Raw genomic sequence first — 124140 nt, 5'->3', positions numbered from 1 at the left:
GAAAAATGGAAAGTTCTAAAGTTAAAAGGTTACCGGCGAGCAGCGGCAGCTAGTTGTGCCAGCGTTCACTCGTTCAAAAGTGTGAACTCCGACTTGGTGTTCCATTGTACTTTTTCCTTGTAGGAGGTCAGAATTCTTGACTTCCGAGTGTGTCTAGAATGAAATTGGGAGATTCCAACTAGGAAATATCAGACTTCCGAGTTGTCTGGAATGCAGCTTTTGGTCTAGGATAGAGACGCCAAATAAGCTAAATTCTCAATATGTTGGCGTGCTCCTTTAATAAAACAAGGTTATATGGTTCCATATGAGCAGATGTACCACTTCCTCTAATCCATGCTAGTCGTATGTACTTGGAATACCCCCTGATGGATCAGTGCCCTGGAAGTACCACACAGACCACTCTCTCTCTCTCCAGTGCAGACCACTGGGGTGTGTGCTCATCTGGGGTCTGCTATTGGCTGTAGCAAGCCAGGCTTTAGTCTAATGTGTGTATGTGTGTATGCGCGCGTTTTAGTGTACATATGTGCGTTTGCTTTTGTGAGTTTGTACATTGTGTGTGTGTGTGTGTGTGTGTGTGTGTGTGTGTGTGTGTGTGTGTGTGTGTGTGTGAGAGAGTGTGTGTGTGAGAGAGTGTGTGAGAGAGTGTGTGGTTTCAGATGTTTATATGATTTGCTTGGTTTCATTTCAGACAGAGGTGCTCTTTCAGCCAAACTACCAGTAATAATAACTAAAGATGGTCATACAGTTGGCCATATTACACTTGTTTGTGTGTGTGTGTGAGTGAGTGTGTGTGTGTGTGTGTGTGTGTGTGTGTGTGTGTGTGTGTGTGTGTGTGTGCACGCACGCTCACTGTGAAATGAAATAGATTGATGCATGATATACTGTACTTCCATTCAGTGTGGATAGAACTAGTGTCCAGTATGAAGTCTCATAAGTGCACGCACACACACACACACACACACACACGCACACACGCACACACGCACACAGATTCACATATGCACACAAATTCTCACACACTCATACACACAGACACAGACACACACACACACACACACACGCACACACACCCTCACATACGCTAACTCTGCCAAGCGGAAGGCAGAGGTGCACCAGTCTGACTGGTTGATAGTCAGCCAGTGTGTCAAACAGCAGTTCTGCTTCAGAATTGATACTAATGATGTGCAGATTTGCCCCATTCTCCTGCCCCTGTTGCCATCCTTGTCTGTTTTCCATATCACTGAAAAGAGTCTTAATTTACCCTCGCTTGGGGTAACTAGCCCACCACACCCACCCCTTTTACCCCACGTGTCTGGCGCCCTCCTGTGGTTGGCAGTGAAAGATGTGCAATAATACCATGTAGTTTTGTTGTTTTGTAAAATGTTTGTACTTTGAAATCTTTAGGAAACACATGGGGCTTTGTCATAAAGGGCGGGAGGATATTTAATGGCATTTGTACTTTTGCGTTTTAAAGATAGAGGATATTTTATAGAGTGATTAAAATCGAGATTTTGACCAACCCATCCTGAAAGGTCTCTTGTCATTTGTGTGTTTAGCTGAGCACTTGAGCACCATGGAACATTATACAGTTTGAAGACTCAGCAATGTGATTTCTACTCAGTATTGCCCGTGTGGTGACAGTGGGCAACTACATCAAAGTTGCCCTCACCCTCAACTTTGACCACTAAACATGGGTTGGAAAAGCTGAAATTCTATATTCTACCATATTCCCATGACTCCATCAAAGGTTCCTGAGGGTGTGCGATGGGATAGATAGATAGCCACTAACATTGATCCCAAGGGAAATTCTTTACTCAAATTTTAGCCATCCGTGATTTGTGGTTAGCGAAGAAACACACCCACACACACACACACAGTCAGCACCTGGAGCAGTGGGCCGCCACTGTTGTGTTGCCTGAGGAGCAGTTGGGTGTTAAGGGTTGATGTTGACATGGGAGATGTCTCAACTCTCTCAACCACTAAACAGGCTGCTCAGAGATGTGACGTCAAAACCAATTAATGTCGCTCTGGGTATGGCTGCAACAAAACAAAATAATCTAATTGGGATTTTTCTGACAGATACTGAGATTGAGATTTCATTTGTTTTTCGATTCAGTATTCCATATTTTGCTCTAAATTGGGCCACTTCTGATTGGTGGGCATGCCTAGTGCATGAGAAGCCCAGCACTCCTGTTAGCTGCTTTTCACAGCTTGTCACACAAGGTAGCTAATAATATCACTTCAAAATTGTGATTTTGATCAATTTCTATTCGATTTGCAATTTCTATCAATTCATTGTGAAACCTTAACATTGGGGGTGCCTCTCCCTTCCTTGATCCTCGTCCTCACTGATATAGAGAATGTTGGGGTGGCAAGAAAGGGATAGTCCATCCAGTGTTAGTTATAGATCAGTGGGAACGCCCCTCGAGGATTGAGGAGTGTTTGAGAGCCACACTGTAGGTGCCTCTCGTGCAGCGTTTATACATCCTCCCTCGCTCCTCGGGCCTCGATCCTCACTGATCTACATGAAGAATGATGGGGCGGCAATAGTCTATCCCTTCTTCTATCTTTCTTTATGTAGATCAACGAGGATCGAGGCCCGAGGAGCGAGGGAGGACATATAAACGCTGCATGAGAGGCACCCTGTGTGTGTAGACCAAATGAGGAATGCTCATTGCTGCTAAACAGGAAGTTACATCTCCATTTCCTTTTGACCCTTTAGCCTTAGTGTAGACTACTTCACTTCATGACAGAAAAACAACACAAATATCGAAATATGAAAGAAACAGCTTTGTCTTTACTTCTCTTTTATTGAGTCTTTGCATTGACAGCATTGTGCGCTTTTTTTAAGTCTTCATGTTCTTTTGTGTGTGTTTTTTTTTTTTTTTTACAAAAGAGACATTTGTATACACACAACATCGGTCAGTCAGCAGTGCAAAGGACCTGTCCAAACCGTTGACACACAAACACACACACACACACACACACAAAATCGGCTCATGAGAGTGCTAGGTATGGATGTTCTGATGAGATGGCATCATCAGGCAGCTGACAGAAGTGTGGAGTAACTCTGACCCTGGCCTGGCATGGACGTCTGCTGGATAGATGAGAGCCAGATGTCAGTAAAGATCCTTTTCCAAATTCAGCCGCCATATCCAGTTTTTCTGGAGCCAAAGTAAGATGCTCGATGGGGTGTGTGCGCGTATGGCACAGTGGACACACACACATATACAAACAAACAGTCAGAGTCATTACCCCAAGTAGACAAACAGACAAGTAAACAAAGGCAAACACAAATAGAATCCATGTTTGGACAGGCCCCAAATGAAAACAAACAAAAAAACAACATAAAACATAAACACAACAAAAATTAATCATTAACGGAAAAGTAATTTATGATCAATAAGTCAGTCAACAAACCAGTCAGTGCTGACTGAGACACTGAGAAGATGATGGGTGAAGGGGTGGGAAGAGTGTGTGTGTGTGTGTGTGGGGGGGGGGGGGGGGACCAAAGACCAGCTGCAGCCAGGCAGAGGACCCAGATATCCACCGAAACTGGACCACTTGGGGGCTGGATGAAGCTCAGGTCAGAATCGACCATCTGGGGGGTTTCGGTTCTGGGGGCGCTGTGGGTAATGACCTTCAAGGCGAAGAAAGGAAGAAGAAGAAGAAGAGGAGGAAGAAGAAGACACTAGAAATAGAATGGTATGATAATATCTCAGGAAGGTGAACCATAGAAAGGCCATACAGAGATCTGTGGGTATCGGGGGTATTGCAGTGTACAAATTTAAGGTGCTGGGGTGCAGTGGGTTTCGGGTAGTGTAGTCTAGACAAAGAGTTTCAGGAGGTGCCAATAGATGTAGTGTTAAGAATGAGACGTTAGTGTTCAGTTTTTACTAGTGGAGTTCTTGCATTTAGTGTGCAGTGCAGGGAGTACAGATGAACTGCTCTGTTGTGAGTGTTGCAGTCTGTGAGACCAGGGCATAAGGCTGTACGCAATCATGTATCCTACTAAGGACACTACTAAATGGACACTGTGTGTAGGGAGGAAGGGTCGTTGGAGAATGTTGGGGCTCTGCATGGGTATGGTCTGTGTTGATTATAAAGACAAGGGTCGAAGTGGCTGCTGTTGTCTACATCATGTAAGGCAAGGGTGGACAGTGTGTATTGCTGTGGGTGTGTAGGCATGTGTGTGTGGGTGTGTAGCTCTAGGTTAGTGTGTGAGTGAATGCTACTGGGCAAGTAGAGTGTTCGGTTAAGGTGTAAATGCCAGATAACACTGGAACCAATCTGGCCAGTCTTGTGATCAAAGATGAGGGCGCCACCTGTTGGCGAAGAAGAACCAGGGGTGTATTCCAAGTAGCTGGTTTAGTGACAGACCTGGGTGAGTTAACCAAGAGGATATGGAGGTACATAGGGGCCTTGTGACGGTTTTGTTGGAGAACGGAATCATAGGTGTCTTCTACTAAGAGGTTTACCACGTCTTTCGGGTTAACGTTTGTCACTGTTGGGGTTAACTTTGTGGTTTGTCATTGAACCACATATTTGACATGCACCCCTGAGCTTCTCCTGTCCAAAAGTCAAGCAGATCTCAAACAGAAACCATAGCATCTTTTTCCATTCCAAGTCACGAGGACAGGAGATGTTGGACTTCCGTGGGTCACGGTACAGAACAAGTCTTGGGTGTAGGAGATGGCCTGAAGGAGGCCAGAAACGTCAAACACATTGCTACTCATTCTGGCCAAATGAATAGGTGTACTTAAACACGACCAGCCAGCTATCGTGGCCCCAACTTGTACCTTTTTTTGAGAAAGGAAACTCACACACTACCTACATTAAGAGAGAGCAACAACTGAGTTTGAGTGTGTGTGTGTGTGTGTGTGTGTGTGTGTGTGTGTGTGTGTGTGTGTGTGTGTGTGTGTGTGTGAGAGGTTATGTTTGTATAGTGTGTGTGAGAGAGAGGTTATGTTTTTATGGTGTGTGTGTGTGTATGTGTGTGTGTGTATAGACAGAAGTGAGGTAGGGGGTCAAACCGGTAGTGAGGAGCTGAGGGTGTTTAGACACGACTTCCAGGCAACACCTGGCCATGGTTCTGGATCAGGAAGCGATTAATCTAGACTGGGCTGTGTTACACTGGGTTGGGTTCTCATTGAGGAGGCGACAGACCTCGACTGGGCTAGGGTTGGGTTGTGTTCTCATTCAAGGAGCGTCTGCTCTAGACTGGGCGACTGGGTTGGGTTCTCATTGAGGAAGCGACTGACCTCGACTGGGCTAGGCTGCGTTCTCATTCGTCTGACCTAGACTAGGTTCTCACTGTGAAAGCAGGGTGTGGGGTGAGAGAGGGGGTCGGAGGAGGAAGGTGGCGGGGATTGACGAGCGCGCGGGGCACGGAGTGTCCTGAGTTGAGCTGGTTGCCGGGGGGAGTGCTGCTGGCTGAGGGGTCCTCGGGGAAAGTTCCAGGCTGCCCAGAGAGATGCCCGAATCAGTGCTATGGCTGCGTCCGCTGCCTTCGCCTTCGCAAAGCTCTTCCTCCTCTTCCTCTTCCTGCAACGCTGCGAGCTCCGCTTCCAACAGCGGGAACGTCCGGCGTTCCCATGGCAACATCACCTGTCATCAGAGAACACTACATGATTGTTCCACTGAGGTTGTGTGAATAGATAGTGGTAGCACCACTTCAGAGCCTGAATAGGTGATTCAAGAAAATCCGGTTTTCTGAAACAACTGTGGTTGTGTTTCGTGTCATTGTGCTTTTATGAAAGTAGGATTAGAGTTTGTTAAAAGTAAACACTAGTTAATGGCCAAGAGCATGACATCTCTTTTGACCGTTTACAGAAGCACTCTAGTGCACACCCACACAAGAACCACACACACACACACGCATTAAAGTACACTCACACTCAACCATGTACATGGAGACACACACCTGTTGTTCCTCTTCAGGCTGGAAGAGGCTGGCATCCTCTGGGTCTATGAAGGGGAAAGGGCTGGCTGGAGAGCTCTCCCACTCTGTAGGGTGTCTGGCGTCCGGAGACCACGACGACCCCTCCAGCAACCTCGAGCTCCACCTGCCCTCACCGTGGAACGAAGAGGACCTGAGAGAGAGCAAGAAGCAGTGAGATCCGTGGCACAATGATGGGCAACATCAGATGAGTTTGGCTATGGCCTGACTGCTCCTGCATGTCCCTGTGTGATGTGTGTGTGTGTGTGTGTGTGTGTGTCACCTGCCACGGCGACGTCTGTGTGCCAAGTTGCGCCAGCGACCCCGTTCTCTGTTCTCACACACAGCATGACGACTGAGAAAAGATCCATCAGACAGGTCTTCCACCTGCCACACACACACACACACACACACACACACACACACACACACACACACACACACACACACACACACACACACACACACACACACACACACACACACACACACACACACACACACACACACACACACACGTGAGTGAGAGAAAGAGACAAAACACAAAACAATCCTCATTTTAAAAACTGCTGATTGTCAGAAATACACAACATGACAGGTCTTTATAAAACATCCACACAATGGCGATATTATGTCAAAAAGGATACAAAACACTCACATCTATCGCACATATACACTTGTCAGCAAACCCTCACACGCACACACTCCCTTCTATCTGCAAACACACACACTCGTACACACCTCAATCACCAAACACACACACACACACACACACACACACCTCTACCCGCAAAGACACACACATCCCTATTAGCAAACACACACACACCTCCTCTGACTCTGCATCTCCCTGAAGCTCTTCCTGCTGGTGTGAGACAGTGGAGTCCAATAGAGCAGGATGTGACACCTCCCTCTCATCATCCAGTTCCCTCCAGCTAGAGAGAGAATGAGAGAGAGTATAAATGACAGAGAGAGAAAGAAAGAGAGAGAGAGGAAGAGAGAGAATGACAGAGAGATTAAATAAATAGACATACACCAAACAAAAAATACAAGATATTTGCTTATGTTGCCTTCTATTTGGCAAAGAGGGGCTATTGTAGCCTTATACATTGTGGGATAGGGGGCAGAGTATATTACCTAATTAATGCAAACATACTCATAGCTTGATTGTAAAGCATCAGGTTAATAATCACTTTCGTGTCAAAGCGTGTCAATCCAGCTAACAAAACACGACCTGGGCAGGTAGATAGATTGATAATGTGGGTGAGTAGAAGTGTGTGTAGTACACAAACCTGGGAGTGATGATCTCCTTGTATTGGAGTTTCTGCACTCGCGCTCCGAGTCCTGCCAGACCAACGGGCATCACCAGGTTATCAATGTCAAAAGAGCTCTCCCCTCGACGCCTGCGCAAGGGCTACACACACACACACACACACACACACACACACACACACACACACACACTTTATATTATACAAACATGTTATATAAATATATACAGTAACATACACTGTGTATTATATGGAACGATGTGTAGGCTGGCGTCTGGCATGGAGGCCTCAGCCATCGGTGTGTGAGTGTTTGTGTGTGACTGGTGAATGTGAGGCGTGCAATTGTAAAGAGCTTGGAGTGCTCAGAGGTCAGTGGAGGTCAGCACTATGTAAATGCAGTCCATTCATTTAACATTTACAACAAATTGTCTGATCAGAGATGCTTTGGTGACAGCACAAAGAAATATATACTTTACAGAAGGCTTAGGCATTTGTCTTCACACAGTTGTATTATTTACTCCAGTCAACATGTCATTTGAAAGTATAACTTGCATCAAATATGGGTGTCTAACATGCCTAACATTTCTGTACACAATATGTAATGGGTAAGGATCAACTGTTGACATCATCAGTTTTGACAATATAAAGGGAGCTATTTTTGTTATACCCAATACAACCTATAACAGTGTGAACTTGAGAGAAGAGAAAGATTGAGCCATTTCATCTCACAGACCAGCTGCAGGCCCTTAGCTGGGCTTTATGTGAGGTGAGTTTTAGAACCCAGCTGCCATTACGTGTTTTGTCCCTCCTGGGGCACTGTCTTACCTGATTGGATGCACCTGGAACTGGGGGCATGATGGACAGGGGAGGGAGGTCGGTGATTCGCTGAGTCAGCAGTCCAGGACTTATCACACCTCTGTAGTTTCTGCCACTGGTTCCACCTGCAGAGGAGTGTGTGTGTGTGTGTGTGTGTGTGTGTGTGCGTGTGAAAGAGAGAGAGATGGATGAGGCGGATGCCACTGAGCCGATTGATGTGTGTGTGCATCCATGCGTGGCTGTGTGTGTGTGTGTGTGTGTGTGTGTGTGTGTGTGTGTGTGTGTGTGAGTACTTTAAACTATACTATACTTTAAACTGATCACTCTCAGAGCAATTTTGAGAATGATAAAAAGCTATCAGCCAATCAGAACCAACCACATTTTAGCCATCACATTCCTTAAAGGAATAGTTCGGAATTTTGGACATAGGACCTCATTTCCAACTTTACCGAGGTGATATAGGTCGGTGAAGACCGTTTTTATCGCGTTTAACCCCTTCCTTCGGTTGCAGCGTCCCCCTTTGCTAACGCTGGTTCTGAGCTAAAGCATTTCAACGGTAACATCAGTCTGACATCAACAACAGTCTTACTCACTCTACAGCACACCCGAGACAAGTCAATTAAAACGTCAGACTATTGATATACATGTCCGTGTTGATAGAATAATTTTAGAAATAAAACTAACCTTGCAACTTAATCATTTATTACATTTTGAGGGACTAGTTTCTCAATATCAATCCGCCACTGCCATACAGGGAACAAAGTAGGCTATTGCAATGCGATGCAAGGTTAGTTTTATTTCTAACATTGTTCTATCAACACAGGCATGTGCATTGATAGTCTGACGTTATAATTTATTTGTTTCGGGTGTTCTGTGGAGTGTTTTCAGTGGCAGGCTGGATGTTACCGTTGACTTGCGTTATCTCGCCTCCAGGTTAGCACGAGATGAACGCTGCAACTCAAGGAAGGGCAGAAATTCACTGAAAATGGTCTTCACCGACCTATATCACCCCGACTGGAAGTGAGGTCCTATGTCCAAAATTCCGAACTATTGCTTTAACAGAGGGAGAGACTTTGCTTATCGTTGGTCAGTGATAGATAGATAGATAGATAGATAGATACTTTATTGATCCCCTAGTGTGGACTCTGTTATCGTTACAGATATCATTCCTGGTGTGAACTGTGAACGATCCTTTAAAGGAAAATGCCCATCGAAGTTTGTCTGTCAAGGGGGACATCAAGATGGACCCTGTGTGTCTTACCTGTACGGTGTTGGAGTGGAGGGAGTGTATTAGGTGGGCGGGGACACATTAATCTCCTCCTCACACGCCCCGCCCTCTGAGCTCCCTGGCCCCGCCTACCCACACCAGCGGCATGGGGGGCCACACACGTCCGATGCAATGCATTCTGGGAACCGCCGACCAGCGGGGACGTCCCACACTGAACCACTAAAGGAATGTCTACAATATACACACGCACACACACACACACACACATAATAAAATACATCCATAAATCAAATAAAATGCACCTATTTCATTTCAATACTGACATCCAATGCTCTAGTCCACCATCACCCTTCAGAGCCTTCAGTTGACTCACCTTCTTTTCAAAATGATCAAATATTTGTCAATCTTTGTAAGTGGACACAATCAATACAGTCAATTACATTTCTTGTGTTACCCACACATAGTGTTTGTGTGTGTGTGTGTGTGTGTACACTACCCCCAGATGAGTAAAATTCCCACAGGAATTTCCTACAGGACTAGTAATTATATGTATAACTTATGTCTTTAGGTGATACACACACACACGTGTGTGTGTGTGTGTGTGTGTGTGTGTGTGTGTGTGTGTGTGTGTGTGTGTGTGCGTGTGTGTGTGTGTGCGTGTGTGTGTGTGCGTGCATTTTCACCTGAAGGGAGCGTAAGAACTGGATGCACACATAGGTCCAACCGAGACCGCCGTTGTTCCACACACTCTCGTGGGTCTGGTGGAAGCTGTGGCGGTCCCCCGCCACACAGCACACACACCATGGAAGGCTCACACAAACACGGCAATGACACCGGCTGGAACAACACCGGAAAGAGAAGGTAACACTTACCCACACCACCGCAGCATGTTACCCTAAGCCCAGATACACTGTTCAGAGATTAGTTGTTGATATATATCAAATGTAGCGTGCACACTTTCTCCAGCAGAGGGGGAAATACAGCTGATCCTATCCAGGGGGTCTTTAAATATTATATAATATTATAAACTAATGAATTGATTACCAAAATATGAATTAATTGATTAGTCGCTTGATTGTTGCAGCACTACTGGCTGGAACAACACAGCAAAGGGAAGGCATCCCTAAGCACATGTAAGAGCATCTACCATCAAACGCACCAGATCACACCACACTATGGCAGATACCTGCAACAACACCACACACTCCGCTGTTACCAGTTATCATATAATGCATCTAAAGGATCTACTTCTGTGTACTCTATAAACAGTCTTTTTGTCTGTGCATGGATATTATCTGTATACAGTGTATACTATACAGGGTATGTGCGTGTAATGCTGTGTGCATATACTTGTATTTCACCTCTGATAAGCGAACAAGTGAACAGTGTGCGCGTGTGTGTGTGTGTGTGTGTGTGTCACCTTTGACCCCAGGGCTGAACATGCCTCCAGGCGAAGGAGCTTGTGCCGCCGTAGTCGTGGCAATGCACATACGCGAGCAGCGGAGGGTGGCAGGGGTTGGGGGAAGGGGACAGCGTCTTCCGCCTTGGTCTTCCTGAGGGGCTCACCGGCAGAGGAGGACCTGAGAGAGAACAGGACAAGCAGTGCACTCAGGGACTGGGCCTTTTGAAAGTATGCCATTAATCCAGCTCCCAGATAACAACTGACCCCAATTACAGTTGGACACAAGGACAGCATGGCATCTATGCAGTTACACAGTTCAAATTGTGGTAAACGGAAAATTGGCCGTGTCAGCAAAGAACTTTTGATTGTTTTTTATAGCCATTAACTGAGTGAGAAATGGAAAGATAGAGTGTCTTTGTATGAGTGCAGGACAGAGTGAGTGGGTGGGTGAGTGAGTGAGTGCTAGTGTAAAAAAAAATACAGTGTGCTCTTACCTGCAGGTGGCGCTGTTTTGTGGTGGGGGAGGTCTGGGGGCTCTGAGAGGTGTTTCAGGACCAGTGCGCACCTGCACACACACACACACACATCTCAAATTAGGCTAATGTACAGTAAACTCAGATACCAGAACAACAGACCAGTGTACTCAAACACTAATAGTAGAGTGAGATATAAAATATCTCCCACACACTGACCGACACACACAATATACTTCTAAACACCTCACCAACCCACTAAAATACAATATACTCACACACACACACACAGTCAAACTCAATACAGTGAAGACATATGTAAGCATGCATACACAAAACTATGTCAAGTGAGCACACACAGACAAATCCGCAGGCACACACACGCGCAGACGCACAGACACACGCACAGACACACACATAAGCAGACACACACGCAGAGTCACATGCAGACACACAGATACAGGCAGACACACAGATACAGGCAGACATACACACACACGAGTGGTTGCAGCTGGTTACCTTGCCCTGGCGGAGGTGTGTGTAGAGCTCGGTCAGTGCCCTGATTCTGTACTCCAGCTCGGACACCTGGGCCTGTAGCCAGACCCACCTACTGCCCAGTCTCGCCCGCTCCTGAGCCCACTGCAGCTCTGCTGCCCGCCGCCTGACACACACACACACACAACCACAAACAGACAGACGGTGAAAAAATTATTTTCAATCATGTCACTCAGAAAGTGTCTCTGTGCACAGTATGTGGGACATTATCATCCATTATCATTTACAGGCCTACCTCAGGAACCCTCAGAGTTTACTGTGTGTGTGTGTGTGTGTGTGTGTGTGTGTGTGTGTGTGTGTGTGTATAGGGTGCGTGTTTTACAATGCGGCCAAATGTCAACTAACCAGCCTTTCAACTTAAATGACAGCTACCATGCTTATTGGCCTACCCCATATCCTTGTTTGTGCAGGCCTCCTGAAGTCTCTGTGTGTGTGTGTGTGTGTGTGTGTGTGTGTGTGTGTGTGTGTGTGTGTGCATGAGACGCCTATATTGATCGATACCTCAGGTCTGAGACACTCACACTGCTTTGGCGGAGCGCGTGTGTGTCCATCCTTTCATCACTGCTCCTTCATCTTCGTCATCGTCATCTTCCTCACTATCGCTGCTTCCCCCGGAACTGCTGGCTGTGAGGTCCGAGTCCAGAGCGCCCCCTGCCGCCGAGAGCACCTCGCTACAGCTGTGCGCCAGGCGACTGAGCTCTCTCCTCCGGGAGCTGTGGGACAGCACAGCAGCAGCAGCAGGCTTCCGTTCGCCACCAGATCCCCCACGCGACACCCTCCGGCTCAGGCCCTGCAGCTGCTGGCTCACGTGCCTCTCCACCTGCTTCACCTGCACGGCCTGCAGGCGGCGGAGCACGCGCTCCGAGCGCTCCTCGAGCTCTACCTGGCGTCGGCTCGCCTCGCCTGACGCCCGCTCCACCTGGGCGTCCAGTTTCACCTGAGTGTCTTCTGCCTCGGCAGCGTCTGACCTATCTGCACCTGGAATATCGGGGAACGCCACGTCTAGGGGAGAGCTCCCTCTCTCATGTGAGCCACCGTTCCCTCTATGCTCGCTGATATCAGCCACCGGGGAGCTGTGCTTACGGGGTATGACGGCTTTGTTTTGCGAGGGAGGTGAGGGCCTGCTGCTCCCTTTCAAGTTGCAGTGTTCGTTCTCTCCGTGGCCGTTGTGATATCCGGAGGTGCTGGCTAGGAATGAGCGCACACGGTACAGTCTCACACGTCCTTTTGACGTTTGACAAGGTGGCATCATGTCGTTGCTGTTTACATTAGCAGTGTCACCCGCCACACGCGGACACTCTGTGGAATTGGACTTGCGAGACCCAGTTGCGCTGGTGCGCCTAACCTGACACAACGACACACCGACGTCTTCCGTTCCTCGTTCCGATCCCTGCCACTGGTTGCCGTTGCTCTTGTCAGAGACGCCGCTGCTGTGACTCTCGGGGAAATTCCGCGGCGTGTCACCGGGATCCTGCTGTGTTTCACTCCCTGTGCCTATGCTGCCGCAGTCCGCCGCACTGGCCGTGCCTGCGTAGCACACCCGTTTGGAGACGCGAGTGTAACTGCATCCCCGGCGTTTACTGTTCGCCGATTCGGCGTTTTGATGGCCACACCTTGCGGCGGCAATCATTGAGGCAGCAGTAGCCCCCTCGGTCTGGGTCTGCCCTTTAGCGTTATAGTTCCTCCTCCCGGTGACCGGGCCTTGTGGTTTGCACGCTCTGCGCTCGACTCTCGAAGACGCAGGGTCCATAAAACACCGACGCTCGCCCCCGTGCCTCGAGCCTTCGGGTTCGTGATCAATATTAATGCCGTTATCTTCTCCTGGTCCATCGCTTTGTCTGCCAACCGCACCGCAACCACCACTGCCAGCGAGCCCATCAGGATCCCTGTACTGCCCACACGCACCCGCTCGCTCGCGCGTGATAATAATGCCGTCCGTGCTGCCGCCGTTCACAAAGAAGCTCGCGGTGCTGCCGTTATTCTTTTTCTGCCTCCCGGAGGCCGGCTCTGCATTGGTGCAGGGGGGAGAAGGAGAAGCAGCAGCCGCGATAGACGCTTTGTCCCAGTCGCTGTTCGTCTGGGCCTCCGCCACGCAACTCTCCGCGTCACAGCATTCCGTAGGGGTGGTGGTAGTAGCGGTGGCCACTACGGCGCTGAACCTCCCGTCGCCGTTCACTAGCTCTCCGCAGCCGCCTCCCCCTGCGCAACGACTGCCGTTCTGCAGTCGCCCGGCCCCGCCAGCTCCCACCCCCGCTGCCCCGGCTGCGCTAGCTGCGCTGGCACTCATTTTGGGCCGACTGGAGTAGTAATACATCGCCGTGTCCTTGGCATGGCAGGCGGACAGCACAGCTTGCGGCAGCGATGGCGACGATGCTCCGGCTGTGCGGATTTTTTTTGTCCCTTTTAATTTTTAATTAAATGATTTATTTTAATACGGAGGTAGACGGGGTTCCCTTCTGCCCGTCTCGCTCTCTAGCTGCCTCTCCCTTCTTCTAGCAATGAGTAGCAGTACTCATTTACTTATACTGCGCAGGCGCCACTATTAGCCCAGCCCTCCGAGGGCATTTTGAGTTTACTGGCAAATATGAAAGGGTAGGCTATCGGTTTGGGAACAAGCCTGCGTGGACTTTGAATAAGCTGAATAAACCGTCTTTATCATTGTTGTTTAATTTGACTAAATGTAATAGAATTAGGACCCTAAAATTACCAAGTGAGCCTGTTGGCTACAACTCTGGGACGAATAGAAACAAAAATATGAATATGTAAAGCACTGTTTTCCTTTGAGCTAGAACTAAGTTCTACTGTTCAATATGTTAAAGTGGATCTGAATAACAATAGGCATTGCATCTGAACAGAGGAGTCATTGTCCTTCATCGCGATAGCAGGCCTCCGTTAGTGCGGGATGACGCAGTGCCCCTTCTATCGCTCGTAGGCGGAGTTGCCTTGCTCTCGGCAGTTGGCTGCTCAAGTCGTTCACGCTACGTAGTTTAAAAAAAGGTTAGCCAAATAACAATGGCTACCCAACCTGGCGGCGGGCTGGTCGGAGGACTAGTCAGTCAGCCGAGCAGCAGCTCATCTCTTAGCTCGAAAAAGGATGGAACACCTTCGGCGAAGTTCTGGGAGAACCCGGACACCGTGGCACAACTGGAGGGGATTCGAGTGTGGATCGGGAAACACTACAAAAAGGTACTCCCGCTGAACATGCTTTCTGGTATTTCCTCTCATTTCTTAAAGCTAAATAGCTCTGGCCAGATGTGACAGCAACAGCCGATCTATTGCCATACATAGTCTTACCAAATGCTTATGTATCCTTGATGGAAAGCTCCTGCTTCAAAAGAACATCCAGCAGACAGACAGGTAATCAAGCTAGTGCTCTGTTTTAGCTAAACGTTAGCTATAGACAACGGGCTAGGGTGTCGCTTATTGCTCCGACAGAACGCAACTGTATCAGAATTTGTCATAAGTTATAATGTTTCAGTGGTGCAGTTGTTGCAAACACCAGAATGTTGGCCCAAACTCACTGTATCATTAGGCTGTACATGCGGGCCTAGTCGCATAACATCTGCAGCGACGAGTGTCTGGATCGCGCCTTTGACAGCGGAAGCCAGCGATGGGAGTGACACAGATCATGCGTGTGTTTACCTTTCTTGGTGTGAATCTGCTCAGCATGTAGTTGAACCAATCATGGTTTGACTTGATGTCCATTCGGAACGGGATCATCACATTGTGATCAATGATACAGTGAGCACAAACCAATCTATGGTTCGGTGGGTGATATTAAAATAAGTAAATCTATCTATGACAACAAGATATGGGAGATTAGTGAATAACAACTCTTGACGCTCTTTTTAGTAAACGTTTTACAAAATAGCAATTGCTAGGTCGTTTACAAATCAATCAGTCAAATCACTAAAATCACAAACCAATCAAAAGTCTGTTCTGTAGCACTGTGAACATTGGAACACAAGGTTTATATATAGAGTGATACACCTGATCTGACCTGAGTCCATGCTTGTGTGTGTGCAGTACGTTCAGGTGGATGCTCCCTCCGGAAGAGCTTTGGGCTCCCTGGTGCTCCAGCTGCTTCAGTTCCAGGAAGAGGCGTTTGGGAGACACAGCTCCAACCCCTCACTCACAAAACTACCGGTGAGTTCAGCCATCTGTGTGTGTGTGTGTGTGTGTGTGTTTGGGAGACATGGCACCAACAACCCGAATGAGAGAGAAGTAAGAGAGAGAGAAGTGAATGAGAGAGCATGTGTACTGTATGTGTCTGCTGTGTGTGACCGTGTGTGTGTGTGTGTTTATTAAGGTGCAAAAAATACTGTGTGCGAGAGAGAGTTTACAACATGTGCCCATTGGTGTGTGTGTGGATTAGGGGCAGACATATAGGCTTTGTGTTGACTATACCTACAGTGCAGATTATACTCAAACTGAGATTGTGTGTGTGTGTGTGCGCGCGCGTTATTTAACATTTGCATGTGTGTCCCTCATTCAGACAAAGTGCTTCATGGACATGACGCCAGGTGGTCCTCTGTGCCACATCCTGGGAACAGTCTACAAATTCAAAATGGACCAGGGCTGGTGAGTGAGTGAGAATGTGTATGGGTGGAAGACGGAGAGAGTGTGTGAGTGCCTGTGACCTGCAACATACAGTTTTATTGGATCTAAAACCCCAATAAGACATTATCTGATGTGTCCTGATGAATAGCTGAAGTAGTATTATGTACAAAACAAGATTGTTACGGGCTGAAGGGCGTTTTACAGAATGGGAAGGCTCTGGGAACGTCTGAGAAAGTTTGTCACAAAATTAAAAACTGTGTTGGTTGGTAACAGTGATGGTGACAGTCAGCATTAATTCCCTGTCATTTGCAAATGATTAGGTACATGCTGTTTGTTCTATTTATGTTTCTGCCATCTGCCACAGCCATCTTAAGATGACTGCATACGTGATTATTTAAACCTTGAATTATGCATATGTCATGGTTGAAAATGTATCAGAATCTCAGAAATAATCAAGTGTGCAGTTGGCTTAAGACGGCTGCAGGTGGCCACATGAAGTCGAATCCCCCTGTGTCTTTATGTGTGAGGCGCACACCAATGCAGGGAACGCAGCTGACTGGGCATTAGAGTGGAACAGGTTTTCTTTGTTGAGCCGCAACACCTCTGTTAGTGGGGGTGTTGGTTGCGGTTTTGTTTGTATGGAGTTTTACCCTGGTCTCCCATGAAATCGAGGAAATTGTAAAAAGATAGGTTATTGGAAGTTAGGGCTTGTTTTGAAAACGTTGTCTTTGTTTTTATTTGTGTATATGCCCAAACAAAGAGAGAGTATTGTTTTTAGATACCTTATATTTTCTGTGTCTGGCTGCAACTGTGAGGAATGTTAATTTGTTGGTGGAGATTTTCATTGCACTGAAAAAAATATGGATAGAGACCATACTGAGCCACATATTTCAATTTTCAATTTAATTTCAATTTAATGTCGCTTATAGAGCGCCAATACATTACACATGTCTCAAGGCGCTTTACAGAGTGTTAGACATTCAAAGAGAGCCCATGAGTAACAGGGGCAAGGAAAAACTCCCTAGAATTGGAGATACATATAGGAAGAACGGAGAACACTCACACAATATATTCAGACATATGATCTAATTGATGTGTGGAAACATTTCCACAAGGAGCAGAGACAGTAGACCTGGATCCACACTCCCAGCAATATGCTCTCCATGGCTAGACTAGACAGATTCTACAGCTTCAAACACCACCTGAATATTTTTAGAAACTGCTTGATTTCTCCTGTGGGTTTTTCTGATCATGATTTAGTTGTTTGTGTGGTAACCCTGTGCTCTGCATATTGGCATTTTAACACATCTATGTTACATGCTAAATTAATATTTTAGAGATGTTTTTAACATTTCTGGGATGATTTTGGATCACACAAAGAATCTTCTAACTCTTTGCAGCAGTGGTGGGATATTGGGAAAGTACAAATTCAACAACTGTGCTAACAATACTCACAATAAATCACAAGGAACAGAAATCAATGAAAAATGAAAATGAAAGCACTGATGCCAAGATTCAAAATGAAAGCACTGATGCCAAGCTGAGTTGCACTTCATTCATTCAGATCCAAACAGAGATTAAGTTAGAAGCGACTAAACATCTCTATGTTTTCCCTGTTACACAAGTAGTTACAGGACCAAGTATGGTGAGACAAAATAAAATGTGGCGCTTTTCTAAGCCAGAAAGAAGGATAACTATACTGTATGGCGTAATAACACTTGGGAGCACTTCGACTTGGCGCAGTAATAACATCACTCTTGGATTTTCAGTTTCACTTTGGAGTGAGGATACTGCACTGAGTCGAAGTTCTCCCAAGTGCTATTCTGCCACACATTATAGTTATCCTTCTTACCTGCCTAGAAAAGTGCCTGGTTTTATTTGTCTCACCATACTTGGTGGTGTAACTACTTAACTGTATTATAATAGGGAAAACGTGGAGGTGTTTGGTCACTTCTAACTTCATCTCTGTTTGGATCCAAATGAATGAAGTGGACCAGCTAAGTGCTATCAAAGTAGGGCCATGCGCCAGAGCCATTGAGTGCACGCATTGAAACACGAGAGGTATGTATCTACTCGTCCTAGTTAACGGGCTAATGTAGTTTAATATGAAAAAAAAGCGGTAGAGTGTTCCTTTAAGGTATGATACATTGGGGTTTTAATGTGTGAATGTATTAATGAATGTTTGTATTGTGTTTGATTTGTATGAGGCATGCCATGAGTTCATGGGTCAAAGAAATGAGTCAATAAAAGGCTGTTGAACCTCTCTCTCTCTCTCTTTCTCTCTTTCTCTCTCTCTCTCTCTCTCTCTCTCTCTCCAGGCGCAGGTTTGACCTCCAGAACTCTTCCAGAATGGAGCGGAACATTGAGATGTTTGTGGCTGTGGAGAAGGCCCTGGTGCAGGTACGCAACCCATAGACCTGTTCGATTAATCAATTTTAAATCGTAATTGCGATTATGTATTTAGGATAATCTTCAATCGATTTTTCATGTTTCATGTTTCATGTTTCCTGCATTTTTTTCAAGCTTTATTTATTTCACAAAAAGTTCAAGTTTCACACTTTATTCATTTTTGTTTAATCAAGGGGATGGACACACCCTAAGATAAATGTGAAAGTGAGGTTTTTCTCTTAATCCCAATGGGGAAATTATTTGCAAAATTTTCAATAAAAAACAGCATATGTTCAACAATTAAAAAAAAAAAAAAAATGTGTTTCACAAAATAATTACAGTGCATGAAAATGCACTGTACTGTTCTTCCTCGGTCTTCTTCTTCTTATTAGAGTGCATGAAAATGCACTCTACTGTTATCCGGTTTCTTCTTATTAGAGTGCATGAAAATGCACTCTACTGTTATCCTGTTTCTTCTTATTATTACAGTGCATGAAAATGCACTGTACTGTTCTTCCTAGGCTTCTTCTTCTTCTTCTTCTTATTATTATTCGGCTTACCAAATTCATTTTTTCTATTCAGCTTGAACCGTTTAACTTAGAAACTTCATTCAAACGTCGCAACGTAGGTCTTAAATAGGGGAATGCTGCTAAGTATTTTTCAACTTTGTAACTTTTATACTTTTTAAACTATAAATTAAAAACTATTAAAAATTTCCCCATAGACTTAACATTGGCCTCTATGACATCACAATCGGATCATTAAGCAATTAGAATCTTATGCCAGGTGGCCAGCTCCACCTGCAGCAGCTCTCTCTCAGGCTTTAAGCATACAATCTCTCTGTGAAGACTACATATCCTGTTGAACTCTCTTTCCACAACTGTTTCAAAATAAAAGTCCTCACTGCAATAATACACTATTAAATCATTTAACCATTGAAACTACTCAACTATTTAACTGTTCAACCATTCCAACTGTCGGTTATCTTCAACTATGCCTTCAGTCAACTACATGAGACCTCCATGTACATAGCAACCATTAAAATTAAGCGTTTATGACCGTTTCCATAGCAACCAACATTATTTTACTATAGTAACTTCTTTATTCCTGATAGTGGCAGCCATGGAAACCCTATCAACAAATGTTTCAAAATAGAAGTCCTCAGTAGCAAGTTAGCTAGTTAGCATGGTTAGCATAGTTAGCATTTTTTAGCATAGCTGCTAGAAATGATTCGCTAAGTTAGCTAATCAACCTAGTTAGCATTGTTGATATAGTTAGCATAGTTAGCATTTTTAGCATAACTGCTAGAAATCATCAACTAAGTCAGCTAATCAACCTGGTTAGCATAGTTAGCATTGTTAACATTACTGCTAGAAATCATTAGCTAAGTTAGCTAATCAACCTGGTTAGCATTGTTAACATAGTTAGCAGTGCTAACATTGTTAGCATTTTTACCATAACTGCTAGAAATCATTAGCTAAGTTAATGATTACCATAACTTAGCTAATGATAACCAATGGTTATCATTGTTAGCATAGTTAACATCTGTTTACAGCATCTGTTTCTAACATTTGTTAGAAATCATTAGTTAGGTTAGAACTGGAATGTTTAAGCTTTAAACTGTCTACCTTCACACTATCAGCTTTCTTTAAACTCTGCAACCACCATGTTTACCCTAGCTACACCTTAGTAACCATATCTACAATATCTATCTATATTTTTTTTTTTGCATTTTCATGCACTGGTAATTCCTTGGAATTGCATTTCTAGTTTTTATTTATCTTCTAACGTTTTTGTGCGTCCAATTCAGCTTCAACCGTTTAACGTAGAAACTTCATTCAAACTGCGCTGCGTAGGTCTTACTTAGGTGACTTCAGCTATGTATTTTTCAATTTTGTAACTTTTATACTTTTTGAACTATTAAATAAAAACTATTAAAATTTCCCCCATAGACTTAACATTGTGATTATGACATCATAATAGGGCAATTAGAATCTTATGCCAGATGGCCAGTCCAGGTGCAGCAGCTCTCTCTCTCTCTCAGGCTTTAAGCATACAATCTCATTAAGACTACAGATCCTGTTTCAAACTTCCTCTGTCCACAACTGTTTCAAAATAAAAGTCCTCACTGCAATAACACACTATTAAATCATTTAACCATTGAAACTACTCAACTATTTAACTGTTCAACCATTCCAACTGTCAGTTATCATCAACTATGCCTCCAGTCAACTACATGAAACCTCCATGTACCTAGCAACCAACATAGCAACCATTAAAATTAAGCGTTTATGACCGTTTCCATAGCAACCGACATGATTTTACTACAGTAACTTCTTTATTCCTGATAGTGGCCACCATAGATACCCTATCAACAAATGTTTCAAAATATAAGTCCTCACTAGCAAGCTAGCTAGTTAGCATGGTTAGCATTGTTAGCATAGTTAGCATTTTTAGCATAACTGCTAGAAATGGTTAGCTAAGTTAGCTAATCAACCTGGTTAGCATTGTTAGCATAGTTAGCATAACTGTTAGAAATGATTAGCTAAGTTAGCTAATCAGCCTGGTTAGCATTGTTAGCATAGTTAGCATTTTTAGCATAACTGCTAGAAATCATTAGTTCAGTTAGAACTGTAATGTTTAAGCTTTAAACTGTCTACCTTCACACTATCAGCTTTCTTTAAACTATGCAACCACCATGTTTACCCTAGCTACACCTTAGAAACTATATCTACATTATCTACTGTATCTATACATTTTTGCATTTTCATGCACTCGTAATTTCCCTGGAATTACATTCTCTAGTTACAGTGCATGAAAATGCACTGTACTGTTCTTCCTAGGCATTTTATTATTATTCTTCTTCTAACGCACTTAATGCAGCTTCAACCGTTTAACGTAGAAACTTCATTCAAACTTTGTTGCGTAGGTCTTACTTACGCGATGTGGGCTTTGTATTTTTCAACTTTGTAACTTTTATACTTTTTAAACTATTAGTTAAAAACTATTACAATTTCCCCCATAGACTTAACATTGCTCATTATGACATCACGGCAGCAATTAGAATCTTATGCCAGGTGGCCGGCCACCTGGGCACCAACTGTCAGTTTCTCTGGCTTTAAGCATACAGTCTCTCAGAAGACTACATATCCTGTTAACTGTTTCCTCTATCCACAACTGTTTCAAAATAAAAGTCCTCACTGCAATAATACACTATTAAATCATTTAACCATTGAAACTAGTCAACTATTGAACTGTTCAACCATTCCAACTGTCAGTTATCATCCACTATGCCTCCAGTCAACTACATGAAACCTCCTTGTACCTAGCAACCAACATAGCAACCATTAAAATTAAGCGTTTATGACCGTTTCCATAGCAACCAACATGATTATACTGCCGTAACTTCTTGTTTCCTGATAGTGGCCACCATGGATACCCTAGCAACAAATGTTTCAAAATAAAAGTCCTCACTAGCAAGTTAGCTAGTTAGCATAGTTAGCATTTTTAGCATAACTGCTAGAAATCATTATCTAAGTTAGCTAATCAACCTGGTTAGCATAGTTAGCATTGCTAGCATAGTTAGCATAACTGCAAAAAATCATCAACTAAGTTAGCTCATCAACCTGGTTAGCATTGTTAACAAATGTAGCATTGTTAGCATAGTTAGCATTTTTAGCATTACTGCTAGAAATCATCAGCTAAGTTAGCTAATCAACCTAGTTAGCATTGTTAGTTAAGTTAGCATCGTTACCATAGTTAGCATTTCTAGCATAGTTAGCATTTTTAACATAACTGCAAATAATCATTACCTAAGTTAGCTAATCAACCTGGTTAGCACTGTTACCATTGTTAACATTTTTACCATAACTGCAAGAAATCAGTAGTTAAGTTAACCAATCAACCTGGTTATCAATCATTGTTACCATAGTTAACATTTTAACATGAATAGAAATCATTAGATAAGTTAGAACTGGAATGTTTCCGTTTTAAACTGTCTACCTTCACACTATCAACTTTCTTTAAACTATGCAATCACCATCTTTACCCTAGCTACACCTTAGTGGCCATATCTACATTATCTATCTATACATTTTTGCATTTTCATGCACTGGTAATTCCTTGGAATTGCATTTCTAGTTATAATTATTCTTCTTCTAACGCTTTCCTGCGTCTAATTCAGCTTCAACCGTTTAACGTAGAAACTTCATTCAAACTGCGTTGCGTAGGTCTTACTTAGGTGATTTGAGCTTTATATTTTTCAACTTGGTAACTTTTATACTTTTTGAACTATTAAATAAAAACTATTAAAATTTCCCCATAGACTTAACATTACATTATGACATCATAATAGGGCAATTAGAATCTTATGCCAGGTGGCCAGTCCAGGTGCAGCAGCTCTCTCTCTCTCAGGCTTTAAGCATACAATCTCATTAAGACTACAGATCCTGTTTCATACTTCCTCTGTCCACAACTGTTTCAAAATAAAAGTCCTCCCTGCAATAATACACTATTAAATCATTTAACCATTGAAACTACTCAACTATTTAACTGTTCAACCATTCCAACTGTCAGTTATCATCAACTATGCCTCCAGTCAACTACATGAAACCTCCATGTACCTAGCAACCAACATAGCAACCATTAAAATTAAGCGTTTATGACCGTTTCCATAGCAACCAACATGATTTTACTACAGTAACTTCTTTATTCCTGATAGTGGCCACCATAGATACCCCATCAACAAATGTTTCAAAATAAAAGTCCTCACTAGCAAGTTAGCTAGTTAGCATGGTTAGCATTGTTAGCGTAGTTAGCATTTTTAGCATAACTGCTAGAAATGGTTAGCTAAGTTAGCTAATCAACCTGGTTAGCATTGTTAGCATAGTTAGCATAGTTAGCATTTTTAACATAACTGTTAGAAATGATAAGCTAAGTTAGCTAATCAGCCTGGTTAGCATTGTTAGCATTTTTAACATAACTGTTAGAAATCATTAGTTCAGTTAGAACTGTAATGTTTAAGCTTTAAACTGTCTACCTTCACACTATCAGCTTTCTTTAAACTATGCAACCACCATGTTTACCCTAGCTACACCTTAGTAACTATATCTACATTATCTACTGTATCTATACATTTTTGCATTTTCATGCACTCGTAATTTCCCTGGAATTACATTCTCTAGTTATTACAGTGCATGAAAATGCACTGTACTGTTATTCCAAGTCTTCTTATTATTATTATTATTAAACTTCTTCTTCTAACGCAGCCAATTCAGCTTCAACCGTTTAACGTAGAAACTTCATTCAAACGTTGTTGCGTAGGTCTTGCTTATGCCATGCCTGCTTTATATTTTTCAACTTTGTAACTTTTATACTTTTTAAACTATTAGTTAAAAACTATTACAATTTCCCCCATAGACTTAACATTGCTCATTATGACATCACGGCAGCAATTAGAATCTTAGGCCAGGTGGCCGGCCACCTGGGCACCAACTGTCAGTTTCTCTCAGGCTCCTCTCTGAAGACTACATATTCTGTTCCCCTGTATCCTCTGCGCACAACAGTATCAAAATAAGTCCTCCTAATTCCATCCAACTTTATATCCATTCATCTTCTTCAAACCATTCACTCATCCACCCATTCTAAACAGTCTGCCTATCAACATCAATTAGACGCTCTACATTAAACTTTTAAACAATCTACTCTGTCTCAGGCTGGCTCTCTTAAGACTAGCCAGTTAAATTGATTACACCTGTATCTGTATCCACTACTCTCAGTAGAGAGCTGTGTCTCTCCATTCTACAAGAATATAAGGCACATTCCATCCAACATTCTATCCATTCATCTTCTTCAGACCATTCACTCATCCACCCATTAAACTGTCTATCAACATCTATTAAACAATCTGTCTATCAACATCCATTAAACTCTCTGTCTATCAACATTAATTAGACTATCTACATTCAACTTTTAAATTATTTACTCTGTCTCAGGCTTTAAGAGTAGCCTACTCTGGCTCTCTTAAGACTAGCCAGTTAAATTGATTACACCTGTGTCAACTACTCTCAGAGAGCTGTATCAGTGTCTCTCTTAACAAGAATATAAGGCACATTCCATCCAACCTTCTATCCATTCATCTTCTTCAGACCATTCACTCATCCACCCATTAAACTGTCAATCAATATCTATTAAACAATCTGCCTATCAACATCCATTAAACATTCTGTCTATCAACATTAATTAGACTATCTACATACTATCTACATACAACAAGTATTTACTGTGGGTCCCTCTCAAGCAGCGTTTATATGTCCTCCCTCGCTCCTCGATCCTCAATGATCTACATAAAGAAAGATAGAAGAAGGGCTAGACTATCCCATTGTTGCCGCTCCATCATTCTTTATGTAGATCAGTGAGGAGCGAGAGAGGACGCGTAAACGCTATGAGAGGCACCTTCTGTCTCAGGCTTTAAGCATACAATCTCATTAAGACTACAGATCCTGTTTCACTACTTCCTCTGTCCACAACTGTTTCAAAATAAAGGTCCTCACTGCAATAATACACTATTAAATCATTTAACCATTGAAACTACTCAACTATTGAACTGTTCAACCATTCCAACTGTCAGTTATCATCCACTATGCCTCCAGTCAACTACTTGAAACCTCCATGTACCTAGCAACCAACATAGCAACCATTAAAATGAAGTGTTTATGACTGTTTCCATAGCAACCAACATAATTTTACTGCAGTAACTTCTTGTTTCCTGATAGTGGCCACCATGGATACCCTAGCAACAAATGTTTCAAAATAAAAGTCCTCACTAGCAAGTTAGCTAGTTAGCATGGTTAGCATAGTTAGCATTGTTAGCATTTTTAGCATAACTGCAAAAAATCATCAAATAAGTTAGCTAATCAACCTGGTTAGCATTGTTAGCAAATTTAGCATTGTTAGCATAGTTAGCATTTTTAGCATTGCTGCTAGAAATCATTGGTTAAGTTAGTTAATCAACCTGGTTAGCATTGTTAGTAAAGTTAGCATTGCTAGCATAATTAACATTTTTAGCGTAACTGCTAGAAATCATTAGCTAAGTTAGCTAATCAACATTTTAACATGAATAGAAATCATTAGTTAAGTTAGAACTGGAATGTTTCATCTTTAAACAGTCTACCTTCACACTATCAACTCTCTGTAAACTATGCAACCTCCATGTTTACCCTAGCTACACCTTAGTAACCATATCTACATCATCTATCTATTTCTGCATTTTCATGCACTGGTAATTCCTTGGAATTGCATTTCTAGTTATTCTTCTAACGCACGCAATTCAGCTTCAACCGCTTCACGTAGAAACTCCATTCAAACTATGTCGCGTAGGTCTTACTTACGCGATGTGGGCAAAGTATTTTTCAACTTTGTAACTTTTATACTTTTTAAACTATTAGTTAAAAACTATTACAATTTCCCCCATAGACTTAACATTGCTCATTATGACATCACGGCAGCAATTAGAATCTTACTCCAGCTGGTCAGCCACCTGGGCACCAACTGTCAGTTTCTCTCAGGCAATCTCTCTGAAGACTACATACTCTGTTCCCCTGTATCCTCTGTGCACAACAGTATCAAAATAAGTCCTCCTAATTCCATCCAACTTTATATCCATTCATCTTCTTCAAACCATTCACTCATCCACCCATTCTAAACAGTCTGCCTATCAACATCAATTAGACGTTCTACATTCAACTTTTAAACAATCTACTCTGTCTCAGGCTGGCTCTCTTAAGACTAGCCAGTTAAATTGATTACACCTGTATCTGTATCCACTACTCTCAGTAGAGAGCTGTGTCTCTCCATTCTACAAGAATATAAGGCACATTCCATTCAACATTCTATCCATTCATCTTCTTCAGACCATTCACTCATCCACCCATTCTAAACAGTCTGCCTATCAACATCAATTAGACGTTCTACATTGAACTTTTAAACAATCTACTCTGTCTCAGGCTGGCTCTCTTAAGACTAGCCAGTTAAATTGATTACACCTGTATCTGTATCCACTACTCTCAGTAGAGAGCTGTGTCTCTCCATTCTACAAGAATATAAGGCACATTCCATTCAACATTCTATCCATTCATCTTCTTCAGACCATTCACTCATCCACCCATTAAACTGTCTATCAACATCTATTAAACAATCTGTCTATCAACATCCATTAAACTCTCTGTCTATCAACATTAATTAGACTATCTACATTCAACTTTTTAATTATTTACTCTGTCTCAGGCTTTAAGAGTACACTCTGGCTCTCTTAAGACTAGCCAGTTAAATTGATTACACCTGTGTCAACTACTCTCAGAGAGCTGTATCAGTGTCTCTCAACAAGAATATAAGGCACATTCCATCCAACCTTCTATCCATTCATCTTCTTCAGACCATTCACTCATCCACCATTAAACTGTCAATCAATATCTATTAAACAATCTGCCTATCAACATCCACTAAACATTCTGTCTATCAACATTAATTAGACTATCTACATACAACTTTTAAAGTATTTACTGTGGGTCCCTCTCAAGCAGCGTTTATATGTCCTCCCTCGCTCCTCGATCCTCAATGATCTACATAAAGAAAGATAGAAGAAGGGCTAGACTATCCCATTGTTGCCGCTCCATCATTCTTTATGTAGATCAGTGAGGAGCGAGAGAGGACGCGTAAACGCTATATGAGAGGCACCTTCTGTCTCAGGCTTTAAGCATACAATCTCATTAAGACTACAGATCCTGTTAACTGTTTCCTCTGTCCACAACTGTTTCAAAATAAAAGTCCTCACTGCAATAATACACTATTAAATCATTTGACCATTGAAACTACTCAACTATTTAACTGTTCAACCATTCCAACTGTCAGTTATCATCAACTATGCCTCCAGTCAACTACATGAAACCTCCATGTACCTAGCAACCAACATAGCAACCATTAAAATTAAGTGTTTATGACCGTTTCCATAGCAACCAACATGATTATACTGCAGTAACTTCTTGTTTCCTGATAGTGGCCACCATGGATACCCTAGCAACAAATGTTTCAAAATAAAAGTCCTCACTAGCAAGTTAGCTAGTTAGCATAGTTAGCATTGTTAGCATAGTTAGCATTTTTAGCATAACTGCAAAAAATCATCAACTAAGTTAGCTAATCAACCTGGTTAGCATTGTTAGCAAATCTAGCATTGTTAGCATAGTTAGCATTTTTAGCATTACTGCTAGAAATCATCGGTTAAGTTAGCTAATCAACCTGGTTAGCATTGTTAGTAAAGTTAGCATTGCTAACATAATTAGCATTTTTAGCACAACTGCTAGAAATCATTAGCTAAGTTAGCTAATCAACATTTTAACATGAATAGAAATCATTAGTTAAGTTAGAACTGGAACGTTTCATCTTTAAACTGTCTACCTTCACACCATCAACTCTCTGTAAACTATGCAACCACCATGTTTACCCTAGCTACACCTTAGTAACCATATCAACATTATCTATCTATTTCTGCATTTTCATGCACTGGTAATTCCTTGGAATTGCATTTCTAGTTCTTCTTCTAACGCACGCAATTCAGCTTCAACCGCTTAACGTAGAAACTCCATTCAAATTTTGACGTGTAGGTCTTACTTACGCGATGTGGGCTTTGTATTTTTCAACTTTGTAACTTTTATACTTTTTAAACTATTAGTTAAAAACTATTACAATTTCCCCCATAGACTTAACATGGCTCATTATGACATCACGGCAGCAATTAGAATGTTACCCCAGCTGGTCAGCCACCTGGCCACCAACTGTCAGTTTCTCTCAGGCTTTACAATCTCTCTGAAGACTACATATTCTGTTCCCCTGTATCCTCTGTGCACAACAGTATCAAAATAAGTCCTCCTAATTCCATCCAACTTTATATCCATTCATCTTCTTCAAACCATTCACTCATCCACCCATTCTAAACAGTCTGCCTATCAACAACATCAATTAGACGCTCTACATTGAACTTTTAAACAATCTACTCTGTCTCAGGCTGGCTCTCTTAAGACTAGCCAGTTAAATTGATTACACCTGTATCTGTATCCACTACTCTCAGTAGAGAGCTGTGTCTCTCCATTCTACAAGAATATAAGGCACATTCCATCCAACATTCTATCCATTCATCTTCTCCAGACCATTCACTCATCCACCCATTAAACTGTCTATCAACATCTATTAAACAATCTGTCTATCAACATCCATTAAACTCTCTGTCTATCAACATTAATTAGACTATCTACATTCAACTTTTAAAGAATTTACTGTGGGTCCCTCTCAAGCAGCGTTTATATGTCCTCCCTCGCTCCTCGATCCTCAATGATCTACATAAAGAAAGATAGAAGAAGGGCTAGACTATCCCATTGTTGCCGCTCCATCATTCTTTATGTAGATCAGTGAGGAGCGAGAGAGGACGCGTAAACGCTATGAGAGGCACCTTCTGTCTCAGGCTTTAAGCATACAATCTCATTAAGACTACAGATCCTGTTTCACTACTTCCTCTGTCCACAACTGTTTCAAAATAAAGGTCCTCACTGCAATAATACACCATTAAATCATTTAACCATTGAAACTACTCAACTATTGAACTGTTCAACCATTCCAACTGTCAGTTATCATCCACTATGCCTCCAGTCAACTACATGAAACCTCCATGTACCTAGCAACCAACATAGCAACCATTTAAAATTAAGTGTTTATGACCGTTTCCATAGCAACCAACATGATTATACTGCAGTAGCTTCTTGTTTCCTGATAGTGGCCACCATGGATACCCAAGCAACAAATGTTTCAAAATAAAAGTCCTCACTAGCAAGTTAGCTAGTTAGCATGGTTAGCATAGTTAGCATTGTTAGCATAGTTAGCATTTTTAACATAACTGCAAAAAATCATCAACTAAGTTAGCTAATCAACCTGGTTAGCATTGTTAGCAAATTTAGCATTGTTAGCATAGTTAGCATTTTTAGCATTACTGCCAGAAATCATCGGTTAAGTTAGCTAATCAACCTGGTTAGCATTGCTAGCATAATAAGCATTTTTAGCGTAACTGCTAGAAATCATTAGCTAAGTTAGCTAATCAACATTTTAACATGAATAGAAATCATTAGTTAAGTTAGAACTGGAACGTTTCATCTTTAAACTGTCTACCTTCACACTATCAACTCTCTGTAAACTATGCAACCACCATGTTTACCCTAGCTACATCTTAGTAACCATATCTACATTATCTATCTATTTTTGCATTTTCATGCACTGGTAATTCCTTGGAATTGCATTTCTAGTTCTTCTTCTTCTTCTTCTAACGCACGCAATTCAGCTTCAACCGTTTAACGTAGAAACTTCATTCAAACTTCGTTGCGTAGGTCTTACTTACGCGATGTGGGCTTTGTATTTTTCAACTTTGTAACTTTTATACTTTTTGAACTATTCATTAAAAACTGTTTCCCCATAGATTTAACATTGAGCTATTTCCCCATAGACTTAACATTGCTCATTATGACATCACGGCAGCAATTAGAATGTTACGCCAGGTGGCCAGTCCAGGTGCAGCAGCTCTCTCTCTCTCTCAGGCTTTAAACAAACACTAGCCAGTTAAATTGATTACACCTGTATCTGTATCCACTACTCTCAGTAGAGAGCTGTGTCTCTTCATTCTACAAGAATATAAGGCACATTCCATCCAACTTTCTATCCATTCATCTTCTTCAGACCATTCACTCATCCACCCATTGATTAAACTGTCTATCAACATCCATTAAACTCTCTGTCTATCAACATTAATTAGACTACATTCAACTTTTAAATTATTTACTCTGTCTCATGCTTCAAGCATATACACTCTGGCTCTCTTAAGACTAGCCAGTTAAATTGATTACACCTGTATCAACTGTCAGTTTCTCTGGCTATAAGCATACAATCTCTCTGAAGACTACATATCCTGTTAACTGTTTCCTCTGTCCACAACTGTTTCAAAATAAAAGTCCTCACTGCAATAATACACCATTAAATCATTTAACCATTGCAACTACTCAACTATTTAACTGTTCAATCATTCCAACTGTCAGTTATCATCAACTATGCCTCCAGTCAACTACATGAAACCTCCATGTACCTAGCAACCAACATAGCAACCATTGAAATTAAGCGTTTATGACCGTTTCGATAGCAACCAACATGATTATACTGCAGTAACTTCTTGTTTCCTGATAGTGGCCACCATGGATACCCTAGCAACAAATGTTTCAAAATAAAAGTCCTCACTAGCAAGTTAGCTAGTTACCATGGTTAGCATAGTTAGCATTGTTAGCATAGTTAGCATTTTTAGCATAACTGCTAGAAATGATTAGCTAAGTTAGCTAATCAACCTGGTTAGCATTGTTAGCAAATTTAGCATTGCTAGCATAATTAGCACTTTTAGCGTAACTGCTAGAAATCATTAGCTAAGTTAGCTAATCAACATTTTAACATGAATAGAAATCATTAGTTAAGTTAGAACTGGAACGTTTCATCTTTAAACTGTCTACCTTCACACTATCAACTCTCTGTAAACTATGCAACCACCATGTTTAACCTAGCTACACCTTAGTAACCATATCTACATTATCTATCTATTTTTGCATTTTCATGCACTGGTAATTCCTTGGAATTGCATTTCTAGTTACAGTGCATGAAAATGCACTGTACTGTTCTTCCTAGTCTTCTTATTACAGTGCATGAAAATGCACTGTACTGTTCTTCCTAGTCTTCTTATTATTTACAGTGCATGAAAATGCACTGTACTGTTCTTCCAAAGTCTTCTTATTACAGTGCATGAAAATGCACTGTACTGTTCTTCCTAGGCTTCTTATTACAGTGCATGAAAATGCACTGTACTGTTCTTCCTATGCTTCTTCTTCTTATTATTATTCCGCTGATCAAATTCATTTTTTCTATTCAGCTTGAACCGTTTAACTTAGAAACTTCATTCAAACGTCGCAACGTAGGTCTTAAATAGGGGCATGCTGCTATGTATTTTTCAACTTTGTAACTTTTAGACTTTTTAAACTATAAATTAAAAACTATTAAAAATTTCCCCATAGACTTAACATTGGCCTCTATGACATCACAGTCGGATCGTTAAGCAATTAGAATCTTATGCCAGGTGGCCAGCCCCACCTGCAGCAGCTCTCTCTCTCTCTCAGGCTTTAAGCATACAATCTCTCTGTGAAGACTACATATCCTGTTAACTGTTTCCTCTTTCCACAACTGTTTCAAAATAAAAGTCCTCACTGCAATAATACACTATTAAATCATTTAACCATTGAAACTACTCAACTATTTAACTGTTCAACCATTCCAACTGTCAGTTATCATCAACTATGCCTCCAGTCAACTACATGAGACCTCCATGTACCTAGCAACCAACATAGCAACCATTTAAATTAAGCGTTTATGACCATTTCCATAGCAACCAACATGATTTTACTACAGTAACTTCTTTATTCCCAATAGTGGCAGCCATGGATACCCTATCAACAAATGTTTCAAAATAGAAGTCCTCAGTAGCAAGTTAGCATGGTTAGCATAGTTAACATTGTTAGCATAGTTAACATTTTTAACATAGCTGCTAGAAATGATTAGCTAAGTTAGCTAATCAACCTAGTTAACATGGTTAGCATAGTTAGCATTGTTAGCATTTTTAGCATAGCTGCTAGAAATGATTAGCTAAGTTAGCTAATCAACCTAGTAAGCATTGTTAACATAGTAAACATTGTTATCATAGTTAGCATTGTTAGCATAACTGTTAGAAATGATTAGCTAAGTTAGCTAATCAACCTGGTTTGCATAGTTAGCATTGTTAGCATAGTTAGCATTTTTAGCATAACTGATAGAAATCATTAGCTAGGTTAGCTAATCAACCTGGTTAACATTGTTAACATAGTTAACATTGTTAGCATTGTTAACATTTTTACCATAACTGTTAGAAATCATTAGCTAAGTAAACCAATCAACCTGGTTATCATTGTTAACATAGTTAGATAACATTTTATCATACCTTTTAGAAATCATTAGTTAAGTTACAACTGGAATGTTTAAGCTTTAAACTGTCTACCTTCACACATCAACTGTCTTTAAACTATGCAACCACCATGTTTACCCTAGCTACACCTTAGTAACCATATCTACATTATCTATCTATATATTTTTGCATTTTCATGCACTGGTAATTCCTTGGAATTGCATTTCTAGTTCTTATTCTTCTTCTTCTAACGCAGTTAATGCAACTTCAACCGTTTAACGTAGAAACTTCATTCAAACTTTGTTGCGTAGGTCTTACTTACGCGATGTGGGCTTTATATTTTTCAACTTTGTAACTTTTATACTTTTTGAACTATTAATTAAAAACTATTCAACTTTCCCCATAGACTTAACATTGCTCATTATGACATCACGGCAGCAATTAGAATGTTACGCCAGGTGGCCAGTCCAGGTGCAGCAGCTCTCTCTCTCACACTGGCTCTCTTGAGACTACATTTTCTGTTCCCCTGTATCAACTGTATCAACATAAGTCTTCCTAATTCCATCCAACTTTCTATCCATTCATCTTCTTCAAACCATTCACTCATCCACCCATTCTAAACAGTCTGCCTATCAACATCAATTAGACGATCTACATTCAACTTTTAAACAATCTACTCTGTCTCAGGCTTTAAGCACACACTCTGGCTGTCTTAAGACTAGCCAGTTAAATTGATTACACCTGTATCTGTATCCACTACTCTCAGTAGAGAGCTGTGTCTCTCCACTCTACAAGAATATAAGGCACATTCCATCCAACTCTCTATCCATTCATCTTCTTCAGACCATTCACTCATCCACCCATTAAACTGTCTATCAACATCCATTAAACTCTCTGTCTATCAACACTAATTAGACTACATTCAACTTTTAAATTATTTACTCTGTCTCAGGCTTCAAGCATATACACTCTTCTCTTAAGACTAGCCAGTTAAATTGATTACACCTGTATCAACTGTCAGTTTCTCTGGCTATAAGCATACAATCTCTCTGACGACTACATATCCTGTTAACTGTTTCCTCTGTCCACAACTGTTTCAAAATAAAAGTCCTCACTGCAATAATACACCATTAAATCATTTAACCATTGAAACTACTCAACTATTTAACTGTTCAACCATTCCAACTGTCAGTTATCATCAACTATGACTCCAGTCAACTACATGAAACCTCCATGTACCTAGCAACCAACATAACAACCATTAAAATTAAGCGTTTATGACCGTTTCCATAGCAACCAACATGATTATACTGCAGTAACTTCTTGTTTCCTGATAGTGGCCACAATGGATACCCTTGCAACAAATGTTTCAAAATAAAAGTCCTCACTAGCAAGTTAGCTTGTTAGCATGTTTAGCATAGTTAGCATTTTTAGCATAACTACAAAAAAATCATCAACTAAGTTAGCTAATCAACCTGGTTAGCATTGTTAGCAAATGTAGCATTGTTAGCATAGTTAGCATTTTTAGCATTACTACTAGAAATCATCGGTTAAGTTAGCTAATCAACCTGGTTAGCATTGTTAGTAAAGTTAGTATTGCTAGCATAATTAGCATTTTTAACGTAACTGCTAGAAATCATTAGCTAAGTTAGCTAATCAACATTTTAACATGAATAGAAATCATTAGTTAAGTTAGAACTGGAATGTTTCAGCTTTAAACTGTCTACCTTCACACTATCAACTCTCTGTAAACTATGCAACCACCATGTTTACCCTAGCTACACCTTAGTAACCATATCTACATTATCTATCTATTTTTGCATTTTCATGCACTGGTAATTCCTTGGAATTGCATTTCTAGTTATTCTTCTTCTAACGTATTTAATGCAGCTTCAACCGTTTGACGTAGAAACTTCATTCAAACTTTGTAACGTAGGTCTTGCTTAGGACACCCGTGCTATGTATTTTTCAACTTTGTAACTTTTATACTTTTTAAACTATAAATTAAAAACTATTAAAATTTCCCCATAGACTTAACATTGTGATTATGACATCATAATAGGGCAATTAGAATCTTATGCCAGGTGGCCAGGGCCACATGCAGCAGCTCTCTCCCTCTCAGGCTTTAAGCATACAATCTCTCTCAGAAGACTACATATCCTGTTAACTGTTTCCTCTGTCCACAACTGTTTCAAAATAAAAGTCCTCACTGCAATAATGCACTATTAAATCATTTAACCATTAAAACTACTCATCTATTGAACTGTTCAACCATTTCCACTGTCAGTTATCATCAACTATGCCTCCAGTCAACTACATGAGACCTCCATGTACCTAGCAACCAACATAGCAACCATTAAAATTAAGCGTTTATGACCGTTTCCATAGCAACCAACATGATTATACTGCAGTAACTTCTTGTTTCCTGATAGTGGCCACCATGGATACCCTAGCAACAAATGTTTCAAAATAAAAGTCCTCACTAGCAAGTTAGCTAGTTAGCATGGTTAGCAATGTTAGCATAGCTAGCATTTTTAGCATAACTGCAAAAAATCATCAACTAAGTTAGCTAATCAACCTGGTTAGCATTGTTAGCAAATTTAACATTGTTAGCATAGTTAGCATTTTTAACATTACTGCTAGAAATCATCGGTTAAGTTAGCTAATCAACCTGGTTAGCATTGTTAGTAAAGTTAGCATTGCTAGCATAATTAACATTTTTAGCACAACTGCTAGAAATCATTAGCCAAGTTAGCTAATCAACATTTTAACATGAATAGAAATCATTAGTTAAGTTAGAACTGGAATGTTTCATCTTTAAACTGTCTACCTTCACACTATCAACTCTCTGTAAACTATGCAACCACCATGTTTACCCTAGCTACACATTAGTAACCATATCTACATTATCTATCTATTTTTGCATTTTCATGCACTGGTAATTCCTTGGAATTGCATTTCTAGTTGTAAATGTAATCGAAAATTGATTTTGAGAGAAGATAATCGTGATTTTATTTTTTGGGCAAAATCAAACAGCCCAAGCAACCCATAAGCATCTCGGCACTAACCCACACGTTGGATTCTTTTTTAAGCATCGTTTTTTGGCCCTTTTGGCCTTTTTTGCCTTTATTTAGATAACACAGTGAAGAATGATTGGAAGCGAGTGGGAGAGAGAGATGGTGTGGGCAGTGTCTGTTAAACACCTGAGTGCCAGTTTCAGTGACTCTTATCTCAAGGTGTGTGCATTAGAGTTTGGTGTACTAATGTGTGTGTGTGTGTGTGTGTGTGTGTGTGTGTGTGTGTGTGTGTGTATAGAATGGTTGCCTGGCGTGGCCTGTGGTTTACTTGTCAGCTGGTCTGGAGCAGCGACTAGCCAGTCGAGTCAGTGACATCATCACTCGTCACCAGGTGAGTATTGTTGCTTTCGTCAACGAAAATTATGACTAAATATCGTCGTCAACGAACTTTTTTCACGTGACTATAACGACACGAGACGCAACGCAAATGCTGGCCATGTGACGATGACTATAATTAAATGTATAAGGCAATATCGTTGACGAATAAAAACGAGACTAAATGTGGTTTACAAAATAAAAACCATGCTAACATCTCTCTTCATTTTCGAAGACCAGAAGGACATGAATGTTATAACATTATTTTGTGTCGTTTAGTCGTGTTATTATTTTGCAGTAGCCTATTTCTGTTTCCTGCGTCTCACTTCAGGGGCGCATCAGGTTGCATGGTCTGATTATCATACCAGTGGACCAGCATTTCTCGCGTGGGCCTGTTGGTCATATCCGGTGCTTGTGTCACTCATCTGATCATATTTGATCATGTAGCAAAGGAGCAGTAGATATAGCCTATCGTTATCGCTAATATAAGCTAAGAAATATAGGCTACGTTCAATCCGTTAGATTGGCAACTCTCTCAGTTCAACTTTGCACTAGGCTACTTATCTCACCTCCGCATGTAGATCTAATTCAGATGAAAATGTTAACAGGCAACTGCAGATTTGATTAGTGTGTAGCCTAAGCTTCTGTCCAGCTGATGCTGGCGCTGTCATATAGCCTACAATAATAACATTATTCCACCGATCAGCAACGAAGTTCTAATCATAGACACATTTTTAATGGAACCTTGGCTTAGTAGGCTATCTAATGTTGTGTGGGAATTGCAAGAAAACTATTGAAAACAATTCCTTACCAACCACACAAGTGCGCGTGTGTCGTTTATTTAAACGGTAGAAAAACTGAATCAAAGACGGTGCTGTTCATCAACAAAATCAGCATGGAGTTAAAACGTAATTTAAAGTCCCACGCATTTAAAGGGGCAGCGACCACTCAAGGCATAGGCCTGTAGCCTACCAAAACTGAGTGATGAACGTGAAATGCGTTTTATAGGCTACAAAATTCTGCATTAAGATGACAATTGTGTGTAACCACGCTTAGGCTACCTAGTTAATGGTGAAATAGCATCCACATTTACAGCATTCAATAACCTAAGGACAACTTGATCTTAAGTTAAATTGTTCTCAGAAAAGGAACAGCAGGTCTACAGAATATTCCAAATAGTCCTTTCATGGTGACAGGGGGAGACCAAACTCTGTGTAACATACCTGATTCCACTGTCAATGTTCAGTGCCTATGTAACCTGTAATATTTGTAATTTTTTAATCCATGAAAATTAACCAAAATGTATCATTCCTATTAAAGGGGTAGGCTAGTTCAGAATTTTGGACATAGGACCTCATTTCCAGGTTAGCCAGTGTGATATTTATCAGTGGAGACCGTTAATCTGCACATTTCATCCAGTCCTATAGTTTCAGAGTTCGCTGGTGCTATAGTGCCTGCCACTAAAAACAGTCTTACCCAGTCTATGGAGGAACAACCCCTTAAAATAGAATTGCATTAATAAAAAGATGCTAAAATCCAATTTTCATTGACTAAAACAAGACTAAAAGTCATTAGTTTTCGTCAACTAAAACTAGACGAAAATAAGACTAAAATGCTCATAGTTTTAGTCGACTAAAACTTGACTAGACTAAAAGAGTATGAACGTGACTAAAACTGATAAAAACTAAAATGACAGCTTGACACAAAGACTAGACTAAAACTAAAACAAAAACAGGCCGCCAAAAACAACACTACAGGTGAGTGACATCATATCATATAACCTTTTTTTTTTCATATCATATAACCTTCATGACATAAACACAAACATATGACATCATAATATCAACAACACTGCTCGGGTCACAGCTCTCCACTAGCCTCCTACTTGAAGGACGCTCAGGAAAAAAACAAGAAATTACCATCTCCTCTCCTCCACCCCCTCTCTCCCTCTTCCTTTCTCCCTCACTATCTCTCCCTCACTCACCCTCTCTCTTTGTCTCATTCTCTGTCTATTCTCCCCCCTCTCTCTCTTCCTCTCCCTCACTATTTTTCTCACATTCTCTCTCTCTCTCTCTGTGTCTCTCTTGCTCTCTCTTTCTTCTCTCTCTCTGTCTCTCTCTCAGGGCTCTCTCACAGAGGACAAGGCCCAGGCCACTCACCATGTCTATCCCCCACTGACCACACCAGAGGAAGGTCAGGATTTCATCCGCTGCGTTTATATGTGTTTATAGTATTGTGTGTGCGTGTGCATGTGGTGTGATTCGTTGTGGTTGGGTTGTTGGACACCATTGGGGTATCCTACGAAGCAAGTTAGACATATCGAGGCTATCTAGATATATCGAGGCTACACAAAGCCTTAACTCAGGTATTAAGTTAAGTGATCCTACCTACGATAGCAGTTATATGATAAATTTGTCAAACTAGGCTTTCAGCTCAGATCTGTGCGCGTTCTCGTGGTTGGGGTGACTTTGACCAATTGGGAAATGTGGAGATGCCTAACCTATAACATCAAAAAATCGATGGTCATCAGATATTGTATGGTATGCACGTCCATAGTAGTGACATATTTCCACGCGCAACATAGTTAAAAGCGTTTGAAGAGGCGGAGCTGCATCTGACAGATTCTCACACGTGATACAACTTTGTTTTTCAAGATAATTGATTGGTCAGCAGTCAGTAGGATTGGTCAGAGGGCGGTAGTTTTTCACCATTTGAGCTATAACTTAGCACATAACCTGCTCCCGACCAGGTTTGGTTGCAAGCATAAGATACCATGGTGATACAGCGACGCTAAAACAAATCCACTTTCGTATGACAGCATACCCTGGCTTTGAGCGCAACATCCCTTGCTAAGCCACTAATCGAGCTTCGTAGGACACCCCACATGTCTAAATCCTATTGGTCATGTGTGTGTGTGTGTGTGTTTGAGGTTAGATATATTTATGTGTCTGTGTGTGTTTGAGGTTAAGCGTGCATGCGTGCATGCGTGAGTGCACACGTGTGTGTGTGTGTGTGTGTGTGTGTGTGTGTGTGTGTGTGATTGTGTGCAAATGCGCTTATGTGCGTGTGTGTGTGTTTATGTGCACGTGTATTTTAGTGCTTTGTTTGAGTGTTCACTCTCAGGACCTTTCTCTCTTTTAGATGAGTGGATGAGGCCTGTGATGAGGAGAGACAGACACGTTCTGGTGCACTGGGGAGGCTACCCTGACAGGTGATACACACACACACACACACATGCAGGCACACAGAGAGATGTTTTCAGATATATCCAAAACCAGATCATTCCATTCACACAGAAGATCACCCTTACATTTACCAGTAAAAAGCTAGAATTTACCGTCTTGTTATTCTCTCTCTCTCTCTCTCTCTCTCTCTCTGTGTGTACAGTTATGACAGCTGGCTGTCTGGCAGTGACGCTGAGGGAGAGGTGGAGGAAGCTCCTAATGCTGGTCGGCAGTGGAAGGTGAGTCATCAGAAACCATCAGGAGAGAACCATCCAACAACATCATAAGAATGCACTATCAAACACCACCATAAGAAAGCACCGTCAAACACCATCATAAGAAAGCACCATCAAACACCATCATAAGAATGCACCATCAAACACCATCATAAGAATGCACCATCAAACACCACCATAAGAATGCACCATCAAACACCACCATAAGAATGCACCATCAAACACCACCATAAGAAAGCGCCGTCAAACACCATCATAAAAATGCACCATCAAACACCATCATAAGAATGTACCATCAAACACCATCATAAGAAAGAACCATCAAACACCATCATAAGAAAACCCCATCATAAGAATGCACCATCAAACACCACCATAAGAATACACCATCAAACACCACCATAAGAAACACCATCAAAAACCGCCATAAGAATACACCATAATAACAAAACGCCATCAAACACCACCATAAGAAACACCATCAAACACCATCATAAGAAGTGACCACACACCTGGTGCTGGTGTGTGTGTGTGTTTGTGTGTAGCTCTTTGGTAGATGATCGCTGCTCTCTCTGAGGTGCACATGTTACACCCGATGCTTTTGTGTGTGTGTGTGTGTGTGCGCCTTTATGTTGGAGGTGTGTGGTAATGTCAGATGATTGCTGCTCTCTTTCAGGTGCATGTGAAGTGGGTATTGGATTTGGACTTGTTTAACGAGTGGATGAACGAGGAAGACTACGAGGTGGACGAGAGTGGGAAGAACGTCCACCTCCGCCAACGCATCTACAGTCGCGATGAAGAGGTAGAAACACACAACAAAGAAACCCGCTTTCCGATTTAAGCATAATCATGCTGGGGTGTGTTGTTGAAGTGAGTAAGAGTGTGTTGACGTGTGTTTGGTTAGTTTGGAACATGAGCCATTTCCTGTCTGTGTTGCAGGAACGAAAGCTGAGTGGGAAGAAGAGACGAAGATCCCCCTCTCCTCCGTCGTCGTCCGAACCCAGAAAGAAAGGATCAAAGAAAGGGTAGAGTCACTCTCCTCCCTTCATTATTTGTCTGTCTCCTCATCTGTGTCATCCTCACACGTGTCAATGCTCATTCAGAATGTATGTGTTAAAGAGGCCATAGAATGGATGAATCGAGTATTGTATTGTGTTCTCTGATGTTAAACGTACACTATGTAGTTTTTGCTCCCATCTAGTGGTTAAATTTGATTTTGCATGCACGCTCTAGCGCCACGCGTTTTTAAATGTGCGTTGCAAGATGGCTAGAACTACGGGAAGTTGAATGGGTCGAGATTCATTCAAGATGTCTTCTACCACTACATCGAGTTTTCTTTCCAGTGATGATGTAAGCTATTCTAAAGTTCTTTGAATAATTTGTATGATCATGTATGAGTAATTACTCCTCGAGCAACATAGTGACTTACGTTGTCATGCTTATATTGTTTTTACATTAGCTTACTATCGTAATATTAGCATAGCAGCAGCTAACAACTTGACATGACAGTATAGGCTAATGCTTGTATTGCTCTAAAGGCATGAACTATGTCACTAAGTGCAGTGCTTGTCTGTAGGTTAAGTACGACCGTCTTCACGCTGCTTCTCTGTGTAACGCGAAATGCAAAAACGCGTTTTCCCAAGCGGTAGTGTTTAGCGGTAGCGGTAGTGTTTTATGTCCCTCTCGGCAGTTCATATTTTTCTATACACCGGAAAGACATGGAAGACTTCCTGTGAACGTCCCTTTCAATGTAAATGCCGGGAAGTAATTCTTCGGCCAGCAGGACGAGTCAGATCATTGGCATATGTTATTTTACACCAAAGAGGATCTATTTATGAATGAAGACGTTGACTTGAGGTACTAAAACACTTAAAATTCTACATAATGTACCTTTAAAGGAATATTTCGTTATTTTACATTTTACGAGATTTCGGTGTCAAACGCTCGTTTTCATGCTAGGCAATACAGAAAACGGGCTTAAAGTGTTAAATACCGAAATATTCCTTTTAAAAAAAAAGTATATATTCAGCTTTGATTTATAAAAAAGAAACTCAATTGCAATTTTACAAGTCCAATTAATACCTTATATTTAGGCTGGGTATTGAAATGGTCCTTTTGACTATATGGCGCCCTCTTTCGCATTCCCAATTGAATAGCCGGCTTCAGACCGTCGGGCCAGCCTGTCGCGTATCTCTTTCCTATGTGCTATTGACGTCAGCAGTGGTGGACGAAGTACATTGATTATGTACTTAAGTGAAAGTATAGATACCTTGTGTCAAATATTACTTGAGTAAAAGTGAAAGTACCCACTTTGAATTTTCACTTAAGTAGAAGTATAAAAGTATTTGCCTTCACATATACTTAAGTATTAAAAGTAAAAGTACTTCAATGAATTATGGTTCTAATGGCTTAATTATAATTATAATTTATCATTTTCACATCAAAGCTCCTGCTAAATCAGCTTATATAAGGCAAAATACTAATGCCTATCTTCAAATAGTTTCTTACATTTCTCTATTTGCTTAGAAGCTATCTACAGTGGGGAGAACATGTATTTGATACCATGCAAGTTGCCTAAAAAGAGAAATATAAAATCATCATTTGACAATAAGATCGTAATGCCTTAATTAAAAAAATTAGTAAAAATCAAACAAACAGATTGCCATGGTGCTTTTTCCAGTAGGCCTATTAGCCTGTTTGATGCTCATTGAGCTCAATGCAAATCAAACAGGCTAATAGGCCTATACTGGAAAAAGCACCATGCCAATCTCTAGCTGTGGTGAAGGTTATGATGATGTGGGGCTATTTTAATTCCAACGGCCAAGGGAACTTTATCAGGATGCATATATCCTGGATCCATGAAATAGCTGTCCTTTAAAAATAAAAATCTACCTGCCCCTGTGTTAAATTCCCATATAGGGTTACATAGGGGGTCAACTACTTCCTTCCCCCTATATTTAGGAAGAACATTTATTTATTTACGATACATTCTTCAATCACAAAGAGAATTGGTGTGTCCCCCCCCCCCCCCATTATGATAATAATGACAACGTAATTTTGTTGTAGAAAATACATTTGTTAAGAACTATGATGCTGTTTGATTAATTTATAAATGGTACACTGTCACTTTAAGGCTCCACTCAGTGGCTGCCCTTTATAAAGCGGAGATATCAGTTATCAATGCACTCTCTCCCTTTCATGCACGCTCACACGTTCCCAATTACATTATGAGTAACGTTATGAGTAACAAACACGAAAATTAGATTTGCTGCAATAGAGATTTCAAAGAGTAGGCTATCATCTCTATGTAACATTGATATTGACATTGTAAATGTAAACGTTCTCTAAGAAGAGTGTTAGTTTGCAGTAATGTTAGCCACAACGTCGTTGCTGAAAAATAAATAAATAAATCAAAAATAGCGAAAAGCCAATGATAGCCTAAGTGCGTGGCGGGCCAGATCTAAACTAATGCATGCTCGGCGGGCCGCACTGAAGTGCGTGCAGGACGCAGTTTGGACACGTGATTCGCTTTGCCAAAATGGAACGAGAGGGTTTTCATAAACGTAACGGAGTAAAAGTACGAATTTTCACTTCAAAATGTAGTAAAGTCAAAGTACAAAGTCTCACCAAATATAAATACTTAAGTAAAGTACAGATACATCAATATGCTACTTAAGTACTGTAACGAATTACATGTACTTCGTTACTGTCCACCACTGGACGTCAGTCACCACTTATTGTCCGTTTACGTGTATGTCACTTAATATTCATTTCTATACAAACCAAGACGGTGGATTCCTAAAGAAACGCATGGCACAGACAACATACGTGTATCTAAATGAGTTATGTAACACAAATGAAATTTTACCGTGACTCGAAGAGCAGTAAACATTTGTAAGGCTGTGTGTACAATCCATGGACAGTAAAATTCGCATAGAGCTCCAGTGATTAGTTTCACAACGATGGCGCGTGAGTTCACAGCCAGCACCAAACTTCGAACGCAGAGTAGGGTAAAGAAATATTTTGAAGGCAGTAGACGCTCCTGCTATGAACCAAACGGGACTTTGTTCAAATCCACATCCACGCATGTCTATGTTAGTCAGTTATGTTAGTTCACTTTTTACTGTGCTACATGGGAGTTAGCCTACTGACAGGCAAATATCTTTAACGTGGACGTAACCGCTATTTCTAAATTCGATATGTTTCCCGATTCCACACACAGCAACGGGTTGACTCCGCCTTAACCTTGACACCGCCTCTGGCCCGACTGTAGTCCAGAAATCAGGGGCTAGTAGCCCCGATTTGGCCCGCAGTTAGCACCGCACCAAGAGGTGTGAAAGCAATTAGCCCTGGCATGGCCTGCCTAACTCGGCTTTGGCCCGACGGTGTGAAAGGGGCTAATGGCTTTGCGATATTTGACATCACAAGGAGGCCCAATTCTGATTTGCCCATTTTTTAGTGGCTATTTCTAAGTTCAAGATTTTCATGAAGGAGGGCACAACCATGCCTCATGTTCATGATAGCTCCTTGGTTATGCACAACCTCTTCTAATTCATCATACCAAGACAAAAATTGGTTTCCATTCTATGTCACCTTTAAAAGAATGCTCAGTGTGCTAAAAGAATGTTCATTCAGAATGTGTGTGCTAAAAGAATGCTCATTCAGAATGCGTATGTGTTAAAAGCGAGTGGCTAGCTTTGCAGGCTAACAGCAGGTGTTGCTACTTGTTGCCCATGCACACTACAGAGGTGGTGTATGTATCACACTGCAGGACTTTTGGTATTATAAGGGCATGAGAAGATATGCATGCTGACTTCAAATGTTGCTTGTGTGTCGATCCACAGGTCTTCTGGGTATTATAAGAAGCGTGGTCAGCAGGAAGAGGAGCCAGAGGAGGATCTGACCAAAGACATGGAGGATCCGACGCCCGTGCCCAACATGGAGGAGGTCGTCCTGCCCAAAAATGGTGCGACGGACGGACAGCACCTCCTGTCCTCTCCTATCTGGTCTCCTCTCTGCACCTCCTCCTCACTTCCTGATTCTTCCTCTTGCTTCCCCCTTTCCTCTCCAAACTAATGTTACTTGCTCGGTCTCTCTCTCGCTGCTTTGTCTTCGTTCCTGCTTCTTCACCTCTAACTGGCCACTGTTCCGCTCCACTCCGCACAGTTCTGTTCTTCCTCTTCCTCCTTCCTGCTCTCCTCTCGTTCCTCTCAACTTTTCTCTTATTTCTTGCTTCTATTTGTTTTTCTTTCCATCCTCTTTGCTCCTCTCTTTTTTTCCCCTCCATCTTCCCTTCTTTTTTGAGTCTTTTTCCCCCTGCTCCTGTTGTCCTTGTTTTCTTGTTTTCTCCTCTTTTTTTCTCATCTGCTACTGCTGGCAGTTTTCATTTTGTGTAATGATGATGTCATAGTCATTCATCTTTTCTTATTGGCTGCAGTGAACTTCAAGAAGGACAGTGAGAACATTCCAGTCAAAGGAGGGACCATGGCTGACCTGGGTGAGTGTGAGTGTGTGAGTGTGTGAGAGAGAGCGAGTTAAACATGTTTATGAGTAGTATCTTTGTTTGTGTATGTTATGATTAAATTCTCTCATCTCTTTCAGATGACCAGGAAGATGAGTTTCTTTCAGGAGTTAGGGTAAGACACACAGACACACACACTCTCTCTCTCTCTCTGTCTCTCTCTTTCTCTCTCTCTGCCTCTATTACTCGCTCACTCTCTTATTCACTGACTGACTGACTCGCTCAATTACTCTCTGTCCCACATGCACATGTGTCTATTATATACCCACTTTATGAATATTAATTTCAATCTAATTTGTTTACAACTCTCTCTCTCTCTCTGCATGTGTGTGTGTGTGTGTGTGTAGGAAGAAGAAGAGGGAAAACTTGAGTTTGGTGCTGGAGAGGAGAGTGCTACTGAGCAAACTCATCACATCATCATTCCCAGCTATACTAGCTGGTTCGATTATAACTGGTAAGGCACACACACACACACACACACACACACACACACACACACACCATCATCATTTTCATCTATACCACATGGTTTGATTATAACTGCTAAAAGAACACATACACACTCGGTCAGTCAGTCAAGGCAATGAAGTGTCTAGTCTAGTAGTTAGCTGTAGTGTGTATACTGTGATGTAGCAGTTAGCTGTAGTGGGTATACTGTGTTGTAGTTGTTAGCTGTAGTGGGTATGCTGTGTTTTAAATTTGAATACGTATCCTTGCCTGTTTTAAGTGGGTGTACTGAGATGTTGATGCTTTTCAAGTGGGTGTACTGAGATGTTGATGCTTTTCAAGTGGGTGTACTGAGATGGTGATGCTTTATAAGTGAGTGTACTGAGATGGTGATGCTTTTCAAGTGGGTGTACTGAGATGGTGATGCTTTATAAGTGGGTATAGTGAGATGGTGATGCTTTTTAAGTGAGTATACTGTGATGGTGATGCTTTATAAGTGGGTGCCTGAGATGGTGATGCTTTTTAAGTGGGTATACTGCGTAGTCCTAAGTATCACGTAGACTAGAACACTGCATCATTCCCACGTGTAGCAGTTGGTTCAGTGATCACATATGACACTCACGCCATCATCCTCACGGTTATACTCAGCGACAGTCGTCAGGGTCACCCATTCTGGCTCTGTAACTCTGCCAGCCTTGGCCAGTGGTCTGAGGTATCACCAGAATACACTATTGTAAGTGTGTGTCTGTGTACAGTGGGTATAGTAAGTATTCACACCCATGCTAAAGTTGACTAAAAAGAGGAATATAAAATCATCTTTTGAGAATTGATTGTAATGCCTTAATTCAAAAAATGAGTAAAAATCAAACCGCTAAGGACACTAATTTTCTTTGTGATTGAAGAATGTATCGTAAATAGATAAATGTTCTTCCTTAGATACAGGTTGCATAAGTATTCAACCCCTATGTTAAATTCCCATAGGAGCAGGAGGATTTTTTATATGTTTTTATTTTTAAAGGCCAGCTATTTCATGGATCCAGGATATTATGCATCCTGATAAAGTTCCCTTGGCCTTTGGAATTAAAATAGCCCCACATCATCACATACCCTTCACCATAGATAGAGATTGGCATGGTGCTTTTTCCAGTTAGCCTATTAGCCTGTTTGATTTGCATTGAGCTCAATGAGCATCAAACAGGCTAATTGGCTAATTCTATGGTGAAGGGTATGTGATGATGTGGGGCTATTTTAATTCCAAAGGCCAAGGGAACTTTATCAGGATGCATAATATCCTGGATCCATGAAATAGTTGGCCTTTAAAAATAAAAACATATAAAAAATCCTCCTGCTCCTATGGGAATTTAACATAGGGGTTGAATACTTATGCAACCTGTATTTAAGGAAGAACATTTATCTATTTACGATACATTCTTCAATCACAAAGAAAATTAGTGTCCTTAGTGGTTTGATTTTTACTCATTTTTTGAATTAAGGCATTACAATCAATTCTCAAAAGATGATTTTATATTCCTCTTTTTAGTCAACTTTAGCATGGGTGTGAATACTTACTATACCCACTGTATATGTAATGTGCGTGAGGTGTAAGTGTAAGGTTGTTATACCTTCTAACCGATGTCCATCCATTGGTTTAGTATTCATCAGATCGAGAGACGGGCCATGCCAGAGTTCTTCAATGGGAAAAACAAGTCCAAAACGCCAGAAATGTAAGGACTGTAACACACACACACACACACACACACACACACATGCACACATGCACACCGTTTTTAAGATATGGCTGGAATGATAAGTAAAATTGAAATAAACTCACACACACAGAATTGACAGATACCTTACAGTTAACCTTAAACACAAATACACACATCTATACTGCCAACATCATCTGAAAGATTTTTTGTTATACTCTAAAAATGCTGACAAACTGGCTGGCCACACACACACACACACACAATCAAACACAAAATATTCACAGCATATGTTTAATACATTTTAATATGGTGACTATTTAATTATTCTGAGTATAAGCTTGGAATGCGATCGGTTCATACGCGTACAGATTGAACCCTTAAGACTACTCAATGATGTTTATAATCACACTCTTATTCACAGAGTGTTGAACAGTCTAATGATCTTTGTGTGTGTGTTTGTGTGTTTGTGTTTCAGATATCTGGCGTACCGTAACTTCATGATTGACACTTATCGACTAAATCCCCAGGAATATCTCAGTTCTACTTCCTGCCGACGCAACCTCACTGGAGACGTCTGTGCGCTTATCAGGTTGGCTGTGTGTATGTGTGTGTGTGTGTATGTGTGTGTATTATCGAACAATGGAGTACATTAATGAATATTGATATGTTTTATATCTAATGTGTGCGTGTTTGTGTGAATCTGGATGCTTTAAACAGTGGGGAGAAAATGTATTTGATTGGCATGGTGCTTTTTCCAGTAGGCCTATTAGCCTGTTTGATGCTCATTGAGCGCAATGCAAATCAAACAGGACAATAGGCCTACTGGAAAAAGCACCATGCCAATCTCTAGCTATGGTGAAGGGTATGTGATAATCTGGGGCTATTTTAATTCCAACGGCCAAGGGAACTTTATCAGGATGCATAAAATCCTGCATCCATGAAATAGCTGGCCTTTAGAAATAAAAATCTGCCTGCCCCCCATAGGGTTACATAGGGGGTCAAATACTTCCTTCCCCCTAGCATTTAAGGAAGCACATTTATTTATTTACTATACATTCTTCAATCACAAAGAAAATTGGTGTCCTTAGCGGTTTGATTTTTACTCATTTTTTGAATTAAGGCATTAAGATCAATTGTTAAATGATGATTTTATATTCCTCTTTTTAGGCAACTTTAGCATGGTATCAAATACATTTTCTCCCACTGTATATATGATCCAAGTAGAAATGAATCCTGCATTGTGTGATTTTGTAAATGTTTGCAGTTTGCCTGTTCACATGTGTTTGTTTGTTTGTTCGTGTGTGTGTGTGTAGAGTGCATGCGTTCCTGGAGCAGTGGGGGTTGATTAATTACCAGGTAGAGGCAGAGAGTCGTCCTTTGCCCATGGGCCCCCCGCCCACCCCACACTTCAACGTCCTCACCGACTCCCCCTCCGCCCTGGTGCCGCTACAACACAGACCGCTACAGGTAACACACACACACACACACACACACACACACACACTCACCCTCCGCCCTAATACTGCTTCAACACAGACCACTACAAGTAATACACACATCAATACACTTTTTGTGTCACTGAGTCATTGACTCCTCATTCCTCATTCTATACTTGTGTGTGTGTGTGTGTGTATGTGTGTGTGTGTGTTTGTTTGTGTGTAGGTCACTGCCTCCCAGCACATGCTTCACTTCCCTGAGAAGAGTAAAGAGAAGCCATCTGACCTGCAGAACTTTGGACTCCGAACAGACATCTACGCCAGAAAACACCCTAAGGTACACACACACACACACACATTAGAGACCAGTGACCATCCAATGGGTATTAGAGTAGAGCTGCTCTTTCTAGAGCTCATCTGTCTGCTCCAGTATAGGTCTGTATCATCAACTCTAGAAATGTGCCTCCTTGTATTCCATGATCATCATGCTTTTGCAGACCTGCCAACATGTACTCATTGTGACCTCCTAGTACGCTTGTACGATTCCATGTTTTAAGCTACGCATATTGTTTGATCTCACATTTCGTCAGTTTCAGTGAAGTTGTACTCATACAATTATTTCAAGGTTGGCAGGTCTGCTCTTGTCATGTTGGTCCTCTCCTGGTATTCCATCAGTGGTGGTTGCTATTATTGGTGCTATATTGTTAGTTGAGGCAAAAATATATACCAAACACATAGATTTTACCAGTTCACTTTGGGGGGTTAAATAGGCCTACTAGGGTTACTACAGTTCTATTACGTGACTATTCCCTAATATGTTCATCTGCCTTGCTGTTTTAGTTTTGAATCTCCCCTGTTGGGGAAGGCTATCAAATGGCTTTTAAAATTCAAGTAAACATTAGCATAATTTAGCCAGGCTACACAGTTATATAGCAAGCAATGTGGCTACAAACAAAAGCAGACCACAAACTCTGTAACTCCGCATTACGGTTTAATTTACAGTAGGATATGCTGCAACTTGCCTTGCCTTCACCTGCTAACCCTAATAGTCAGGTAGAACCCCAAGATAGGTGTGACATAAGGTACTAATGCAATTTTGTTGCATAATCTGATAGTTTAGGGGGTGTAGACTCAGAATCTGACGGGTGCCGCTCCGGCACCCTTGAGCATTTTCCTTAAAATTACATCATCTGCCACACCCCTTTTTGATCATAGAAAGTCGTCTAAATATACATTAACATATAAACCCATCATGTATGGTATCAAATTAAAGCTCTTCTCATAGAGGAATCAGCTTTGACCATCAAAAAGATGAAAAAAAAAAAGTTTTTAATGACATAATCTGCCACGCCCCCTTTTGTTGACCATAAAAAAAGAACTAGACTCACATTACTGTATAAAACCCATCATGTATGGTATCAAATGAAAGCTCTTCTCAAACACAAATCAATGATGTCAATTTAAAAAAATGCTAAAAATTATCCCTCCAGAGAACATAATAACTGTAAAATCTGGTACGGTCACACCTCTGAAATGGTAGGCTGAGCAACAAATTGTATCAACCCTCACCAATTAATCAAACAGACAACAAAGTAGTACTTTATCACAGATTTCTGAAAGCAACTATATCAAGAACATGTTGCCAGGCTGGCCTTTACACATCACAAACATCAAATGTCTCCTCCAAAGAACATTCATTCAATCAGACATTTCTCCCTCGCTGTCATCAGTATCCTCCACTGAAAGTCGAATTTTTATTTGCACACTGCTCATCACCTTTGCAATGGATCCCTGAAGCAGACGACCACCTCGTGACCCAAATAGAGAGCCATTAAGAGACCAGGAAGGGCAGTACATCTGCTACACATGTGGAGAGTCCGGTCACACCAGTCAACAGTCATGGCCAAGTCACCCGGCAAAGACATGCTCCAGGAGAGGCAGACAGTGCACAGAATACTCCACCAGAGAGCGAACCAAGGCCCCCTGGTTAATCAATGATCAGGAGTGGGCTGGCAGACTGTGTTGACACTGAAGTCGACCAGTTCCTGAAACAAAATGCATTTGGTCACTGCTGGACGGTTGACCTGATGATCTCTGGAGTGAAGACAAGCTGCCTTTGGGACACTGGGTTTGAGGTCACCACCATCAAAGAGTCTCACTTTAGAGAACACTTTGGGGAGGAACAGCTAAAGTCCACCCATTGGGTGGAGCCTATGGACTGAACATGCCGGTCCTTGGTTGTCTTGAAGCAGATGTTGAGTGTTTTGGAACCACTCTTTAGTGGCGGTGCATCTTCATACTGAGAGACACCCATCTGAATGTTGTAAAGATGTAAAAATGGGCTCCCTGGCATTATGGGGATGAACATCATCAAAGATCTAGTGACCTCTCTGCTGGGTGTGGATGCAATGAGGATGAAAAGGCTGCTCCACCAGAGGCAAGTGTCCGTCGTGTGTTGGCTAGGGTCAAGAATGAAGTGGAATTCTTGGATTCAGATGGCAAAATTGGGTTTGTCAAGGTGGCTGGCAGAGAAGTGATCACCATCCCACCACACAGATATAATATTATTATATCTATATAATACTCACAATTAAATGAATTACTATTGAATGATTGTATTCCTGTATGTATTAGGCCAGGGGTTCTTAACCTTTTCAACCTTGAGACCCAATTTGTTATAGTAGAAAGTGGCCCGGGGCCCATTTAATATTCATCATTCACATCCAAAAAGCGCACGTTTTTGTATTTATTGGTAGACATTTCACAAGTGCAATTTCATTACGTTACGTTAACGGTATTTGTTTTTAGACATGGCTGGATTCACTTAATGGTAGCTTTCTGGCGATGAACTTCTGGCCATCCATTCATTCTAACACGTTGGGCAAGTCTCCCCTTTAGTGAAATGTGTAGTGTCAGAATCCCAGCAGTTTTGTAAGGATTCTTGTGAGTGCATAGGTATAACGACAATGTGCTAACGTAGCTAGCAGCATTTGCAGTACATATCCTCGATACGGATATACCCACAAGGTGAATGGCAGAGGTGGAAAACTCCAGCTTCAGAAAGTAAAAGTCCAATCATGTATTGGCACTTAACAGGTGATCTCATCAATTAGCTGCTTGACCTGGCTGAAGAGTTGTGTTAAATAGAATCAGCTGGTTTGAGTGAGTGGTTGGCACAGATATGTGGTAGGACTTTTACTTTCTGAAGCTGGACTTTTCCACCTCTGGTGAATGGAATTAAGTCTCATGCATTACATATCTCTGATGTCTTCATTTGATAATCTACCCAGTACTGCGGCCCTTGCGGCCAACAGGTGCAACACTGAAAATTTCTTGCGGCCCTCTGGTTAAGAATCACCGTAAGTCTGGGCCGCGGCCCTGTGGTTAAGAATCACTGTATTAGGCTAAATGGCAGTTCCATCATTTATTCAATTTAATACCAAAATATGACATGATTTAGAGTTAGCTATTATGCGGCAAAAAGGAACATAATCTGACCTTAAAGGTCACTTTGCAAATGGTATTTTGTTCTCTGAAGGGACCTGAACTATTTTTTTCATCTTTTTGATGGTCAAAGCTGATTCATGCATGAGAAGAGCTTTAATTTGATACCATACATGATGGGTTTATATGTTAATGTTTATTCAGACTTTCTATGATAAAAAAGGGGTGTGGCAGATGATGTCATTTTAAAGAAAATGCTCAAGGGTGCCGGAGCGGCACCCATCAGATTCTGAAAGGACACCCCCTAAACTATCAATTTATGCAAAAAAATTACATTAGTACCTTATGTCACACTTATGCCCAAATTCCACAAAGTTCTACCTGACTATAAAATTCACGCATCCCAGAACTTGAAACTCTTCCTGTCCAATCGCGACTTATGCGGTCAATCAAAAAAAGTACAGCCACTTTGACGGTTCCTCCAATCATTATACAGAAGCCGAGCTTCCCTGGAAATTACGATTTTGTGGTGTTTGTCCAATTTTTCTGCACTGAGACCAGCCCTCTCTGAAGTGCCATTGAAGTCCAGTGAAGCCAAGCATCTATGGGGCTTTTGATGGATCGTATCATCACAGCAATCTATTAGGCGTGCAAAATCACGATAGATGACCGGCAAAACCTTATTGCGAAACGAAACTATGGCTATATAACGATATAGCCATGAAGTTGAACATGTTTTTAGCATGTCCTAGTTGAAATAGTAGGCTGACTAATGTAGCCTAATAGGCAGATATGTTAGAGGAGGCTGAGCTTCTCCTGTACTTTTAGAGCAATGGGCTGTTTTCCATGGTAATCCTGCTCTTGTCATGTTGTGCCTCTCCTGGTATTCTAGGATCATCATGCTCTAATGTTGTGCTTCTCTGTGTCCTCTCTGGAATAGAGTAAAGGTGCGAGCGCTGGGAGAGAATGGATGGAGCAGGAGACACTACTGCTGCTAGAGGTGAGTGACTGACTGAGTGAGTGACTGACTGACTGACTGACTGACTGACTGACAGCAATTCACGAGATCACATCGAGGGCTGAGAACCAAAGGGGCGTAAGTGACATTTTGGTCAAAATTGAGGTATATATATCACCTGAAAGCTCGTGATGAGCTCTCTTAGCTGACAAAATTATAGAAGTAAAATATTTATAAATATATAGTTATTGAACAAAAACCAAAGGTCTTTCACTGTGAACATATAGAAGCAGTTAGATTTGTTTTGGCTCTCCTGTAAAGTTGGTTAAATGTCACTTACGCCCCTTTGGTTCTCAGCCCTCGACATGTACCTTGGCGATGTTTACTAACAAAGACGTTGCTAACATTTGTACCATGCACGTGTGTGTCGCTGTTGTTTACCTTTGTCATTTCCGGATTTTCTTATGATCTCCGTGGTAAACGTCCCAACACTTTGAACTGTGGGTAATTCCCTTAGGTTAAGTCTGCACCGATGCAGACTCACGGAAAGGGCTTGGTAAGTGTGTACTCAAACCCTCACGCCCGTTTTAATTCGACATTGGGACAGCCCTAAACCCTTACGAATTTCGCGAGAACGCGCATCAAAGTCTGTGAGTCCGTGAGTCCGGACATTGGGATTGGGCCTACAGTATGTGTCTTAAAAGTGTATTTTGTTGTCTTGAGGCTTGAACTCTACTAGTCTTGAGTTTAGTTCAAGTTGTGCATGATCACAAGCATTATTGTTCTCTGCCATTTCCTCTCTCCTCTCTCTCTCTCTCCCCTCGTTGTCCTCCCTCTCTCAGGCTCTGGAGATGTACAAGGACGACTGGAACAAGGTGTCGGAGCACGTGGGCAGCCGCACGCAGGACGAGTGCATCCTGCACTTCCTGCGGCTGCCCATCGAGGACCCGTACCTGGAGAACTCGGAGTCCTCGCTCGGCCCGCTGGCCTACCAGCCCGTTCCCTTCAGCCAATCGGGGAACCCCGTCATGAGCACCGTCGCCTTCCTCGCCTCCGTTGTCGACCCTCGGGTTGCTTCCGCTGCTGCCAGAGCTGCACTAGGTGTGTGTGTGTGTGTGTGTGTGTGTGTGTGTGTGTGTGCGTGTGTGTGTGTGTTACATTTTTCTCCTGCCCTGCAGCTCAGACAGATATCAAACCCTTATGTTGATCTTTGTCCTCTTTGTGTGTGTTTGTGTGTTCTTCAGAGGAGTTCTCTCGAGTGCGTGAGGAGATGCCTGCCGATCTGGTCGACGCAAAGAAAGTCTCAGAACCTGGACGCCGTTTTGGAGTGCAAATTAAGACAGGTAGGTGTGTGTGTGTGTGTTTGTGTGTGAGGAGAGAGAGAGACAAATAAATGGTGAAGGAAAGAGAATGTTTATGGAGTTTCACAGTGATCCACCAGGGGGCAGAGTGTATTTAGTGCTGGCAAGGGATATCACCATGGCTGTAATCAGGCCACTAACTCAGGACTGGGCTGTGTGCTGGGGTGTACTCAGGCAGTCAGCAGACACAATATGCACTTCAAACCCGCGAGGGTGTTGTATCCTCAAAAACACAAACATGATCTCACACACTAACTGTGGCCTTCTGGGTCTCGTGCTAGAAAAGTCTATGTTGGTGACGAGAAATGAAAGAGAAAGACAAGCTGGCACCATGGTAGTGTGGAGACGCTGGACCTGGTGTGGCTCAGCCTCTCTCTGCAGCTCTCTCAGTCCACGTCTCCAAGTGAAGGCACCAAACATTATGCAGTGTCCGTCCATCATGACCGTAAACTCGGATGATGTTCCACAGCAAATCCTTGCTTGGGAAATAAAAACATTCCATTTGAGGAACATACGATAGCAACCAAATAGTGAAGGAGAAACTAAGGTACTGATGAATCATCATTGATATACAGTGCCCTCCAAAAGTATTGGAACACATGCTAAAGTTGACAATATACAGTGCCTATAGAAAGTTATCATACCCTTTTGAAATAGTTACTTATTTTGTCTTACAGCCTGAAATCAAAACCCATTTTTAAAAAAATCTTTTCCAGTTTTATTAACAAATCTAGCTGTACAAGATCAAAATAATGAAAAAAAAGTCAACAGTTCTGAAAATTAATAAAAAATTAAAAACTAGAATAACAGGGTTGGAAAAGTCATCATACCCCTGACTTAATACTTTGTAAAGCTTCCTTTTGCTTTCATTACAGCCATCAATCTGTTTAGATATGCCTCTATTATAGCTTTGCACACCTAGATAGGGGAATATTTGCCCAATTTTCTGTGCAGAAATGTTAAAATTTAGTCAAATTCTGTAGGGAATGGCGATGGACTGCTCTCTTCAAGTCAATCCACAGATTTTCTATAGGATTTAAGTCAGGGCTCTGACTTTGCCACTCAAGGATATTCACCATCCTATCCTTAAGCCACTGCTTTGTTCTTTTGGCAGTATAAGTTTAGGATTATTGTCGTGTTGGAAGGCGAATGACCTCCCCATCCTCAGCTGTCTAGGGGGGGACGCAGGTTTTCCTCAAGAATTTGGGTGTACTTGGCAGCACCCATTTTCCCTTCTATCCTGACCAATTGCCCAGTCCCCGCTGATGAGAAACATCCCCAAAACATAATGTTGCCCCCACCATGCTTCACACTAGGTATGGTGTGTTTTGGGTGTGTTTGGGTGTGTATACTGTGTTTGGTTAGCGCCTGGAGCTCAGTCCAAAAACTTCAATCTTAGTCTCCAAAAAGTTCAATCTTAGTCTCATCTGACCATAAAAGCTTTTTCCACATGGTAGCAGAATATTCCAGATGTGTTTTTGCACTGAACTCCAAGCGCAATGTTTGGCGAAAACCAACACAGTACACCACCCAAAACACACCATACCTAGTGTGAAGCATGGTGGGGGCAACATTATGTTGTGGGGATGTTTATTTTCAGCGGGAACTTGGCAATTGGTCAGGATAGAAGGGAAAGTGGATGCTGCCAAGTACACCCACATTCTTAAGGAAAACCTGTGTCCCTCTCCTAGACAGCTGAGGATGGGGAGGTCATTCGCCTTCCAACACGACAATAATCCTAAACATATACTGCCAAAAGAACAAAGCAGTGGCTTAAGGATAGGATGGTGAATATCCTTGAGTGACAAAGTCAGAGCCCTGACTTAAATCCTATAGAAAATCTGTGGATTGACTTGAAGAGAGCAGTCCATCGCCATTCCTTACAGAATTTGACTACATTTTAACATTTCTGCACAGAAAATTGGGCAAATATTCCCCTATCTAGGTGTGCAAAGCTATAATAGAGATATATCCAAACAGATTGATGGCTGTAATGAAAGCAAAAGCAAGCTTTACAAAGTATTAAGTCAGGGGTATGATGACTTTTCCAACCCTGTTATTCTAGTTTTTAATTTTTTATTAATTTTCAGAACTGTTGACTTTTTTTTCATTATTTTGATCTTGTACAGCTAGATTTGTTAATAAAACTGGAAAAGATTTTTTTTAAAAATGGGTTTTGATTTCAGGCTGTAAGACAAAATAAGTAACTATTTCAAAAGGGTATGATAACTTTCTATAGGCACTGTAAAATCATCTTTTGGAAATTTATCTTAATGGCTTATGAAAAAATGAGGAAATATTCAACTTAAGGACGTCAATTTTCTTTGTGAATGAGTAATGTATTGTAAATACATAAATGCTTTCCTTAAAATACAGGGGGTATTGGAACGCCTATGTTAAATTCCCATAGAGGAGCCAGATTTTTTTTTTTTTTTTTTAAAGGCCAGTTATTTCATGGATCCAGGACACTATGCACCCTGGTAAAGTCCCCTTGGCCTTTGGAATCAAAATAATGATTGGCATGGTTTTATTTCAGTTATTAGCTGCTAATTAGCTGGTTTGAATTGCATTGAGCTCAATGAGAATGAATCCAGCTAATTAGCTAACAGCTAATAACTGAAATAAAACCATGCCAATCTCTTGGTATGATGGGTTGTGATGATGTGGGGTTATTTTAATTCCAAAGGCCAAGGGGACTTTATCAGGGTGCATAGTGTCCTGGATCCATGAAATAACTGCCGTTTAAAAATAAAAAATCTGCCTCCCCTATGGGAATTTAACATTGGGGTTCCAATACTTATGACCCCTGTATTTTAAGGAAAACATTTATTTATTTACATTATTCATTCACAAAGAACATTTATGTTCCTATTTTTTTCATTTAAGGCATTAAGATCAATTTCCAAAAGATGTTTTATATTGTCAACTTTAGCATGTGTTCAATACTTCTGGAGGGTACTGTTAGCTGTAAAATTCCTCCCCATGATAAGAATTTGTCATATTTCAATATTAATTATTAGCCTGGCTAGCGCCTACCACTTCTCAAATGAGACGTGGTCTGGCAACCAAACGTTCATTTTCTCGTATTTGAAAAAATGGCCAGATCCGTTCATTGGGTGCCACGGATGTCTATCAAATGCATCAGTGCATACTGTAGCTCACCATCGTCTCGCTTTCCTCCCTGTTCTGTGATTGGTCCCCTATCTCAGGCAAAAATTAGGGCGGTAGTTTCCAGACTACCTTAGCAGCGTGAATGAAATTGCGTGCAAGGCAGCATGGGAACACCCAGGCTAATTAATTATATAAGTGATGACATGTTAACATGGGTAGCTCCAGATACTTTCTAATAGAATGCACAGGGTTAGTTTGTAAAACCATCGTATGGCCATTGTTATATTTGTTTCAAGTCTATATACCACTTATCCCTAGATGGAACAATTTTAAAGGAATAGAAACCTGAAGTGCAGATTGAGAGAGAGGGCAGCGGTGGCCTACTGGTTAGGGCTTCGGGCTTGTAACCGGAGGGTTGCCGGTTCGATCCCCTACCAGTCCACGGCTGAAGTGGCCTTGAGCAAGGCACCTAACCCCTCACTGCGCCGCTGGTTGGGCAGGCAGCTCACTGCTCTGGGTTAGTGTGTGATTCACCTCAATGTGTGTTCACTGTGTGCTGTGTGTGTTCACTAATTTGGTTAAATTGGGTTAAATGCAGAGAAACGAATTTCCCTCACGGGATCAGAAAAGTATATATTCTATTCTATTCTATTCTAGATATTTGACATTGACCTGATGGCACATAGCAAAGCAAACAATTTCCAACAACAAAAACAACTTACATTTACATCTACATTTGATACAATACAATCTGATTGGTGGAGTGCTAGCTAGCCCTTCTAAACATTTCGGATTCATATGACTTTATATATATGACTTTAATATAACTTTGGTTAAACTAACCATTAGCCCTTAACAAGGCACCCACTTAAGAAACTTCACTAATCCCCATCAATGTGTAGCATTCCATCCTGGAGATACATGGCAGCCATTATGTGCCTGGATGCTCACCATGCGCCAGCTTGAGCTGGGGAGTGAGAGAAGAATTCTCGGAAGGAGCTGTTTAGTTGAAGAACTTGGAAATCACCAAGTTCCCCCTTATATTGCATCCATTCTCTCTTGACTCATTTGTTTGCGTTCCAGAAAGCAGAATGTAGTTTGAGAACTGGTAGATTCCCATAATTGATTGCCTTTATAAGTAATCAGTTATGTGAGTGAGTGAGTGTTTTGGGTGGGTGTTTTCCTTCAGTGATATGCTATCATGTTCTTACCTCCCTCTCTATCTATCTATCTTTCTATATATCTATCAGATTCTGACAGAATGGATACAGATGCCGAGCAGTCTGAAAGGGTGAGGACCCCACTTTCTGTCTTCTCTCTCTCTCTCTCTCTCTCTCTCTCTCTCTCTCTCTCTCAGAGAGAGTTCACCATCACATGCACAATACTCATATAATAAATCATGAGACCTCTTATCTTCTTTTCTTTCTTTCTCTTTCTTTTTGACTTGGCGCACACACACACTCACCTAAACAAAGTTCACACTCACATGCACAGCACTCTAAAGCATACTGACTACCTATCTCGTTTTCGTTTTTTCTCCTTCACTTTCACTCTTTCTTTCTCTTTCTCTCACACACACACACACACACACACACACACACACACACAGTTGTAAATATAGTTCACTCTCACATACACAGCAGTATTCCAGGCCATGCTGACCTTGTGTGTCTCTGTTTCTCTGTCTGTCTGTCCCAGACTGAGGACAAGTTTGAGGGTGAGCCCCCCTCCGCAGAGTCAACAGACGGCAAGCGAGTGAAGAGCGAGACCTCAGAACAGGAAGTGAACGAGGGGGAGAGAGGTGATGATTGCCCATCAGGTGAGTGTGGGGAGGGGGGCACTGTGTTGATTGAGCTGCACTGCTCAGCCCTGCACTTCCCTGGACCCGAACCTGCAACTTGCAGCACCTCTGATTGGGAGGCACGCACGCTAGCAAGGGAGCTGAAACCCATAGGTCCCATCATACCTTACTAGCATGTCTCTTAAGGCGTCGAGAGGTTTACTTAGTGTACATACTGCACAGCTACTTATCAGCTGGCTGCTATTATGGGGCTTTTCCATTGCATAGCATCAGCTCAACTCTACTCTACTCGATTTTGGTACCGGGTACTCGTTTTCCACTACAACAAAGTACCCCCATAAGCTAGCTGATCGCCACAGCAACGCTGAAGAACATCATTAGCATCACCTTCTGGTATCACCTCAGCTCGTTTGGAACCTCAACGGAGGTGATACCAAGTACCAGGTACCAGATACCAGTTTTTGCTAGTGGAAAACCAAAAAAGCGAGTAGAATCATGCTGATGTCATGCAGTGGAATAGACCCATTCCAAAGCCACAGGAGTTCATGCCTGAGTCTATTCAAAGTAGAATATTACAGTGCAGCTACACACACATGATGAAAGCTAAACGACAACTGCAACAATTTATAATAAATGGGAGTCCTGTCTTAATACAACAGTATGCATCCCTTTCAGATACTTTCAGATACATCTTTGGATGACTTAATGAATAGATATTAATAGAATGTGTGTACGTACCAGCCAATACATATAGATCTTAGGCCAAGATCTATAAGAAGTTTTGTATTGTTTTGTGATCATGTGTGTATGATGAAGATTTCCCCTTGTGTCTGAATGGGTTTTTGTTTGTGCTGTCTGTGATGATGAGCCCAACTTTTCATTGCTTCTCCCAGATGAGGGTCTGGAGGCGGAGTCAGTGCTGGTGGAAAGGGAGGACACTATGGAGAGGGCGGAGCTTGAGCTGGTGGAGGCAAATATCGCCACGGCAGCAGCTGCTGCTCTCGCCTCGGCTGCCACTAAAGCCAAGGTGAGTTTCAAACACACACACACACACACACACACACACACACACACACACACACACACACACACACACACATACATAGCATTTCACACTGATATCCCCTCCATCCACACAGCTACCTTGCTTTCTGACACAAACACACACACACACACACACACACACACACACACACTCTGATCTCACACACATACACATACTGATACCCCTCTCTTCCACACGCACACTCACTCATTCACAATTCAATCAAATCACACACACACTCATCCCCTTCTGTGCTGCAGCACCTGGCGGCGGTGGAGGAGCGGAAGATCAAGTCTCTGGTGGCCCTGCTGGTGGAGACACAGATGAAGAAGCTGGAGATCAAACTCAGACACTTCGAGGAGCTGGAAACCATCATGGACCGGGAGAAGGAGGCTGTGAGTACACACACACACACACACACACACACACTCATAAACCTACACACATGTATATACACGCACAGACCCACACACTCACCATAGCTGGAGATTCATTAGTTTTAATAAGAATGAACCTATTACTAAAACATGTAAACACACACACGCCCACACACTCAGGCTCAGGAGGTAGAAGAGTTGTCCAGTAACTGGAAGGTTGCTGGTTCGAGCCCAACGTGTCCTAAGCCCAGTTCTCCCGTTGAGCAGGTAGGCGCCTTGGATGTCATGTAACACACTGTGTGTGTGTGTGTGTGTGTGTGTGTGTGTTTACAGCTGGAGCAGCAGAGGCAGCAGTTGTTGACCGAGAGGCAGAACTTCCACCAGGAGCAGGTGAAGTACGCAGAGCTGAAAGCCAGACAGCAGCTAGAGCAGCCAGCACCCACACACACACCGGGGTTCAACCTACAGCACGGTAAGAGCACACACACACACACACACACACACTCACACAGACAGGGGTTCAACCTACAGCAATGTAAGAACACACACACACACACACACACGCACCACACCGGGGTTCAACCTACAGCATGGTAAGAACACACACACACACACACACACACACACACACACACACACACACACACACACACACACAGGGGTTCAACCTACAGCATAGTAGAACACACATACACACCACACCACACCACACCACACCACACCACACCACACCACACCAGGGTTCACCTACAGCATGGTAAGAGCACACACACACAGCGCACACACAGTGAGAGAACACACAGACACACTTACATCCTGTAGTCTACAGCACACATGCACATTCTAACTCATTGTGTGTGTGTGTATGTGTTTGTGTGTCAGGACGTGTGATGGCTACAGGGGGAGCAGGTCAGATTATCGGATCTCGACAGCCAGGAGCCCCAAATGGCATGTGTGAGTTGGAACATACACACACTAACACACGGACAAACACTTGAAACCATACACACCTCATACAAACACTATCAGACACATACAAAGGCATATTAGATTAGATTAGATTAGATTAGATTCATTGAGCTCCACTGGCTTCCCTCAGCCGCCTGTATCAAATTCAAGTCCATAATGCTTGTGTACAAAGTGATTACTGGGTCTTCACCCACTTCCTTAAGTACTCTCATAAACCCCTATGTTACCCCTCGGCTGCTGTGCTCCTCCATGGAATGTCATCCATGCCCCCACTCCTACTGCAATCCAGACTTTTTTTCATCTGTGGACCCCCGATAGTGAACTGATCTCCCAAGTTCCACCAGAGCAGGGGGCGTCCTAGCCTGGTCCTGACCATCCCATAATACTACCATTTCATTTCGTATTATGGTCTGGAATTTCTTTGCTCTGAAGCGCTTGCAGGAAGCGGGAAGTAACGCCCAGTTCTGGTTTGAATTGATTGGACAGCTCTCACCCAATCGGCGATAGTTACTCATAACAACATAGCGCAGGCGTTTAACGTCATCGTCACGAGCTCCCTCCCCCTTTCGCCCCCACCAACCCGTCTCTTCGTTTATTGGCTGCTTTCTGGAGGGGGGGCGTTCTGTTACAATTCTACCGAGCAGAATGCTCCACAGAGGAGCACGGCCAGACTCGTAGTGGAGGCAATCCTTGGCCGGAAGTACGTGGATGGCTCGCGAGGCTAGGGGCGTCCCTCTCTCTCTCTCTCAAACTCCTATCCTCTAGTACTAGTATTGACAGATGCAGTGGTATACTGTATAGTGGCTATAGCCTCCTCTGCACTGGAGCTTAAATGTTTAAATATTGCTGTAGCTTAAATTATATTCTAATGCTACAACTGTAGCTCTTTAGTGTAAATGTTAAAATGCTAAATGTTAATAGCTTGCATGCTATTCCATTGCTGTAAGTCGCTTTGGATAAATGCGTCAGCCAAATGAATAAATGTAAATTAGATATATGTGTGTGCACACAAACACACACACACACTTCACCTTTAGTGTATCTAAGTTAAAGGCAACTTGTTGTTTCTCCTCTCAGACCCCACACCGCCCAACGCACAGCCTGATGGGATATTGCCCGTTTCTGCTGGTCCTCCAGGAGTACCACACATCCCAGGACGACCTGTGACAGACAGCTGAGACTGCACCCGTTTATACACAACCAATCACAAGACGCAGCGGACACATCATCTAACCAACCAGCCAATTACAGACATGTGTTTCGGTGTCCTCTAGTAGACCTCTGAAGTTCACCTACAAAAAGGACTCAAAAGCTGCCATCTTTGCCCATGTAAGGAAAACTATCTTTTTTCATATGCAGAGATCCAGAAACCATCTGTGCCCAAATAGCGAGATCCAGATCTCCTTCTATGGTGATAATGGCAGCTTTGGATCCTTTTTGTAGGTCTGTAAACAACCAGCTCCAAATGGCTGAGAGAACACACACACACACACACACAAACACACAAACACACACTCCAACACTCATACACTGTCACAGAGATGCGTGTGTTGAACTGAAGCCTCACCTGGCACTGTGGATGCAGACATGTGGATGATCATGATATCACAGCATCCGTGTGCGTTCCCTATGTATATTGACCTGGCTGGAACTCTGGAGGTTCTCTGCGCCCACTCTGTTGTATTTGTATTTGTAATATTCCAGTGGTCAATGCTGTTTCCTGTTTTGTGTTGTTTTGTTTTTAAGACACATGCCTTGTGATTTTTGTACCTGCATTGACTTCAGTGTCACTGATGTTTACGCTTGTTGAGTTTTGATAAGGCTGTTTGTAATCAGTCCAAGTCTAAACATGCTAAGTCACTTGTCAAATACATTTGTTTTGTATAAAATTGGCTTCTGTGTGTGTCTACTGTATGTTTGTCTCAAGATTGGTGTGTGTGTGTGTGTGTGTGTGTGTGTGTGAGCGAGTGTGTGAGCGAAAGAGCGGATGATGATGAACATACAGGTGCATCTAAAAAACGGCACCTGTAGAAAAGTATGAGGGTAGTGGACAGCTCTGTCGATACAATCGTTATGCCTCCCCTAGGGACTGGGTGTGTGTATGTGTTTATTTTTTTCTTTACCGTGGTGCGGTCCACCATGCGTCTCCCCATGTCAGGTTGGGTCGTTCCCAGCAAGGCTAGGCTGCAAAAACTCTCCACGAATGTCTCTGCTGACATATTGTTTTGTAGTGCGCTCAGAACTCAGTTTCAGAATGAGCGCACAGACACACACACACGCACACGCGCGCCTACACGGACCTTAGACCTTTTGCCAGAGAAAAACTGAAACCAACAGGTGCCCTCAACAAAGCAACAGTAACGCCAAAGGAAGGCTGAGGAGGCAACACAATTAAGAGCATAGGATATTAAATTTAACCGAACAGGCTTTCTTCCACATTGCAACGACCACTCTAAAGATGTCCGTTAAACTGTAAGTGTGCACGTTTTTACCATTTTTAGATAGCCTACAAAGGCTCGGCTGTCCTATCGAAGTGTTGATCACTTATTCAAATAGTTGTACATAGTATATGAGCAGAACTTGGTTAGCCAACTGTTAACTAAGCTACTCTTTATATCGTGGCATTTCATCTCGTGTGTTGAAAGCAACAGCTTTATGTAAGTCTTCGTGATGCGCTTTGTCTGTCACGCTCATTGTAGGACCTTCGTGAAGTTGGCGAGCAGAGGCATCACCGTGCTTTGTGCGAGCGCGTCCACCCCTGCCCTAGCGTCAATCGCAGTGGTGGTTGTGTGCGGACTACTATATTTTGCAAAGACATGTAAGTTGTACTCTTGTGTCCTTCTATACTGTATTGTTTTTGTTATAGCCCTACAGATGCATCGGAAAAAAAAATCGAATAGTTCATGGGAAAAGTTTCCCCTTAATTTAGCCTACTTTAAAAAGTGTTGTTTTCATAGGCCTACCTACAGTAGATTCATTATTTTCCGTTTTTACATATTAACTTATTTATGTGATTTAATCTTGACTATTCTGAACTTGGTGATTGTGGTTTACAGCTCATAGAAATAAAAAAGAATATCAAAATATTAAAATAACTAATTTATTATAGGCCTACAGAAATTACCTGAGATGAGTGTTAAACAGCTAATCAAGTCGAAACTAGTTGAAACGGTTTCCTGGATTACCCATTGTGAAATGTCACTATTTGTTTATTCACTTTCAGCTACAAACCCCACATACTGACCAACTCTGACAAACCAGATTGTCAGCTAAGAGAGAAAAAAGCCTGCTGCAGGATTCAAAATGGATTCCACTGCATCCTGTACAAAGACTTGACCAAAAGATGGCACTGTTTGTATGATCTGCCACTTGCGTTTTACAAATGGTGCCAAAAGTTCAGTCCGTGATTGTTATCCAGACTTTTCTCTTGAATTTAGGGAATTTATCATTGTCACATAAATGTCTGCGTTGGTGTCTAAAAAATGAAAAACAAACGGCCTGGTGGCTCAGAATGACCTCTGAACAGTCCTTTGCAAATAACAAGGTGCTCCATCGGCATGTAGAGTGATGCAGTTGATATGCTGTTGAGCTCAAACATCAGCAATCCTTCTCAACCAAATCACGGGCAGTACCTTCAATGTAGGCCTAAGCTTACTGGCTACACGCTATTCTACCTGTCAGGTTTCTTGATTTGATTTGTGCGGGCTCATGTTATAGTATATCACGAGTACTCGCTCATTGGTATTTCCTCATTTCCTTATAAAAAGTTATTTTTGTATAGGCATTTCTCTTTGCTCTGCGGGGATCTTTTGGGTTCGGTGTGTTCACTTTTTGTTTACATTCTTTAATTGTGTGTGTGTACCCAAGACCAAATCTCAGCAGAGATGCAGGGTGACCTCCCTGGAAAAGTCTGGACCAGAACCATCTGCTACTGTCCTGCTACTCATCCCTGTTCTTTTACCCTTCCTGTATCTAGGGCAGGGGTCTCCAACAGGTAGTTTGCGAGCTACCAGTAGCTCCCAATCTGTTTCTAAGTAGCTCTCCGAAAGATTTGAGGAAGATGTTCATAAATGACAAGTGACAACCCAGTCACAAATTCAGTCTAGAAAGAGAGAAGGTAAATTAGTTGAAAGGAACCTTTAAAATGCACGCAAATCTTATTCAGCTGTTTTGGATGGAGATCATCTATATGAATACATGGCATGATACTACTAACAAAAAAAGCTCACAGCCATGTAGCTCTCGGAGGAAAAAAGGTTGGAGACCCCCGATCTAGGAGCTACACCTCTGTCACTTCATGCACTGTACTGTATCTAGTTCTGCTGTCCTGTATGAGTGACCTTTGATCACTCAGTGCTGATAGATAGATAGATAGATCATTCATTGCCACACAGCAATGTTATCAGCCTCACAGTTAGTGCTTAATAGAATAAATCTGGTGTATCACCTCTGTAATGTGTACTGTATGCTTATGTTTTAAAGCCATGTATAAAAGCTAAGATGTGCCATGGTCTTTTGTACTGTAGTCTACAATATTTTGTATTTTCTCAGATAAAGATCCTTTTGGAAAAAAACCTAATACATGGTCTCAAAGTAGAGAAGATGCTTCTAAGCTACTGAACACACCTAAAAATGCTTACTAAAACACTGAAAATTGTGGTCCATGGAACATCACAGTACTTCTAACCGATTGGTCAATTTCAAAACACAGGTAAATTCAAACTCACTTCACATGCAGAGTCGTTTGGTGCGGCTCTGGATGATTGACACTCCAATCTTGGTTTGGTCTCTGTACAAGAGAACACAGGGAGATTCATACTCACATCCCTGACTAAAAATGGCCTGATATTGCCACATGTTTTTCATGCTGGAAACCATTAGCAGGCATGACGTGCATTACCAGAAGTTAACAACATTTACTCAAAACTATCACTGACCGCTGGCAAGGTCTGTTGAGAACACAGGGGGTGACACCTCCTGGTGCTGGACACCAACTTCTCCGATCCCCAGCTAGCATGTACTGTATATAGAGGACCACTGGTGGCGTCTAGATGGCAAGCCGCCGGTGGTATGCCATCTGTGGTCCGCCATCGGACCGCTGCCAAACACAAATAACCTGGCGGGCTGTGAGTGGCTTTTGACTGGCGCCCTGCGGTGGTGCGCGAGGGATAGTGCGTGCGATGGTGGCGGCTTGCCACCCTCGGACCGCTGGAGGACTATGGAATGAAAGTACTGAAAAAACGTTTGTATGCCTGTAGATCAAAGTCAAAGTCTGTTTTATTGTCACTTTCTGTGATACAGAGAATGATATTTCATGCTCCTTGTTCTCCCTTCAACATAATTAAGAAAGCACAATTTAGGGTATAAAAAAATATATAAAAACTATGACACAGACTAGACACAATATACATACAGATGCATATATACATAATTTACATACATACACAATCCCACACACACAAACACATAGAAACATCCAAAGACATACAATAAACATGGAATATTGTGCAAATAGGCAGATTCTGATTAAATGCAGTTAATAATAAATAGAAAATCTTGTATGGAAGTCTTTGGGTAAGAGGGAATTAGTGGGCCCCAGCCGTGGCGCAACTGGCTGGGGCACCTGCACCGCACGCTGGCGACCCGGGTTCGATTCCCGCCCCGTGGTCCTTTCCCGAGCCCACCCCCGCCTTCTCTCCCATTCACTTCCTGTCTTTCTCCACTGTCACTGTCAATAAAGGCATAAAATGGCCAAAAAAATATACTTAAAAAAAAAAAAAAAAAAAAAGAGGGAATTAGTGTGTTAAGCAGGGCTGTACGCTTAGCTTTTTCACTAGGAGCATAGGTGCTCCTACAGTAAATGAAAAAATTTAGGAGCACAGAAAAAAATTTAGGAGCACTACGAAATTTCCTTGAAAACCTTATTGCCTTAAGCAGGATACAGATCATTCACAGCAGTGGCAATCCTAGTCTCTGCTCAAACCCTCCACACACACAGAAAATGTTTTGAATTAATTCAGAATTTGTATACATTTTGTTAACAATTCATAGCGTTAAAGGATCTGCATAATTACCTATAGCAATTCAAAGTAATTTGAATACTTCATATTGATTACACTTGTCTTTAATGATATTACAGGGGTGGTGTGTAGGTCTAATTGAGTGCCTGTCACTTTAAGAAGTACCGTAGCCTACGTGAACATAATTAGGTTTAATTCGGTTTTAAGAAAATAGTCACGCATAGTTCAAGGATACATGTTTTCATTAAATAACATGAACGTTCAAAAAACGAACAACGTTAAAGACAAATATTTCCGGTGTAATAGAAAAGATGAGTGTCCAGCAATGTTAACTTCTATGATTTAGGTAGCCTACCGTGGCATGGCATTGTGAGTTGTCCGTTCACTTTTTCCTTGGTCATGTTTAATTGGCTGGGTGCTTAACTTACTCTGCCATGACTTGTCTTGGAGTTTGGTAGCCTATATCTGTTATATCCAACGAGTGACAACCAGTGCTCAAAATAAAACGTTACGGTATTCTCCTGATAACATTAGTATAAAAAGACGCAGAGTGGCTATATGATACAGCGCACATTTGCGATGAAAATGTTCCGCCTTAAAAGCAGATGTAGCCTACACCGAATCGTGGTTAAATACATCATTTAGACAACAGAATCAGTAAGGATACCATTTTTGTCATAGAAGTCTACCAGGCCTATGTCAAATGCAGGCTCGGGTGAAGCTGGGAGGAATTTAACGCACGGTTTCCACACCGTGTTTAGCCTATCAACCGTGATAATAATAATATTTGAAATGAACGGTTGTGGATTTGGAGTGACAATTCTTGCGTGTGTGTGAGAGCGCAAGGTTGATGCTGAAAGCGTGAGTGTCTAGCCAGGTGCGTAAGAGTTGTCAACTCTGAATTCTGTATACAGATGCGCGAAAAGTGTACTATACTTTGATCCACTTGGTGTGGATTCATTTTAGGAGCAAAATGAAAGGGTTGAAATCAGTACTCGCACGTTTACCAGGATTTAATTTTTTATACTAGCACTAATATATTTTTAGTCGCAAATGCGACGACCTGCTCGCAGTGTACAGCCCTGGTGTTAAGCGTCCTGAGTTATGTGGGAAGGGGGCGGGGAGTGATTGCGTCCTGAGTTTAAGTGGGAGGGGGGGCAGCAGGGAATGGGGGCAGAGCAGGAAGGGAGTTGAGTGCCCTGACAGCTTGATGAAAAAAGCTGTCCCTCAGCCTGCTGGTCCTGGCCTGGAGGCTTCTCAGTCTCCTTCCAGATGGCAGCAGGGTGAAGAGGCTGTGTGAGGGGTGAGTGGGATCTTGCACAATGCGGATAGCTTTCCGGGTGAGACGGGTGTTATACAGTTCCTGGATGGGGAGGAGAGAGGTGCCAGTGATCTTTTCTGCTGCTCTCACAATGCGCTGGAGGGACCTGCGGCAGGATGCAGTGCAGGCACCATGCCACACAGTGATGCAGCTTGTGAGCACGCTCTCCACTGTTCCCCTGTAGAAGGTGGACATGATGGGGGTTGGGGCTCCAGCTCTCCGCAGTTTGCGGAGGAAATACAGGCGCTGGTGAGCCCTCTTGGTCAGGGATGAGATGTTGGTGCTCCAGGAGAGATCCTCAGCAACATGCACTCCCAAGGACTTGGTGCTGCTGACCCTCTCCACAGCAGCACAGTTGATGGTCAGAGGAGGGTGTGGGGCGTGTGCTCTCCTGAAATCCACAACAATCTCCTTGGTCTTTTCCACATTCAAGGAGAGATTGTTGTGATTGCACCAGGAGGACAGATGGCTCACCTCACTCCTGTAGTAAGTCTCATCATTATTGCTGATGAGACCCACCACAGTCGTGTCATCCACAAATTTGATGATGTGATTGGAGTTGTGTAATGGTGTGCAGTCATGAGTTAACAGGGTGAAGAGGAGCGGGCTCAACACACATCCCGGGGGGGCCCCTGTGTTAAGGGTGATGGTGTTGGATGTGTTGCTGCCTACCCGCACTGCCTGTGGTCTCCCTGTAACAGGAAGTCGAGCAGCCAGTTGCACAGGGAGGTGTTGAGTCCTAGCTGGTGGAGTTTAATGACGTGTTGTGGAATGATTGTGTTGAATGCTGAACTGAAGTCGATGAACAGCATTCTAACGTAGGAGTTTTTCTTTTCCAGGTGTGTGAGGGCTGGTTGTAGGGCGGTAGCGATGGCATCCTCGGTCGAGCGATTCGACCGATATGCAAACTGAAAGGGGTCCAGTGAGGGGGGGAGCACGGACTTTATGTGCTCCATGACCAACCGTTCGAAGCACTTCATGAGGATGGGCGTGAGTGCAACCGGACGTTAGTCATTGAAGCAGGATGGTGAGGACTTTTTTGGGACCGGGATGATGGTGGTGGCTTTAAGGCATGTGGGGACAACAGACTGACGCAGAGAGGTGTTGAAGATGTCTGTAAAGACATCAGCGAGTTCGTCTGCACAGTGTCTTAGTACACGGCCTGGTATGTTGTCAGGACCAGTCGCTTTCCGGGTGTTGATCCTGCTGAGTGTTCTCCTGACATTGTCTGCAGACAGTGCAATCACCTGGTCGTCTGGGGGAGGGGGGGGTTTCTGTGCAGATGTTGTGTTCTGAGCCTCAAAGCGAGCAAAAATTATTGTTGAAGTTTGGGGGAATGTACACCGCAGCGACTTAGACAGCTGTAAATTCCCTCGGCAGGTAGAATGGCCGGCACTTCATAATCATAAGCTCCACTAGCGGACAGCAATGCTTTTTCACCACAGCAGCATCCCGACACCAGTCATCATTGATGTGAACACATAGCCCCCTCCTCGTGTCTTACCTCCCTCAGTGATGACTCTGTCCAATCGGTGGCACGTTAGCCGCTCAAGCTGAATGGCGCGGTCTGGAATATTATCGTTGAGCCATGTTTCCATAAACACAAACGCACAGCAGTCTCTCACATTTCACATTATAGTTTGTACTGGTAGAAATGTTTTGTACTCGTAAAAAAAAATTGCGCGCATGAAAAATCATTTTGTACTCGTAAAAAAATGGCAAAATTGCGTGCATGAAAAATCATATTGTACTCGTAAAAAAAAATGCGTACATGAAAAATCATTTTGTCCTTGTAAAAAAAATCAAAAAAAGGTCTGTAACAAAGTTTTGAGCTTGTAATAAAAACCTGTCCTTGTAATAAATATTTTTTTTCCTACCAACACAAAATCCTGGTACGAACACAAAACCTTTTTCTACCAACACAAAATCCTGGTACGAACACAAAACTTTTTTGGAATTAGCCAATCACCATGCTATCTCAAGTAGCCAATCACCACAAGTCTTACGTTCAATTTCATTCATTTAGTTCAGAAAAAAATCCATCAAAAAGTCTACCTAGGTCCTAAATCTAACAAATTTGGATTTGGATTTTTAAAAAAATTTTTTGATGGAAACGTGGTGCTAAATTCCCATAAACTTTGTTCAGTGAACTGGTAAAACCGTCCGTTTGTAGATCTGCAAAATCAAAAATTACGATCTTTTAGTCTGTTTACCGTTACCTAGCAACCGCAACATGGTCATTCAAATCTCAGTAGTTTCCATTGTTATCTACAGTAGTAAGAACAGTGTAGTGGAGAAGTGAGCGGGCTGGGAATCTGAGATCACAGGTTCGAATCCCAACAACTATTTCTGCAGCTCTCCTCCTCCTGGTGACTTCACGTGATATGAGCGTGTTGTGCCACACTCCTGCAAAACAGATGCTTGACCTTTCCACACCTTTTCCCCATCTAGCTTTGACAGGACCTGATCGCCTGTGCGTAAGGGTGGTAAGTCCTTTGCTCCATGTCTCCTGTTGAAGTAGAATGCCTGCTGTTGTTTGGCCTTTTCATCTTGGCGTCGGATGAGGTCTCTGTCCAGCTGCCTTGGGATCAGGTTCTTCTTGAGCGATGGCAGTGTTGTCCCTATCTTACGACCCATGAGCATTTCTGCTGGACTAACTCCAGTCGCAGTGGTTGGCGTGGCGCGGATGATCAGTAAAGCCAACTGGGGATCATCTTGCTTTAGTATGCGTTTGGCTGTTTGAACAGCACGCTCCGCATGCCCATTGCCTTGTGGGTTGTGCGGGCTAGATGTGGTGTGTGCTATATCATACTGTCTGCAGAACTCTTTCCAAGCTTCACTGGTGTATTGAGGTCCATTGTCACTGACTATTTGCTCAGGGATACCAAATCTTGCGAATGTTGCCTTCATTGACCTCACTACCTGTTCTGTTGAAGTGGTCGGTGTAGTATCTCTATATCGCGAGTAATAATCCGATATTACTATGTATTGTTTCCCTTTGTGCTCACTCACACATGTCAGTGGCTATCATTTGCCAGGGTCTCTCAGGCAGCGGTGTTGACCGTAATGGTTCTCTGCGCTGAGTACGCTTGTTTGCTTGACAGAAATGGCATGTTTCGATTATGCGTTTAATGTCCACTGATATTTTTGGCCACCACACAGTTTCCTGTGCACGTTCTCTGCACTTTGACAGGCTTTGATGACCCTCGTGTATACGGTCTAGCATCTCCTGTCTGATGGATTGAGGAATTACAATGCGACAGCCAAGCGCAATGAGGCCCTCACACTCAGACAATGAGTCTTTCATCATATAGTAGTCTCTAAGCTTATCTGAAGTGCTACTCACTAGTTCAGGCCACCCGTTGCTAATCATCTTCCTCACACTCTGGAGCTGCTCATCCTCCTGTGTGGCTATCCTTATCCTGTCCAGCTTATGTTGTAAGACAGGCCAGCTGTGGATCACTGCATTCACATGGCAAGCAATGACCGCCTCTGTTGCACTGTTTCCGTTCTTGACTGGGCTACGCGACAATGTGTCCGCTATGACCAATGTTTTGCCTGGTGCATATTCTGCCTTAGCATTAAATCACATGAGCCGCATCAAGAGTCTTTGGCACCTCACTGGCACTGTGTCTAAATCTTCGTTGTTTATTAGCGGCACCAGTGGTTTGTGATCTGTTATGAGTCTGAATTTGTCCATGCCTACCAGGTACTTCTGAAACCTTTCACAGGCCCATACTCCCGCTAAACACTCCATTTCTATTTGCGCGTACCTGGTTTCCGCATCTGACAATCTCCTTGAGCAGTATGCCACTGGTTTCCAGCTTTCGTCATGCAGCTGTAGAAGGACTCCTCCCATTCCGTGACTGCTTGCGTCTGCTGAAACAGTAGTCTGTCTCTGTGGATCATAATGGGCCAGGACCGGCGAGGTGACTAGGGCTTCTTTCAACCGCTGAAACGCTCGCTGTTGTGGCTGGTCCCATGTCCAGGCCGTCTTCCCCTTTAGAAGATCATAGACTGGGCCTGCAACTGTTGCCATGTCTGGAATGTATTTGCTCATGTAGTTAATCATGCCCATTGCACGCTTCAATTCAGGTACATTGGTGGGCGCCTGCAGCTCCCTGATGGCCCTCACCTTGTCTGATCTGCTCTAATTCCCTTGGCGTCCACTATGTGGCCCAAGAAACACAGCTCTGCTTGTGAGTAGACACATTTTCTTTATTCAGCTTAAGGCCTGCTTGGTCCATTCTCTCTAGTGTCCTTTGCAAGTGTTTGTCATGTGCTTCCTTGTCCTTACCATGTATGATCACATCGTCCATGTAAACTGCTACTCCTTCAAGGCCGTCTAACAGTTCATTCATCTTACGCTGGAAAATCTCTGAAGCTATATTGATCCCAAATGGAAGACAAGTGAAGCAGTACCTTCCAAAAGGTGTGATGAATGTGGTTAGGATTCTGCTTTCTTCGTGCAGCGGTATCTGCCAGAAGCCTGAGGCAGCATCGAGGGATGTGAATACCGTGGAAGCAGCCAGCCCTACACAGATCCTGACTGCGCCTGAAGGCTTCAGAACGGGCACCATTGGTGCGCACCAGTCTGTTGGTTGAGTCACTTTTACTATCACGCCCTGTTGCTCCATCCGTGGCAACTCTGCTTGTACTTTGGGTAGGAGCGGCAGCAGGACTCTTCTGGCAGTGTGTACGGTGTGTGGTGCAGCATCCTCCTTTAGGTGGATCTTCACCGGTTCAGTTTTCAGCGCCCCCTGATGGGCTGCTACTGGCTTGACTTGCTGCACTCTCTTCACTAGCCCCATTTCTACTGCCATGTCTCTGCCCAATAGGTTGCTGACTGTAGACCCTCTAGCTACATATGTTGAAAATATGCTTTCTATGTTTGTGTAGTGCGCTAGCCGTGAATTGCCCCATAATGTCAAGAGTTCCTCCTGGACTTTCTAATGGACCCTGGGGCGCTTCTAGCTTTCTTTGGGGTCTGAGTGATTCGAATGTTTTCAAGTTCATCACGGTGACATCTGCTCCTGTGTCGATTCTAAATGTAACTGGTGTGTAACCTATAAGGATCAGTTCTGTCCAATATTCTGCACTACTCTGCTTTGGGTTACTCACAGCCCCCAGGTAGAAGCTTTCCTCCTCTTCATTGCTTTGATTGACTTCTCTCACTGTCTTAGTGAAACACTGTCTTTCCCAATGCCCCTTTTTGCCACATTTCCTGCACTCCGAATCCATAGCTGGGCATTTAGCTGTATTTCTATGCTTTTCCTTCCCGCAACGACGACACGTGCTCTCTCCTTGGTAGCCTTGCTGATGTCCACCGCTCGCCTCTGCATGCGGTTTCCCTCCTTTCTTAACGAAGCGTTTCTGTTTCACTGCTTGCACATTCAATGGTGCCTGCTGCTCTTGCTGTGTTATCTCCTGTGCTACCTCTTCGACCTGCCTTTAGCACTGCTTTTTCCAGAGTTAGATCCGACGTTAACTGCAGCTTTCTGGACAGTTCCTTATCTCGTATCCCCACGACTAATCTATCTCTTATGTGTTTGTTTTTCTTTTCTCCGAAATCACAATTTTCACTCAGTTAATGCAGGGCTCGTATGAAACTTAAACGGCTTAAACTTTGCCATAGCGTGTGCTCTTTTTCAGATAACTTCTGACACCATGTCAAATAAACTGCTGGCAGACACAGCTTACTGAACTCAACTGAGCTTCTTTATTGATCAGAACTCACATACAACTTACATGCCTACGCATGTCACTCTTGTAAAGTCTCGCTTGACTGCCTCTCATAGATAAGGGAGCTTTAAAGCCCCACAGTTTTTTCACTTACAAATATTGCTTAATTCATTAGCAATTACCTCCATCAAAAAACTTCAGTGTTCTGGCAGGCTTTGTATTCGCCATTTATAAATACATTGCGTTAGTGTATCAAATGAAAATCGCCATAGGAAAAACCAAGAGAAGCAGGTGTGATGACTGTCCCATCATTGTCCAGTATTTCAAGTGGGACAGACAGGCAGGTTATTGCACGGACATAATTTTACTCATCTGTTTCCATGACAGTGAAATCACAAGTTAGGTCTTACAAATGACCTGGTGCATTCTGGTTATTTTCAGAGATGAAGATCTGGGCATCATCCCAGAAGTACCAGAGGTAGAGGGGCTGCAGCAGAGGTACTTCATCTACAATTACAGTATCTTTACAGAGGTTTCCCCTTGCTTGTTGTCATTGTCTCCTTTTGTTTCCTAAGCTTGTAAGACATGAGCATCACAGAGGAGGCCATGGATGAAAATGTCTTCAATGACCCCATGAACAGTGTGTAAGTATACAGCCTTTCAGTGTATGTCACTACTTGCCCTTGTGCATGTTCTAACTTTCCGTATTGTATTTCTTACAGAATTGAGTGGGCAGATGAAGGCCCTGCCTCTCGCGATGGAGAGCAGGTCAGCTCTGATGAGGAGTATCTGCCACCAATTTCTTTACGGTGTGTGATCATTTTCTATAGCTTGCTCATAATTTGTGTTAGTATAAGTATACTCTCTTGATTTCTGGAGGAAGCCAGGCCTAGGAACTTTTGCCATCTGTGATTAGTGATATGCACGCATTGAGTAAACACACACTATCCCTGGGCAAAGGTCAGTAGGTTGCTTGTTCAAGGGCACCTCAGCTCTGTATGTGGTCTTGGTGATGTTCTACAACATACTACCTAACGGCCTTCTTTCTTGGTAGTTATGCGTAGAAATGGCCACCCTGGTAGATATGAGTAGCTTTGAGACCTGGGAGGTCTGCATAGGCATATATTTAGTTTGTAGTAAGTGTGGACTTTAAACTTATTGGTTCTACTTTCTGTTTCTCGTCACTGACTGGAAATAAAATGAATCTATTTGATGTAAAGCAAAGCCCTTGAAAAGTTCCCTGTCTATTACATTAGTGAAATACATGGTTGAGTGCTACACTGGCTAAGAACCAGCCTCCCTAAGGGCATCAGTCTGTACACCATACGTGTAGCTGCCCCAGGTGTTGTTGATTGTTCATACACTCACTATGGCCCTTTCCGAAACCAGCCCCTAAATCCTAACACTACACACTTCCACTTCGTTTGCGCGTTCACGCGAGGGTCCGCCACATTAAGTATCATCCGAAACGAATTTTGAGTCGAGTGAAGTGCCTAGGGAGAGGGGCTACCACGCCTCCAGGAGCAAGTCAGCATCGATGCTGACTTGAAACGCAGGTGCAACCGTTTTCAAGTGTTCGTGCAGCTCGTGAATCTCCCTGCCAGTTGTTTTTTGGTCCGTATGACGGCATTTACAGATAAAAGCGTGATTTAAGCTACATTGTAACAACTCATGTTCAGTTTGATACTCAGTAAAATGTGCAAGATCGTACAGAAGTAGGCTGTAATATTTGAACACATGTGCAGGTCGCATTTACAGCACTTTTATAATTTGATGTTAAATAAAGCATAAAATGCAACTCCTCACTCATAGTAATGAAAGGAGAGAAGAGGGATGTATATCCTAATACATAGGGGTGTCCAGAACATCTTAATTGGCGATTTAATATATATTTCATAATTTCTATGAAAACGAATATGACGTCAACTTCCTTCTCCCTTCAAGCGCATCCGAAATGTAGCGCTGTTTTAACCCCCTAACCCTTCAAATGCGAGTGTTCTCCGCACCCACGAGTGGACTTGAAAAGGAAGTTCACTCGCTAACCGAGTCGAAGTGAGTAGGGATCCGTTTCGGAAAGGGCCTATGTCTTGTGTTCTCCCTCCACAGAATGGGTGGGGCATTAAAGGTACCACAGACCATTGAGGAATTTCCTGTGGCTAGGATTTATGAGACAGTGCATGACCTGCCTGCTGAGGAGGATGTTCCTCATCACAATGACGATCCTCCCCAACCCAGTCTTGAGATGCATGATTTGCCAGGGCCTCAGAAGAAGTCCTCACAAAAGAAGATATCATTGGTGTCAAAGCAGCGATTGTGTATGAGAACTGCCTGAGACTAGCCTGACGAGCCAGACCCACATCAAGATGTAGGGTCTGGACACTCACCGTAGACAGGGCTCAATCGGAGGGGTGGGATAAACAGTTGTCTTTCAAATTCCCTCCCCGCAATAGGATAAAGCTAAACGAATCATCTTCTTGTTTTCAAGTAGCAGGATGCGTAACCTTCCCTCTCCACGCAATAGGATAACGCTAAACGAATCATCTTCTTGTTTTCAAATAACAGGATGCGTTACCGTCGCAACTTCTGGTCGCATGTCAGTCACCATTATGTTAAGCCCTGTGATTGGGCCGCTGGTGCTGGGGGTTCTCAGCTTCCTGACTCAATGGATCGTGCCTAGACTGCCCCGCCAGCCAAATTACATTTGCTGCCGCTAGGGCGTCTAGATTTCTAGGCTAGCCTGAGACAGCTTGTGGCGATATTGACTCTTCCTGTGGAGAGTTGCACAGGTGTTCTCCGGACTGGCATAGTGTGTAACAGTGTTGCACCCTTTCCTGTAAAAATCTCGTCTAGGGGCACAGCAATGATTGTTGAATGGGTAAGTTTTTTGATAGGCTGTGACTATCATCTTATGGTGATGATGAATGCTGTATTTACGTTGTGTGTTAATCACTCTTTTCTGACTATCCAGACATGCCCAAATGGCCACATCCTATGGCAATGGACTTCCCAGCCAGTTTTAAAATTTGCCATGCTGGCAGGGGACTTTCTCCTTTCAACCAACATTTTGCTGTCTGGAAGTAATTACACTAAAGTTGCCCTTATGTTCAAATTCATGAACATGGGAATGGTCAACCCAAACACATTTTTCACAGTACAAGACACTTACTGTGTGGATACAGTAAGAGAGTACTGGGAAGAGAAGAGGTCCGAGGCCATCAACCGCCTTCAGGGAAAAGATGTTGTGGTTTTTGGTATGTATGTTGAATTTTATGTTGTCGTATTAGTGTAAATGTGATGTTTTGTGACACAAAGGGTCGCACTCACCATTCTCAGCCTCTTATACAAGTTATTTTATTTCTCTTTTTTTTACATCTGTTTGGTTGTTTGTTTGCTTTTTGAAGGGGATGGCAGAAATGACTCGCCTGGCCATAGTGCTCAGTGCTGCGTACTGCAGCTATACCACAATGGAGCTTGACTCAAGGGAGGTCATTTATGTGTCCACCATTGACAAACGACAGACATCATGGAATTCAAATATAATGGAAAAGGAAGCCTTTATAAGGACCGTGGACAAACTTTCAACTGAGATCAAGCTGGTGGAAATCTGCACAGATGCCCATGTGCAGATTGGTGCCCTGTTGAGTAAGTGAGCATATGAAATAATTATGGTTTCATATGTTGGTAGTTGTTATGTGTTTTTGAGAAATTAAAGTATTCTCTTCATTGCAGATCCAGAGAGAGGCAAGTACAAGGACCTTGGCATTCACCACAGCCTCGACATGTGGCATGGTGCCAAGAACCTGGCCAAAAGAATTGCTGCTGTAAGTTCTATTAGAAGACCTAGTCATTGACATTCATTACAGCGGATGATCTAGCAGATGAGTAGATGATTGAGAGCATAAGAAGTGAATTGATACAGAAGATACTGTACTGTATGTTGATACCAAGCAAAAGCTTCAAATGTCAGTTTGAGTGCTTTGTCCTATGTGCCATAATGTTGCTAGGTGATTGTATCAATAGTCTTTAGGCAAAGTCTGCATTCACTGCATTTCTTCGTGTTTATCCCCTAGGGACAGTCCATTCTCTTGAACTGGCTGAAGGACATCACCAACCACTTTTGGTGGTGTTGCAAGACCGCCGAGACAGTTGAGCAGTTTTTTGTAAGTACAGTTGATATGTCTTTGATTGCCGCTATAAACCCACATTATCTATTTGTGTAATACGTTCTATTTTGTGGTTTGCTTTTGCACAGGCCCTTTGGATTGGCATTCTTCACCACGTCTGCAATGCACACAGATGGGAATTGGGAAGCTGTCAGCATGGTCCATTACAAGATGTGCCGGACAAACGGTGGATCGAGAGAGATTCCAGCAGTCACAAAGCGCTGGTAGACATCGTCCTCAACAAGCGTTGGCAGAAGGATGTGCACAAATATCTGCGCTTCAGGTAACTTTTTATATGGAATGACTTTGCATGTACACTAAAGAAAGACATTTATAATATTGTAAGTGATATGTGCCTCCCTATCTGCTTATTCAGATCAACATCACACCTGGAGTCCTTCCAGAATCATATACTGATGTACGCCAGCAAACACCAGGCTTTCACTCCACCTGTGTGCGAAGCCAGAGTTTTGCTTGCGGCGATAGACTACAACTTCCACCGCAACAGGCCTGCACTCACAACATCTGATGGCACTCAAATGTAAGTTTCAGGTTTTCTATAAGGTCAGATGGTTTTCTACAAGGTCTATCATTTTCCTTTGAGGTGTTGTGTGATGCTGGATATGATATTTTTTGTAGTTGATGAGGATGATGTACTGTATGCTCATGTGGTTGTCCCTATTAGTTTACTACCTAACTGGAAATACACATTGATCAGTCGACATCTACCCAAAACAATCACATCAACTTCATTTGACGCTTTTGTCTAAGACTACATTTGAAGCATGTAAATGAAAAACTCAAAACTGTCTGCTTGGGGAAAAATATCCCCAACTAAACCTAAAATCTTTTAGCCACGTAAACCCTAAAAGGTTCCCATTTGTCATGATTAACATTTCATGGGGCATATTGTTGTTGACTTTTGTTTTAGTTTCTGGCGTACTGTGACGATGTGGGTTGTGGCACCCCCACATCGCACCATAGAGTTAGTTGTGTCAGTGGGGTTAATTAGAGTGCATGAAAATGCACTCTACTGTTATCCCAGTTCTTCTTATTATTCTTCTAACGGATTTTGTGCGTCTAATTCAGCTTCAACCATTTAACATAGAAACTTCATTCAAACTGCGCTGCGTAGGTCTTACTTATGTGACTTCAGCTAAGTATTTTTCAACTTTGTAACTTTTATACTTTTTGAACTATGAATTAAAAACGATTACAATTTCCCCCATAGACTTAACATTGCGCCGCTGTGACGCGCCCCTCTGCTCCCCCTACAGGCCGCTATTCTCCTTGTGGTCACACGGGCAGTTTGCCGGCTTGCAGTGGGGACATTAAGAGGGATTGCCTTCACCTGGTACCGGTGTGGGCATGCAAGCCATCGCCATCCCTTGCATCTCTCTCTCTCCGTACACAGACATATTTTGGACACACCGCACTGCATACCACTTCTACTCACTTACATATGACCGACACGAATACACCTATAACTTCATCCCCCTAGACATTCTCTTTATCCTAGATTAACCTTAAATCAATATACATTTTTATTGGGAATCGTGTGCCTCTTTTGTGTTGTGCCGTGAGCCGGGCGTAAATAGCCTTGTTTGTAGCGTGTTAAAGTTGTCTTTCATATTTCTTCAGTATGTCAACTGCTGTGCACTGGAAGCAGTTGTTCAGCTTGGTCAACTCATGAGTTTCATCAGGTCCCTTTCCACAGGTATAGCCTAATCAAGCACCATGCAGTCTGCATTGATAATCATGGTGCTTGATTTTATACACCTGTGGAAAGGGACCTGATGAAACCCATGAATAGGCCTTTCCTTCGAGCACTGTTTTGTTGTTTTCCGGTTTTGTTAATTTTTGTATTTTATTGTTTTCACTTATCGTGGAAACAATCCCGGGAAGGAGTTTGTTAAAACTCCTCTGAGGGGCACGTGAGTGAGCCTCAAGCCTGGCACACACCTCAGAAGCGACAGGTGTAGGTCAGCTTAGTAATTAACCACAGGTCTGGAGTGAACGGTGGTCTATGCCGGGGTGAGTAGAAGTTGTTTGTTTATTCACACTGATTTCGAACGAGAGAGAGCCAAGTGCGTGTATGTTTGTATTGTTCGTCAGAATAGCTGTTGGATTGTAGCCCATTTGGTAACTTTGTATTAGCCTACGTTTTGTGGTGGTAGCTAATGTTAACATGAAATTGTTGTGAACAGCAGTAGTGAAAAGAGGTAAGTTTGGTTTCACCTTTGTTGACTAGTAGGATTGTTTAGCTGATACTGACGAACTCGCCCATTTGCAGATAAGTTGTGAGCTAAACTGTTTTGCTGTCTGCTTGGAGCAGTAGGCCCTAGTTAGTTACAGTTAGTCTGTGTCAAGTTTCTCTTTGTCTAGCAGCGTTGTATTTGAAGCTTGTATTGTGGCAGTGCAGTTCCAAATGTAACGTCTGCTTATATCATGGCCTATATTATGGTAGGCTAAGTCAGTTTAACATTTTATGGGTTGTAAATTTACTGGGGATGCCTAGTTTATTCAACTAGCCATAGAGTGTTATTTCTATTACTAACAAGAGAACATCTGTGGGTTTTAGGCCTAATTTTAATTTGTTGAGAATATTAAAGGAACACACTAAAGGTGTTCATGTAATTGCGGATGCTCTTTCTTGAGCATAAGCATGTTTGTTGCTTGTGACCTGTTCCCCGCTTTTGTCTTCCCAGTGTCCAAGGGCCCAGGTGTTGGGACGATTTAGAGATGGGACGTGGTCACAGAGTTCTTTTTTTATTTTATTTTTATTAATGATTGTGTGTTGATGTTCCTGGGTGGAAACCTTTTGGGGAAGGAGGTGTGATGCCCCTCTGCTTCCCCGACAGGCCACTTGTTTTTTTCCCGTTGTGGCCACACGGGCAGTTTGCCGGCTTGCTGTGGCGAGACTAATTAAGAGGGATTGCCCTCACCTGGTACCGGCGTGGGCATATAAGCAGAGACACTTATATATGAGGAGACACTGCACTGGAAAAATCGCCCATTGAAAAGCATGGGGTAACTTCGTAACGCGAAAGATGGCGGTTGTTTACACCGGTTGGCTATGGTTTGCACGTCCCGCCTCTTCCAGTGCCGTTGCTCCAATCATTTGGCCGATCCTTGGCGGTCACGCTTTTTGAAAGCTGCGTCGTGAAGAATAGAGCATGCGCAGTCCAAAATTACCAGTAAGAAAAAGGCTTTTTAAGCGTTAATTTGATACAAAACCACCAAACCTTTTCAGCGATTTTAGTCAGAATTTCATCGCGATTTCAAACATGTGATTTTTATGTCTCTTACACCTCGGAACATGGACATCCAGCTCTCTCCCCATTCATTTAGATAGAGCCTGGTCTTGTTCCGGTCAAAGTCGCTGCCCGACCCCATGGCCAATATGGCTGCCGAGTGACGTGACTTGCTTTAAAAAGACTTTGATATAAGCCATCGCCATCCCTTGTCTCCCTCTCCCTCTCCCTCTCCCTCCCCCTCCCCATACACAGACATATTTTGGACACACCATGCTGCATACCACTTCTACTCACTTACATATGACTGACAAGCATTTATACACCTATAATTTCATCCCCCTAGACATTCTCTTTATCCTAGATTAACCTTAAATAAATATGCATTTTTATTAGGAGTCTGTGTGCTTCTTTTGTGTTGTGCCATGAGCCGGGCGTAACAGCCGCCATGTTGGATTTCAACAACCAGCTACTTCACTGGCATGGTAAGCTAGTCCGTGGCTAACTAGCACCTATGACTAGCATTAGCTGCGCAGCCTCATAGAGTGAGTGAGTGAGTGAGTCTGAGGTGAACCAAAGCCCATTTGGGCTAACTGACATGGCTAAGGAAACGGACACTAACAGGACTGCAGGGTTCATACTATATTTCCCCTGGCTGTAGCAATGAAATGTATAGGGCTGTACTTTTGACACAACAGGGTCGTTTATGAGGGTTAATTCCGAAAGACTGAAACCTGAGTTCTGAGCTATAATTTAGCACACATAACCAGTTCCCGATTAGTTTTGGTTGGCAGCATGACACCAAGGTGATAGAGCCACGCTAAGCAGCGCCACAAGGGTCTTGGAAATGAATTATTAGAGTGCATGCAAATGTTCAATTATTGGAGTGCATCCAAAACTGTTTCAAAATAAAAGTCCTCACTATAATTCACTATTAAATCATTTAACTATTTAAACTACTCAACTATTTAACTGTTCAGCCATTCCAACTGCCAGTTGTCATCAACTATGACTCCCGCCAACCACTTAAACTACTCAACTATTTAACTGTTTGCTATTCCCAGTTACAACTGCCAGTTGTCATCAACTACTCCCACCAGCTGTTTCCTCTGCCAACAAATGTTTCAAAATGAAAGTCCTATAATTCCCTATTATATCATTTAACCTTTCAAAACTATCCGACTAATTAACTGTTCAGCCATTCCAACTGTCAGTTGTCATCAACTATGACTCCCGCCAACCACTTCCTCTTCCCACAACTGTTTCAAAATAAAAGTCCTCAGTACCATAATTCCCTATTAAATAATTTAACCATTTAAACTACTCAACTAAAGCCTACCTTACATTGCCAGACTTTGCAAAGATTTGGAAAAGATTTTTGAAAGACTACAGTCTCAGACCCTCTCACATCTAAAGACAATTCATTGAGTTTTTAGTCACAGACTAGTCACAGGCCAGTCTCAGATTAGGATTTTGCAAAGACTGTGGGTCACTATTTACAAGACTGCTGCTAGATTCCTTCAAATTATTTCCATCGTGCACTAGGCTACACGTCATCATCAACAGGAACTCACGTGATAGCCTACTCATATCAAGTCATTTTTTCGCGTTTCTGCAGCATTGTTTCATGTGTGACATCCCTAACAGATATAGAGCTGTTCTGTCACGTAGAATAATTAGACTAATAATTTATATGAAATGAAATAACAAAAAATCATATAAGCTACTGCTGTTGCCTATTTTGCCCTTTCCTGTTTTGTGTTGGAGCTAGATCACGATTGGTCTTTAATGTTCACGTCACTATTTGCATGAGCCACGACTGAAAAGACTTCCGATAATATCAAACATGTTTGATATTGTCGTAACGGCAAAACTAGAAAAAGACTGACTCCGACGGACTTAAAACCGCTAAGATTGGCACCTTACACTAAACGATTTAGATGACGGGAGCGCGCCGAGATTCTAGTACAACTGCCAAGATTTCCGCCCGATTTTGGAAATTTAGTCGCCGACTGTTAAAACAGACCAAAATCGTGCAATGTAAGCCAGCCTTAACTGTTCAGACATTCCAACTGTCATTTGTCATCAACTTTGACTCCTGCCAACCGTTTCCTCTGCCCACAACTGTTTTGAAATAAAAGTCCTCGGTACCATAATTCCTTATTAAATAATTTAACCATTTAAACTACAACTAATCAAATCTTCAGCCATTTTAATGGCAAGTTGTCATCAAATATGACTCCTGCCAACTTTCCTCTGCCCACAACTGTTTCAAAATAAGTCATCAGTACCATAATTCCCTATTTAATCATTAACTATTTAAAGGAAAACTATGCAGGATTGGGGATTTCATCGCCGGTTTCGCTTTCGCTCGTTTTATGCTTGCATATTTCTCTGCAGACCTTCCCCTACAGCTTTAGTGTGTATATTTTACAAAACGCCTCAATCGGTCAGTCTGCCGTGCCTTTTCATGAGACTTTACATGACACTTCCTGGAGTAGAGCATGGGTGCGTGCCCGAGGGCTCCTGAAATTGCAAGCGTGGTTCTACCGCTACAGACCACTAGGGCGGGCGAAAAAAACATCTTTCGACCGGTAATGACTCAAAATGTTGCATAGTTTACCTTTAAACTATGCAACTATTTAACTCTTTAGCCATTCAAAATTACAGTTGTCATCAACTATGACTCCTGCCAAGTTTTTTCTCTCTCTCACCTCTATCTTTGTGCTTTGATCATTTTTGAAACAATATAGTATTTAACAAAATGTTACTCCACAACATTGGCATTTTCATGCACTCGTAATTCCCTGGAATTGCATTTCTAGTTCAGATTGGGGGCCAGTGATTGCAGGTAGTTTACTAATTGATGCACCTGCGTTTAATCTGGGTAACGAGCTGGCGGCAATTAGTTGAGAACCTGAAGACAGACAGGGGGAGAGGGAAGTAAAAGGGTGAGAACTACCGCTAGGGTGAGAGCTTTCCCGTGTGTTCACCTTGTCAGAATTTTGGTGACTAATAAAAAGTAATTTTTTTATAAAACCAAGTGGACTCTTATTGCTGACTTTGTTTCCTGGACCCTGCTCGGATCATCCTCACAACACGTACATACAACAAAAATGCCAGAAGATATAGTCTGTATGCCGCAAAGTGCGATAAAACATACGCCTACATCCAGGAGATGCAAGGGAGAATTGTACAGAGAAGATTGGCCAGCGGAGTTGGAATGCCCAGGACCAGGACTCTTCGTCCAGACGACCCCCGGAGACTTGGAGTTGTGCCCCCAGTAACTACACCAACAATGTCAGAACTGATGCAGACGCAAGTCAGCAGAGGTTTAGATATGTGAGAAAGTTGCATATTTTCACTGTACATTTAGAACTTTATCTTTAGTCTACCATACTATTATGTGCATACTGTACATCTCTAATAATGCTTTTCTTCTGCAGGCTCAGGTTTCCAAGCTGCTGCTGGAGAAGAATGATGGCTGTGCCTCACACACCCCAAATTATGCCGTCTCTTTTGATGAATACTGTCAATGGACATTAGTTGTAAATAAATACAATTTTCAAACACTACTGTTCAATTTGTGGCTTTTTATTTACATAAAAGGGTCCTTGTTTTCTCCCTTTGGTTTAGGTTTCTGTTTGTCTATGTAATAAACACAGCAAAGACAAAACTTTTATCATCAATAAATAGCGTAACTTTTATTACAGTGCATGAAAATGCACTGTACTGTTCTTCCTCGGCTTCTTATTACAGTGCATGAAAATGCACTGTACTGTTATTCCAAAACTTATTATTATAGTGCATGAAAATGCACTATATTGTTCTTCCTATGTTTCTTATTATTACAGTGTATGAAAATGCACTGTACTGTTCTTCCTAGACTTCTTATTATTACAGTGCATGAAAATGCACTGTACTGTTCTTCCTAGGCTTTTTACAGTGCATGAAAATGCACTGTACTGTTCTTCCTAGGCTTCTTCTTCTTATTACAGTGCATGAAAATGCACTGTACTGTTCTTCCTAGGCTTCTTATTACAGTGCATGAAAATGCACTGTACTGTTCTTCCTAGGCTTTTTCTTATTATTACAGTGCATGAAAATGCACTGTACTGTTCTTCCTATTCTCCTTATTATAGTGCATGAAAATGCACTATATTGTTCTTCCTAGGTTTCTTATTAGAGTGCATGAAAATGCACTCTACTGTTATGCTGTTTATTAGAGTGTCTACTGTTATCCGATTTATTAGAGTGCATGAAAATGCACTCTACTGTTATCCGATATCTTCTTATCTTTATTAGAGTGCATGAAAATGCACTCTACTGTTATGCTGTTTATTCTTATTACAGTGCATGAAAATGCACTGTACTGTTCTTCCTATTCTTCTTATTATTACAGTGCATGAAAATGCACTGTACTGTTCTTCCTAGGTTTCTTATTATTCCAACTTCTTCTAACGCTCGCAATTCAGCTTGAACCGTTTAACGTAGAAACTTGATTCAAACTTTGCTACGTAGGTCTTACTAAGGAGACCTGTGCAATATAAACTGCTCACAAAAAGTAAGGAAACTTGACTTTGGCCCATTATATCTCCCTTTTAGTAATACCAACCAGTAAAGTGTTTCCTATCATTTTTATCGTTGATTTGTCACCTTTACAATGAGGTATAGCTTGTAAGCATAGGGCAATCATGGAATGAGCAACACAAGCAAACGTGTAAGTAGTGCCAACGAAAAATGTGCCAAAATGGCCTGTTATGCTGTTGGAATTCACCTTTGTTACTTCAAGCATTGACAATTGCACTCTCCTACAGAAATGAGGAAAACAAAACATGTTAGGCATACATTTGTTCATTTTATACTCAGTGTCAGGGTCCTCAGTAGCGTGTAGAGGATCCATATGCAGCCACAACAGCTTGGCACCTTCTTCTCATGCTGGTCACCAACCTGGCTACATTCTGCTGTGGGATGGCATTCCTTTCCTCGATAAGGATCTGTTGTAAGTCAGCCAACCTGGTTTTGTTGGTGACTCTGGCACGTACAGCATGCCCAAGCTGATCCCACAAGTGTTCACGGCAGGCCATTAGATCCTCTCCACTCCCAAATTCTGGAGGTACTCTCTGATGATCCCAGCTCTATGGGGGCGAGCGTTGTCATCCTGGAGGATGGCAATTGGTCCCATATTCTGGAGATATGGAATTGCCACTGGCTCCAGAATCTCATCCCAGTATCTAACTGCATGATGATTGCCTTCAATGATAACAAGGTCTGTCTTTCGAGTTAGGGAGATGTCACCCCACAGCAGAATGTAGCCAGGTTGGTGACCTGCATGAGAAGAAGGTGCCAAGCTGTTGTGGCTGCATATGGATCCTCTACACGCTACTGAGGACCCTGACACTGAGTGTAAAATGAACAAATGTATGCCTAACATGTTTTGTTTTCCTCATTTCTGTGGGAGAGTGCAATCGTCAATGCTTGAAGTAACAAAGGTGAATTCCAACAGCATAACAGGCCATTTTGGCACATTTTTCGTTGGCACTACTTACACGTTTGCTTGTGTTGCTCATTCCATGATTGCCCTATACTTACAAGCTATACCTCATTGTAAAGGTGACAAATCAACGATAAAAATGATATGAAACACTTCACTGGTTGGTATTACTAAAGGGGAGATATAATGGGCCAAAGTCAAGTTTCCTTACTTTTTGTGAGCGGTTTATTTTTCAACTTTGTAACTGTTATACTTTTTAAACTGTAAATTAAAAACTATTAAACATTTCCCCATAGACTTAACATTGCTCATTATGACATCACGGCAGCAATTAGAATGTTACGCCAGGTGGCCAGTCCAGGTGCAGCAGCTCTCTCTCTCTCTCAGGCTACATACACTGGCTCTCTTAAGACTAGCCAGTTAAATTGATTACACCTTTATCTGTATCCACTACTCTCAGTAGAGAGCTGTGTCTCTCCAGTCTACAAGAATATAAGGCACATTCCATCCAACTTTCTATCCATTCATCTTCTTCAGACCATTCACTCATCCACCCATTAAACTGTCTATCAACATCTATTAAACAATCTGCCTATCAACATCCATTAAACTCTCTGTCTATCAACATTAATTAGACTATCTACATTCAACTTTTAAATGATTTACTCTGTCTCAGGCTTTAAGCACACTCTCTCTTAAGACTAACCAGTTAAATTGATTACACCTGTATCAACTACTCTCAGAGAGCTGTATCAGTGTCTCTCTTAACAAGAATATAAGGCACATTCCATCCAACCTTCTATCCATTCATCTTCTTCAGACCATTCACTCATCCACCCATTAAACTGTCAATCAATATCTATTAAACAATCTGCCTATCAACATCCATTAAACATTCTGTCTATCAACATTAATTAGACTATCTACATACAACTTTCAAAGTATTTATTGTGGGTGCCTCTCAAGCAGCGTTTATATGTCCTCCCTCGCTTCTCGATCCTCAATGATCTACATAAAGAAAGATAGAAGAAGGGCTAGACTATCCCATTGTTGCCGCTCCATCATTCTTTATGTAGATCAGTGAGGATCGAGGAGCGAGAGAGGACGCGTAAACGCTATATGAGAGGCACCTTCTGTCTCACGCTTTAAGCATACAATCTCATTTAGACTACAGATTCTGTTTCACTACTTCCTCTGTCCACAACTGTTTCAAAATAAAGGTCCTCACTGCAATAATACACTATTAAATCATTTAACCATTGTAACTGCTCAACTATTTAACTGTTCAACCATTCCAACTGTCAGTTATCAACTATGCCTCCAGTCAACTACACGAAACCTCCATGTACCTAGCAATCAACATACCAACCATTAAAATTAAGCGTTTATGACCGTTTCCATAGCAACCAACATGATTATGCTGCAGTAACTTCTTGCTTCCTGATAGTGGCCACCATGGATACCCTAGCAACAAATGTTTCAAAATAAAAGTCCTCACTAGCAAGTTAGCTAGTTAGCATGGTTAGCATAGTTAACATTGTTAGCATAGTTTGCATTTTTAGCATAACTGCAAAAAACATCTAACTAAGTTAGCTAATCAACCTGGTTAGCATTGTTAGCAATTTTAGCATAGTTAGCATTTTTAACATTATTGCTAGAAATCATCAGTTAAGTTAGCTAATCAACCTGGTTAGCATTGTTAGTTTAAGTTAGCATTGTTACCATAGTTAGCATTTTTAGCATAACTGCTAGAAATCATTAGCTAAGTTAGCTAATCAACCTGGTTAACACTGTGAGCATAGTTAGCATAGTTAACATTTTTACCATTACTGCATGAAATCAGTAGCTAAGTTAACCAATCAACCTGGTTATCATTGTTACCATAGTTAACATTTTAACATGAATAGAAATCAGCAAATCAAAATGTTTCAGCTTTAAACTGTCTACCTTCACACTATCAACTCTCTGTAAACTATGCAACCACCATATTTACCCTAGCTACACCTTAGTAACCATATCTACATTATCTATCTATTTTTGCATTTCATGCACTGGTAATTCCTTGGAATTGCATTTCTAGTTACAGTGCATGAAAATGCACTGTACTGTTCTTCCTAGGCTTCTTCTTCTTCTTCTTATTATTCTTCTTCTAACGCACGCAAATCAGCTAGAACCGTTTAACGTAGAAACTTCATTCAAACTGCGTTACGTAGGTCTTACTTACGACATGTGTGCTATGACTTTTCAACTTTGTAACTTTTATACTTTTTAAACTATTAGTTAAAAACTATTACAATTTCCCCCATAGACTTAACATGGCTCATTATGACATCACGGCAGCAATTAGAATCTTACTCCAGCTGGTCAGCCACCTGGGCACCAACTGTCAGTTTCTCTCAGGCATACAATCTCTCTGAAGACTACATATTCTGTTCCCCTCTATCCTCTGCACAGAACAGTATCAAAATAAGTCCTCCTAATTCCATCCAACTTTATATCCATTCATCTTCTTCAAACCATTCACTCATCCACCCATTCTAAACAGTCTGCCTATCAACATCAATTAGACGCTCTACATTCAACTTTTAAACAATCTACTCTGTCTCAGGCTGGCTCTCTTAAGACTAGCCAGTTAAATTGATTACACCTGTATCTGTATCCACTACTCTCAGTAGAGAGCTGTGTCTCCATTCTACAAGAATATAAGGCACATTCCATCCAACATTCTATCCATTCATCTTCTTCAGACCATTCACTCATCCACCCATTAAACTGTCTATCAACATCTATTAAACAATCTGTCTATCAACATCCATTAAACTCTCTGTCTATCAACATTAATTAGACTATCTACATTCAACTTTTAAATTATTTACTCTGTCTCAGGCTTTAAGAGTTCACTCTGGCTCTCTTAAGACTAGCCAGTTAAATTGATTACACCTGTATCAACTACTCTCAGAGAGCTGTATCAGTGTCTCTCTTAACAAGAATATAAGGCACATTCCATCCAACCTTCTATCCATTCATCTTCTTCAGACCATTCACTCATCCACCCATTAAACTGTCAATTAATATCTATTCAACAATCTGCCTATCAACATCCATTAAACATTCTGTCTATCAACATGAATTAGACTATCTACATACAACTTTTAAAGTATTTACTGTGGGTCCCTCTCAAGCAGCGTTTATATGTCCTCCCTCGCTCCTCGATCCTCAATGATCTACATAAAGAAAGATAGAAGAAGGTCTAGACTATCCCATTGTTGCCGCTCCATCATTCTTTATGTAGATCAGTGAGGAGCGAGAGAGGACGCGTAAACGCTATATGAGAGGCACCTTCTGTCTCAGGCTTTAAGCATACAATCTCATTAAGACTACAGATCCTGTTTCACTACTTCCTCTGTCCACAACTGTTTCAAAATAAAGGTCCTCACTGCAATAATACACTATTAAATCATTTAACCACTGAAACTACTCAACTATTGAACTGTTCAACCATTCCAACTGTCAGTTATCATCCACTATGCCTCCAGTCAACTACATGAAACCTCCATGTACCTAGCAACCAACATAGCAACCATTAAAATTAAGTGTTTATGACCGTTTCCATAGCAACCAACATGATTATACTGCAGTAACTTCTTGTTTCCTGATAGTGGCCACCATGGATACCCTAGCAACAAATGTTTCAAAATAAAAGTCCTCACTAGCAATTTAGCTAGTTAGCATGGTTAGCATAGTTAACATTGTTAGCATAGTTAGCATTTTTAGCATAACTGCAAAAAATCATCAACTAAGTTAGCTAATCAACCTGGTTAGCATTATTAGCAAATTTAGCATTGTTAGCATTTTTAGCATTACTGCTAGAAATCATCGGTTAAGTTAGCTAATCAACCTGGTTAGCATTGTTAGTAAAGTTAGCATTGCTAGCATAATAAGCATTTTTAGAGTAACTGCTAGAAATCATTAGCTAAGTTAGCTAATCAACATTTTAACATAAATAGAAATCATTAGTTAAGTTAGAACTGGAACGTTTCATCTTTAAACTGTCTACCTTCACACTATCAACTCTCTGTAAACTATGCAACCACCATGTTTACCCTAGCTACACCTTAGTAACCATATCTACATTATCTGTATTTTTGCATTTTCATGCACTGGTAATTCCTTGGAATTGCATTTCTAGTTATTACAGTGCATGAAAATGCACTGTACTGTTCTTCCTAGGTTTCTTATTATTCCAACTTCTTCTAACGCTCGCAATTCAGCTTGAACCGTTTAACGTAGAAACTTGATTCAAACTTTGTTACGTAGGTCTTACTAAGGAGACCTGTGCAATATATTTTTCAACTTTGTAACTTTTATACTTTTTGAACTGTAAATTAAAAACTATTAAACATTTCCCCATAGACTTAACATTGCTCATTATGACATCACGGCAGCAATTAGAATGTTACGCCAGGTGGCCAGTCCAGGTGCAGCAGCTCTCTCTCTCTCTCAGGCTTTAAACTGGCTCTCTTGAGACTACACTTTCTGTTCCCCTGTATCAACGGTATCAACATAAGTCTTCCTAATTCCATCCAACTTTCTATCCATTCATCTTCTTCAAACCATTCACTCATCCACCCATTCTAAACAGTCTGCCTATCAACATCAATTAGACGATCTACATTCAACTTTGAAACAATCTACTCTGTCTCAGGCCTGGCTCTCTTAAGACTAGCCAGTTAAATTGATTACACCTGTATCTGTATCCACTACTCTCTCAGTAGAGAGCTGTGTCTCTCCATTCTACAAGAATATAAGGCACATTCCATCCAACTTTCTATCCATTCATCTTCTTCAGACCATTCACTCATCCACCCATTAAACTGTTTATCAACATCCATTAAACTCTCTGTCTATCAACATTAATTAGACTAGCTACATTCAACTTTTAAATGATTTACTCTGTCTCAGGCTTTAAGCGTACACTCTGGCTCTCTTAAGACTAGCCAGTTAAATTGATTACACCTGTATCAACAACTCTCAGAGAGCTGTATCAGTGTCTCTCTTAACAAGAATATAAGGCACATTCCATCCAACCTTCTATCCATTCATCTTCTTCAGACCATTCACTCATCCACCCATTAAACTGTCAATCAATATCTATTAAACAATCTGCCTATCAACATCCATTAAACATTCTATCTATCAACATTAATTAGACTATCTACATACAACTTTTAAAGTATTTACTGTGGGTGCCTCTCAAGCAGCGTTTATATGCCCTCCCTCGCTCCTCGATCCTCAATGATCTACATAAAGAAAGATCAGTGAGGATCGAGGAGCGAGAGAGGACGCGTAAACACTATATGAGAGGCACCTTCTGTCTCAGGCTTTAAGTATACAATCTCATTAAGACTACAGATCCTGTTTCACTACTTCCTTTGTCCACAACTGTTTCAAAATAAAGGTCCTCACTGCAATAATACACTATTAAATCATTTAACCATTGTAACTACTCAACTATTTAACTGTTCAACCATTCCAACTGTCAGTTATCAACTAGAACTATGCCTCCAGTCAACTACACGAAAACTCCATGTACCTAGCAACCAATATATCAACCATTAAAATTAAGTGTTTATGACCGTTTCCATAGCAACCAACATGATTATACTGCAGTAACTTCTTGTTTCCTGATAGTGGCCACCATGGATACCCTAGCAACAAATGTTTCAAAATAAAAGTCCTCACTAGCAAGTTAGCATGGTTAGCATAGTTAACATAGTTAGCATTTTTAGCATAACTGCAAAAAACATCAACTAAGTTAGCTAATCAACATGGTTAGCATTGTTAGCAATTTTAGCATTGTTAGCATTTTTAGCATTATTGCTAGAAATCATCAGTTAAGTTAGCTAATCAACCTGGTTAGCATTGTTAGTTTAAGTTAGCATTGTTACCATAGTTAGCATTGCTAGCATAGTTAGCATGTTTAGCATAACTGCTAGAAATCATTAGCTAAGTTAGCTAATCAACCTGGTTAACACTGTGAGCATAGTTAGCATAGTTAACATTTTTACCATTACTGCATGAAATCAGTAGCTAAGTTAACCAATCAACCTGGTTATCATTGTTACCATAGTTAACATTTTAACATGAATAGTAATCATTAGTTAAGTTAGAACTGGGAATGTTTCAGCTTTAAACTGTCTACCTTCACACTATCAACTCTCTGTAAACTATGCAACCACCATGTTTACCCTAGCTACACCTTAGTAACCATATCTACATTATCTATCTATTTTTGCATTTTCATGCACTGGTAATTCCTTGGAATTGCATTTCTAGTTATTAAACTTCTTCTTCTAACGCTCGCAATTCAGCTTCAACCGTTTAACGTAGAAACTTCATTCAAACTTTGTTGCGTAGGTCTTGCTTATGCCATATGTGCTTTGTATTTTTCAACTTTGTAACTTTTATACTTTTTAAACTATTAGTTAAAAACTATCACCATTTCCCCCATAGACTTAACATTGCTCATTATGACATCACGGCAGCAATTAGAATGTTACCCCAGCTGGTCAGCCACCTGGGCACCAACTGTCAGTTTCTCTCAGGCTCCTCTCTGAAGACTACATATTCTGTTCCCCTGTATCCTCTGCGCACAACAGTATCAAAATAAGTCCTCCTAATTCCATCCAACTTTATATCCATTCATCTTCTTCAAACCATTCACTCATCCACCCATTCTAAACAGTCTGCCTATCAACAACATCAATTAGACGCTCTACATTGAACTTTTAAACAATCTACTCTGTCTCAGGCTGGCTCTCTTAAGACTAGCCAGTTAAATTGATTACACCTGTATCTGTATCCACTACTCTCAGTAGAGAGCTGTGTCTCTCCATTCTACAAGAATATAAGGCACATTCCATCCAACATTCTATCCATTCATCTTCTTCAGACCATTCACTCATCCACCCATTAAACTGTCTATCAACATCTATTAAACAATCTGTCTATCAACATCCATTAAACTCTCTGTCTATCAACATTAATTAGACTATCTACATTCAACTTTTAAATTATTTACTGTCTCAGGCTTTAAGAGTACACGCTGGCTCTCTTAAGACTAGCCAGTTAAATTGATTACACCTGTGTCAACTACTCTCAGAGAGCTGTATCAGTGTCTCTCTTAACAAGAATATAAGGCACATTCCATCCAACCTTCTATCCATTCATCTTCTTCAGACCATTCACTCATCCACCCATTAAACTGTCAATCAATATCTATTAAACAATCTGCCTATCAACATCCATTAAACATTCTGTCTATCAACATTAATTAGACTATATACAACTTTTAAAGTATTTACTGTGGGTCCCTCTCAAGCAGTGTTTATATGTCCTCCCTCGCTCCTCGATCCTCAATGATCTACATAAAGAAAGATAGAAGAAGGGCTAGACTATCCCATTGTTGCCGCTCCATCATTCTTTATGTAGATCAGTGAGGAGCGAGAGAGGACGCGTAAACGCTATATATGAGAGGCACCTTCTGTCTCAGGCTTTAAGCATACAATCTCATTAAGACTACAGATCCTGTTTCACTACTTCCTCTGTCCACAACTGTTTCAAAATAAAGGTCCTCACTGCAATAATACACTATTAAATCATTTAACCACTGAAACTACTCAACTATTGAACTGTTCAACCATTCCAACTGTCAGTTATCATCCACTATGCCTCCAGTCAACTACATGAAACCTCCATGTACCTAGCAACCAACATAGCAACCATTAAAATTAAGTGTTTATGACCGTTTCCATAGCAACCAACATGATTATACTGCAGTAACTTCTTGTTTCCTGATAGTGGCCACCATGGATACCCTAGCAACAAATGTTTCAAAATAAAAGTCCTCACTAGCAAGTTAGCTAGTTAGCATGGTTAGCATAGTTAGCATTGTTAGCATTTTTAGCATAACTGCAAAAAATGATAAACTAAGTAAGCTAATCAACCTGGTTAGCATTGTTAGCAAATTTAGCATTGTTAGCATAGTTAGCATTTTTAGCATTACTGCTAGGAATCATCGGTTAAGTTAGCTAATCAACCTGGTTAGCATTTTTAGTAAAGTTAGCATTGCTAGCATAATAAGCATTTTTAGCGTAACTGCTAGAAATCATTAGCTAAGTTAGCTAATCAACATTTTAACATGAATAGAAATCATTAGTTAAGTTAGAACTGGAACGTTTCATCTTTAAACTGTCTACCTTCACACTATCAACTCTCTGTAAACTATGCAACCACCATGTCTACCCTAGCTACACCTTAGTAACCATATCTACATTATCTATCTATTTTTGCATTTTCATGCACTGGTAATTCCTTGGAATTGCATTTCTAGTTATTATTAAACTTCTTCTTCTAACGCTCGCAATTCAGCTTCAACCGTTTAACGTAGAAACTTCATTCAAACTTTGTTGCGTAGGTCTTGCTTATGCCATATGTGCTTTATATTTTTCAACTTTGTAACTTTTATACTTTTTAAACTATTAGTTAAAAACTATCACCATTTCCCCCATAGACTTAACATTGCTCATTATGACATCACGGCAGCAATTAGAATGTTACCCCAGCTGGTCAGCCACCTGGGCACCAACTGTCAGTTTCTCTCAGGCTCCTCTCTGAAGACTACATATTCTGTTCCCATGTATCCTCTGCGCACAACAGTATCAAAATAAGTCCTCCTAATTCCATCCAACTTTATATCCATTCATCTTCTTCAAACCATTCACTCATCCACCCATTCTAAACAGTCTGCCTATCAACAACATCAATTAGACGCTCTACATTGAACTTTTAAACAATCTACTCTGTCTCAGGCTGGCTCTCTTAAGACTAGCCAGTTAAATTGATTACACCTGTATCTGTATCCACTACTCTCAGTAGAGAGCTGTGTCTCTCCATTCTACAAGAATATAAGGCACATTCCATCCAACATTCTATCCATTCATCTTCTTCAGACCATTCACTCATCCACCCATTAAACTGTCTATCAACATCTATTAAACAATCTGTCTAACATCCATTAAACTCTCTGTCTATCAACATTAATTAGACTATCTACATTCAACTTTTAAAGTATTTACTGTGGGTCCCTCTCAAGCAGCGTTTATATGTCCTCCCTCGATCCTCGATCCTCAATGATCTACATAAAGAAAGATAGAAGAAGGGCTAGACTATCCCATTGTTGCCGCTCCATCATTCTTTATGTAGATCAGTGAGGAGCGAGAGAGGACGCGTAAACGCTATGAGAAGCACCTTCTGTCTCAGGCTTTAAGCATACAATCTCATTAAGACTACAGATCCTGTTTCACTACTTCCTCTGTCCACAACTGTTTCAAAATAAAGGTCCTCACTGCAATAATACACTATTAAATCATTTAACCATTGAAACTACTCAACTATTGAACTGTTCAACCATTCCAACTGTCAGTTATCATCCACTATGCCTCCAGTCAACTACATGAAACCTCCATGTACCTAGCAACCAACATAGCAACCATTAAAAAGTGTTTATGACCGTTTCCATAGCAACCAACATGATTATACTGCAGTAACTTCTTGTTTCCTGATAGTGGCCACCATGGATACCCTAGCAACAAATGTTTCAAAATAAAAGTCCTCACTAGCAAGTTAGCTAGTTACCATGGTTAGCATAGTTACCATGGTTAGCATAGTTAGCATTGTTAGCATAGTTAGCATTTTTAGCATAACTGCAAAAAATCATCAACTAAGTTAGCTAATCAACCTGGTTAGCATTGTTAGCAAATTTAGCATTGTTAGCATAGTTAGCATTTTTAGCATTACTGCTAGAAATCATCGGTTAAGTTAGCTAATCAACCTGGTTAGCATTGTTAGCATTGCTAGCATAGTAAGCATTTTTAGCGTAACTGCTAGAAATCATTAGCTAAGTTAGCTAATCAACATTTTAACATGAATAGAAATCATTAGTTAAGTTAGAACTGGAACGTTTCATCTTTAAACTGTCTACCTTCACACTATCAACTCTCTGTAAACTATGCAACCACCATGTTTACCCTAGCTACACCTTAGTAACCATATCTACATTATCTATCTATTTTTGCATTTTCATGCACTGGTAATTCCTTGGAATTGCATTTCTAGTTACCGATATTATAGTCTTCAGTCACTTTTTGTGCGTTCAATTCAGCTTCAACCGTTCGACGTAGAAACTTCATTCAAACTGCGCTGCGTAGGTCTTACTTAGGTGACTTCAGCTATGTAATTTTCAACTTTGAAAACTTTATCGTTTAATTTATATGAATTTTTTAAAACATTTTTTCTCCCATAGACTTAACATTGGATTATGACATCACAATGAAGTCGTTGAGCAATTAGAATCTTAAGCCAGGTGTTCAAAGCCACCTGGCAGCAACTCTCTGTCTCAGGCTTTCTGACTCTCTTAAGACAACATATCCTGTTCAACTGTTTCCTCTGCCCACAACTGTTTCAAAATAAAAGTCCTCATCATTTTTGCATTTTCATGCACTCATAATTTCCTTGGAATTACATCTCTAGTTATTTTTCTTCTAACGTTTTTGTGCGTCCAATTCAGCTTCAACCGTTTAACGTAGAAACTTCGTTCAAACTGCGCTGCGTAGGTCTTACTTAGGTGACTTCAGCTTTGTATTTTTCAACTTTGTAACTTTTATACTTTTTGAACTATTAAATAAAAACTATTAAAATTTCCCCCATAGACTTAACATTGCGATTATGACATCATAATAGGGCAATTAGAATCTTATGCCAGGTGGCCAGTCCAGCTGCAGCAGCTCTCTCTCTCTCAGGCTTTAAGCATACAATCTCTCTGTGAAGACTACATATCCTACATTAAACTGTTTCCTCTTTCCACAACTGTTTCAAAATAAAAGTCCTCACTGCAATAATACACTATTGAATCATTAAACCGTTAAAAATTCTCAACTATTTAACTGTTCAACCATTCCAACTGTCAATTATCATCAACTATGCCTCCAGTCAACTACATGAAACCTCCACGTACCTAGCAACCAACATAGCAACCATTAAAATTAAGCTTTTATGACAGTTTCCATAGCAACCAACATGATTATACTACAGTAACTTCTTTATTTCTGATAGTGGCCATCATGGATACCCTAGCAGCAAATGTTTCAAAATAAAAGTCCTCACTAGCAAGTTAGCTAGTTAGCATGGTTAGCATAGTTAGCATTTTTAACATAACTGTTAGAAATAATTAGCTAAGTTAGCTAATCAACCTGGTTAGCATAGTTAGCATAGTTAGCATTTTTAGCATAACTGCTAGAAATCATCAACTAAGTTAGCTAATCAACCTCTTTAGCATAGTAAGCATGGTTAGCATTGTTAGCATAGTTAGCATTTTTGCATAACTGCTTAAATCATTAGCCAGGTTAGCTAATCTGGTAATCAGGTTAGCTAATTAAATTTTAAACTGTCTATCTTCGCACCATCAACTTTCAAAAACTATGAAACCACCATGTCTACCCTAGCAACACCTTAGTAACCATATCTACATGATTTATCTGTACATTTTTGCATTTTCATGCACTCGTAATTTCCTTGGAATTACATTCTCTAGTTAGAGTGCATGAAAATGCACTCTACTGTTATCCGATTTCTTATTATTAGAGTGCATGCAAATGCACTCTACTGTTATCCGACATCTTCTTATTAGAGTGCATGAAAATGCACTCTACTGTTATCCGGTTTTTTTTTATTAGAGTGCATGAAAATGCACTCTACTGTTATCCGGTTTCTTCTTATTACAGTGCATGAAAATGCACTGTACTGTTCTTCCTAGGCTTTTTATTACAGTGCATGAAAATGCACTGTACTGTTCTTCCTAGGCTTTTTATTACAGTGCATGAAAATGCACTGTACTGTTCTTCCTAGGCTTCAACTTCTTATTATTACAGTGCATGAAAATGCACTGTACTGTTATTCCAAGTCTTCTTATTATTATTAAACTTCTTCTTCTAACGCAGCCAATTCAGCTTCAACCGTTTAACGTAGAAACTTCATTCAAACGTTGTTGCGTAGGTCTTGCTTATGCCATGCCTGCTTTGTTTTTTTCAACTTTGTAACTTTTATACTTTTTAAACTATTACTTAAAAACTATTAACAATATCCCCATAGACTTAACATTGCTCATTATGACATCACGGCAGCAATTAGAATGTTACCCCAGCTGGTCAGCCACCTGGGCACCAACTGTCAGTTTCTCTCAGGCTCCTCTCTGAAGACTACATATTCTGTTCCCCTGTATCCTCTGCGCACAACAGTATCAAAATAAGTCCTTCTAATTCCATCCAACTTTATATCCATTCATCTTCTTCAAACCATTCACTCATCCACCCATTCTAAACAGTCTGCCTATCAACAACATCAATTAGACGCTCTACATTGAACTTTTAAACAATCTACTCTGTCTCAGGCTGGCTCTCTTTAGCCAGTTAAATTGATTACACCTGTATCTGTATCCACTACTCTCTGTGTCTCTCCATTCTACAAGAATATAAGGCACATTCCATCCAACATTCTATCCATTCATCTTCTTCAGACCATTCACTCATCCACCCATTAAACTGTCTATCAACATCTATTAAACAATCTGTCTATCAACATCCATTAAACTCTCTGTCTATCAACATTAATTAGACTATCTACATTCAACTTTTAAATTATTTACTCTGTCTCAGGCTTTAAGAGTACTCTGGCTCGCTTAAGACTAGCCAGTTAAATTGATAACACCTGTGTCAACTACTCTCAGAGAGCTGTATCAGTGTCTCTCTTAACAAGAATATAAGGCACATTCCATCCAACCTTCTATCCATTCATCTTCTTCAGACCATTCACTCATCCACCCATTAAACTGTCAATCAATATATATTAAACAATCTGCCTATCAACATCCATTAAACATTCTGTCTATCAACATTAATTAGACTATCTACATACAACTTTTAAAGTATTTACTGTGGGCCCCTCTCAAGCAGCGTTTATATGTCCTCCCTCGCTCCTCGATCCTCAATGATCTACATAAAGAAAGATAGAAGAAGGGCTAGACTATCCCATTGTTGCCGCTCCATCATTCTTTATGTAGATCAGTGAGGAGCGAGAGAGGACACGGAAACGCCATGAGAGGCACCTTCTGTCTCAGGCTTTAAGCATACAATCTCATTAAGACTACAGATCCTGTTTCACTACTTCCTCTGTCCACAACTGTTTCAAAATAAAGGTCCTCACTGCAATAATACACTATTAAATCATTTAACCATTGAAACTACTCAACTATTGAACTGTTCAACCATTCCAACTGTCAGTTATCATCCACTATGCCTCCAGTCAACTACATGAAACCTCCATGTACCTAGCAACCAACATAGCAACCATTAAAATTAAGTGTTTATGACCGTTTCCATAGCAACCAACATGATTATACTGCAGTAACTTCTTGTTTCTTGATAGTGGCCACCATGGATACCCTAGCAACAAATGTTTCAAAATAAAAGTCCTCACTAGCAAGTTAGCTAGTTAGCATGGTTAGCATAGTTAGCATTGTTAGCATAGGTAGCATTTTTAACATAACTGCAAAAATTCATCAACTAAGTTAGCTAATCAACCTGGTTAGCATTATTAGCAAATTTAGCATTGTTAGCATAGTTAGCATTTTTAGCATTACTGCTAGAAATCATTGGTTAAGTTAGCTAATCAACCTGGTTAGCATTGTTAATAAAGTTAGCATTGCTAGCATAATTAGCATTTTTAGCGTAACTGCCTGAAATCATTACCTAAGTTAGCTAATCAACATTTTAACATGAATAGAAATCATTAGTTAAGTTAGAGCTGGAATGTTTCATCTTTAAACTGTCTACCTTCACACTATCAACTCTCTGTAAACTATGCAACCACCATGTTTACCCTAGCTACACCTTAGTAACCATATCTACATTATCTATCTATTTTTGCATTTTCATGCACTGGTAATTCCTTGGAATTGCATTTCTAGTTCTTCTTCTAACGCACGCAATTCAGCTGCAACCGCTTAATGTAGAAACTCCATTCAAACTATGTCGCGTAGGTCTTACTTACGCGATGTGTGCTTTGTATTTTTCAACATTGTAACTTTTATCCTTTTTAAACTATTAGTTAAAAACTATTACAATTTCCCCCATAGACTTAACATTGCTCATTATGACATCACGGCAGCAATTAGAATCTTACGCCAGGTGGCCGGCCACCTGGGCACCAACTGTCAGTTTATCTGGCTTTAAGCATACAGTCTCTTAGAAGACTACATATCCTGTTAACTGTTTCCTCTGTCCACAACTGTTTCAAAATAAAAGTCCTCACTGCAATAATACACTATTAAATAATTTAACCATTTAACCATTGAAACTACTCAACTATTGAACTGTTCAACCATTCCAACTGTCAGTAATCATCCACTATGCCTCCAGTCAACTACATGAAACCTCCATGTACCTAGCAACCAACATAGCAACCATTAAAATTAAGTGTTTATGACCGTTTCCATAGCAACCAACATGATTATACTGCAGTAACTTCTTGTTTCTTTGATAGTGGCCACCATGGATACCCTAGCAACAAATGTTTCAAAATAAAAGTCCTCACTAGCAAGATAGCTGGTTAGCATAGTTAGCATAGTTAGCATTTTTTTAGCATAACTGCAAAAAATAATCAACTAAGTTATCTAATCAACCTGGTTAGCATTGTTAGCACATTTAGCATTGTTAGCATAGTTAGCATTTTTAACATTACTGCTAGAAATCATCGGTTAAGTTAGCTAATCAACCTGGTTAGCATTGTTAGTAAAGTTAGCATTTCTAGCATAATTAACATTTTTTAGCGTAATTGCTAGAAATCATTAGCTAAGTTAGCTAATCAACATTTTAACATGAATAGAAATCATTAGTTAAGTTAGAACTGGAATGTTTCATCTTTAAACTGTCTACCTTCACACTATCAACTCTGTAAACAATGCAACCACCATGTTTACCCTAGCTACACCTTAGTAACCATATCTACATTATCTATCTATTTTTGCATTTTCATGCACTGGTAATTCCTTGGAATTGCATTTCTAGTTAAACTTCTTCTTCTAACGCTCGCAATTCAGCTTCAACCGTTTAACGTAGAAACTTCATTCAAACGTTGTTGCGTAGGTCTTGCTTATGCCATGTGTGCTTTGTATTTTTCAACTTTGTAACTTTTATACTTTTTGAACTATTAAATAAAAACTATTAACAATTTCCCCATAGACTTAACATTGCTCATTATGACATCACGGCAGCAATTAGAATGTTACGCCAGGTGGCCAGTCCAGGTGCAGCAGCTCTCTCTCTCTCTCAGGCATACACTGGCTCTCTTGAGACTACATTTTCTGTTCCCCTGTATCAACTGTATCAACATAAGTCTTCCTAATTCCATCCAACTTTCTATCCATTCATCTTCTTCAAACCATTCACTCATCCACCCATTCGAAACAGTCTGCATCAACATCAATTAGACGATCTACATTCAACTTTTAAACAATCTACTCTGTCTCAGGCTTTAAGCACACACTCTGGCTGTCTTAAGACTAGCCAGTTAAATTGATTACACCTGTATCTGTATCCACTACTCTCAGTAGAGAGCTGTGTCTCTCCATTCTACAAGAATATAAGGCACATTCCATCCAACTTTCTGTCCATTCATCTTCTTCAGACCATTCACTCATCCACCCATTAAACTGTCTATCAACATCCATTAAACTCTCTGTCTATCAACATTAATTAGACTACATTCAACTTTTAAATTATTTACTCTGTCTCAGGCTTCAAGCATATACACTCTGGCTCTCTTAAGACTAGCCAGTTAAATTGATTACACCTGTATCTATATCCACTACTCTCAGTAGAGAGCTGTGTCTCTCCATTCTACAAGAATATAAGGCACATTCCATCCAACTTTCTATCCACTCATCTTCTTCAGACCATTCACTCATCCACCCATTAAACTGTCTATCAACATCCATTAAACTCTCAGTCTATCAACATTAATTAGACTATCTACATTCAACTTTTAAATGATTTACTCTGTCTCAGGCTTTAAGCATTAAGACTATGCCACTCTCTTAAGACTAGCCAGTTAAATTGATTACACCTGTATCAACTGTCAGTTTCTCTGGCTTTAAGCATACAATCTCTCTGAAGACTACATATCCTGTTAACTGTTTCCTCTGTCCACAACTGTTTCAAAATAAAAGTCCTCACTGCAATAATACACTATTAAATCATTTAACCATTGAAACTACTCAACTATTTAACTGTTCAACCATTCCAACTGTCAGTTATCATCAACTATGCCTCCAGTCAACTACATGAAACCTCCATGTACCTAGCAACCAACATAGCAACCATTAAAATTAAGCGTTTATGACCGTTTCCATAGCAACCAACATGATTATACTGCAGTAACTTATTGTTTCCTGATAGTGGCCACCATGGATACCATAGCAACAAATGTTTCAAAATAAAAGTCCTCACTAGCAAGTTATCTAGTTAGCATGGTTAGCATTGTTAGCATAGCTAGCATTTTTAGCATAACTGCAAAAAATCATCAACTAAGTTAGCTAATCAACCTGGTTAGCATTGTTAGCAAATCTAACATTGTTAGCATAGTTAACATTTTTAGCATTACTGCTAGAAATCATCGGTTAAGTTAGCTAATCAACCTGGTTAGCATTGTTAGTAAAGTTAGCATTGCTAGCATAATTAGCATTTTTAACACAACTGCTAGAAATCATTAGCTAAGTTAGCTTATCAACATTTTAACATGAATAGAAATCATTAGTTAAGTTAGAACTGGAATGTTTCATCTTTAAACTGTCTACCTTCACACTATCAACTCTCTGTAAACTATGCAACCACCATGTTTACCCTAGCTACACATTAGTAACCATATCTACATTATCTATCTTTTTTTGCATTTTCATGCACTGGTAATTCCTTGGAATTGCATTTCTAGTTAAACTTCTTCTTCTAACGCTCGCAATTCAGCTTCAACCGTTTAACGTAGAAACTTCATTCAAACGTTGTTGCGTAGGTCTTGCTTATGCCATGTGTGCTTTGTATTTTTCAACTTTGCAACTTTTATACTTTTTAAACTATGAATTAAAAAACGATTTCCCCATAGATTTAACATTGAGCTATTTCCCCATAGACTTAACATTGCTCATTATGACATCACGGCAGCAATTAGAATCACTGTAAAGTAGGCCAAATATACGACAATATATTTCCCACTTTTATACGTGTTCTGTCTACGTCCGGCGCTTCGATGAGGTTGAATTGGACTGTAAAAATATCTGAGAAGTTAGATGGCAATTGTATTAGGAATTTCACCAAGAATCTGACTCCATAGATATATTGTACCTCTAATACATTACCAAATAACTAGTTTGTTTAACTATGGTAGAGAATGGAATGGCACACTAAACTTTTAGAGATATGCAAACTGAGCGAGGAGAATTAACCATTTATTAGGCCTTCAGCCTTAGGTAAAAGTAAAGTATCAGTAATTATCCTTGAACAAAGGAGGAAATGAACTTAACCTCAAAACAAAACAATAAACTTGGACTTAAACCTTAACAAGTTACCAAGTTACAATGCTACATATACCAGATAAAACAATATATCAAATAATGAAAATAACAAACCCCATAAAGAAATCAAAAGATAAGATAGATAGAGAGAGAGAGAGAAAAGGCAGGGAGAGAGAGAGAGAGAGAGGGGCAGAGAGGTCAGTGTGACCTCTTGCCTAGACCAGAGCAGAGCAGGAAGACAAGAGAGAGAATCACTGCAAGTGTTTCTCTTTTTATTCCTCCAGCCACCCCCAGCTCAGCAGGGCTTCTTTACCTGAAAGTGGGTGTGGCGTCTAAAACTCTATAGTGTATTTCTTAGTCTATAACTATGTACAAATACATTAGATTGCAATGAAACTGTGATTAGGCTGTTGCCCACATTACAAGTATTAATTCAAGACCAAACATGGATGTATTATCATTTGTCATGAAACAGATACATTTTAGTTTCCAACATGAGTTTTCCAGGGAAAAACTGGAGGTGTGTCCGCCTTGGCTCGAGCCTCCCTGGCCAAATGGTGGTCCACACAATGGGGTACTTTAAATGCAACCAAGTCACCTGAATACAAAGGAGTCTAGCTGTGAGGTCGTCTCCCCCGTTCTGAACTTTAGTGGATGGAAAATTACCAGCTTACAGTCGCCCGATTGACACTGTGAAGTCATTATCTCATAAGTGTCAAAAAATTAAAGCTGGTCATCCATATTCACATATTTGTCCATAGTGTCCGAAGGAATCTCTCAGAGTAGTTTTGACATTAGTTGACCGAGCTTCTCCGGTCTGAAACAAGTTCTCAGGATCAGGTGAGCATTGCTGTAGCGTGGAACATTCTTCTTTGTGTAAAAGCAATCTGGAGTTGAGCAGAATCGTGAGAGTATCGTCTGTCTGCTGTAACATTAGAATATCAACAGTCTTTTGCTTTTCGATGAGTTGGGCATGTGTATAGGGAAAAGACAGGAAAGAGAGAAAGAGCAAAACAAACAAACCAATATACAAATTTCAAAATAAATGGAATTAAACACATTCTGGTGTATCTCAAATTGAAAAAAAAATGTTTCATAAGATAACTCATCTTTGTCACTGGCATTATTTGCATACTGAATACAAATCTATCAAGAAAATCAAATCAAATAATCAAAGAATGTATATAAAATGATAGTGGTTAAAAGGAATGCAAATTAGTTCATCCCAGCAGTTAAAATTCTTCAATTTAAATCATTAATCGAAATTTCACTTGTGTGTGACTGTGTGTATATGTGCTTTATCACTTCTTAACACTGTAAGAAGTCAATATTTTAGCTATAAGAATAATTGTACCACCAACATCTGTCTATGTGCTTTGAAGCAAAACATTTACCGAATCTATGCCCTTTTATATAAGCATACAACAAAGTCAGTATATAACATTTATCTTATACTTAAATGTGTAAATTATTTTTAGAGTGAGCATGAATGTTAGTACAACTGTCTACGTCCCCTTGGCAGAATTAATTTGGAAAAATGAAGTAAGCATGAGTCATCCCTGACTGTTAAGCTTCACAGCACAGAAGAGCTAGGCGAGCTCAACCCAGCACCCCGCCCTATAAGGCCACAATCAAGGAGGACAAACATGACAAGATTTATCAGATTTCATTAATGAGTTCAAAATTGAGTTAGTATCTCAAATGTCGGTACAATGTATTTGCTACGCAGTCAACTGCACATGGGCGTCCCCTTAGCAAACACATGGGCACAGGCATTCAAAATCCAACTCAATAGGGCTAAGTGTTAGTCAATCATCTGTAACATGCACACCTAAGGAATTATCTCTCTATCAGGGGCTTATCTGTAGTCATAAAAGATTTTACCTCATATCCATAACTCTTTGGCTCATGGCTAGCCCTCAAAATGAGTACACATCAAAAAAAATGTAAAGAATAAGCATACTACTGGCATTGGTAGGTGCTTTCAAGCAGAAACACTTAAAGGTCTATCCCTCTACAGGGGTATACAACAAAGCCAGTACATATCGTATCATCTTCAAATTAAATAAACAAAAAACTCATTGTCTGGATATGTGACTAACAAATTTCTCATCAGAGAAAACAACCTCGAGAGGGCACTGTTACAGGTTATCATTAACTGGCTATGTATTAAAAGGTGTTAAGACCCGGCTGAACAGTCTAATTATCCGTGATGTCTCATTTTTAACGGCAGATTTGATCATAGTGAGAAGTTCATCTTGCAAACAGTTTTGTTGTTTTTGAGGAGGCTTGTTGTTTCGCTCGCGGCGCTTCAGGTAATATGGCGGAGGTTTCCCCAATCCGAGGGTCCAGCATTGTTGCTCGTCATGGCCCACTTTATGGCACGAATTGCAGAATCTGCTCGCTTTGGCTCCGCGTTTGTGGCCTTGTCGTTTCTTGCTTAAGTCTTGACTTTTGGTGTCCATGCGTTGGACGGCCGCCATTGCGTATTCATCAGGTCCAGGAGAGACAGGCCCACTAGTGCTTGGGCTGCCTGTGGACGATAAGTCTTCCAATGCAACAGTGTCTGAAGCCTCATTAGGAATGTTAACATCTCTCACAGAACAAGAAAGCAATGTAGTTGGTTTAACAAAGTCATCAGAAGTATCGGTGTTCCCAACATCTTTTGCATCGGTCATTTGCATTGAAATGCGAAGTGTTTCAAGTTCTTTCATTCTCTTTTGCAATATTAAAGACACAAGGCCTTCCGTATAGTCATGCTGTTCTTGGTCTGTTGTTTTCGTAGTGATATAGCACCAGAAATCATATATTTCCTCCACGCTAGTATTACCGGTGATGCCTTGACCCTCCAGTTTGTCTAGTGCGCCATTTCTATACAATCGTCTACTCCATACATCTATTATGAGTCTTTCAGCGTCACTAAATAGTTTCTTGTTCATTTTTTGAATTGGATAGAGTTAAACTTTCTGAATATTATGGTGAATGTTAACATCAAAAATGTGTGCGCTTTTGTCACACGTCTTTCGAGAAATGTTAAATCTACTCACCAAATTTCAGAGAGGTCAAAATCACTCACGATGACGATTCGCTGCTGTTGAGTAGAGACGTTTACATCTATTGTTTAATGCCCGGACCGACGTAACTGGAATGCTTGTTTTAAAAGCAGTTTCAGATCACTAAAGGGATGTCACCAACTGTAAAGTAGGCCAAATATACGACAATATATTTCCCACTTTTATACGTGTTCTGTCTACGTCCGGCGCTTCGATGAGGTTGAATTGGACTGTAAAAATATCTGAGAAGTTAGATGGCAATTGTATTAGGAATTTCACCAAGAATCTGACTCCATAGATATATTGTACCTCTAATACATTACCAAATAACTAGTTTGTTTAACTATGGTAGAGAATGGAATGGCACACTAAACTTTTAGAGATATGCAAACTGAGCGAGGAGAATTAACCATTTATTAGGCCTTCAGCCTTAGGTAAAAGTAAAGTATCAGTAATTATCCTTGAACAAAGGAGGAAATGAACTTAACCTCAAAACAAAACAATAAACTTGGACTTAAACCTTAACAAGTTACCAAGTTACAATGCTACATATACCAGATAAAACAATATATCAAATAATGAAAATAACAAACCCCATAAAGAAATCAAAAGATAAGATAGATAGAGAGAGAGAGAGAAAAGGCAGGGAGAGAGAGAGAGAGAGAGGGGCAGAGAGGTCAGTGTGACCTCTTGCCTAGACCAGAGCAGAGCAGGAAGACAAGAGAGAGAATCACTGCAAGTGTTTCTCTTTTTATTCCTCCAGCCACCCCCAGCTCAGCAGGGCTTCTTTACCTGAAAGTGGGTGTGGCGTCTAAAACTCTATAGTGTATTTCTTAGTCTATAACTATGTACAAATACATTAGATTGCAATGAAACTGTGATTAGGCTGTTGCCCACATTACAAGTATTAATTCAAGACCAAACATGGATGTATTATCATTTGTCATGAAACAGATACATTTTAGTTTCCAACATGAGTTTTCCAGGGAAAAACTGGAGGTGTGTCCGCCTTGGCTCGAGCCTCCCTGGCCAAATGGTGGTCCACACAATGGGGTACTTTAAATGCAACCAAGTCACCTGAATACAAAGGAGTCTAGCTGTGAGGTCGTCTCCCCCGTTCTGAACTTTAGTGGATGGAAAATTACCAGCTTACAGAATCTTACGCCAGGTGGCCAGTCCAGGTGCAGCAGCTCTCTCTCTCTACTCTGTCTACACTCTGGCTCTCTTAAGACTACCCAGTTAAATTGATTACACCTGTATCTGTATCCACTACTCTCAGTAGAGAGCTGTGTCTCTCCACTCTACAAGAATATAAGGCACATTCCATCCAACTTTCTATCCATTCATCTTCTTCAGACAATTCACTCATCCACCCATTAAACTGTCTATCAACATCTATTAAACAATATGCCTATCAACATCCATTAAACTCTCTGTCTATCAACATTAATTAGACTATCTTCATTCAACTTTTAAATTATTTACTCTGTCTCAGGCTTTACTGGCTCTCTTAAGACTAGCCAGTTAAATTGATTACACCTGTATCAACTACTCTCAGAGAGCTGTATCAGTGTCTCTCTTAACAAGAATATAAGGCACATTCTATCCAACCTTCTATCCATTCATCTTCTTCAGACCATTCACTCATCCACCCATTAAACTGTCAATCAATATCTATTAAACAATCTGCCTATCAACATCCATTAAACATTCTGTCTATCAACATTAATTAGACTATCTACATACAACTTTTAAAGTATTTACTGTGGGTGCCTCTCAAGCAGCGTTTATATGTCCTCCCTCGCTCCTCGATCCTCAATGATCTACATAAAGAAAGATAGAAGAAGGGCTAGACTATCCCATTGTTGCCGCGCCATCATTCTTTATGTAGATCAGTGAGGATCGAGGAGCGAGAGAGGACGCGTAAACGCTATATGAGAGGCACCTTCTGTCTCAGGCTTTAAGCATACAATCTCATTAACTCTACAGATCCTGTTTCACTACTTCCTCTGTCCACAACTGTTTCAAAATAAAAGTCCTCACTGCAATAATACACTATTAAATCATTTAACCACTGAAACTACTCAACTATTTAACTGTTCAACCATTCCAACAGTCAGTTATCATCAACTATGCCTCCAGTCAACTACATGAGACATCCATGTACCTAGCAACCAACATAGCAACCATTAAAATTAAGCGTTTATGACCGTTTCCATAGCAACCAACATGATTTTGCTACAGTAACTTCTTTACTCCTGATAGTGGCAGCCATGGATACCCTATCAACAAATGTTTCAAAATAAAAGTCCTCACTAGCAAATTAGCTAGTTAGCATAGTTAACATTGTTAGCATAGTTAGCATTTTTTGCATAACTTCTAGAAATCATTAGCTAAGTTAGCTAATCAACCTGGCTGGCATTGTTAGCAAAATTAGCATTGTTAGCATTTTTAGCATAACTGTTAGCAATCATCAACTAAGTTGGCTGATCAACCCGGTTAGCATTGTTAACATAGTTAGCATTTTTGCCATAACTGTTAGAAATCATTAGCTAAGTTAGAACTGGAATGTTTAAGCTTTAAACTGTCTACCTTCACACTATCAGCTTTCTTTAAACTATGCAACCACCATGTTTACCCTAGCTACACCTTAGTAACCGTATCTACATTATCTATCTATACATTTTTTTTGCATTTCCATGCACTGGTAATTCCTTGGAATTGCATTTCTAGTTATTAGAGTGCATGAAAATGCACTCTACTGTTATCCGACATCTTCTTATTATAATAGTTAGAGTGCATGAAAATGCACTCTACTGTTATCCGATTTATTCTTATTAGAGTGCATGAAAATGCACTCTACTGTTATCCGAATTATTCTTATTATTTATCATGGGTATTATTCTTCTAACGCTTTTTGTGCGTGCAATTCAGCTTCAACCGTTTAACGTAGAAACTTCATTCAAACTGCGCTGCGTAGGTCTTACTTAGGTGACTTCAGCTATGTATTTTTCAACTTTGTAACTTTTATACTTTTTGAACTATTAAATAAAAACTATTAAAATTTCCCCATAGACTTAACATTACATTATGACATCATAATAGGGCAATTAGAATCTTATGCCAGGTGGCCAGGGCCACCTGCAGCAGCTCTCTCTCTCTCTCAGGCTTTAAGCATACAATCTCATTAAGACTACAGATCCTGTTTCTACTTCCTCTGTCCACAACTGTTTCAAAATAAAAGTCCTCGCTGCAATAATACACTATTAAATCATTTAACCATTGAAAATACTCAACTATTTAACTGTTCAACCATTCCAACTGTCAGTTATCATCAACTATGCCTCCAGTCAACTACATGAAACCTCCACGTACCTAGCAACCAACATAGCAACCATTAAAATTAAGCTTTTATGACAGTTTCCATAGCAACCAACATGATTATACCACAGTAACTTCTTTATTTCTGATAGTGGCCATCATGGATACCCTAGCAACAAATGTTTCAAAATAAAAGTCCCCACTAGCAAGTTAGCTAGTTAGCATGGTTAGCATTGTTAGCATAGTTAGCATTTTTAACATAACTGCTAGAAAGCATTAGCTAAGTTAGCTATCAACCTGGTTAGCATTGTTAGCAAAGTTAGCATAGTTAGCATTTTTAGCATAACTGCTAGAAATCATCAACTAAATCAGCTAATCAACCTCTTTAGCATAGTTAACATGGTTAGCATTGTTAGCATAGTTAGCATTTTTGCATAAACTGCTAAAATTATTAGCCAGGTTAGCTAATCTGGTAATCAGGTAAGCTAATTCAATTTTAAACAGTCCATCTTCGCACTATCAACTTTCAAAAACTATGAAACCACCATGTCTACCCTAGCAACACCTTAGTAACCATATCTACATGATTTATCTGTACATTTTTGCATTTTCATGCACTCGTAATTTCCTTGGAATTACATTCTCTAGTTAGAGTGCATGAAAATGCACTCTACTGTTATCCGAATTATTCTTATTATTTATCATGGGTATTATTCTTCTAACGCTTTTTGTGCGTGCAATTCAGCTTCAACCGTTTAACGTAGAAACTTCATTCAAACTGCGCTGCGTAGGTCTTACTTAGGTGACTTCAGCTATGTATTTTTCAACTTTGTAACTTTTATACTTTTTGAACTATTAAATAAAAACTATTAAAATTTCCCCATAGACTTAACATTACATTATGACATCATAATAGGGCAATTAGAATCTTATGCCAGGTGGCCAGGGCCACCTGCAGCAGCTCTCTCTCTCTCTCAGGCTTTAAGCATACAATCTCATTAAGACTACAGATCCTGTTTCTACTTCCTCTGTCCACAACTGTTTCAAAATAAAAGTCCTCGCTGCAATAATACACTATTAAATCATTTAACCATTGAAAATACTCAACTATATAACTGTTCAACCATTCCAACTGTCAGTTATCATCAACTATGCCTCCAGTCAACTACATGAAACCTCCACGTACCTAGCAACCAACATAGCAACCATTAAAATTAAGCTTTTATGACAGTTTCCATAGCAACCAACATGATTATACCACAGTAACTTCTTTATTTCTGATAGTGGCCATCATGGATACCCTAGCAACAAATGTTTCAAAATAAAAGTCCTCACTAGCAAGTTAGCTAGTTAGCATGGTTAGCATTGTTAGCATAGTTAGCATTTTTAGCATAACTGTTAGAAATCATTAGCTAAGTTAGCTATCAACCTGGTTAGCATTGTTAGCAAAGTTAGCATTGTTAGCATAGTTAGCTTTTTTAGCATAACTGCTAGAAATCATCAACTAAATTAGCTAATCAACCTCGTAACCATAGTTAGCATGGTTAGCATAGTTAGCATTTTTGCATGAACTGCTAAAAATTATTAGCCAGGTTAGCTAATCTGGTAATCAGGTAAGCTAATTCAGTTTTAAACAGTCTATCTTCGTACTATCAACTTTCAAAAACTATGAAACCACCATGTCTACCCTAGCAACACCTTAGTAACCATATCTACATGATTTATCTGTACATTTTTGCATTTTCATGCACTCGTAATGTCCTTGGAATTACATTCTCTAGTTACAGTGCATGAAAATGCACTGTACTGTTCTTCCTATTCTTCTTATTATTACAGTGCATGAAAATGCACTGTACTGTTCTTCCTAGGCTTTTTATTATTCCACTTCTTCTTCTAACGCACGCAATTGAGCTTGAACCATTTAACGTAGAAACTTCATTCAAACTTTGTTACGTAGGTCTTACTTAGGACAGGTGTGCTATGACTTTTCAACTTTGTCACTTTTATACTTTTTAAACTATAAATTAAAAACTATTAAAATTTCCCCATAGACTTAACATTGCTCATTATGACATCACGGCAGCAATTAGAATGTTACGCCAGGTGGCCAGTCCAGGTGCAGCAGCTCTCTCTCTCTCTCAGGCTTTAACTGGCTCTCTTGAGACTACATGTTCTGTTCCCCTCTATCAACAGTATCAACATAAGTCTTCCTAATTCCATCCAACTTTCTATCCATTCATCTTCTTCAAACCATTCACTCATCCACCCATTCTAAACAGTCTGCCTATCAACATCAATTAGACGATCTATATTCAACTTTTAAACAATCTACTCTGTCTCTGGCTCTCTTAAGACTAGCAAGTTAAATTGATTACACCTGTATCTGTATCCACTACTCTCAGTAGAGAGCTGTGTATCTCCATTCTACAAGAATACAAGGCACATTCCATCCAACTTTCTATCCATTCATCTTCTTCAGACCATTCACTCATCTACCCATTAAACTGTCTATCAACATCTATTAAACAATCTGCCTATCAACACCCATTAAACTCTCTGTCTATCAACATTAATTAGACTATCTACATTCAACTTTTACATTATTTACTCTGTCTCAGGCTTTAAGCACACTCTGGCTCTCTTAAGACTAGCCAGTTAAATTGATTACACCTGTATCAACTACTCTCAGAGAGCTGTATCAGTGTCTCTCTTAACAAGAATATAAGGCACATTCCATCCAACCTTCTATCCATTCATCTTCTTCAGACTATCTACATACAACTTTCAAAGTATTTACTGTGGGTGCCTCTCAAGCAGCGTTTATATGTCCTCCCTCGCTCCTCGATCCTCAATGATCTACATAAAGAAAGATAGAAGAAGGGCTAGACTATCCCATTGTTGCCGCTCCATCATTCTTTATGTAGATCAGTGAGGATCGAGGAGCGAGAGAGGACGCGTAAACGCTATATGAGAGGCACCTTCTGTCTCAGGCTTTAAGCATACAATCTCATTAAGACTACAGATCCTGTTTCACTACTTCCTCTGTCCACAACTGTTTCAAAATAAAGGTTATCACTGCAATAATACACTATTAAATAATTTAACCATTGTAACTACTCAACTATTTAACTGTTCAACCATTCCAACTGTCAGTTATCAACTATGCCTCCAGTCAACTACACGAAACCTCCATGTACCTAGCAACCAACATATCAACCATTAAAATTAAGCGTTTATGACCGTTTCCATAGCAACCAACATGATTATGCTGCAGTAACTTCTTGTTTGCTGATAGTGGCCACCATGGATACCCTAGCAACAAATGTTTCAAAATAAAAGTCCTCACTAGCAAGTTAGCTAGTTAGCATGGTTAGCATAGTTAGCATTGTTAGCATAGTTAGCATTTTTAGCATAACTGCAAAAAATCAGCAACTAAGTTAGCTAATCAACCTGGTTAGCATTGTTAGCAAATTTAGCATTGTTAGCATAGTTAGCATTTTTAGCATTACTGCTAGAAATCATTAGCTAAGTTAGCTAATCAACATTTTAACATGAATAGAAATCATTAGTTAAGTTAGAACTGGAATGTTTCATCTTTAAACTGTCTACCTTCACACTATCAACTCTCTGTAAACTATGCAACCACCATGTGTACCCTAGCTACACCTTAGTAACCATATCTACATTATCTATCTATTTTTGCATTTTCATGCACTGGTAATTCCTTGGAATTGCATTTCTAGTTTTCTTTATTATTATTCCGCTGACAGCTTTTTCTAACCGCAATTTCTCTTCAACCGTTTAACTTAGAAACTTCATTCAAACTTTGTAACGTAGGTATTCTAATGGATCGGGTTGCTATGATTTTTCAACTTTGTAACTTTTATACTTTTTGAACTATAAATTAAAAACTATTAAAAATTTCCCCATAGACTTAACATTGGCCTCTATGACATCACAATCGGGTCGTTGAGCAATTAGAATCTTATGCCAGGTGGCCAGCCCCACCTGCAGCAGCCCTCTCTCTCTCAGGCTTTAAGCATACAATCTCTCTGTGAAGACTACATATCCTGTTAACTGTTTCCTCTGTCCACAACTGTTTCAAAATAAAAGTCCTCACTGCAATAATACACTATTAAATCATTAAACCACTGAAACTACTCAACTATTTAACTGTTCAACCATTCCAACTGTCAGTTATCATCAACTATGCCTCCAGTCAACTAAATGAAACCTCCATGTACCTAGCAACCAACATAGCAACCATTTAAATTAAGCGTTTTTGACAGTTTCCATAGCAACCAACATGATAATACTACAGTAACTTCTTTATTCCTGATAGTGGGCACCATGGATACCCTAGCAACTACTGTTTCAAAATAAAAGTCCTCACTAGCAAGTTAGCATTGTTAGCATGGTTAGCATAGTTAACATTGTTAACATAGTTAGCATTTTTAGCATAACTGCTAAAAATAATTAGCTAAGTTAGCTAATCAACCTGGTTAGCATTGTTAGCATTGTTAGCATTTTTAGCACAACTGCTAAAATGATTAGCTAAGTTAGCTAATCAACGTGGTTAGCATTGTTAACATAGTTAGCAATGTTAGCATAGTTAGCTGATGATTTCTAGCAGTAATGCTAAAAATGCTAAGTTAACTTATCAACCTGGTTAGCATTGTTAACATAGTTAACATTTTAGAATACCTGTTAGAAATTAATAGTTAAGTTAGAACAGGAATGTTTAAGCTTTAAAATGTCTACCTTAACACTATCAACTCTCTTTAAACTATGCAACCACCATGTTTACCCTAGCTACACCTTAGTAGCCATATCTACATTTTTTTGCATTTTCATGCACTGGTAATTCCTTGGAATTGCATTTCTAGTTATTATTAAACTTCTTCTTCTAACGCTCGCAATTCAGCTTCAACCGTTTAACGTAGAAACTTCATTCAAACTTTGTTGCGTAGGTCTTGCTTATGCCATATGTGCTTTATATTTTTCAACTTTGTAACTTTTATACTTTTTAAACTATTAGTTAAAAACTATCACCATTTCCCCCATAGACTTAACATTGCTCATTATGACATCACGGCAGCAATTAGAATGTTACCCCAGCTGGTCAGCCACCTGGGCACCAACTGTCAGTTTCTCTCAGGCTCCTCTCTGAAGACTACATATTCTGTTCCCCTGTATCCTCTGCGCACAACAGTATCAAAATAAGTCCTCCTAATTCCATCCAACTTTATATCCATTCATCTTCTTCAAACCATTCACTCATCCACCCATTCTAAACAGTCTGCCTATCAACAACATCAATTAGACGCTCTACATTGAACTTTTAAACAATCTACTCTGTCTCAGGCTGGCTCTCTTAAGACTAGCCAGTTAAATTGATTACACCTGTATCTGTATCCACTACTCTCAGTAGAGAGCTGTGTCTCTCCATTCTACAAGAATATAAGGCACATTCCATCCAACATTCTATCCATTCATCTTCTTCAGACCATTCACTCATCCACCCATTAAACTGTCTATCAACATCTATTAAACAATCTGTCTATCAACATCCATTAAACTTTAAATTAAACATTAATTAGACTATCTACATTCAACTTTTAAATTATTTACTCTGTCTCAGGCTTTAAGAGTACTCTGGCACTCTTAAGACTAGCCAGTTAAATTGATTACACCTGTGTCAACTACTCTCAGAGAGCTGTATCAGTGTCTCTCTTAACAAGAATATAAGGCACATTCCATCCAACCTTCTATCCACTCATCTTCTTCAGACCATTCACTCATCCACCCATTAAACTGTCAATCAATATCTATTAAACAATCTGCCTATCAACATCCATTAAACATTCTGTCTATCAACATTAATTAGACTATCTACATACAACTTTTAAAGTATTTACTGTGGGTCCCTCTCAAGCAGCGTTTATATGTCCTCCCTCGCTCCTCGATCCTCAATGATCTACATAAAGAAAGATAGAAGAAGGGCTAGACTATCCCATTGTTGCCGCTCCATCATTCTTTATGTAGATCAGTGAGGAGCGAGAGAGGACGCGTAAACGCTATGAGAGGCACCTTCTGTCTCAGGCTTTAAGCATACAATCTCATTAAGACTACAGATCCTGTTTCACTACTTCCTCTGTCTACAACTGTTTCAAAATAAAGGTCCTCACTGCAATTATACACTATTAAATCATTTAACCATTGAAACTACTCAACTATTGAAATGTTCAACCATTCCAACTGTCAGTTATCATCAACTATGCCTCCAGTCAACTACATGAAACCTCCATGTACCTAGCAACCAACATAGCAACCATTAAAATTAAGTGTTTATAACCGTTTCCATAGCAACCAACATGATTATACTGCAGTAACTTCTTGTTTCCTGATAGTGGCCACCATGGATACCCTAGCAACAAATGTTTCAAAATAAAAGTCCTCACTAGCAAGTTAGCTAGTTAGCATAGTTAACATTGTTAACATAGTTAGCATTTTTAGCATAACTGCAAAAAATCATCAACTAAGTTAGCTAATCAACCTGGTTAGCATTGTCAGCAAATTTAGCATTGTTAGCATAGTTAGCATTTTTAACATTACTGCTAGAAATCATCGATAAGTTAGCTAATCAACCTGGTTAGCATTGTTAGTAAAGTTAGCATTGCTAGCATAATTAGCATTTTTAGCTTAACTGCTAGAAATCATTAGCTAAGTTAGCTAATCAACATTTTAACATGAATAGAAATCATTAGTTAAGTTAGAACTGGAATGTTTCATCTTTAAACTGTCTACCTTCACACTATCAACTCTCTGTAAACTATGCAACCACCATGTTTACCCTAGCTACACCTTAGTAACCATATCTACATTATCTATCTTTTTTAGCATTTTCATGCACTGGTAATTCCTTGGAATTGCATTTCTAGTTATTTTTATTTTTCCTCTAACGTTTTTGTGCGTTCAATTCAGCCTCAACCGTTTAACGTAGAAACTTCATTCAAACTGTGCTGCGTAGGTCTTACTTAGGTGACTTCAGCTTTGTATTTTTCAACTTTGAAAACTTTATCGTTGAATTTATATTAATTTCTTAAGACATTTTTTCTCCCATAGACTTAACATTGGATTATGACATCATAATAGGGCAATTAGAATCTTATGCCAGGTGGCCAGCCCCACCTGCAGCAGCTCTCTCTCTCTCAGGCTTTAAGCATACAATCTCTCTGAAGACTACACATATCCTGTTAAACTGCTTCCTCTGTCCACAACTGTTTCAAAATAAAAGTCCTCACTGCAATAATACACTATTAAATCATTTAACCATTGAAACTACTCAACTATTTAACTGTTCAACCATTCCAACTGTCAGTTATCATCAACTATGCCTCCAGTCAACTACATGAAACCTCCATGTACCTAGCAACCAACATAGCAACCATTAAAATTAAGCGTTTATGACCGTTTCAATAGCAACCAACATGATTTTACTACAGTAACTTCTTTATTCCTGATAGTGGCCACCATAGATACCCTATCAACAAATGTTTCAAAATAAAAGTCCTCACTAGCAAGTTAGCTAGGTTAGCATTGTTAGCATAGTTAGCATTTTTATCATAACTGCTAGAAATGGTTAGCTAAGTTAGCTAATCAACCTGGTTAGCATTGTTAGCATAGTTAGCATTGTTAACATAGATAGCATCTTTAGCATAACTGTTAGAAATGATTAGCTAAGTTAGCTAATCAGCCTGGTTAGCATTGTTAGCATAGTTAGCATTTTTAGCATAACTGTTAGAAATGATTAGCTAAGTTAGCTAATCAGCCTGGTTAGCATTGTTAGCATTGTTATCATTTTTAGCATAACTGTTAGAAATCATTAGTTCAGTTAGAACTGTAATGTTTAAGCTTTAAACTGTCTACCTTCACACTATCAGCTTTCTTTAAACTATGCAACCACCATGTTTACCCTAGCTACACCTTAGTAACTATATCTTCATTATCTACTCTATCTATAAATTTTTGCATTTTCATGCACTCGTAATTTCCCTGGAATTACATTCTCTAGTTGATATTATTCTTCTAATGCTTTTTGTGCGTTCAATTCAGCTTCAACCGTTTAACGTAGACACTTCGTTTAAACTGCACTGCGTAGGTCTTACTTAGGTGACTTCAGCTATGTAAATTTCATCTTCGAAAACTTTATCGTTTAATTTATATGAATTTTTAAAAACATTTTTTCTCCCATAGACTTAACATTGGATTATGACATCATAATAGGGCAATTAGAATGTTATGCCAGGTGGCCAGCCCCACCTGCAGCAGCTCTGTCTCTCTCAGCCTTTAAGCATACAATCTCTCTGTGAAGACTACATATCCTGTAAACTGTTTCCTCTGTCCACAACTGTTTCAAAATAAAAGTCCTCACTGCAATAATACACTATTAAATCATTTAACCATTGAAACTACTCAACTATTTAACTGTTCAACCATTCCAACTGTCAGTTATCATCAACTATGCCTCCAGTCAACTATATGAAACCTCCATGTACCTAGCAACCAACATAGCAACCATTAAAATTAAGCGTTTATGACAGTTTCCATAGCAACCAACATGATTATACTGCAGTAACTTCTTTACTCCTGATAGTGGCCACCATGGATATCCTAGCAACAAATGTTTCAAAATAAAAGTCCTCACTGGCAAGTTAGCTAGTTAGCATGGTTATCATTGTTAGCATAGTTAGCATTTTTAGCATAACTGTTAGAAATCATTAGCTAAGTTAGCTAATCAACCTGGTTAGCATTGTTAGCAAAGTTAGCATTGTTAGCATTTTTAGCATAACTGTTAAAAGTCATCAACTAAATTAGCTAATCAACCTCGTAACCATAGTTAGCATGGTTAGCATTGTTAGCATTTTTGCATAACTGCTAAAAATCATTAGCCAGGTTAGCTAATCTGGTAATCAGGTAAGCTAATTCAATTTTAAACAGTCTATCTTCGCAGTATCAACTTTCAAAAACTATGAAACCACCATGTCTGCCCTAGCAACACCTTAGTAACCATATCTACATGATTTATCTGTACATTTTTGCATTTTCATGCACTCGTAATTTCCTTGGAATTACATTCTCTAGTTACAGTGCATGAAAATGCACTGTACTGTTCTTCCTAGGCTTTTTCTTATTAGAGTGCATGAAAATGCACTCTACTGTTATACTGTTTATTCTTATTATCGATATTATTCTTCTTCCACACTTTTTGTGCGTTCAATTCAGCTTCAACCGTTCGACGTAGAGACTTCATTCAAACTGCGCTGCGTAGGTCTTACTTAGGTGACTTCAGCTATGTAAATTTCATCTTTGAAAACTTTATCGTTTATTTTATATGAATTTTTAAAAACATTTTTTCTCCCATAGACTTAACATTGGATTATGACATCACAATGAAGTCGTTAAGCAATTAGAATCTTAAGCCAGGTGTTCAAAGCCACCTGGCAGCAACTCTCTGTCTCAGGCTTTCTGGCTCTCTTAAAGAGTACATATCCTGTTCAACTGTTTCCTCTACCCACAACTGTTTCAAAATAAAAGTCCTCACCATTTTTGCATTTTCATGCACTCGTAATTTCCTTGGAATTACATCTCTAGTTATTATTATTCTTCTTCTAACGCTCTTAATGGAGCTTCAACCGTTTAACGTAGAAACTTCATTCAAACTGCGCTGCGTAGGTCTTACTTAGGCCATGGGAGCTTTGTATTTTTCAACTTTGTAACGTTTATACTTTTTGAACTATTAATTAAAAACTATTAAAATTTCCCCATAGACTTAACATTGTGATTATGACATCATAATAGGTTAATTAGAATCTTATGCCAGGTGGCCGGGCCAGCTGCAGCAGCTCTCTCTCTCTCAGGCTTTAAGCATACAATCTCTCTGAAGACTACATATCCTGTTTCCTCTGTCCACAACTGTTTCAAAATAAAAGTCCTCACTGCAATAATACACTATTAAATAATTTAACCATTGAAACTACTCAACTATTTAACTGTTCAACCATTCCAACTGTCAGTTATCATCAACTATGCCTCCAGTCAACTACATGAAACCTCCATGTACCTAGCAACCAACATAGCAACCATTGAAATTAAGCGTTTATGACCGTTTCCATAGCAACCAACATGATTATACTGCAGTAACTTCTTGTTTCCTGATAGTGGCCACCATGGATACCCTAGCAACAAATGTTTCAAAATAAAAGTCCTCACTAGCAAGTTAGCTAGTTACCATGGTTAGCATAGTTAGCATTGTTAGCATAGTTAGCATTTTTAGCATAACTGCTAGAAATGATTAGCTAAGTTAGCTAATCAACCTGGTTAGCATTTTTAACATAGTTAGCATTGTTAGCATAGTTAGCATTTTTAGCATAACTGCAAAAAAATCATCACCTAAGTTAGCTAATCAACCTGGTTAGCATTGTTAGCAATTTTAGCATTGTTAGCATAGTTAGCATTTTTAGCATTATTGCTAGAAATCATCAGTTAAGTTAGCTAAACAACCTGGTTAGCACTGTGAGCATAGTTAGCATAGTTAACGTTTTTACCATAACTGCATGAAATCAGTAGCTAAGTTAACAATCAACCTGGTTATCATTGTGACCATAGTTATCATTTTAACAGGAATAGAAATCATTAGTTAAGTTAGAACTGGAATGTTTCAGCTTTAAACTGTCTACCTTCACACTATCAACTCTCTGTAAACTATGCAACCACCATGTTTACCCTAGCTACACCTTAGTAACCATATCCACATTATCTATCTATTTTTGCATTTTCATGCACTGGTAATTCCTTGGAATTGCATTTCTAGTTATTATTATAGGCGATTATTCTTCTTCTAACGCTTTTTGTGCGTCCAATTCAGCTTCAACCGTTTAACGTAGAAACTTCGTTCAAACTGCGCTGCGTAGGTCTTACTTAGGTGACTTCAGCTTTGTATTTTTCAACTTTGAAAACTTTATCGTTGAATTTATATTAATATTTTAAAACATTTTTTCTCCCATAGACTTAACATTGGACTATGACATCATAATAGGGCAATTAGAATCTTATGCCAGGTGGCCAGCCCCACCTGCAGCAGCTCTCTCTCTCTCAGGCTTTAAGCATACAATCTCATTAAGACTACAGATCCTGTTTCATACTTCCTCTGTCCACAACTGTTTCAAAATAAAAGTCCTCACTGCAATAATACACTATTAAATCATTTAACCATTGAAACTACTCAACTATTTAACTGTTCAACCATTCCAACTGTCAGTTATCATCAACTATGCCTCCAGTCAACTACATGAAACCTCCATGTACCTAGCAACCAACATAGCAACCATTAAAATTAAGCGTTTATGACCGTTTCCATTGCAACCAACATGATTTTACTACAGTAACTTCTTTATTCCTGATAGTGGCCACCATAGATACCCTATCAACAAATGTTTCAAAATAAAAGTCCTCACTAGCAAGTTAGCATGGTTAGCATTGTTAGCATAGTTAGCATTTTTAGCATAACTGCTAGAAATGGTTAGCTAAGTTAGCTAATCAACCTGGTTAGCATTGTTAGCATAACTGTTAGAAATGATTAGCTAAGTTAGCTAATCAGCCCGGTTAGCATTTTTAGCATAACTGCTAGAAATCATTAGTTCAGTTAGAACTGTACTGTTTAAGCTTTAAACTGTCTACCTTCACACTATCAGCTTTCTTTAAACTATGCAACCACCATGTTTACCCTAGCTACACCTTAGTAACTATATCTACATTATCTACTGTATCTATACATTTTTGCATTTTCATGCACTCGTAATTTCCCTGGAATTACTTTCTCTAGTTTTTATTTTTCCTCTAACGTTTTTGTGCGTGCAATTCAGCTTCAACCGTTTAACGTAGAAATTTCATTCAAACTGCGGTGCGTAGGTCTTACTTAGGTGACTTCAGCTATGTATTTTTCAACTTTGTAACTTTTATACTTTTTGAACTATTAAATAAAAACTATTAAAATTTCCCCATAGACTTAATGTAATGTTATGACATCATAGTAGGGCAATTAGAATCTTATGCCAGGTGGCCAGTCCAGGTGCAGCAGCTCTCTCTCTCTCAGGCTTTAAGCATACAATCTCATTAAAACTACAGATCCTGTTTCATACTTCCTCTGTCCACAACTGTTTCAAAATAAAAGTCCTCACTGCAATAATACACTATTAAATCATTTAACCATTGAAACTACTCAACTATTTAACTGTTTGGCCATTCTAACTGTTAGCTGTCATCAACTATCATTCCCTCCAACTGTTTCTTCTGTCCGAAACTGTTTCAAAATAAAAGTCCTCACTAAAATAATTTACTAGCCTATTAATTAATTTAACTATTTAACTGTTTGG

The 124140-nt window shown here is 40.5% G+C and overlaps 3 protein-coding genes and 1 long non-coding RNA gene across 7 annotated transcripts in view; 3 read left to right on the top strand and 1 right to left on the bottom strand.

Annotated features, from left to right (window-relative positions):
- The window catches only part of kat2b (K(lysine) acetyltransferase 2B), a 14021-nt gene extending 13307 nt beyond the window's left edge, over positions 1 to 714 (top strand). For all 4 annotated transcript variants that reach the window (XM_062528797.1, XM_062528796.1, XM_062528799.1 and 1 more), the window contains exon 18: positions 1 to 714. This exon is cut by the window's left edge and continues 1472 nt beyond it. The gene's annotated coding sequence lies outside the window, so the exon portion shown is untranslated.
- Positions 715 to 2790: 2076 nt separating this feature from the next.
- Positions 2791 to 14292, bottom strand: LOC134072219 (KAT8 regulatory NSL complex subunit 1). The gene is made up of 12 exons (XM_062528793.1): positions 12205 to 14292; positions 11648 to 11789; positions 11150 to 11220; positions 10674 to 10833; positions 9937 to 10090; positions 9287 to 9484; positions 8035 to 8150; positions 7231 to 7352; positions 6768 to 6873; positions 6222 to 6325; positions 5924 to 6092; positions 2791 to 5607 (listed from the first exon to the last, which is right to left on the bottom strand). Exons 1-12 carry the CDS (start codon positions 13995 to 13997, stop codon positions 5311 to 5313), a joined length of 3432 nt encoding a protein of 1143 aa, XP_062384777.1. The 5' UTR covers positions 13998 to 14292; the 3' UTR covers positions 2791 to 5310.
- smarcc1b (SWI/SNF related, matrix associated, actin dependent regulator of chromatin, subfamily c, member 1b) lies at positions 14292 to 63628 on the top strand. The gene is made up of 28 exons (XM_062528795.1): positions 14292 to 14869; positions 15710 to 15829; positions 16179 to 16264; positions 18562 to 18643; positions 36006 to 36098; positions 38206 to 38275; positions 39224 to 39293; positions 39470 to 39545; positions 40219 to 40344; positions 40482 to 40567; positions 44387 to 44508; positions 44980 to 45039; positions 45144 to 45178; positions 45411 to 45517; positions 47163 to 47234; positions 47695 to 47808; positions 48533 to 48686; positions 48882 to 48992; positions 53040 to 53099; positions 53900 to 54158; positions 54302 to 54400; positions 58780 to 58820; positions 59228 to 59348; positions 60224 to 60357; positions 60636 to 60770; positions 61086 to 61224; positions 61635 to 61706; positions 62799 to 63628. Exons 1-28 carry the CDS (start codon positions 14696 to 14698, stop codon positions 62897 to 62899), a joined length of 2919 nt encoding a protein of 972 aa, XP_062384779.1. The 5' UTR covers positions 14292 to 14695; the 3' UTR covers positions 62900 to 63628.
- Positions 63629 to 64045: 417 nt separating this feature from the next.
- LOC134072218 (uncharacterized) lies at positions 64046 to 66222 on the top strand. Its single transcript, XR_009937140.1, has 3 exons — positions 64046 to 64193; positions 64421 to 64539; positions 64945 to 66222. It is a non-coding gene; the product is annotated as an uncharacterized LOC134072218 (long non-coding RNA).
- Positions 66223 to 124140: the final 57918 nt, after the last annotated feature.

The sequence above is a fragment of the Sardina pilchardus genome, chromosome 24 (assembly GCF_963854185.1).
Source record: "Sardina pilchardus chromosome 24, fSarPil1.1, whole genome shotgun sequence".
Lineage (NCBI taxonomy): Eukaryota > Metazoa > Chordata > Actinopteri > Clupeiformes > Clupeidae > Sardina > Sardina pilchardus.
Note: the sequence above shows the minus strand (reverse complement) of the source record. Positions and strands in the feature narration are given on the sequence as shown.

Coding starts and splice junctions, on each gene's coding strand:
- smarcc1b (XM_062528795.1), top strand. CDS start 14,696: ATGGCTACCCAACCTGGCGGCGGGCTGGTCGGAGGACTAGTCAGTCAG. Junction 18,644..36,005: donor TGGAGAAGGCCCTGGTGCAG/GTACGCAACCCA, acceptor GTGTGTGTATAG/AATGGTTGCCTGGCGTGGCC. Junction 40,345..40,481: donor TCTACAGTCGCGATGAAGAG/GTAGAAACACAC, acceptor TCTGTGTTGCAG/GAACGAAAGCTGAGTGGGAA.
- LOC134072219 (XM_062528793.1), bottom strand. CDS start 13,997: ATGTATTACTACTCCAGTCGGCCCAAAATGAGTGCCAGCGCAGCTAGC. Junction 11,221..11,647: donor CACACCTCCGCCAGGGCAAG/GTAACCAGCTGC, acceptor GTGTGTGTGCAG/GTGCGCACTGGTCCTGAAAC. Junction 6,326..6,767: donor GAGATGCAGAGTCAGAGGAG/GTGTGTGTGTGT, acceptor TGTGTGTGGCAG/GTGGAAGACCTGTCTGATGG.